Here is a 144,179-nt window from a genome sequence, read left to right on the forward strand (position 1 = left end):
ACAATGTTCAGCCAAAGTAGTTCTGGTGCTGGAAACTGAATAGAGATCACTGCATTTTCTCACACTCATGTGGACAAATTTTGACTATGAAAGAGGGAATGGGTGTGTGTACATATCAATTCTTCTGGGTAAGCCACTCTCAAAAATGAAATACAAACAAAAAAATCTGGCAGGAGAACAAAGTTCAGTCTGGGAAAGTTTTTGTCACAACAGAAAGTCCAGACCCCTCCAACAAAGAGAGTTAGTATGAGATTGGTGCCAAATTATTGAAGACTCAGCTGCATTGTCCCCCTATTGAATGCTGAGAGAATTTGTCCTATAGGGTTAGATTTAGGGAGGGGTGGGAGTGGGGACAGGCCAAGTTTCCAGCTGCCATGGCCCACGGAGAGGACCTGTGCAGGTGGGGAAGGTCTCAGTTGGATGGCAGCATGCATGCTGATTGCTGATGCATTTACACTATGGGAGGCACTCCTGTATCTCTGGGGTGTTTAGAATATGATATTAGGTGTTTTACCGTCCACTGCCAGGGGAGACAAAGAATACCTATTGTAGCAGAGAGAGAGGGATGGCCCCCAGAATGGAATTAAGACAGTTTCAAATGGTCTGAACCACCAGAGAAGGGGTTCCTCTTCTATAAAATGAGATCTTAATTTTAAACTGCTTTCTGGTCTGCTGAATTTTCCCCTCAAACATATGACTGTGAGAGCAGGAGGAGCAGTGCAGGGACACAGCGCGGGGGCAGACAGGAATGTAGCTGTGGCCATGGCTCTGCATGTCTGCTCACAATGAACTTGGAGACCTCCATGGGAAGCCTTCCCATGCCACTAGGATGCTCACTGTTCACAGGAGAATGCCTTTCACAGGCTGCTGGGGGGAACAGGGGTCTGTATGTGCCATGCCTAAAGCCAAGGGAGTTTGAACAAATCCATTCAAATGTGAGTAAAGGACACAAATCCAGGAAAGGAAAAATGAGTAAGTATGTATTACACAGGCTAGAGAGAACTGCTTCTTCCATACAATTTTCTTCTGCTCAGTTAATTAGGGTTTGATGTGGGGCCCTTTCAGGATATGAATGAGTATATTAGCCATTGACAGCTATGAACAGACTATATGGATTTATAAATGGAAATAATTTATTTACTGGCATGATGAAACCTGGAAACCTTTGGTGAAAGAAAGCAATTAAGGGACACAGCAATAAAGCTGGCAGAGGGAAGGAAAGAAGAAATATTACTAGAAAAAAGGGCTTTTTATTCTACATTTCAAAAGGAGTAAACATGAATGATAAAGCATGCAGCATGGATTGAAGGGAGATAAGGAGCTTAAGCCTGCTGCATCAGCACCAACCTGTGCTGCACATATTCTCCTGTGGCATCTGATGGGGCTGAGTTTGTGTGACTGCAGAGCAGAGCCAGGCACCAGGCAGGGCAAGGAGAGCAATCCCTTCATCAGCTCGGCACACCACAAACTCTGGCTTTCCAGTTTCTCCTGCAGGTTAAGTAAGAGTAATGAGAGCTTATCAGTGCCTTGATTAGACACAAGGCCAAGCAAGATCCTTTCCCTGGCACAATTAACCTTTCTGGTGAAGAAGAGATTCTGCCTTAGCTTACCTTAGTGGCTTGCTTTTATTTACAGCTAAAGTCAATACAAGAACCACTGTGAACATTTTTACTCAGGTGGAAAGCAGATTATTTCAAACATTTAATTTATGTTTATTTCTAAGTAGAAGAAATCCTACTTTAACCAAAAAAACCTCTTAACTCCTGCATAAGCAATGAACAAAAATGCTTAAGAAAGATTTTATCTTTTGTTAAACTGGTGTAATTTTGGGAACAGATAGGTTCTCATTCAAGGGAGCAATGTCTCAATTTCATGAGGGCCCTCATGCTAGCAAAATTCTTAACAATAAATTACTCAGAATATAAGTTCTGCTTGACTAATGTTTATAGAAGCAGGATCTGGGTTTCTCTGCTGACTGTGCTAACAAGAGTGTCAGCTGTGATTTTGCTTCTTGTGATATGGATTAGATCCAAGCTGAATCTGACTTTTTTCCAAGTCAATTATGAATTATCTGAGAACCAAAGCAGCCAAATGAAATTGCCCTGAACTTGAAAAAGAAATTAAATTTCTTGTACGCTCCAGAAAAAGAGAATCTTGCTATTTTTAAGAGGTAGGAAACAAATGTATTTTGTGGCTCAGATTGTTCATAAGAAGATGCTCAGACATTCTGTTGAAGAAGAGTCAGTTAAATAAACAGAATAGAAGCAGAGAGGAAGAAAATGTGCAACCAAAAAATTTCATAGGCCAATTATTGTGTAACATTTCAGGCCATGCACTACAAGCTTGTTTCCTTTGGCAAATAAAAAGCCAAGCAACAAAGCAGCAGTGCCCAGAGAATGGTGTCTTGGGGCCTGGCTGTATGAAACAGCTGTGAAGCTTGGGTTTACCATAGATAAGGAAACCAATTTCTGATTCCTTCCCAGCTCTAATTTGCTCTGTGTCACACCACTTCCCTACCTCAGGTTTTACAATCAGTACAACCGGAATAAAGTGTAAAGCTTCATGTTAATACATTGGAAGCACATGCATCTCTGACTAAAATAATTTTAATCTAACCTAGCTACATGGGCAGAATGACATGAAACAACAACAGATGTCTTCATCCCACCCACAGTGCCATTCTCTTTGTCTGCTGCTCTGCCACTGCAAAGCAAGTGAAGCATTCTACAGTACTTTCTATTCTGAACATGGCTAAATGGCTGAAAACTTGTTCAGAGATCTGCCAGTGAATCGTATGGCGTCAACAATTTTTTTACATCCACAAAGATAAAGATCCAGTTGTAGCAAGAGCTGAGAATAATGATAGTCCATCCCAGCTGAAGGCAGTGATAAAATGCCCTTGGACTTTACTGGGTGAAATTTTTATTTTAAAATGTTTTTAATTAATTTGGTTTTGGTTTTGTTCTTTCAGTGGAATAAAAACTCAAGAGAAATAAAAAATTTTATTCCTCCAGCAGTTTAATTTATGAATCCATCAAATCTGGTTACCTTCATTTTATTTCTTTCATATGATACTTATAAGCAGAGTTTTATTGATCATCTTTTTACCATCCTCTCTGTATTTTCCTGGGAATAGATCTGCTTCTAAATCAGGCAGATATTGCAACTGTCATCAAATACTTAATGATTTTCTTATCCTTGTGTCTTAAAATAATTCTGAAAAAATATTTATGGGTCCATTAATATATTACTATTTGTTCAATGGCAAATGAAAGTTCAAATAATGCAAGTGAGGCAGAATATTGAGAAATTTTAAAAGCTGTAATTTTTCACAGGTTGAATTACTAAACTGCTATTTTATAAATCCATATTTATTCAAATTCTCCCTCTCCTTGCATGGTGGGCTGTGATACCCATTTTTCTCCTCCTCTGTTATGCACAAAATGTCATCAAAGTTTATTATGATTTAAATTTTGGTTTTATCTTGAAGAAATTACTGCTTTATTTCCCTTTTGGTCTTCATATAATCTTTTCTTCTTATTAGACTTACAATTATTAATGGAAAACCTTCCTAATATTGGAATAAATGGAATAATGGATCTATTGAGCAGTTTATGTCACATGAAATGTGACAGAAAATACAGTTCAGGAAGGCTGCATTAAGCTAAATTACCTCTGTCCACTGATGCTTCCTAGTAATAGATATTAATTTCCAAATTCATTCTGTGCATTAAAAAAGAACTAATTATGCCATTAATATCCAGGTAAAATTGCCAAGATTATGGCAGTGATCCTATTATAAGAGAGGGAGGCAATACAGACCAGCAGCAGCAGCAGCAGCATTGATTTATGTGCAGATACCAACTTTCTTTTCAGCATAGTATGTTGCAAAGTAAAGCCAGTTTTCACATCCCCAAACTCAGCCAATTCTATCATTGAAATGGATTTTATGTCTTGGTCATTCAAGACAGTCTTTTGATTTTCTGGGAGAGTGAGAAGTATAAGAATAAAAGATTCTTTCACTTCAGAATACAAGAACTTTTGCCTGTTCCAAAAGGATGAGACATCTGTGTGAGGTGGGATCAAATCCTTATTTTTATTCTGAGTGAAAGAGGCGATAAATAAGGATGGATTCCTCTTGGGCTAAAATTCTTTTATTTATTATAGATATAGATCTAGATATCTAGATATCTATCTTTAATGTCATCAGTTTCTGAGTGAGGGAGTTTGAGAGACAGAAAAACACAGCATGAAGTCTCCTACATTCCTGTTCCCGTATTTGGGGGTAATGAACATGGCATGATACCTTGTAGGTTTTCCTGTAGAGTCTCTCAGTCCCAGTAACGTGACAATCAATTTATAGAAGCAGAGAAGACCCCCTGCATGGGCTTGTGCTGTTTAGTCCTCATTCTGCTGAGATGTTTGTGTAATGATCTTTGGCTGAACTTGTTCAGTGAACAAATTTTACGCACTGGCTCACGTTGCTTGTGCTCTCTCCTTCCAAACCAAAAGGCAGATGGTAACCTAAAAGATACCCAGAAGAAGCAGCCAAAGGCAGAGCCTGGCAACCTTGTCCAAGATTTATGAAGGATGTGGACAGTGGTGCTATGAGATGAATGAGCCCACAGCAGTAATTGTTTGCCTCCTAAAGGGAGCCTTAAAGGTGTGGACAAACCCCATCCTGTCACTGCTCTTCAAGAGAAGGCAAAGAACAGAGTGAGGACCCACAGTAGCTGTTCTTCCTTTCCCCCTGGGCTGCACATGAGAAATCCTGAACACACACCTTCCTCTGGACACATTCCTCTTGATTCTTGTGGGTGTTTCAGCTTGAGAAGATGAGCAAGTGCCACCTGTGACAGATACTCCTGCCATAAGGTCTCGCTCTGAGTCTTGTTACATTAGCTGCTGAGACAACCATGAGCATAACCTAGACAAACAGTCCATGGCAAGGCAAACATGAGGAGGTCTTGCTCCAAACACAACAAATTGCTTTAGAGCAGTTTTATGCTATTTCTTTCACTCATTTTGGAAATGAACAGGGTGAAGTTTTTACTTGCATATTTCAAAAACAGTCCTCAACAGAGAACTGCTGAGAATGTGAATGTGGAAAAGTAATGCTTGAGAAAGTCAAGAAGCAGCTGAAGAAGCTACTGAGCTTCATTAGTGCTTCAAAAATGGCTGCTCTCATTACTGGGCAGTGACAGATACTTTTGAGTTCATTTGCATGTCTTTGTCTTTCAGCTTGATTCCAAAATTTTCCTGAAAGCTGCTGCTCTTGGTTTTTGGCAGCACAGTGCTAAACAAGATAACCCTTATAACTGATTAGAGTGTACATGCTCACTGAATGAACACTAATTGAATATTACAACCATACTTTTGGTTAGGTCAAAGTCAAAATTAAAGTTAGTAACAGGATGTTAGGAGCCAGGATGGATGGAGAGATGGATGGAGGGATGGACGGACAGATGGATGCTTTTTCATAATACAGCAGGAAAGAGTAAAGCACATCATAATCCTGTCTTTTGCTATTAGACTTTTCTGTGCTTTTTCCTTTCCAGTGCCCATTTTTTTTCCCAAACATGTTCAATCCTTTTTGCTTCATTGTTTTCCCCTGTAAGTATTCAAGTTTATGCATACAAAGGTAGTACAAGGGACCTAGAGAATTTCTGCATCTCTTGATTCAGGAGTTGCTGTCTGAAGCCCTATTTCTAAATCCAAGATTTACTTTCATTCTCTGCCAGACAGTGTTGATTACCAAGTTAGAGAAATTGATTCACGAGGAAAGGTTAAGGAGCTAAATACAAATAGCTTGGCTGCACGATGACTAAGACAGATGGGAACATCATAACAGGCTGCAGAGTACGATTGCACTGAGAAGGAAGGGCCTCTGGGGGAAGGCATAAAACATAATCTGGCTCATTTTGAGTCTTCCAATTGTCACCAGAACCATTATTGTGAAAAGGGAAGCAGGTGGCTACTTTACATACTGTTTTGAATTTAAACAAGTCTCAGCAGAAGCACTTAGTTAGTTATGGGTTATCACAAGAGTGCAATATTTACCCTGGTCCTTTAGATCAAAGCTCTGTCCGGCTTCAAATCCTAACTCCTTCAATAACAGGAATCTGATGCTCTGGAGCTGAGCAAATGTGCAGGGCTCCCCCTCTTGTTCTTCTCCCAGTTTTCAGCCTCTTGTGGCAGGTTTTTTTTCTTGAGGTTTTATTAAGAACATCACATTTAACAACTACAAATTAACCCAGCCCTCCATTATTCCTCTACTTTTAAGCCCATTATTATTTTTGACACTGAAAGTGATTTCCCTAGTTTACTTAAGCATGGAATGCAGCTGTTGTCTGATTAGTAGATTGTGCATTCTTGGCTGTTATGTTGAAAGATTCAATGGTTGTTTTTTTCAGACTTAGAGAAAAAAAAAGCTTTATTTCACTTGCCTTTTTTCTAGACTGTGTGGTCATGGTCTTGTTTGTTTGTGGTTTGTTGCCTTTTATTGTCCCCTTTTAAAAATCAACTATGCATTTTATTATATTGTATATCTGGGGTGTACCCAGTGTTCAAGATGTGAGGCTGTCATAAACTGTGATCCCCTTATTTGGGGATTTTTTGACTGCTGCTGAGCAGGGATGACATTCACAGTGCTATACTGTGACACAGCATCTCTTTCCTACATAGTGGTAATAAATCATATTGTGTTTGTGTCAGTGTGGTTGTTTTGTCCCAGGTGTTTTACCTTGAAGCACTGAATATTGAAAATGGGTTATTTTCTCTCCCAGGCTAATATTTGGAGATGTGCAGCAGAGGGAGATAATTCTTTTACTTCTCTGTCACCAAGTATAAGAAAAAATATTTTTCTTTCCTTGTCCAAAGTTAAACTTTCATGGAGATGGTGGATTTTAAAAGGGTAATTCTTGCCTTGGTCCAAGAGCCAGAGCCATGTCATTATTGGACAGGCAAGAATTCTTATTTTCAATGTTCTTTGTGTGCAACAGCTTGCTGCATTCAGGAACAGTTCTAATGTGAGAAAAACGAAGACTGTAGGATTTGTATGGGAGGAAAAGAGGGAGAGAAGGAACAGAGGGGAAGACAACAACAAAGAAAAGGCAAGTCCACTGCAGCAATGCTTTTGGTCAAATATCTACAGGTTATTTTTGACCATGTGGGATGCACAGAGCATTGATAGGGTCAGAAGCTATTCAGCACAGATATAAAAGCAAAGTTCAATTAAACCCATGTACAAGTTGCCAAAGTTTGCAAGGAGCTTTGTCAATCAGTGCACAAACCTTTATTTTATAATGAATGTAACTTTAATCTACAGAGTAGCATACATGACTTCTAAAATCTCTCTGATAAAACCTCTTTGAAACTGAAAGGACTCCAAGTGGCATTTACATCAGTACCTTCCTAAACAAGCAGGACCTGCAGAAGAACATGTTCTTGCTAAAAATAAACAGTTTCTGTTCAAAGATATTCACAAAATTGGAAGAATACAAGAATCTGAGAAAAAGTGCATTAGTATACATATGCAGTTTGTGCTATTCAGTAGCTGTCATATTATATGTAAAAAGTGATGTTCAAGCAATTAACATATTAATGTTAAGATCTCAAACTATAATTTAACTGAAACTTTATGGCTGAGACACAATAAAGGTAAGAAATTGTCAGGCACTCACTGTTCTTTAGGAAATGTAAAAAAAGAGAACATAACTTGAATATGTCATGGTATGCATTTCACTTTATAATCTTCAGGGGCTTTCCAGAAAAAAGCCCTCAAATATCTGTATTTTGATCCTTACATATGTATAAGAATATCTCCTATTGTTATTATTGTGAGCTGGAAAGCTGTAGCTGGATGAAAAAGATTTCCCTAAGTAAAAACAAAACACTGCCTTGTGTACTACGATGTGAGATTGTTCATGAAAAGCACTCTTCATACGAAATCCTAAATAAAAATTATGATTTTCAACAAAATCATGACATGAATTTAAACACACAGTCAAAATAATGCAGTTTGAAAATATTACACACAATGTCTACTATGGTGGACATTGTGTGTAATATTTTCAAAACCACTGAAAAGCAACTCTCAGTAATTTAGTAAAAACTAATAAAATTGCACCTTCACATGCATGAAATATATTAAAAATATGGATTTTATCCAAGCATTTTGACATCCATTTTTAATGAACTTCCCCCCCCCAAACAAAAATCAACCTACCAAGCATTTAGTTGCAGCGTATCAACTGCCACTTATGACAAACTGCTTTCTCTACATCTCTGTTTTCCTGTAATCAAATTACAAATGGAGGTCATGGTTTTTTTCATAATATGCCATTGGATTCAGGAAGAGCCACTGTAATTTGATATGCTCTAAATTTCTGTGCTTTTTTATCTAGCCTAGTGGGGAAAAAGACAAATGTTACATAATTTCCTTTTTTTTTTCTTTATTTTAGAAGGAAATTTATCTCTACAGACCAGGATGTCTTTAACATTATGATTTTGATTTGGAATGGTGAATTAAGACTCTGATGAATATGAACCCTTTTGTACATGAAGGAAAAGATGCAAGAGCTTTTTTTCTGGTTTGCTCTATGGGAACAATTCCAAGCTCTCCTGGTTCATATACAGCACTGTGAAATAAGACAGTTTGAATTCTGAAGGCAATTGCTTTCCTTTTACAGTATTTTTTTTTGTGGTATTCCTCGTTGTCAGGATTCATGGACTACATGATAAAGAAAAAAGAAAAGCTAAATATTACTTTGTAACTTCCATTTTAAAACCACTTGTACTTTTATACAATGCTTCAGAAGGAAGATTAATGGAGCTGCCTTCTAACTAAAGTCTGTCATGTTCGTGGAACTACAAGAAATGCTGAAAGACAAGTGATATTGGGATACATTTGCGTATGCCATATGCATGATTGGCTTAACTGTTTAACTTATGATTTTTTTAATGTCCTTGCAAATTCTTTTTTGTTTGACAGAATATCAGCCAATAACTGAGGTCAAAGAAATCAATTATCCACTGTACCACCACAGTACTTTGTGCATTAAATTTTTGCTCCAGACAAAGTCATGTGCTGTTTTAATTCTTTTGTTGTGCATCAGGCTTACATTACCCATTCTTGCAACCAGTCCCCTAAAAGTGTAGCCTGTTTGTCATCTCTCATTTGCACTGACAATGTCAACAACTGCTTTTGCTGAACCCACAGCCACAGCCTCCATTAACCTGTAGTTTAAATTTACTGACAAGTGTCTTGAGCTGCCCTCCTTCTTGGAATAATACAATTTTTAGATTACCTCTGGATTTTTAAAGATTATTTTTTCCAGATCTGTGTGCAAAGCATCTTCATTGTTCTTTTTCAGTCTTGCTTTTGCACCTGGTGACTACCAAAGCCTACAAGAATATTTAAGGCACTTCCAGCTTTTTCCATTGACCTTTGCTTTGAAATATTGAATGCCTTTGCAAGGCTCAAAACATCAGCCTGACTGACAATTGCAAACAAAAACCAGAGTCAGAGCAAAGTGACTTTCTTTATGAACAAAACACAAAATTGCAGTAAGAGCAAGTGCTGGTGAATGTATTGGATGAGACTGACAGAGCCAGGGGGAAGTACCTTGGAGCATTGCTTTTAAAGCCAAGTTGTTGGTTAAGTTTTCAGTGAAATCTGGGGAATTCAAAGGAGAGCATGCTGCTGGCATATTGACCTGTGGGCTGGCCCAGCCAAACCTCCCTCAAGCTCTCAGGAATTCGTTTAACAACTGACAGGACAAAAAGCATGAGCTGGGACAAAAAAGCACGTGTCTCTAAGAAAAGATGTTTGCTTGTAAGAAAAGATGTTTGCTTGTTCTTTCCAGGACGTTCTCATGCTTAAAAGACAAGCACTTAAGGGCTGAGCACTGTTTTCAGCGTCCAGCTTTACCGCAAGCAAGGCCAGACAGATCCACTTTGGCTCAGGGAACAGTAATCACTTTTTCTACCATAAAAGCAGCTCATTCAGCTCCCTTTTCCTGAGATACAGAGAAGCAGTTTTTCTCAAGTAAAAGGAACTTACTTGTCTGTATGTAAATGCACCGTATTTCCCCCTGAAGCTTCTTTTCAAAGCAGCACTTGCTACAGACAAAAATCATTAGTGTTCACAATATCTAAAAGGATCATTAAGGATTTGGATTTTGAATATATTTTTCTGGCTGCTATTGAAGCTGCATGCAATGTTCATAACCTGAAGTAAAAGATCCTGACAGCTATTTTGGTAGTCATGCAAGACCCAAGGAAAAGAAGTGAGCTGGTATGGATGCACAATGGGAAAATGCTGAACCTGAGGCTGCTGCTCTTAAGGGAGCTGAGTAAGGAATAGAGCTACAGTGAGTGTGCTTTCAGAGTCAGTGGCCTCTTTTCCAATGGTTTTGATGGAAATCCCACTCAATCTCTGAGAGCAATCCCATGTAAAAAGTTGTTAGCATTTGGCCTACCTATTGTACTTACATGCACAAAGACTGTCACATGAACAACATGAAAACCCTGGGAAAGATGCAACTTTATTTAGAGGGGGCTTAATTTCACCTAATTGTATTCTAAAAAGTCAATATCTCACCCAAGCTCATTGTCTGGTCTCCTTCTAATCAGCAGGAAAAGCAGCAAGATAGAACCTTCTCCAAAAGCTGACCTATCCTACATACCTTTGACATCCATCTCAGGACAGAGAGGTGAATTTCCTGGTGGTGCCTCTTTTCCCTCTGTGATTAGGCTGCTATTCCAGGCATGATTTACATTTCTGATTGGCTAAAGTTAAGTGGATTGAATCCCAGGGATATCTGTCTAAACAGCAGAACACATTTTGCCGTGTTTCCTACCATAATAACTCTTTGCACCATGCATTTGTACCATTCACTCTTCTACAACTCCCTGAAAGGGGGATGTACCCTTGGTACATACCCAAGGTGGGGGTTGGCCTTTTCTCCCCAATAACAAAGGATGGGATAAGTGCAAATAGCTTCAAGTTGTGCTTGGGAAGGTTTAGGTTGGGTATTAAGAAAAATTTCGTTACATGAAGGGTTCTCAAGCATTGGGACAGGCTGCTAAGGATAGTGGTTTAGCCACCAGCCCTAGGGGTATTTAAAAGATGCATGCGTTTGATGTTTAAGGACATGGTGTATTTGTGGCCTTGGCAGGACTGAGTTAATGCTTGGACTCGGGGATCTTAGAGGTCTTTTCTGATCTAAATTATTCTATGATTTTGGTTATATTATTGCTTATACAACATTTAAAAACTATTCTTGCACTTAGTCAATTTTAAAAAATTAAAATTATAGGGAATAAAATATTGATTCTTGACTTTATTTAGCTTCTTGGATGGATTATGTAGTGTGTTTTAATGCAGACAAAGGCTTAATAGGAAGCAAAAATTATTGTGATGTGTGGAACCAGGCAAATTATGTTTGCAGGTGTCAAAAGATACAGACTTGTTTATAAAAGTAAAGAAAACATTCCTCTTTCTAAGCAACACATAAATATATCCTGTCGTCTACTCTAATAATTGCAAGATCTCCGGAAGCCTGGAGGCATTTTAGAACAAATACAAAAGATACAAAGCATTACAGCAATAGTATTCCCTTTTTTTTTCCTCAAAAATGTTCATCTGTTTCATTTTTAAATTGGTGTTATCCTGTCTTAGGCTGACTGTAGTGGTTTTTGCCATTCACTATGATAGGACAGCATTCCAGATAATCAATCTCTTGTTGCAGGCAGTCCAATGTGGTAAGCAACCTTGGGAAACTGAATTTGCTTTCCATCATCATGTGCTAGCAGATAGAGCCTGGTAAAGGGGCAAGTGATGGGATCATGGTTGGGAAGGATCACCAACAACTGGTAAGGCAAAGGAGCAAAGAAACAATAAAAACTAAAGACCAGGAGAGACTGTGCAAGGGCTGATTAAACTTTGATGGGTTTTATGCCTTCTAAAGAGTAAAGGTGTAAGCAGGCAGGCTTCTGTGAAATGTGCATTTGGGGAGTGAACAAGCAGCAGCTGGACTCCAACAAGTCTGGGGCAGGGGTTTTCCAGCTCTCAGAGGCCACAGGGGTAAGGTCTGTCCTGAGAAGCCACAGCCAGGTGCTCTGGCTGGTCCATGAAGTAGTGGTGTCACGGGCCACCTGCATGTGTATTTGGATCTCTTAGCAGCAGTGCTGTAAAGGACCTAGAGCTGATGCCAGCCATACCACCTTACAGTTGGTGAAATATTTTATAGGTCAATCCCTCAATCCATGGCTTGATACTTCAAGGGGCATCTCTGATGACTTCAGTAGTGCCATAGTCGTGCTACAGGTTTGAAAAGGCAAATGATATAGTGTTGTCATTTTATTGCGAAGGTTCCATATTGCTAGAGTTTTGTACCTCCTTGATGCTTCTCACAGGCAGCTCCTCTGGGCACTGACTCATCCTCACAGCATCCAACTGACTCCAGTTCCCTGTAACCAACCAACCCCCTCTTTTACAACACTCTTCTTCTTATTGGCTACAGCTGTGGCCTGTTAAAGTCAGGCCTCCTCCTAATCTTTAATAATTAACCCATCTGCAACTCTTTAGGGGGGTAAGATTACTTTCTATACTACCTTTATTTACTTATATTCTATCCCCCTTCTAGTATAGAAGCTACATCTGAACAGGGAGCATCAACGCTCCATAGAAAACTCTGTATTGCTAGACTTCTCAGCTTCCAGTTTGAGGGCCGTGGCCACTACACACTTTTATCTCCAGTTCTCTCAGATGTAACTTTTTACAAGCATCCAACTTACTCAAGAATCCATATTCCACTCACTTTGAAGTGCCTGGAGTACCTGCCTGTGTCATTTCCTTGACAGCAGGAAGAACGGGGAGAGAAGGGGCAGCAGTATCTGACTCTCAGAGGGGGATTGTTATTACATTCTTTGAATGTTTAAGTAATGAAATAACCATTGTGATCAGTTTAAAAATGTATAAAAACCCTCTTGCCTCCAGGAAAGTAATGTTCAGCTTTCATTTCCTCCAGAGACAAATATCAATTCAGAGGAGCAGAAGATAGAATGGAATGAACCAGGTTGCTGTAAGGCTGTGGGGCTTTCATCACGTAATTCTAGATATTGTTGTAAAAGCTGGAATATTAAATCTCCCTGGGTGGAGAGATGGATGCAGTCCAAGGGCAACCTAGAGGGAAATAAGACTGAGCTAATGAAAGTCTGCTCTCTCAGTAGTATGTAAAGAATGTCTCCAATATTGTGCTCACTAAAATAGTGTCTCTGGTCAATGTGAGAATAATCATAGGTAGAAATTACACTTCCTTCCAAAAATCACATGAAGAAGAATAAAAATCGTGTCTGAGAAAACATGATCTGTAGAATTCAGCAAGCTGTCTCACTCTTAATGACATTTGAGTATCTTCTGAGATTTCCTGATATAATGAGATTTTAGACTGGGTTAGAGGATGTCTTTATTTCCTTGAATTCTGTGGAACTGCTGATTACAGTCTGATTTTCTTCCCTGTTCATATTTGGTTTTGTGGAGGTTCTTTATTGAAGTTATTAAAAGAATATATTTGACTACATCTCTTTTGACAGAGCTATGAAATGTACTTTCTTTGAAAAATTTAACTGAAGTTTACTCAGGTGAAATAACTTCTGAGGATTATCCCTTCAGTTTTCAAAATTGACTAGAACAGTAAATTTTATGATTCTCCTTAGGAAGTAGGACTTGTGGGAATTAATATCATCCTAAAGCAAAGATCACAGAATAACTGTGATCTGGTGAATTATACTTTGTCTCATTGAGTGCCACTGTTCACTACACCACTATACTATGCTGTTGACTAAAAAAGAAACCTCAACCCCTCTTGAAAAAACTTTTAGCGTTGTCTTTCTCATATCTGTTTTATACACATACCCATGCCACCTTATCCTTCCTCACCATATTACTGTTTATTTCCATAATGTATAGGTGAAATATACTGCTCCATTTATTTTTAGAGATTGTAAGGCACCTTGGTAGCAGCCTTCTTATGTCTGCTAGAGCCCTGTTTTGGCCAGGAAAACTCTCACAAATGGAAGTTCCTTCCCAGAAATGACAAGTGTTGTAACATTAATTGCTTGCTGTGTAATGCAATGAAATCTTTCCTGCCCTTTCCAAAGGAAGAGGCCACTAATGGCCTTTGTGCACCTCTCTTCCCAACAAGTCACAGGCATTCAAAATGGGACTGTAGACAGAAACACTGTTTAGTGGTTCATTTCCAGCAGGTACAATTTAAATTTAGCTCCTCCTCCTTGTCCTGCAGCAGTATTTCGGATATGTCGCTATCCTGATGTTTGCAAACGGACCAATATTGACAAGAAGTGAGAGTGGGGCTTCTGCCACCAGAAGGTTTTGATTCCAGATGAAATGCTAATGTGTCCTGATAAAAGCCCCATCTATATCTCCTTCCATAAAACTTATTTCCTCAATGTTCTTGGGCTGCACCAGGGTCTGGAATGGTATCCTTGAGCCTTTTTGGGCATACAAAGTGTTACATGTTATGTATCCACATAAAGGATATACATGTTCTAAATTGACCAAAATCATAGAGAGTGTTCAAAATATTGCCTGAAAAAGATTGAAGTAAATCCAATTTAAAGCTTCACTGACTAGTTTAGCACAAAATCTTTGGAAGAACATGGGGAAACATTGCTGCAATCACTTTGACACTGTGCATTCATCTTCCTCTGATTGCATGAGAGCTCATTTACCTTGAGAAGAGAGTTAAGAATCTCTCATAATCGAGCTGTATTAGGCCCTTGTCTTTGCAAGAGGTACTGCCTTTGAAATAGTGTGTGCTGAGAAAAAGCCCAAGAATCCTATACAAATTAAGAATGTTAGAGTTGGTCCCTTCCAAATGTTCTGGAGCTTAGGATAATCTACTCTTTGCCTACTGAGCACTGCAACAGTTCTAAAAGAGAAGGTTTTCAAGCACATTATAGGACGTGAAATAGATATATAATCTAAAATTCTAGAAGTACTAAAAAAGAAAAGAAACCACACACATACACACACGCACACGCACACACACACACACACACACACACACAAAAACAGACACAAATAAAACCTCACCCAAAAAACAAAACCAAAAAATCCCAAACCACTTAACTAGCTTGTATCCTTTCAGGGAAGATTTTCCAAGGAGAGTTAATTTCTCTGCACAGAGAAAGAGCCTAACTCCTCATGATGCCAAATAAATTCTTCTCCCTCAGTTTTCCCTCTACTTCTGCAATCTAGCTGTGCTAAAGGACACCTACAAGAGTCAAGTGTCAGCTTGAGACCAGCTAGCAGAAAAAACATTGAAATGGAAAAGTGCAGTTTCGCAATTAATCTTAAGTCTCTCCTTTTGCATTGTCTCCTACATTTCTCTTTCTATAATTCTGCTTGTATTATTCTGACAAGGACTTCTGTAAACTCCCAAGATGCCAACCTGAAGCTGACAAGAATGGTGGCAAAAATACCTAAAGCACAAATTCTTTTGACAGACTAACAGGAGTCTGTTGTCTGCCAGAATCACCTTTCATTTCTTCTGCTCTGCCCTCTGCAGACACCTCAGCAACAGCCTGAGGGTGTCAGGCATAATTCTGCAAAGACACAGAGAAGAAAAAGAAAATGCCAAGTGTCAAGTCTATCCCATGACCTCCCACTACTATGAAGACTGAAAAGAGAAATCATGGGAAAGTGGCCAGTTGGCTCCTCAAGTCTTGACAAGTTTAATTAATTGATTTCCAAGTACTTTCATAGCTATGCTGAGAGATATGTGTGTTTAGGATACAATAAAGTGCTCATTGAGTCAGTCAGACTCTATTGTGACTTCAGTGGGCTGAAGGTTGACTCTGGTTTCTATCATCAGGGCTCTGTAATATGCATTTTTAGAGGATTAATACAGAATCCATCATTCCACTAGCATGTAAAAAAGAGGCAACAAGGGACATTCTGAAGTTTTTGTATAAGAAACACAAGATCTGTAGAGCATGAAAGCTCATATATGTGCTCTTATATAATAATAAAATAAGATTTTTTTTTTGGCAGTTACTGATGAGGTAATTTCTACTGTTACTGATCCAAGTGCTTTATGTTGTTCTGAAGAAAATGTTCACTGGCATCACTAACCCTGATCATTCAGTTATATTGCCAATTATGTCCAAGCAGTAATGCTCAAAGGAACTACAGATCAGCACACTCTGAAAAAGGCTAACTATCCAAAGACAAACCACTGAGTTTGATAGAAACTAAATCAAACCGCAGCGTTTAGCTAACATATCCCTTTGAATTTTTGTCATTCTGAGTGAGTTTTATTTTAAAACAGAGACTCTCCACTTCAGAACTGGAAAGCTGACATTCTGTATCTATGTCCATGCCATTTGACATTCCTATCATGGCAACTTACCTTCACTGCCATTTGTCACAAATGCTGATGTGGATATGTCAGCTGTCTATGCAGATATGTCATAGAGAAAAAACAACTGAAATGAAAGTAGATGTCAATAAAGAAACAATGATGCCTCTGTGAGCATTGTGTTAAATTAGTTGATGTTATCTGTGCTTACTCATCATCAGTAGCTGGAGCTTACATGGCAAGCAGTTGTAGTATGAAGTATGATGTTCCACAGGTTTGAAAGGTCAAGTTTAATTTTCCAAACATCTGTAAGTTTATTTTTAACACTTCATTGGCAAATTAAATTCGCTTGAGCAAACTTGTCATATAAATAACTTGTAGTACTGAAGATACAAATTCAGAGAAAAATTGGAGAAATCATAGTCCCTGCTAGGTAAAAAGAGCTAGCACACCCTGGAAGTCAGAAGCAGCTGGCCTGAGTGACCACAGAATTCTTAAATGGGATCTTTTCTAAGTAACCAAGAGCAAGCACATATTTTTGTGGGAATAATGCTAATGTGCCTAATGTTATTTGTCAGTTTAATATTTATCATAATACAACATTTGTGGAAGGAGATGCTGAAGGGAGGAAAGAGTGCAGTAGCTCAAAATCTGTGCAACAACTTTGGCACTGGCTTTCACTAAGTAACTGATCACTTTGAAAAGGAGAGGATCACTTGGAAAAGCACTCAGCTCTTGGGAAGTCTGAATGCAAATGGTGCCACCCACTCAGGATGATGATCAGGGGCTCTGGGACACTTCCTTGTGGCCACTGGCTTCACTACAGCCATCACTAGGATGGCAGTTGTCATCAACTGGGAGTCCTCTTACATGGGGTAGTGGGTTTGGAGAGGGATGAGCTGTCCAGAAGGAATGGCAGCACATCCCATGTAGCCCAGCCAGTGACAGGTGTGCTCTGTTTTCCTACCCCAGGACTTACTGCCTTTTGCAGTTGATAGTTATGATACTTATGATAGTGACTCACAGAATAGAGAAATTGGGGTTAAATGATCTCAGAAAATACAGCTGACAAATCTTTCAGGAGATTAGGCACTTTGTTTAAAAAGATCTTTTATTTTCCTAATTTAACTTGCACTATAACATTGACTCATGCATTATCTTTTTCTTTCTTCTCAATATTACTTTTCTCATTTTTTTATTTTCCTCCACCTTCATTCCTTCTTTTCCTGTGCAAGCCACCAGTCTAACTGCAATAAATAAAAGGGATGAATGGGGTGAGAGTTAGTGACACAGAAAAGAAAGAAGTACGGGATAAAAATATAATAAATAATAAAAGAAAACATAAAACATGAAAGCAGCACATTTCAAAATCAACACTTTTCAATAAAAGGCACAGCAGAAACTATTGCAACTATTACAAAGAAATAAAAAAATTACCTAATTTTACACCAACAGAATGCAAAGAACAAAAAAAAAAGGCTCCTTTTTCAAGTTTCTCATCATGAGTACAAGGTTGTTGGAGAATGGACTCTGCCTTATATTGAGAAAATTTTTTTTGAGTATCCAAACTTTAACAAAAGGATCCATATAAGAATGCTAGTGGATAGAACAAGATTTCTTACACTTGTGATTTGTCTGGCTGATGAAGGAGCATTTTCAGCATTGTCCACCATTTACTACCTTAGACATTCAGTTAATGCAGCTCATCTTCTCTTGTGTCAATGAACATGTTGTGGTTTGTCTTTAATCTAGATTTATGCCCAAACAGAACATATCCAGTTTTATTACATTTAGTTTGAAATAGCCCCATGAAATAGATGGGACACATATCTAACTTAAAGAAGCAATCTTTGTCTTGATTCTTATCTCTGGTTACTATAAATCACAGATAATTCATCTAAGGTTAGTGTAGTTACATGAATAAAAATTCAGATAACAGAAGAAAGTGCTTGCTCCTTTTAAGCATTTGTGACTTTTTCTAAGCAAGGCTTTGATAATATAACCAGGAGCAATGATAAACCCTTAACAATAGATACCTATTGTTCACAGTCAAATGCCCTTTTAGGTCAGCTGTTCAATTACCATGACTTACCAAACAGTGGTATCTCTTCCATTCAGTGCCTGGTGTTGAGTAGTAGGTTCCTGACAAGCAGAAGAAAATCCAATTATCTACTTTTCTTTCTTCCTTCTTCAGGCAATGTTAGCATTTTTAATATAGCATGTAGCCATACAATACAGACGATGGTAGGGAACCTTTAGGAGAATTATATTTTTGTAACTCTTTTTCATAAAGTTGTGAAAGACAGAACCAATTTTCTGCTGCAGCTATCTGAAGAAAACAGCTTTAAATCTGTGCCTGGACAGATTCTGTGGGATAATGTTGTGAAAAAGTAATAGAGAAGATGCTATTGCATTTCTTGTTCCAATCCCTTTGGACAGAGTGCTACTTCTTTGGAGGGTTGCTGTGTATTAAATGGCAAGAAATGTGAGCTACCTGTCATAAAGTAATTGTTTCTCTGAAGAGGAAACTATGGCATGTCTTTCACAACTCTTCTGAAGCCCATTGCCAAAAACCCTACAGAACCAGATAAATGGCCATATTCAAATTATAGGACACATTCAGCTCCTGAGAGCAGAGAGACTTCTGTGTCATCCTTTTCTCCACACAGTCTACTTTGGAGGTTTAAACAATGATTTTCATAAAACCCCACCCAAAAAATCTCAGAACCACTTGGAGGCTGTCCACTTTATTTTTTTTTTCTTATATGTATGTAATAGCATTACAGTGTAAATGAGTTTCTTGACTTCTTTTTTTTTTTTTTTTGTTGGTTTTGCCATTGCTTCACAGTAAAAACAAACTTGGCAGGTAGAAACTTGTTCAAAACCACCTGTGTACCTCACCCAAATTTGCAGGCTTAGAAATGCTTCTGTATCACTCATTTTTATACAGACTCAGTTTGCTTTTGTGGTTATTTCTGGAGTAAAGTGCAGGAGAATCTGGCTGGATTTCTGATATTTTAGCAACCAGTGTAGATTTCTGTTCTTTATAAACCATGAGAAATGCTACTGGGATGATTTTTGAGTCTCAGCAACTTGATTTTCTGTGGCAGAATAAAGAGTGCCCTGGGAATATGTTTCATTGCCGTCAAATGTCATGGAAACCTTCTGACCTTTAAATGTAAACTTTCCAATTTGCAGGAAGAGGTTTAGCCAAAAGATTCTCATTAACATTTGTGGCAGCTAAGAAGCTGAATGCTTTTGTGCTAAACTGAAATTTACCTCTATGCCAAAGAGTATGAAACTGTATAAGGAAAGTCAGAAATGCTGCTTGTGCCAAATGTCCTTTCAGAATTAATTTTGAGAAGTTCTCTTACAACAGGCATGGGCATATCCTGGACTCATTCTGTGTAGTCCTGATAGTTTAAAATCTGAGGGCATTCTGACTTGAGGTATTCAAAGATTTACTTAACACTTCTATGGTGCTAGAATATCAAATGCCTTTTGTCCAATAAACAAAGTTCCTTTTTTTATATGATACTATGCCCATTTTCTTGAAAGGCAATGAACCTGTGGAAGTACGCCTGCTGCTTCATCAGTACCACCTTCTATTCATTCAGATGCATTTTCTATGAACTTCTGACAAAATATTCACTCTGAGAAGATGCTCATTTAATCTGATGATTCAGGTTTTACCTTTCTCTGAATTTTGTCAATTCCTTAGCAGTAGATTTATTAGTTAGCACTGTGGTATATACGTAATTGTTTTTGTTTCACTGTCAACAGTAAGACAGTTAAACTTTTCATGAACATTATGCTTTAGACAACCAAGGTGATGGAGACTGCTGTGCTAGTCTAAGCTGTGTTGCAAGTATTCCTAGAGAAGTTTAGGAACTGAGTGAATTCCCTTACTTCTCAAAGGCAGTATGAAAAGTCCCTCTGACTTTGTGGACCAAGACTTCATGTGGGTATGGTATTTTCACAGCACTCATGTGTGAAAACAAGTAAATTAGTTCCAGATTTGCTGCTACCACCTCACTAAGGTAATCCACTGAAACAAGCTGGGAACTAAAGGTCAGAAAAGAACACCTGTGTTCAAAAGAACTTAGAGAGGTGGAAAAGGGCTTGGGGAGGTTTATGGCTATACAAAAGACTGGTAAAATGCAGATCGTATTTTATTTTTAATTACAGAACCTGTTGAGTTAGGGCTTATGTCCTCTCTAGGCTCTTTGGTAGACTTGGTGAGACTGAAAGAGAAGATAGCAAGGTACCTCACCTTGAGTATTGCTAGTGCAGAAAAGGCTTGGTGAGGGCAAAGCCTGCGGAGCCCTGGCAACACCATGGTGCTACCTCTTGACTCCATTTATTTTCCTACACTTCCAATGGGAGACAGAGAAATGAGCTCACAATTTCTTCTCTCAGTCCTGAACGTGCTCAGTCCTCTGATAATCTCAGCAGTTTGAAAGTGCATCTCTTCTACCCAGTGGTCTCTCAGTCACCCAGAACAACTGTAGAAATGTTGGGGTTTCTCTCTGGGTGGTCTGAGTTCAACAAAAAGGGTTCCCTTTGTTGCTGCAGATATGTCTGTGTGCCTCAGTGCAGCCCCAGCTCTTTTTACTCCTGGCTTCTGGGCAAAGTCACTGCAGAGAAGAAAGGTGAGCCATGCAACCTATGAATGTTGTTTAGCCTCTAGCAGAAATCAAAGTGCCTGGAAAGATCTTGGGAGTTTATTAAAAGTGCTTGCCAGCCATCTAACTCTGCACTTGTCCTTCTTTGAATTTCTCAGTGATAAAGCACCTTAGACTTAGGCAAAACTAAAAGTAGTTGCTTGTCTCATTAATTAACAGGTCAGGTGTAGGTGTCCTTCTCCCCTCCTACCATTCCATAGCTCTACAGCCTGACAGCCAGAAGACAGCTAAGTGATCAAGCTGGACCGAAAGTAAACATGCAAACCTACATTGTTGCTATAATAGTGCTTAGTTTGCCTTACAAAAGGCAGGCGTTTGTCCCGTCCCTTGGCTGTTTTAATGGCCTGGAAAGGCTCAGGATGGCCTTGGGGCAGCCCGCGCTCCAAAGGACGAAAGGAGTCTTCAGGTTTTTCGGTCTTCAGTGTTGTTTATTAATTATTATCTACAATATTTTCTCTCGGCCCGACAGAGGTCCGCACAGCAAGCCAGCCATGAGCACACTGACTGCCCTCGGTGCGGTCACTTATCTTTATACCAGAAACTACGCATAAGATATTTACCTTTTCTCCCCAATACCTTTCACCCTTATTGACAAGTGCACATTCAGTAAGAACCAATCTCAAAGTGCAACCACCACCATCGAAGATGGATGACAAGAAGAAGAAGAAGGACAGGACATGCCCTAAGTCCTCCATCTTGTCCCTTAACAACCCCCCTGTACTGAAATTCCAAAACCTGTATTTCACACTATAATTAATCTATCTCTTCACCATTTATCCCCATGTGATCCTCCCGTCCTCGTACAGTTGTTACGTCCTGTGCAGGATCAAAGTCCAACCACAAAACACTTCTGGCAACGTTCCAGGACTTCCGAGCCCCCCAAGGGTGGTCTCGGTGACTCTGCACATCAGGAATGTTGTGCTGAGTTCCCACAGGCATTCACCACCAAGTGAGATTCCCTGAGATACAGATGGCACCTGCATAGGGCTGGGCTGAAGACCAAGTGCCATTACTGAAGCCATCTCAAAATACCCTAAATGCCTGTGCTTTGGCAAAAGAATTGAATCCTAAGTAGCATTTTTAAGGTACTAAAATCAAATCACCTGCAGCAGTAGCAGAATGAACTTAATTTCCAGAACTCAAAGTGTCTACATTTGTTAGCATTGAGCTATTTCCATCAGTGTTTTCAAAGAAAACTGAATTTTTGTTGCCTGCTACCATTACTGTCTATAAGATGCTGTGACAACAAGCTCTCCATGTGTGTAAGTTTAGAAAACAAGGCCACCTTTCTTCCCCTTCTGGTTTAATGACTTTCAATGGCTCCATTTATTTTGAAACAAGTTACAGCAGAAGGCAATTTTGCCACTCGATAGCTTTTGGGTGCAATCTGTTTTTTTGACTCAGTAAATAGATGAAGCTCTTGAACAGTCTGAATTTTTTTAAACAAAGGAAAAAAGGCTAGAGACACATTTAAAAGGCAGAAAGCTTCTTCATCCTTCATGATATCTTCTAAAAATAAAATAGAAAATCACAAAATATATGGATGATGTACCAACTTTTCAAAGAAAGGAGAAAACTAGAAAACCCTAATGAAATTATATTACTAAAGAGAGGTTATGGTAGTTACATTATCTTGTGACTGAAGTATTTGTGCTGTGATGGAGTGCAAGCACTTTTTGCTGAACAAGCTGAAAATGCTGCCACAGAACAGGCTGACTTCAGCTTTATTCAATTGCTTTGCTTTCAAGCAGTTTCTGATATTTCAAAGTAACTGACAGAATCAAGCCAAATTCACAAACTCAGTCATTCAAAAGGGTATAAATGATGACCTTTAAGATCAGAATGGATGTTTCTGTCCATACTGTATTGTTGTAGTAGATGAAAATAATCGCCTTCTACAGAAAGGAGGTAGTTTAAAGCTGCTGTGTGTGAAAGGGTGAAGTGAATGTTTACCAAGAGCTCACCTGCAGGTTGAACCAAGTAATCTCATCAGTGGCTGTAACCAATTCAACAATGACAGATTTGTTATTGCATCTAGATGTTGGGGATCAAACAGTGCCAGAAATGGTGTGGTGATACTGTAGGATTAATGTCAGAAATTGCATCCAGCTTGCAACTGGCAGAGTCACATATATCATTACTGCAGTGGGTGAGACTTGAATTAAGGTTGCCCAGAGAACACTAAGAATAATACTGTACCAAGAAGTACTTATGGATCTGTTTATGAAACTATACACTATGGGAAAAGTATCCTTCAGGAGGTGCTATGTCAAAGAGAAAAAAATTGCTGTGTCCCTTATCAAGAAGCATGATGTGGTACAAAGTGTCACCTCTAGAGATAAAATGTGTGATGCTGTGTGTGCCAGCAGGGATCCATGCCACACAGCAAGCAAAACAGACATCCAGTGAGGAACTACAGAGTTACCTGACCATGTGGACAAAGCAGGCACTAAAAAAATATTGTAAAGAAATATCAGGAAATGAGAGCTTGAAGCCAGGATGTAATAGGAAATGCTTACTTGTTTGGTAGAAAATAAGCTCTAAACAAGATAAATAGAAAAACACACAGACAAGACAGAAGAGTAAGCCAGGAGAGTAATAAGCCAGTGACAACTTTTCAAAGGCAGGATTTTCAGGAACAGAAGACCATTCTTTTTGAAACAAAGCAAGGTAATATTTCCAGTCAGATGAAAGCTGTAACTTACTCTAAAAGAAAATTCAATGGGAAATTTTAAAGCTGGAGATACTGAAGTTATACAGAAGAAAACATGTCCCCAGATTTGGCAAAGGAATTTTCTGAGTAACTTCTCAGCACTGAATCCGTCCTACAGCACCTCTCCCATCAGGATTTGAAGAAAACAGCTGATACTAGCTGGGAAGGCACTCAGATCCCTGAGCTGTAAACTGAATGAGGCACATGGAAATCACAAACACATGCACTTTGTGCAGCCAAACCAAATATTACCTGTTTTTTCAATTACAAGAATTTGCAGTTACTCTGGCATAGGTGATGCCAGTTCAATGAAAGAACTGAGATTTGTCATTCTACATCTCATCTGAAGTTGTGCTTCTCATCCATCTGATGCATGTGCTGGGATGTGTTCAAGGACAAAACTGATCACCTTCTACTTTGGTATGCAAGTCTGAATATCAAATTCAAGAAACCCAAGGCACAGCTCATCACTGAAAGCTTTTCAGGCTTATATGTCGTTCTCATATCTGCATTAAAATGATTTAATGAATAATTTTGTTCCAGGACTGCATTCATACATTTTTAATAAAATGTACATTTATTCGAACCTTAGCATTCTTCAGCATTCTGTATTAATTAGGTACCAAAACTATGGAATGTTTATTGTCCTAACTCATCGTTTGACTAAGCTTACTGGAAGTATTGGCTCAGTTATGAATTCATTATCTTTTATTCCCTACATATCTCTGTGATGCAAATTTCTGTAGCAGTGAAATATGTCTAAGTGCTTTGCTCCCAGTTAATGTGATATTAATATAACAATGAAGTTCATTACATTTCCAGATACCTTTTTTACTAACACTAATTTGATGTTTGAACTTGCTTGACAGAATCCTGCAGTTACCTAAGTTTGGTTGTTTTCATTTTTTTTCCCCAGATTAATACAGCAGTTAAGATATTTGTATTGGCAATATTGCCAGGCGAAACTTTTACTTTTGTGTATCATCTGTTTGTGAGATGCTGGATTTTCTAAATCACAGATTAATTATTGCTACTTACAACTACACCTCTGGAAGTCCATCTGCCCCAGCAGTAAGGATTGCATAAATAAAGTAATGACCTCTTGTAGATAGGAAAGGCAAGCCCATCCAAATGCTATTCCCAGGATGTTAATGCCCTCCTGATACCCATCTCCTCACCATGTACATCTAAGATGTTTTAAAAGCCAGAACAAAGGCTGTGCAACTAAAAAAGGAGGATATTTTACCTTAGACTTTATACCAGTCTCCAAATAAAGAAATAAATTATTCTGTGTCAGTCTACAGTAGATAAGATTTTAAAAAAGGGGCTAAATTGCAGCAAGTGATAGATAGGCCCGACATTGGGAAAAATGTCCTGAATGGATAGTGAAACTCTGGTACAGACTGTCTAGAAAAGCTGTGGAGTGTCTGCTGCTGGAGGTTTTAAATGCCATTCAGACAAACATCCATCAGGATGGGGGATAGATAAACTAGGCAATCTCTTAAAATACCTTCAAGTTTTATTTATTTTTTTTTTATGATTCTGTGAGCAGGCTTGTCATACTGAAATATTTCTCTGATTAGGGTCTGATGCTATGCCTTGGCTCCTGTAAAGCTATTTATCCTTATGTTGTTAGAGACCTATGATGATGAATAAAAGACAGATGCCTAGCTTGTTCTCAGAAGCCAATTTTTCAGCCAGTTGGCATCTGGAGTTGCAGCCAGGTTTCCTACAGAGCTCAGCTCTAGAAGTTCCTTTGTTTCAGATATAATGGGACTTTCTAGGTCAAGCATCCTGACATTTTCTACGAATATGCTTAAGTAAAGAACTCCCATCATGCTCCAAGACAGGGCTGCATTCCTGTAACTCACCTAGTTACAGAATGGATCTGAGCTGATCCTCAGCTTCAAGTGGCTTCCACTGAGATTAGAACTGTGAAGACTTATTAGTTATTTGTAGTGAGACAAGGTCATGAGCGAGATCATTAAGGTTCTGGGAAGACCTTATAGCAGCCTCCCAGTACCTAAAGTGGGCCTGTAAGAGCTCGAGAGGGACTTTTGGCAGGGGTTAAGGATTACTTTTCACGAGTGATAGAACAAGGGGTAATGGCATTAGACTGAAAGAGGTGGGTTTGGATTAGGAAGAAATTCTCTCCTGTGAGGGTGATGAGACACCGGAACCATGTTGTTCACAGATATTACAGATGCCTCATCCCTGGAAGTGTTCAAGGCCCATTGGACAGGGCTTTGACCAACCTGATCTGGTGGGTGGCATTCCTGCCCAAGGCATGAGAGTTGGAACTAGCTGAGGATCTTTAAGATACCTTCTGACCCAAGTCATTCTATGATTTTATAATCAGTTGCCAAGTCCCGGTGGTAGTACAGGAACTTGTTAAGTCACAGCAGACTTCAAAGATTAACTCACACCAAATTAAATATTTCAGGAGTCACAGAGCCTAACATTAGCTGGTACTGTTCCTGAGGCATCCACATTAAATCAATCTGGTGGCACACTGCGAACTGACAAAGATGCTTGTTCAGACCACTTATAGTTGTTATTATGCTCTTAAAATGTTTGAATTAAGTTTCTAAATTGATTCTGAAAATGGGACCTAGACTTTGAATTTAGCTGGTTTTGATTTAGGTGTCAGTTAGGTGCTTTTGACAAAGTTGTATTTAGCACTTTTCAAAAGCTTCAAGGACACACAAATGTTCTTGCACCCACAAAACACTGCTGAAGAGGAGTGGATGTGAGCATTTACATTCCTGGTTATATCTACTTTCAAATATTTTTCTCAGCTCTTTAGCTATATCACAGCTATGTAGGACAAACAGTCTTGGAAATTTGATCCTAAGTGAACAACTGTCCTGAAGGAATGCCCAGAGCAGGATGCTGAGGACAATGTTACTCTAAATCAAAAACTACAGCAAGAACTGTCTAGGATCTTAAACCAGTTCAGAGAAAGTGTAGTACCAGCCTTGATCTTAATACAGTTATTTTCTTATCCAGCAACATTATTTTTTTCTAAGTTTTATTTCTGCATTCTATTTTTGGTCCTGAATACACTGCTCTATTGCTGATTTTAAACAATGTAATTCTGAATGTGAGTTAAGATCTCTGATATCAAACACCTACACAAACACTTTTGTGCCTTATTTGTGTTTAAGTTTTATTTCAAATCAGGTACCTAACTACAGTGCTTGTAGAATTGCAGAGCACTTGGATTTTAATTGTATTAAGTTCAGGCAGAAGTGACTATAAATGCCTCAAAGAAAAATAATAGTTTCTAAGTGTAGGTGAAAAGATGCTGAGATTTACATGATGGATTTAGTGAGACACCCCTACTGTTTTATAGAGGGAAAAGTGCATGTGCACAATAAATAAATTACAATCTGCCATCAGTAGGTTGCATCTAATTGCATTGGTGGCTTCATTCTTCCCCTCATGACTTAGGTGGGGTAACATGTTGGAAAGCACATATTTTTTCATTATCCTATTTAATTGGTTTGATAAATCTGCTTACAGATGACAGTTTTTTATTCCTTCTACCAGGTTACTTATATTTAAACCAGATCTTTTGTGTGTTTACATGCAAGATCTCAAAATATTGAAAAAAATTATTATTGTCTGTGACTCAGATAGAACATGACCAATATCTTATTCTTTCACCTACTCTGCCTTCAGGCTGCCTTGCTATGTGTGCTTTTCATAGTGTCCATCTCCTAAATGTACTCACTTCAGGAAAGAGCTGGCTAAAGCACCTCCTTCCACCTCCATGAGGGTATTTTGATCTGTCTTTCAACAATTCATTGCCAAAATTGTTTTCTTGAAATGCTGTTCAAATTCGGTGAATCTTATTTTAATACAGCAAAGTAAAATTTACAAATTGTTACATGATTAAATCAATTTTTATGGAGACTGAATCTGTCTTTAAAAAGGAAGTGTATAGAAAATGGAGAGGTTTTGATTAATTTAATTCATTTGGCTTCAATATTTCTTTATTCTCTTGCATCATACTTTTTCCTGTGTTTTCTTGGACGTTTTTAAATTTTAAAAATGGTAAGATTGCCTTAAATATGGTCAAAATGGGGAAAATCAAAAAATGGAACAATAATGAAAGTTTCCAGATAAATTATACTTTTTTGTTGTTGTTTGTAATTTAAATTAAGAACCTTTAGAAACAGGCTTTCCTGTCAAAATTTTTAAGTTTTTAATTTTGGCTAGCTTGCTTCTTTTGTCTATTCCATGCATTTATGCTCTGGAGTAAAGGAGAAAATCTAATATAAGTGTTATGTATTCATTTGCAAAACAAAACTAAAGCAGATTAAGGATTGGCTTATAGGATTCTGAATTGGGTTTGTACAGCCAGGTTTTGGTAGCAGGGGAGCTACAGGGATGGCTTCTGTGAGAAGCTGCCAGAAGCTTCCTCCATGTCCAGCAGAGCCAATGCCAGCCAGCCCCAGGATGGACATGCTGCTGGCCAAGGCTGGGCCCATCAGAAATGGTGGTGACACCTCTGGGATAACAGATTTTACAGGAGGCAAAAAAAGTCACTGCACAGCTGTAATTGAGGCCAGAGAAGAGCAGAGCGAGGACATGTGGGAGGAACAGCCCTGCAGACACCCAGGTCAGTGCAGAAGGAGGGGCAGGAGGTGCTCCAGGCACCAGAGCTGGGATTTCTCTGCAGCCCATGGTGAGTCAGGCTGTGCCCCTGCAGCACATGGAGCTCCACAGCAATGCAGAAATCCACCTGCAGCCCACGGAGGAGATCCATGCTGGAGCAGGTGTATGCCTGAGAGGAGGCTGTGACCCCATGGGAGGCCTGTGCTGGAGCAGGTTCCTGGTAGGGACCTGCAGACCCATGGAGAGAGGTGCCCACGCTGGAGCAGGTTTCCTGGCAGGACTTGTGATCCCATGGGGAACCCACAGTGGAGCAGCCACTTGAAGGACTGCACCCTGTGGAAGAGTGACCCACATTACTGCAGTTTGAGGAGGACTGTTGCCTGTGGGATGGGCTCACATTGGAGAAATTAATGGAGAACTGTCTCCTGTGGGAGGCACTCCATACTGTGCAAGGAAAGGACTCCTTTCCCCAAGCAGTGGAAATAACAATGTGTGATGAACTGACCACAATCCCCTTTCTGTTTCTCCCTGTGGCACTGGGGGAGGAATAGAGAAGGAGGGAAGAGTGCAGAGAAGGTCTTACTTTACTTCTCATTATCCTGCTCTGATTTCCTTAACAACAAATTCAATTAATATCTCTAATTCGAGCCTGTTTTGCCCATGACAGTATTTGATGAGTGATCTCTCCTAGTTCTTATCTCATCTCATGAACCCTTTGTTACATTTTCTCTTCCCTGTCCAGCGGTGGGGGGGAGGGAGAAGTGGCAAATTGGTGGGTGTCTGGCATCCAGCCAGCATGAACCCACTACAAGGTCACAGACAGGATACATTATGGATTTGATTTTGCCAGACACTGGATGCCTGCGGCTTGCCTCGCACCGAGCGAATTTAAGGCACATGTCACATGACCTACTCTTTTATTAGCTTAGTTGCAATGGAAAAGGCAGAGGAGAAGCATCAGAAATGGAAAATGATACAGGAAAAGTCTGGCAGTTTGTTCCACAGGGGTGATGGGAACTGCTATTCTGAAAGGCTCTCTGAGGAGGTAATGTAGAGGAAGATAGTAAGAGCAAAGGGAAATGAAGATTTCAGAATAATAGAAAATAATAAAAAAAGCGCACAAACTATTTCAGGAGCAATAACTGCTCTAAGAAAAAGGTATCAACCCAGATGAATCACATCTACAAAAGGGGGGTAATTTAAAGTCATTTTATCAGACAAAGAGAAATAAGCATTTTTAGAGAGTGATTCAGTCCTTAGATAGATAGCATATCTTTCTCTCTTGTGAGACATCTCAAATCACATAATGAAATTCAGATTGAACAGAGCTGGGGCACAATGACTGGGCATTATTAGACTGGTCCTTCCAAAAGTTTCTCCCTAAACTAGGACATGGGAAGTCTGATCCCTGCACAGGAACTCATACAAAATGCAGTAAACCCCAAAAAACTCTCTTTAGCCTCCAAAGGAATGCCAATTTTGCTACCGAAGCATTGCTCACTGCTCGGACCTTGCTCACTGCAGAGGGCTCCCTCCTGCTGCCAGGCACCTGGGGCTGGCCTGCAGCCCACTCAAACTATCACTGAAATGTTTCTGTGAGCCCTGCTATTTGTCTGAGAACCCATCCTACACTTTGTTCTGGTGCATCCTCCATGTATACCCTCTGAACGGAGCAGTGGCCTCAGTGCCTTTTCAGTAATTCAGCTTGTGTGCTCTGGCTTTGTCACCTTGGGAAAGGAGCCCGATGCAGTACCAGAGAGCTGCCCTTCCCATAGGAAGGAGGAGGAGGAGGAAGAGGAGGTACATGTTGCAGGCTTTCCCATGTTTGCCCTGTCTTTTGTGTAAGGTTGATTTTCACAGGCGCATTTGCATCGGGAAGGTCCAGTCCTACAGACAAAGGTCAAATGCTTTTCAGCGGAAACTTTTCCCCAAAAGAGACTGCAGCATCAAACTTTCCTGCATGAAAAAAGCCATCTTTCCTCAGGGAAATATTCTGCACACAGAAGTAAGATATTTTTGCCCTTCGCACTATAAAGCAACTAAAGACATGCCGCCTCCAACACGAGGCCACAAAAGAGGCTGCTTTTTTTAGTCCCAGATTTTTGAGATCACGGTGCTTTTCATTAGGAAATTCGGTCACAAGAGAGGATTGCTCAGAAAACCACCGCTTGACGAACAACATCTCGCTGTTGTCACGACCTCGACGCCGGACGCTCGTCCGACTCCGGCGGGATGCTCCGTGGGGGCGCACGCGTGGCCCCACTGACCCCGCATCCCCGCGGCCACCGCCCCGTACCGGGCCACCACCGCCACCACCATGTCCTTCCGCGCAGCCCCGGCGCTGCAGGCGCGCCCCGCTCCGCCGCCGGGAGCGCCGCGCCCCGCGGGCTGCGCTGCGCGGTGCGGAGCGGAGAGCGGGGAGCGGCGGAGCGGGGAGCGGCGGAGAGGAGAGCGGAGCGAGGAGCGGGGAGAGGCGGATCGCTCGCCCCGCGCTGCCTCCGCGGCCGGGGGCACGGCGCGGCGGGAGCGCGCCCGAGCGGGAGCGGGCCCGAGCGGGGGCGCGCACAAGGCGGGGCCGCGCAGCGGGCAGCCCCGCGCCGGCTGGTGCCGTCTGCGAGCGGGGCGGGGAGCGGAGGAGGCGCGGGAGGGGGGCACGGGCATCCTCCAGGCCGAGGCTCCGTTCGGCTCTCCGGGCTCCGCCGGCGAGCGGGAGGCGCGCTTCGGCAGCAGTACCGGCGAAGTACCTGCGGATCGGCTTTCCTCCTCCTCCTCACTGGCTTCTTTCAGTTTGGCGGTGGTGGAGCTTTTTTTTTTTTTTCTTTTTTTTTTTTTTTCCCTTCCCAACCCTCCCTCAAATTCAGGGAGACGCTTCTGAAGCGGGGTGAGCGCTGATCTTACGTAAATGGTGCTGCTCCGGGGAGGGCATCTCCCCTGCCAGCCCCGGGCCAGGGGAGCATCCTCGGGCGCCGCTCGCCCTGCCTAGCGAGCGGGCTCCTCGCTGCCGCCCTGCCCGAGATCCGCACCGGCAGCGGCACCGGCGGGGGCGGGCGCTGAGCAGCAGCCGGCAGCCCCGCAGCCCCGCTCCCGGCGGGTTTCGGCGCCTCCGCGGAGCGGCCGCGGGGATGATGCGGCGCGTTGGACCCCGCGGCGGGGAGGGCGCTATGTCAGAGAGATAACGCGCCTCCGCCCGCAGCCCGGGGGCAGTGTCGGTGCCAGCCCCCCCGGACCCGGCTGCCTGCGAGCCGCTCGCAGCTCGGCGGACGGACTGGCCGCGGCGGCGGGGCCGGGCAGCGGCGGGGCGAGGCCCGGCGCGGCGGGGGAGCGGCGGGCGGCCGTGCCGGGGCAGCCCGCCTGCGGGGGGCGAGCGGCCGGGAGGCTGAGGAGCGCAGGCAGCGGAGCCGGGGAGGAGGAGGAGGAGGGCAGCGCCATGACTCATTTGCAGGCAGGTCTCTCCCCGGAGACTCTGGAAAAAGCCCGCCTGGAGCTGAACGAGAACCCCGACACCTTGCACCAGGACATCCAGGAGGTGCGGGACATGGTCATCACCCGGCCGGACATCGGCTTCCTCCGCACCGACGATGCCTTCATCCTGCGGTTTCTGCGGGCCAGGAAGTTTCAGCACTTCGAGGCGTTTCGCCTCCTGGCCCAATACTTTGAATATCGCCAGCAGAACCTGGACATGTTTAAGAGCTTCAAGGCCACAGACCCGGGCATCAAGCAAGCGCTGAAGGATGGTTTCCCCGGCGGGCTGGCCAACCTGGACCACTACGGCAGGAAGATCCTCGTCCTTTTCGCTGCCAACTGGGACCAGAGCAGGTAAAAGCAGAGCCACTCGCCCACCTCAACCCCTTCTCTCCCCGGGCAATGCGTGAGGAAGCGGTGCCAGCGCAGAGGGAGAGAGGGTGGGCAGCAGGGACACACCCGGCGCTGCCCACAGGGGGCTGGGCAGCAGCCTGGAAGGCAGAGGGAGAGAATAAAGGAGAAACACGTTTTGTGGCTTAGGGCCCTTTGAAGCAGCTCATCCTTTGGGGTGTGAATTTTGGGAGGCAGGTAGACACTGCTGGTGTGCACTTCTCAGCTGTCAGCTAGGAGGTTTACACCCTTCTGCCTCCCCTCAGCCAGAGTGAGCTGGCACGTAGATGATGTGCTTATCCCCCAGACAAAGGCTGGTTGCACTCTCGGCTGGTCTTCCTGTTTCAGCACACACAGAGCTGCTCAGGTGCCATGGGAGAAAGTGGGAGATGCTGTGTGTAGAACAGGAGTATGGCTTTTAAGCTGAAAAGTTTGCCTGTGCAGGAAGCTGAGACTCTGAATCCTTTTCCTCAGCTGAAGAAAGCTCTTCCTGAGCCACCTAGAAATGCCAGGATGGAAGTTTCTGTAACCACTTCTTTTTCTACTCATGCTGCTCCCAGTGTCAATTCTCTGCATAATAATCTGAGTACACAAAGCTTTGACAACAAATTAGAGACTGGTCTCTAGAAAATTTCTGATCTTTTTTTTTGGGACTACTCTAACCTGAAGATGATTTAGTAGGGTGACCCAAGAGCTGTGTCACATCAAGGCCCTTTTTAGCAATTGGCTTGATATTATGTCACACTATTTGTTTATTCTAAATACATTGTGGGGGTGTTATGCTCAGTTTCTCCTGCAGTCTAAAATTATATCCACAAAAATGGCTTGATTTCAGTACATTTAAACTCTTAAAACCTGCTTCTGTGAGCACTGCACTGTTTTCTTCGGCTCCCAACCTGAGTAGAGGTGAAGGATCTGATTTCTCACTTTTTTAGTGAGAAAGCTTAGAATCTTGTAAGTTGCCATCCTTATTGCCACCAACATAGTGCTGAGTGCTCAGTGCAGGTATCCTCAGCTCAGCTACTTTGAAACTCTGGGGGAGACTCAAGCAACTGTCAGTGTGGAGAGAAAGGACAGGATCTGGGGGAGAGGCATGTTTAAGTTTGCCCTTCAGGTGTTTGTTTGGCTGTCCTCTTGCAGGTTTTGTGGATTGTCATCACAGGGAGCATTCCCACAGCTCCCTGCCCCAGCTGGTGTTACAGCTATGGACAGGTCTCTGTCCAGAGGGATGCTGGCCCACCTTGGCTTTCCTTTCCTTCAGGCATGTCAGCCACACCCACGCTGTCTATGGGAGAAGTTTCCTGTCCCTTGCTAACCCATGAAATCAAGTCTTGGGACTAGGAGAAAGCTGTCTGGCACTGCCCACAGCCAGGGTAGCGACTAGAAAGGGTGGATGAATGTATGCAGAGCTGGGGCCAGTGTCCTTTTTCTGCTTTGCTTATCTAGCAGATGAAGCATAAAAGCTGAGTGAAGAGCAGTGGTGAGGAGGCTATAGACTCACTGAGTATGTTTCCTTTCTCTGATAAGGACCTTCCTTGTTTCCCACAAAAGAACCAGGTCAACTTTTAATTTTAAAAACAACTTCACAAACTGTTAAAAATCCCTGAAGGAAGAATTAGCAAAGAAATACAGGTTTAGGACTTTTATTAAATTGTATGTCTATGATGAAGAAGTTCCCATGTTAAAGGTAGCATGACCTACTGTATACTGTTGTTTCTTATTAATAGAAAAATCCTAAAGCTTTGGGGGATACTTGTCATATTACTTGACTTGATCCTAGTCAAAAGAATACCAAGAATTCAAGTGCAGAGATAAAGTAGCATTTAAAATAATAATTGCCATGTAGAAAGAATAGGTTTATTTTCTTCTTGATGTTGGATATGCTGATATTTAAAGTACATGGGCTCAGCTGACACAGCAATGAGTTTATTGTGGTTTTTTTCATGAAGTCCTATCTGTATGATGAATATTATTTATGCTATGACACTGAAGTGGCTGGGGTACACTAGAGTACTTAATGGACGTGTTTGCAGTTGGGTGCCTGCTGCTTTTGAGCCCTGCATGCTCACGGCACGCCGCTCCTCCCGAGCGAGGGGTTTGTTTTCACACAGACCACTCAGACAAAGCAGAGAGAGCTGGAGCCCAGCTGCGGGGAGTGGCTTGCTCCAAGGCACATGACAAGTCAGTGACACATCTGGGAATGGAGCTAGGTCACTTTCTTTTCTAATTAATTTAGTGCCTTCCATTATCTGATGCTCAGTGGCTGAACCTGGGGAGCACTGTGGAACTTACGCCTGGCTGCTGTGCAATATGTCTCAAGCTTATGCCTTAACTGACTTGAGATATTGCAGTACATAACCCAGTGTTCCTCTTACAGCAACAATAGGAGGATTACTTATTGAAGCCTGTCTGGTTAGACTCTCTTTGTGTGCTTCATGAACTAAGTTAATAGACCACAGCAAACCTCCACTTTTATCATATATGTGCAAATTGTTATGGCCAGGATGTAACAATTAGAAAAAAAACCTTCCAATTTGTTATTTAAATGAATAGCAGACATACTGGAGATGATTTATATAGCACTGTCAGCCTATGATTTACATAGCTCCAATTAGAAAGAAAAGTGTGGGAGGCAAAAAATTTCTGTGGTAAAACAAGCCTGTGTACTAGATGTTAAATCATTAAATTAAAGCAGGGCCTGAAAATGGTACCAGATGTCCTGCCATCTGAACAACCCAATCAGACATGTATTTAAAACAAACAAACAAAAAAGGAAAGGTGAAAGATGATGCACTCAGTGGGTTACCAGCAGCTTTTCAGTGTGACCCAGCCTAAGTCTCTACCCTGTCTGTTCTATGGGGAAAATGAAGGTCAGTGGCATTCCTGCCAGGAAGCTGGATAGCACTCAGGGAGGGATCAGCCTTCCCTATTAGCTTCCAGATTGTTGATTCTTAACTGCATTTGGTTTGTAGGTGTCTATGTGCATTTGAAGACTCCCTTTCTCCTAATGTGTCCAGCTGGTGAAGTTTTTTTCAATTAATAGTGCAATTAACTTCAGCTCTCAACTTCAAGGGATCGGTTGTCATGCATGGTGTTGTGTATTCTTCTGGGCACCTGGACACACATTCCCCAGGAATATCAGTCTGTTTTGATGCTATGTGTTTGAAACCTTTCTGGTATTAATTATATCAGTTTTTTTCCCTAGAAAGTGCATTAGAGAAGTGAAATGGTGCCTAGTTCTGTGGGTGTCACAGCTCACATCATCCTCAGTGAACATGTAAATCCCCTGCACTCATTTACTGCTGCTTTTGCTGTTGCATCAGACAGTTTACAGCAGGGCAAAGAGGAGTCCACGGGTTTGCTTTCTAAACTAGGCTTTCACGTGCACAAGCGCTAGAAACTTTTCCCCCTGTTAAAAGAAAATGTAACTTCTGTAGCTATGAGGAGGCTGGTCTGTTCCTCAGCTCACAATAAACAACAGGCAAGATGGCAAGGTATTTTTCAGACTCTGATGGAAGCAGTATGACAAAATAAATAGCAATGCTAACTGTAGTAACATATTAACAGTAAAAAACCCAACTGTTTAGCAGAGTCAATTTTTGTTTGGAAGTTATATCTTCCAAATGATAACTATTAACTAGTGTAAACACTGTCATTTTTGCTACAGTTACTCCTGCTGACTGATGCTGTTTTATTGTTTCCTAGTTTTCTCCCAGGTATCCCTATCTGCCTATCATCACCTGTATTTAGACTGTAGGGGTTTTGACTAGGGAGCTTTATAATCAATGTAAAATTTAGATCCACTGAATCTTCATCTGTGGCTGTGACTGTTAGCCACTGGGCTAATATGTGGCGTAATTAATGGTATTAAATCTGAATCTAAAAGCTAATCTGGTAAAATACTTGAAACTATTTCTATTTTTTCTTTGCATTTTTTCTAACAGTGGTGGTGCTTTTTGTATTTAGAATAAGATATCCTCAGGGGATGCTGCCACTATTTAAGCAGAATAGCCATAAGAGAACTTTCAATCCCCCATCTGCTCAGCATTCAAATCTGTACCCAGACTGACAAACCAAGGAGATATGAGGCACCATTTCATACTCCTTTGTGTATCTTGAGGGCTCTTGTTTTGGTGAAATTCTAAAAATATTGAGCCAGAGCAGTACCTTAGAGATGGGATGATGGCTCAGACACTTGACCAGCCTTCTCTTTTAAATCACAGTGGCACAAGAGCTCATTTGACAGAAGCCTTTTCTTGTCCAAATGGTGAGGAGCTTAAAATACAGACTGTGCATTCTTTATGTGTTTCAGACCTTCAAGAGACATATGGCTGAAACTCAAGCAAAGGAGACTTTCTATTTATCTGTTCTAGTTCACATCCTGAGAGGCAGATTGATGCCATTCAGTCCTAACTCTCAAAATTACTTCAAATTTCTTTCTTTTAGGGAGGACATGACAAGTAGCCATAGAGATAGTAGGGTAACTCTGCTGAATCAGATTATCTGTTATTCAGGGCAAAAGTGAATTGACTGGAACCAGAATCTGGTTAAATAGATGATATGGCTGATGCCACTCATCATCAAGAGCATAAGGTATTGAAAACAGCTGACACAGCTGAGTTTGACGTGAGACATCTGTACCCTGCACTCTCCCTGTCTCTTCTCTTCATGTTGGCCTGGTGGAGGTCGCAGTGGATGCACACAAGAGGATGCTTAGATCACATAACTTAGAGGTAAAGGTGAAAGGTCCTGGTGAAGTATTACCAAGACTTGACAGCCATGTCTTCCAGACTGTTTTCCCCAGAAATCCTTGGAAATATGTTGAATCTGTTCATGTCCCACAAAAAAAAAAAAAAAATCTCATAACTTTTCTTTTCTGCAGAAGGGAAATTGCTGCCACTGTTAAATTACAAGAGAGTGGGATGCTCAGTAAATTGTTTGAGGCCTTCTGTTTTTGACAAATAGAGACCCCAGTGAGGCATTTCCCTCAAAAGCTGTGTCACTGTTGGGGTAGAAATGGTAGCTGTCCCAAAGCATTTGAAAGAATCACTGTCAGTGTGGCTGTTAACTTTCACACCTTCTCAGGCTCTATTACTTTCAAGTCACCCTAATGAAAAATTTCAGGAGGTAACAGAGTATGTCTTGCACACTAGTCCCTGCTTCAGTCAGTCTCAAACTAGGACTCACATAAAAAAGGAACATTAAGAGTGCATTATATATGTGATAACATATTTTCAGCATTTGTTACTCACATTAATAACAGGACTAAAAAACTTGACCAAGTTTTCCATTGAATTAAGCATGGTTCTATAAATAGAAGGCATTAAATACATTTAAATTAACTGTGAGTTTTTGATTATCCTAGCAATTAGTAATATCTTGCTAGCTACAATATGTCCCATAAGAGTCTGTTTAAACAAGTGAATGCAACTGGATTTAGCCATAAATAAATTAGGATTTATTTATTCACAGCAGAACTTCAGGCTGCTACAGAACATGCACTGCAGCCAGTTGGGCCCAGCACATCCTACATATCTGACAGCACTGGGGCAAGTCATTAGAAAACTGGTGCCAGGGCAAAATGTGTGGCTTGCTGTTCCTTAAGTACATGTTTTTACTTAGCACAGATTGGTAAGAATAAAACAGAACCATCTTCCCCTCAGACTGTACACCATAGTCTCTTCAAATTAAAGGCTAATATTATCTTTTTTTTCTTTTTATTCAAAGTAGAAAGGCAGTCAAAGCTGCCTTGGACTAAATACATTTCTTGCTCGTCCCGGTTTTCTCACTTTTGACTGGTCATATTTCTGTATCTGTCTGGAAAGTAATTTCAGTGTGGAACAGAAGTTTCAGCAACAAATTCCAGAGTAATTTTTTCCATCTTCTTTTTACATAGGATTTTGATTTCCCCAAAGTCCAGCCAGGGGTGGACTGGCAGAGCCTGTGCATCCTAGTGGTAGCAGTGAGGTGAAATGTCCGAAAAAATGGGGCTGGAATGGATTAAAGATGAGTCTTTACTCTGTTCTGTGTGAAAGCTTCTGTGCAGTTTCTTCAACCATGGTTTTTTGCTTGAGCTGCTTGGCTGATACTTTCAATACTCATCATTTTGCATCACCGGAGATTTCATCTACAACACCAGGTTTACATTTCTGGTGCCTTAGCATGTGTTCAGAGTAAAAGCTGCTTTAAATACTCACTAATGGATTTGTCTCTGGTGCTCTGCACTGTACTTAAATAAGGTATTGAAACCAAGAGAAGAGATCCAGTACAGAATGAAGAATAGCTCCTATCTTCAACTAATTGCCCTGAAGGGCGTTTGAGGTGGGAAACTTGATTGTTAGTGACATGTCCCTGTGTACTCCTGATGTAGCATTTTAGACTTTAAGAATACTTCAGGTACCTCCCTCTGGCAGAAAGCATTCTTGATTGCTTTTAGCTGGACTGGTTTTATGCAGGGCTTCTCTCTTATTTTCAGTGAGTGAACATAAATAGTATTGTTATTGTGCACTGTATTTTTTACACTAGACCTACAGTAGGAACTATGGTAGTGGTGAATATGCCACAGATTTGTGGAGACCCAGCCCTGTGACTCTTATTTAGTCTCTGTGGTAGCTGAAATTCTGTTCCCATTGCTGCCCGACAGTTTTCCCATTTACTTAAATGAATTAAACACATATTTCTGTTTACGTGTATACATCTTGTATTGGACTCTTAGGTATACATAAAAAAAAGCATTTTTAGGTCAGTCTTAGAGAGCTGACTGGCCTCATAAACAAAGAATCTTTATGTCTGATGCTCCAGATTTCTAGCAGTCTTTTGCCACTAGGAAGCTGTTAATCCAAGGCATGTGAAATCTCCTTAAACTCCTTAGGGAGGACAGTAGAGATGCACATCTGGAACTTGGGACCCTTATTCCAGGACAGAATGTAGGGTTCTGCACTGTGGAGCCCTTTCTGAGAATGAGATCTTTTGAATGGGATAACCTAAATGTCAGGTGGGGTTGAGGCTAATTTTAGAATGTAAACATTTTTAATGTCTGTTCCTTGTATGAGCTGTGGTCAAAACCGTCCTCAGACCAAGGCATTCCAAACTTCCTGTTAATCTTAGATCTCATAAAAATAAAGCATTAGAAAAGAGTTAAATCTCAGAAAAGTTTAAAGGAGTGAATATGAAAAATTTTGTCCCTGTCAATCGAACAAAAATAAAAAGGCAAAGTATCTCTAAAATGAAAGGAAGAATTTTGTTTTTATAAAATTACTTTTAACACTTCCCTTTTTGTTTTCTGGAGAAAACACACTTTCTCCTGTTCAGACATTAGGAAAGTCCTTTATTGATCCCTTTCCTATGAATGCATAATTGGAAGTTCACAGAGTTTTAGTTGGCTAAATAAACAAAGATGAAAGATGGGAGGAGTCAGTTACAACAGCTAAATTTCACTTGTGTTATTTCCTTTTGCAGATATTTTCAAAATACAGTTATGTCCACAACAGAGCAGTGTACTCATTGTATTAAAGCAAGTAAAATTCAGTATAATTTAATTTAATTACTAAGTAGGCACACATGCTTTTTGCTACATACGCAGAATGGTGAAGAATTCTCTAGGGGACTCACAATTTTGAAAACTTCTGTTTGATGTCATCATGGAAGGCATTTAAAGAGCTTTGCTTAAAAATATATGTACACTGAATATTTAACTCTTTCATTTCTGGAATATTTGTATTTCTGATATTTTTCAGGTTTAACTTTCTAGTGCGTCATTTGATATTGTGGTGTGGACTGGCAAATTTATGTCTGTTTTGATAACTGTTTATAAAATGCCACAATCCTAGAATGTTTTAGGTTGGAAGGGACCTCAAAGATCATCCAGTTCTAACTCTCCTGCCATGAGCAGGGGCATGCTCAGTAGACAAACACCTCAAAGCCCTAGTGTGTGTTACCTTCTGCTTTTAAGATCCTTGAGTAATCAGCCTTCTGCACTTGTGGATTTAAGAGAAAAAATTACACAGAGAGTGGGATAAGGAGAGCATGTGGAAATTCCCAATATCAGTTGATAATTTTTTATGACCTATTATTTCATTTCCTTAGGAAAATATAGGAGGAGACTTTGGATCTACACTTCTAGTATTAGTCTCAGGTTTTTGTACCATTATGATTTTAGAAAAATACAATTTGTGTAAAAGTTCTTACACAGACAATGCAATTATTTTTATTAATGCAATTCCCCATAAAGATACTAAGGCAGCTTAGGATACTATTGGGAAGTTCAAATGTGTTTTTGATGTGTTACATTCTTGTAGTTTGTTCTGGCTGGCTGATGATCTGCAGGTACATAATTCTGCTCCAGAAGATGAGCTTAAGTAATGGAGCTTTTGAAGATTTCCCAGCTTTAGGCACGTCTGAGGGCACATTTGCAATCTTTGATTTAAACTTTTAACAAAGGGTGGAGACTGCTCAGAGCTTCTCCACCTGTGTGGTTGATGCTCCTTTCCTAACCAAATCTCCCCTTCCCATTCTCAGGTACACGCTGGTGGATATTCTGCGTGCCATACTTCTTTCCTTAGAAGCCATGATAGAAGACCCTGAGCTGCAAGTGAATGGATTTGTTTTGATTATAGACTGGAGCAACTTCACCTTCAAGCAGGCCTCCAAGCTCACACCAAGCATGCTTAGATTAGCCATAGAGGGCCTTCAGGTACCATTATTATTTTCTTTCTTTTCCCAATTCTTCTTCGTGTTGCAGTTCATTACAAATCTAGGTTGATAAAAAAGACCCAAGCAAAACAAAATTCCAGCAACTTATGAATAGCAAGGCTATTAACACCTTAACGTGTGGGTGTACAGGCAAGCTGCTTGTGACAAAAGTGTGAACTCAGTCAGCTAACTGCAGTAACTCCTGATGTGTAGGCTCCTTCCTTGCTATAAATATGAGGTAATTTTTTTGTCATTGTTCCAAAGTGCGTGTCTCTCTGTAAATTCAGATGGTAGCTTCTGCCACAGGAAGTTAGAAGCAATCGGTTCATGTTGTAGTTATGCACAGGGCTAATGAAATTGGGGTTGCTGCTGCCATGCCAGGTTGGTTTTTTTTGTTCATTCTTTTGGGGACAGGCTCTACATCATTTGTCATGAAAGTGTATGGCCTGTGATTAGCTGTGACTATTTATTTACTCAAAGTTCAGCATGTGCTTGGCTCTTTTTCTGGGTCAGGATTAATCTGAGCAGCAGCCTCTGAGATTGAGTATGCAGTGATTTAAATTCTTTTCAGCTCATTGTAAATGCACTTTACATGGCACAGGCACATTGGTGAAAAGGATACTGTGTAACTCGCATCTGTTTCCCATGGTATTTTATTGTTGTTAAAATGAGAAACTAAGGTACTTGTTTTCTACACAAGCCTGAGTTGCCATTTTAAAAATATCTAATTCACTCCTGTGGCAGTGTGCCTTGCTTTTAGAAGAACATCTATTCCTCTTCTGTAATGTTTCTATAATTTATACATTTTTGTTACTCATAAAGAAAAATAACAGCCTTACCTTTGAACTTTTTTTCACTGTGATAGTGAGATTTCTGAAGAAACTTGTATTTCAGTAATACAGAGTTTTGATCGAACTGATGAAATGGCTCAACTAGTATTCAGCCTGCTGTTGCACACAGAAGGGTAGTGACACGAGACAGAGATCTCAGGTCTCATTTTGTTGTGTTTCCTTATGGAACAGTATTTCATCATCTTCACAACTACCGTAGAAGGCAGCAGAGAGACCTGTGCTCTAGAAGTACTGCATTTCCCTTTATTGCTTTCAAAGTTGCTTTCTTTTTTGTGCTTTTTTCAAAGTTAGCCATTGTTTTCTGGTTTAGAACATGAGCAAATGCATTAGTAGTCTTTGTTTTCAAATGGTGGTGTTTCTTCTTGGGCATTATTCAGAGATGGTTATTTTGAAGAGAGCAGCAGTGAATAATTGCATCTGAAAATATGAGGGGTGACCTGCCAAACTTCAGGTGGGCTCTGAGACTCAGCATTCTCCTGCCATCAATTGGTTCATGACTGAATTGAGGAGAAGTCCTTTGGCTTACTTAACTTACCCATACCCCCAGCTTTGTATTTTCTAATATTCCGGGGATGATGGTGGCCAGCACGTATGGCGCCATTTTGTGCCCACTGCCTTCAGTGCTGTTTACTGCAGAGATGCAAAAGTGGGCGTGAAATAATTCAGAAGAAAGAAGGAAAAGGCATTTTAATGCCTGCCTTTTATTTTGGAGAAAAATGCACAGCGAAAACATCATTCATTTGATGATGTCAAAGTAAAAAGTGCTTAATCAGGTAGAATGAAAGAGAACAAGAAAAACTCAGACACATTATTTATTTATGATTTTTGTAAATACTTTCTATTTAATCAGAGAAATGAAATTTCCTTTGGCTTATAAGATTTAACAGGGCTCAAGATGCTGAACTTTACCATTTGAAGAATTTAAATATTTGGGTTGCTTAGGCAGAAGAGGACAGTGAGAATGGGATTAGTGACTACTGAATTTGATGTTAACCAAATCCCTTTGCCTCCTGAATGAAATCGACTGAATTTGCCTTATATTTGCTTAGCTTCCATAGTGAGCAGAATACTCAATATGATATGTACCAAAGGCTTTACAAGCTATGGCATTTTTTGGCTTTTCACAATGGCCTAACGTTTAAGAAATTGCTTTTGGAAGTAAAAGAAGTAAATATACACTTTTCTACTGTATAGAAGAAGATGAGTTCTGGTAGAAACTTTGTCTGCATATGTGTTAAATGGGAGTGTGGAAAGAACAATCATACCCCAAACTTACTTGTATAAATTAGGAAAACTTCCTTGGTAGCTGTTTCCAGGAAAAGAGATTTTGATCATGACACTTAGGACAGTGATTGTCTGTAATCTGACGTGAAATTCTAGCATACCCATCAGAACAGTGCTGTACCAAACAATTGGGGCAGTGTAGGTCAGTGCTGATTTGTAGGACAAATGGTTTTGCTAGACAAGGAAACTTTATGTGGAGGTGGGGGCACTCAGCTGGGACTATTGATGCTCCACTCCCAGCTCATACACTGGCTGTGTGCTTTTGGAAAAAAGAAACAACACTCTTCCTTGCAGAGGCTTGTGCCTACAGCATTCCTGTTGCTCCTCATCATTGAGAAAGAGAATTTGCACTTAGAGCTCCTATACTTTCCCTAGTTTAAAGACAGAAGGAAATTATTTTTTGAGAGCTGGAACATGCCTCAACTTTAGGACTTTGTGGTGACTCTTCCTACTGCATTCAGTATGTGGATATTTGTGTGTTCCAGTCTTTAGGTGCCCACTTTTCCCCATTCATTGATTTCTGTAGCCAATCACTGATTTTGGGCTTGTGAAGATGCTCATGTTACTCAGCAGTTGTGCTCCTGAAAGCAGGTGTGAAGGGATAGAATGTAAGAAAATAAAGATAGTGCAGAAGGCAGTCTCACACCTGAGGAGTTGCAGCTGTACCAATCACCAAAGATTAGGAACAGGCCTGCCCTCAACAGGCCACAGCTGTGTCCAGTGAGGATGAGTGCTATAAAAGAGTGGGTTAGCTGGCTGAGGAGAGAGTTGGAGTTTGTTGGCTGTATTGTAAAGAGAGTTGGAGTTTGTTGGCTGGACTGTGAAGAAGAAGGAGGCAGTGCTGTGAGGAGCTGACCATGAGAAATCAATGAGAGGGTGTGGAAGATGTGCAGTACGATGGCAACAAGCAGGGAATGTTACAGCATTGTGTGCTTCAATATCTGAGTGCCTCATAAGTTCTCTTTCAAAAACTTTACAAAATTTTGCCTCCTTCACCAGTAATGGGTTGCAGTCTATGTGCTTCAGCTCTTTTTCCCATAGAAGAGAGAACTTTTGAGAGCTCTGAAGAAAACCAGTCCTAAACTTCTGTAGATGGTGATGAACTCTGAGCAAAAAGCCCAGAAGGTATCAGGTGGTTTCTGGATAAGGAACAATTAAATTGGCTGGAATTCATCTGGATGGAAGAAGAAAAATTGTAGAGGGAAAGTACAGAAATCTGTGAAACCATAGAATCATTCAGCTTGGAAAAGACCTCAGAGGCTTGGCAAATCTAACCTTCTTAAAGCAGGTTCTCTTATGGATAGGGAGGTCAGACCAGGATGCAAAAAAGATCATGGGTGGCTGGAGGGAGTGGACAAGCTTAAGATGTTATTTGTTATTTACGTTTTAAGAAATGGGCATCATCAGGTGATACTAGGAGGAGGCCTGGCTCTTTGTAAAACACCTTTGTGCAACATCTGGGTAACCTGTGGAACTCTGTGCCATGAGGAATTTTGGATGCTTAAATAGCTGTATTTAGGGAAAATGAAGAGAGATGAACTGGGGATTGGTAAATATATAAAAGCCAAATCAAAGTTCAGAATTCCTGAGGCTGTACAAAGCTGGAGATGAAGTGGATGCTGAGTGGAAACAATCACATACATTGTCCAAGTTGTAGCTGCTGTAGCGCTCTGTTTTGGCCTCTGTTAAGGACAGGATATATAAGGCTAGGTGGACTTTTGGTATGGCATGATGAAGTCAAGTTTTGTATATCCCACTCCTTTGCCCATTCTGAAAACCTGCCTTTTGTTTTACTGTTTCTGGCACAGCCCTGACCCCTGCTACCAAAACACCTAGTTGAGAACTCCTTGGAAGAAAGAGAGAGTTCTGGGTATGATTATTTTTTTGGTGATAGTCCTTTTTTACATAAACCCTTATATGGATTTCTAAAAATTTTTAGTTTTAATTATCAAGACAGTAATGTTTTCATAAGGCAGGTGAAAACAGTTTCAAAGACTGAAAATTAAATTTGAAAATCATATTGAAAGTTGGGATCATTAACTCTGATAGACAGCTTTGGGGGTAATTATAATTGAGTTTTGCAAAATGGAACACTATAGGTATGCATGAATCACATTAACTGGTATTTAGTATTCTAGAACCTGGACCACTAATTCCTCCTTAAATATTGATTTCTATTTAGTGCGTAATGGTAGTTGCATGCGTGACAGATTTTTTTCATGTTTTCACTCAGGCAGGCTGTACATCTCAATGCTTTGTGAAAGTGTGTAGTTGGCTGAATGTGAATGCTTCTCCTCTAGTTAAAAAGCTGGTGGAAAAGAGATGATACACATTTAAATGGGGAGCTGAGCATATGTGGACAGTCAGCATTGTTGCAGAAGACAGAAGACTCTTACTTCTGGGACAAGGGTGTTTGGCAGAAACAGTGATGGTGTTATGGGGCACAAGGCAGGTCTTTTAACTGTGTCCTTTTTCTTTTTGTAACAGAGGAAGGCTTCATAAGCTGAAACAAACGCAGTCCTGTAAAAATGAAAGCAAACCAGAAAGTAAATGAAGGCATCATCCTTGCAGCTAGAATTGCTTTCAGAAACGTCTTTCACACAGCTGTTCTTGTGAGCTGTAGGAGCAATATCCCCAGCCAGATTTGCTGCAGCACTGCCAGGTGGAAGTACCAGACACAGACCCTGTACAGTCTGGGGATGACAATGACAGGACTTGCTACTCCCATTTTCTTTAAGTGTGAGCTCTATCACAGGGTCCTGCAAGGAATCTTGCTGAACATTGGGGTTGGTTCAACAAGCACAGAGTGCTTTAAACTTTGCCACCTGGTTCTGGGCTACGTCTATGCAACCAGCGTGCTGCAGTGCCAAGGATTCCTAGGACAGGAACTTCCAGAACTAGGGATGCCTCTGGAAACAGTATCATGACTTCATATAATTACATGGTCACATGCTCTGTGCAGTGCATGGTATTGTTAATAATGAGCTGAAGGAACAGTTTGCGCTAGCAGTGAGCTGCAAAGCACAAAATAGAGCTTTAAATGTTTTTACATGCAGATTTAAAACCATTCACCCCTCTCACTCAGTGCTTGAATTGTCTACTATTTTTTGAGGGTCCTGACACTTCACATATTGCTTGACAGAATATTAAAAAGTAGCAGACTCAAAATTTTAATGGGAGTATCTTCCATTTTTAGGAAGTCTAGTAAATAATTTAATTCAGATTTGTTTTTTTTTAAGCAAAGAATTAAATTATTTGTAAATGCTAGGGTCCCCTGAGCCCAGAACCTCCCAGAGAACAGAAGGATGTGCTTGTAAACAGCATAATTTCATACCAGTTCAACTCATGTTCTGCAGCAACAGCAGTTAAATGGGATATTTTTCCTAAGAGCTTGTTATTTTCAAGAGTTTGCTTACACTTGGTCTTCCTTACTTGTAAAAGGACCATAAAAATGCTTAGCAGCAATTTACTGTGGAAACTGGGTAGACTGGAAGAGATTGTTATTTCTAGCTCCTCGCCTGCTATCTGGATGGGCTTGACCTGCTGGGTGAGAAAGGACTTTGTGACCATAGCTCGAGTTCAGCTACAAACAGGCACGTCTGTGTAGACACAGACACCACAGACAGTGTGGTCCCAGTTTTTAACCTGTTATCTGAAGACAGAATAATTAACTCCCTTGCTAGATTCTTTTATGATGCTCATGAAAAATATGGTTGAATGCCTTTGGACTGTTGATTTATGTATTCTCACAAATACACTTTTAAGATGAGGGGATACCATAATTTTTTTTTTATTTTTCTATCCCAAATAATTCCACTGAAAAGTTACTGTTAAGTGTTTCCTAATTTGGGGTGCCTATTGTGACAGGCTATGGTCTGATTATCAGTCACAGTTTATATATTTGGAGTCCAGCTGACATTTATTTTTGATCAGGAGGATTCAAGACTTTAGTCTTGATCTTGAGCACTCAAGCCAGGAGTCTGAATTCTAGCATGGCTAAATTAAGAGCTTCTCATTAGATTCTCTTTGAATGCACATAGTGCCATGTGGGCTGCCACCCCTGAAAGAAATGAGAGCAGCAGCACACTAAAATCTCCTTTCCTCCCAAGAAACTCTGGTCTGTGGCATCTTACTGAAAACTGCAAGGAAGCTTAATGGAGTTAAATATCCACCCTCCAAACACTGCTGCTGGAGCTAGTGGAGTATCTGCCTGCAGTAGGTTGTCATCCTCCATGTGAACCTGAGCAAAGACAGACAGAGGCACTTTGCCAGTGGTTTGCAGATATTTGCTGTAAGCAAGGCGTGATTAGTTGTGGGGAGCTTGGCTTTTGTTCAGACACTTTGATCTAGCTGGCACTGACTCTTCTGCTATTCCTCCTGCCCTTTCTGCTCTGAGCAGGCTTTGCCACAGTCCTACTGTTTCCCCAGTTCCTCAACCCACTCCTGCTGACATTGTCTTACTTTGTAGGAGTCTTTACTCATGTGAGTATTTTTGTCTCTATTCTGATGGCATCCTCCAAAACCTCAGTCACCACAGATGACTGCATGGCACATTAATTTCATCTTAGACTCCTTAGGAGATTTCAGCCTTTTGTAATCTCACTGGCCAAATGCTCTCCACATCTGGCTTCCAATCACCTTCAAACTTTCCACCTCCATATCTTCTTTTTACCAGTGTTCCCATTGCTCTTCATAACAGTAATGAAAGTAGCACTGGAGAGCGATTCCTGATCTGTTCACGTGCCAAGTGAGTCCTTTAGACACCAGGCTGTTAAGGAAACTCTCCTTTAGTTCCTCACACCAGAACTGGCCTGCTTGGTACACGTGACTCGCCCCTCATGGGGCCAGGCAGGAGACATTGGGAGCTTCTGAGGGTGTTACTGGAATGACATGGCATGATCTAGAAAAAGAAGAATTTTTTTTTAAATATGATGTTCTCTTCTACTCAACAAAGTGTGTGTGGTTAGTGTAGAAACCAATGAACATGCTCATAGTTTACATTTTTCCATCAGTTCTGTCAACAGAGAAAAACATCCAAATAAAATTATTGCATCTTGAGAGACGGAAAATAGAAGAGACTCATACATCAAGGTTGCTTCTTTCTTGAGCTTTTGCTAAATACTATCCACATTTCTGTTTTTCTTTTTATTAGGAAACTGAATCTATATGCATTAACTAAAGAGAGTGACTTAATTGCTCTGATTAGGCTGAAAAACGAATACAATACTAAGGTGACACAAACATGAAGGGCTTGTAGCACAAACTCAGTATAGGCAATTAATTCTTGTCACTGTGAATGACTTTGTGTTGTCTCTGGTAAACCACACTTCAACAACGATATGGTTATAACCATTCCTCAGCTTCAGGATATCTATTTATTTTTGAAAGTGATTTTTCTCAGTCAAGGTCGAAATATTTCTCTTTTCTTCAGTACCTTAAAGCAATAAAGGGAATAAATAGTAGTCTTCCTTGTAAGGTCACTCAGAAATGAAACTAATTTGTTGGAAGTTGTAATGTTAGAGACAGAAGACATGTTTTAAGATCATAGTTCAGCTTCCTGCTAAGGCGAGATTATCCTATGCATTATGTTTTCTAGTGCTTCCCACAGTTTAATTTAAAAGCTTGAAGGCAAGTCTGGCACTTTCTTTGGAAACCTCTCTAAGACTTCTTGCTCTTCAGATTTCCTCTCGGCATTAGTCCTAATTTTTCTATTTCAAAATGTCAACTCCTATAAAACTCTTTGCTATTTCACTGTGTGCTGTTGGGTCCAAAGCAGGAATTGGTTTGTGACTCTCAGTAACCCATAGAAGGGAATTGTTCTGATGCAGTACCTATCTGCAGCAGCAGTGATTTGTAATCAGGACCTGGAGATGTTCCTCCTGACTTCTTTGGCACTGGAGATGTTGAGATGTAAAAATCAGTGGGATCCTCTTTATGTGGAGAGCCTAAATATGTTTTTTTAAATAGTGTTCAATTTACCTGTGTTATCAATCCATTTTATATATGCATCTTTCACATTGACCTCAGAAGTACACACTAGATAATTTTGTAATTATTTTCTGAAACCAATCTAACCTTTATTTTCCATGATGCTAATAAATACTCCATGATCTTATTAGGCTGTGCACAGTTGTCTTTATGTTAGTGTCTTCTGCACATACTGCCCATGCATGTGGTGCCTCTGCCAGCAAAGTCGTAGTGCTCCATCCACAAAACAATGCAATGTATTTTTTTTGGTGATTTTGGTTCATGTTCCTTAGCAAGTGTTCACCTCCTTTGACAATTATTTTTGATGAATCCAATTTGCCTTTGGTTATAAGCAAAATTTTGACTTTGTTTATAAGTGATTGCTGTGCAGGAAGAATGCTGTTTTCATAATTCACTGATGTTTGAAAACAACTGTGGGAAACTTCTCTGGGGGAAGTACCATAAAAAATTTGAGATTATATGGCTAGTAAAGGTTTCTCTCATCTTATGTTTCCTAATCATAAAACAATTTAGAAAATTCGATTTTTGAATGTTTTAATAGGCATAAATGTTTAAATTAGTGATACTTTGGTGGTGATTTAAAGCATCTCAGGAGCTGAAACTTTGGATATATAACAAATGAAGAAAATTGTATTTCTGAAGAAAAAAGTATTAATTCTTTCTAAAATATCATTCTACAGTGTGGATAATATGTTTAAAAAAAAAAAGCTCCCTTCCCTGAAAAGCATTTCTGTAGTCTTTTCCTGCATATTTTGCAAAAAAGTCAGAATATATTCTTAAAAAACATCTCTTCTTATGTAGAAAATTAAAATACTGCTTTTAATCTTTCCCAGTGTTTTCTGTAATGAAAAGGATTGGGTAGTAGTGATTTATTTACGCGTAATGAATATGCAAACATGGATATAGACTGAAATCTGAGGTGGCTGAACATATTGTCCTTTTTGAGGAAAATAAATTTACATTCAATCAAAAAGAATGAATTTCACTCCAGCGCCTGACACTGAGTCAGCATCTCCCCCAGCACAGTTCTGGCTGTGCCGAGGTGCTTGCTTGTTCTTTTGGATCACGTTTTAAGTTGTCCCTCACAGTTTAGGTTTTGACTGTGAAATATCTATTCCTGTCCCTTATTTTATAGGACTGACTCTGACATCACACAGTGCCATTGGAAAATGCAATCTTTAATCAGTGATTAAAGATTGTGTTTTCAAATGTATTTGTTATTTCCCTGCTCTTTTTAGTTGGTTCTCATGAATCCTTTGTAGCTGTTAAAATCTTTTGGGGCAGGGCTTCCTTTCTGAGAACTGGATTTCAACCCTTGGCCATGTCCACCATTTAAAACACTTTCTGGAAGGAGAAGGTGTTTCTGCTGTGATTCAGGGGAGAGCCTCCCTAAAGGTGTGTTTCACCTGCAGCTTTCATTAATTCTTATCTGACAATGCACTAATTGTGCCTTATTACCTACAAAAGCTTCTGAGTTTGTTGGGACCTGCCTTCATCTCGTGCTAAGCTACTTGAATGAAAGTATAGATTAAATAGTATAATATAAATTTAGAGCACTGCATCTTCTGGCTGAGGGCCACTGTGCAAAGTATACAGAACCCAGGGCAAATCAAGTACTGGCAGTCCTCCTGCATTCTCAGAAAGTCTGCAAGGTACAGCCAGTCCTCTGAAATCTGCAGTGGATCTTTCTGGTCTTTATGCAGGAACCCCATGGATTATGCTCCAGACGCAGTGAGTCCATGCAGAAACACTGGATACATTCAGTGATTCAAGTGCAGTTATAAACCCAGCCTTTGCAATAGGGCTTTTCAACCTGCAGAAGAGTATATGGTGAAAATCTAGATTCATTTTACAAGAAAGTTGGAAAAGATTTTGAAGGATATCACTTAACAAAGGGAAAAAGGGGACACTAAGGATGTCAGGAGAAGACAGGACAATTATGAAGGGATAGAGCAAGGTGTTGGGCAGAAGACAGACCTAAAAACTGCCCTTCAGTTTAGATTTTGAAATGTTTCAAAGTAGATAATTATATTTCCTCTTTTTTGGTTTTATCAACCTCATTGACTAAATTGTCATCTCTAAAACAATTTTTTAAAAGCTATATAGACGTACCATTGGAAAAGAAAGATTAACATTTTTGAAATCATAGCTGTCACACATCTGCTGCAGTAACTGAGCTTTACCACAGCTCCGGATATTATCATTCTCTTCTGGTTTTAGTCAGTGAGCACACCACCGTAACGTGGTGACTTTGACAGGCACCAAACATGTGTTGAGACTGTGTTCTTCCTCAAATTCTTAATTCATTTTAAGTGAGTTACATGGGTTAACTGCATACCCTCAGCAACATGTTTCCATTATGAGGGGATGCAGTTAAATAGTTGTGATTGATGAGGGATTATGTACCAGTGAGAAGCTGCCTGAGCCTCTTAACCACTTATTTCCTCATCCTTTATTTTTCAGGGGTTTGGGGATGCAGATCTGCAAGCAAGGTTTGACATATGTTTTGGGCATTAGCTGAGATCCATTGGGTCATGCTTTTCAAAGCATTTTGTTAGGAATATTGAGCAATTGATTTTCTCTGGAAAACGCTAGGACGTCTTCATACTATTGCTATCAGTATGATCCAATTCTGTTCTCCACAGAAATTCAGCAGGAGTGCAATTTAATGAGACCAGTGAAAGGAATCTGACTGCTCTATTTATAGCACACTAATTGATCAGGGTAGCCATGGTAGGAGGAAACTTCAGAGAAAATCAATGCAGTATCAAATGAAAGTAGCACACAAGCCTTTAAAGACAGTTGTGTGAAAGCCAGTTAAGGATGAATTTATTTGAAGATCCATGGGAACATGATGGACCATGTGTGTTCTTGCTTTAAGTTGTAAGAATGAAGCAAAACTAAGCAGCATCTTACATGCAAGTTGAGCCTTACTGTGTATTTTTTTTCTTCATCCTCTTATACTTTGTCCCATTAAATCTTCTTGGTGGATTGTTTTAGTCTCTTATGGGGACTGTAAATGTCTTCTTTTAAGAGCTCCCCTTTGACAACCTTGCCTTGTTTTTGTAATGAGGATGGCAGCCACACTGTGTAGGAGAACTGCAGAGCCTCTTGGCTGTGTGTCCAGCACTCAGGCACAGTTCCAGGTCTCATGGCTTTCACTTAAATGCAGGGAGAAGATGGTCTGTCTCCCTCCATCCTCATTCCTGTCAACAAAATCCTAGTAAGTAGTAGATACGTGAAGCATAATTGTTTGTACTCATCGCTAGTGTTTCTTAAATCTGTGTAATCAGCCTTTGCTTGCTCCCCTAATTGCATTGTTTCCTCATGGAATCTGCTGAAGTCCTGAACAGGCCCTTGTTCGCCATCCCTGAAGGTTCTGGCTTTGTGGCAGATATTCTCCTTTACTGGGTGTATCTCCATGCTGTGGGCTGACTGCCCATCAATACATTGCTTTTGAGCTGCTGTAGAAGGATGAAGCAAGCAACAAACTACCATGGAGGCATTTTAGCAGTAACTTGTTCCAGAAAGAGTCAGAAGGGGAACATATGTACACTTCAGTTACTTTGAATGTGCTTTTTGTTCTTGTGTTCGTACATACACAAAAGTTTTACCTCTTCCCTAAAGGATGGCAAACATGACAATGATTACCAGCAAAGCTGTCCAGGCTGTCAGTGTGTCTCCTTTCCTTCAGTACTTGAATGTGCTTGCAATTAAATGAATAAAAAAATCTTGCTTCATTTTACAGCGTGTAGGATGCAGCATTGAGAATGGACATACTTTTTTCACTAGGATTATTAAAGGCATGGCATCATGAAGTACATGTATGAATAATTCTGTTTTTCTGCTTCTTAATAAGAAAGGAGTAAATAATCTACACCTTCCATGAACAGTTAATTTCTGTGGGCTAGTTTTACGTAGCACCAATAGCTAAGCATATGAATGGTGCTACATCTCCTGTTCATTCAGTTCTGAGCATATGTGGTGGCATGGAGTTGTGGCTTAATTAGGTAGATGAATAATGTCAGAAATATTGTCAATTATCAATATGGTCTTCATCTTTCTTTAAGCCCTGACTGTGAATCCAGTTCCCAATGACATCAGCAGTTGCCGTGGTGAACTTTCATAAGCTAGTCTTTAATCTTTCATTAAATCACAGCCTAGGATCCAGACATGAGGATTGAGATGAAAAAAATGTGCATCTGCAGCACTGATGTCTTCCGTGAAGAACAGGAAAGCCACACTTCTGTGTTTTTGGAAAAAAAGATAATTTGCTGCATTGGTGAGCGCACTTTCTCAGCCAGTTACATTGTCTAAGCAACACCATGGAAGGAGAATTTGCAAAATGTAAACAGAGGTGGGATGTGTGGGGCTTGAGAGCAGCTGAAATCGAGTATGACAGGGCCTGAATGTGAATGACTCAGCTCTGTCATGTGCAAGGCTTGAGAATGGTGGTAAGGCTGGCAGGTTTAGGATGTCTTTTTCTTGCTACATTGGGCTTTAGCTGGACATTTCTAAGAACAACACACTGCAGATTTAAATTATTTTTCAGAAGGGCACTGGGGATATCTCCAAGTGAGCTGCCAGCACAGAGATGATGTGTGAACTCGCACTCAGACTGACACATGGGGAAAAAAAGAATGGGACAGAGGGCAGAGTACTTGAGGGCCCATGTGAAGCAGGGTGGGTCTTCTGAGAAACAGCACTTGAGTTGGGACGGCAAATGGAAACTGAGTTGTTGCTGACAAGCCCCCAAGTGTTTGGTGTACTGAGCTGAAACTGGAAGAGTAGAAGTGTCTGTGTTGTAAGGGACATAAAGGTGCAATATAAAGCTTTCATTGTGGAACAGCTCCCCAGAATAGCACTTTGGTCCAAGATGTAGCTGCCTCATTCTGTGCTGTTTTGTCTAATAGGAGAAAATTATTCTTCCCAATGAAGCTTAATGTGCTTATGTCATTACAGCACTGTGTCTCTAAGAATGCCATCGTAAGAGCTGTTACTAGCACAGGTCTTCTCAGCAGCTCATTTGTGCCCAGGTCTTGGTCTACCAATACAAAGCTCTGTCCCTGTTCTGTTTGTCCTAAATTAATCCTGCCTCCTGTATGTGACCAGATGTTGAGCCAGTGTTTCCCTGTGTCTATTCACTCAGTGCCTGCTTTTGGGGAAAAGAAGTGCAATAGCATTTTTTTTCCCCACAGTAGAAATTGGAAGCCATTATTTTGCACTTTGCAAATGGAAAAAAATTTAAAGAGGCAAGAAAAAGACCTACAATTGCTTTGTTCTATTTTGCAAATACAGTAATGGAAAAAAGCCAGAAAAGAGAAGAGCAGAGTCTGGAGGTTTGTTGGGGGTATTTTTACACATTTTAAAGTTGGGATTGATTTCCTTTAAGGTTATGAAGTCTTGCTCAGAAATCTTTTATGCTTTCCCCGAGGCTTTTTATTCCTGGATATGTTTTTGACAATTTAAAGTTAGTCAGAAGAAGTACACTAAGCTGTAATTTATGTTGCCAGGCGTTATTACCCACGGCCCTGCCTTCTCACACAGAGGAGCTCACAGGTGAAACTGCAGAAGAGAATTATCTTTGCCTGGGCTGCAAAAAGAGAGGTTGTCTGTGAAAACACTCCGTCATGTTTTGCTACCAGCATCAAGTTCACACTTATGTTCTTGAAAAATATCATTTGCTCGGATGACAGACTGTCACAGGGCCAGGACATAGGTCATTGCTGTGAGATGAGAGCCTTTTGGCATTCTTCTGAGTCACTGGCACCATCTGTCCCTCTTCCTGAGGTAAGGCCGGATGGAGGCCCTGGCAGGCTGTTCAGCTTTTTATTTGGCATTCCCGACCTTGCATCCATCGCAGTCTGATGGGGGGGGCTTGGGATGACTTGCTTTGTTCCATATTCTGCAGCAAAGCCTGGGCATAATCTGCTTTGACTCACATATTGTATTGCAGGAGGCATGCTCTGCTGCAAAGCAGATGGTTTCAAAATAAATGTTTTTGCTATTTATGTATCGTATTGGGCCAGGTGTTGCTTGCTTCTCTCACCCCTCCTTGTTCAGAACCTTGATGTTCTTTTCAACACACAATAAAAACTTCGAAGGGAATTCAGCCAGGATTCACATAGATCACAATTTGGTCACTCAAACAGTGTCAGCCTAGTTTCCCTTTTTTGCTTCTATTAGGTTGGTGATCTGTTCTTGTCCTTTCTCCCTTGGGTTTCATTCCTTTCAATATGGACTGAAATTCACAGCCCTGGGCTCATCAAACACATATTGATTAAAAAAACCTCAACCCCTATAATAACTTTTAGGCAGTGCAGAATGTGGCAGTAGGATATTAAAGATAACAGGGTCAGGTGTCCCACAACAGTGTATGTGGAAAGACTTGGTAATCCCTGTTGATCTTGCAGGTACAGTGGTGTTACAGGAGAACAGGACTTTACAGAGAAACCCAGAGCTGTGAGTTTGGCTGAGTTCCTTGTGAGGATTGCTGCAATACTAGAAAAAATAAAAACTGAATGAATTTGAGCTTAGTGCTGTTAGTGAGCTTTCGGACAAGTGGTAATGATGGGTGAGGCTTGACAGTGGAAGACGTGGGGTTATATGTGTATTGACACAGGAATGACACTGAAATGCTCATAGGAAAAGGGACTTCTCTAGGGATATGATGTTCAGTGTGAAGTGAGCAAGGAAGAAGCACTGAAGTCTATGGGTGATGAGGTGAAAGGTGACCCACAGCACCCAAGGCACTGAAACCTGGGGAGGACAGTTGGCATGGATCAGGGAGACTGGGGAGAAGGCAGAGAGGATGGAAAATGGCAGTAACTGAGGGCATCCTGTTTCTTGAGCATTAACTGTAAAATAGAAATGGGATGAACAGCAAGTTCTTTTAGAATGAAATGTACTGTAATGCATTTATATGTTAATGAGAAGGAGCAGGAGGGGTGAAAATAGGAGCTGTCACTGCAAAAAAATGTCATCGGGCATAGAGTTAGAGGAGTTGGTGCTAGAAAGAAAAATTTCCATGTTGTTTCCCAGGTAACAGGTGAGTGTGTTGAGGCTGGAAGATGTCAAGGCTGTGAATTGAGACCTGGGGATAGAGGCTCATGTTTGGGTGTGCCATTTGTTTTGCGCTCATTTTTAGAGTCCTAAAATAGATCTAATTTCCCTTAGTGTTACACAACATTGAGTCAAACCCAGATTTTCAATATCTTTAATTAGTTTTAACAATTAAATTTCTAGTTAACACATTTGAAGTAATGAATGCAGCTCTCCATCCTTGCAGAAAAGGCTCAGTTGTTACCTGCAGTGAGTGTGCAGGTGACTTTCACCAAAACTGATCCAAACCCTATTTCCTCTTGAGCTAGACATGATGTTCCAGTACAGGAGGTCCAAACTTTCCCATCCATGATGCTGGTGTCTTTCTGTGCTTTTATGTGTTCTCTTTATTCTCTGTGCCCATCTTCATGGTCCTGCAAGTTCTGGTGCAGCCTCCTGTGCTCCCAAAGCCCTGCAGCTTTGGAGAGTTGGCGGCGGTCGCCTGTCCATGGAGATCATCAGAGTTGGTGTCAATTTGATGTGGATTTGAACAAAGCTAGGCCTGCCAGGTTGGACAGAGAGTTACTTGCTTGAATTTCAAAATTTTGACTTCTGGTTTGATTCTTGCTTCAGGCATAACTTCAGATCTCTCATTTGAAGAGAAAATATCTTCCCTACCTGGCTGGAAGCCATGTCCAGGGCAATGCAGTATGATCCTCGCTGGGAATACTTGTCATCTGCAGAAATTGTAGATGATGGACATACTTGTGCACATGCTTTGATAGTAAATAGCATCTCTACTTGTTGTTGCTTTGTGTAGTACTGAAAAGCACATATCAGTATGATAGGTAGGGATCAGGGAATAATTATAGCTTGTGTGGACTATATAAAACTATGTACAGCCTGCTGATCATGCAACCATGCATCTCTTTTATAAACTTTGTGCTTTATTGGAATAAATATTGTAAGGTCTTTGCTCTGATTCTGAGCTATATTGATTTGTCAATGCTTGTTTAAAAATAGTGTTGTAGAAAAGATAATAATTTTTTTGCAAACATATCTACAGCTGTATTTTTGTTAGTGTCAAAGAAAACCAACACAAGGATGGAGAGTTTTATTTCAAAAGTATAAAATGCTTGTAAATATTTTTTTTCTCTTTGAAATGCAAAACCAGGCAAGGTCTTGCTTACATTTTTTATTTACAATGAATTCAGCTTGTCTGTTAATCTAGCTCCTGTTCCCACTGGGGTTGTGCTGTTCACCCTACTGATGATAGGGAATAAGTTGTTTTTCTTATATGCATATGGAGCCTCTTACATAGAAAAAACATTCAGTAGATACTTAGCGGAGGAGAACTGTTTTCAGACAGGTATGTTCTAGAAAAGGAGAATCACATAGCCCAGATGAGTTATTCTTTAAGACCAGCAGAAATAGTTATTACCATCAACATTTACAGCTCTGCATGTGGATTTTTTTTTATATTGGATTTATCACTTTACCCAGACTGGACTTGATTCTTACCTGATGCAGAGTCCAGCTCCTCACAGGCAGATACGTTGTTGTGACTGAGGTTCTCCCAACCCCTGCATGCTCTCACTAGATCTGCTTATCTGTGAGTGAGTTCTGAGTCCTTCCCTTGTGACTGATATTTGGATCTGGGCTCTTCTCCCTCACTTTCCCCCTTTACCAAATGTTGCTACTGATCCCAGGGTTCTTGGTTAAAATCTTTGAGTTGCCTGCTGAATTAATTGGAATATGGACAGGACTTATAATATATATTACTATTATAACTTATTATTATATAATTATAACTTACCTTAATTGTAAATGGCAATACATTTCTCAGTGATGTTAAAAAGGAACTCAGGTGCTGAAGACCTGATGGCTAAGAAAGTAATAATGATGCATATTTTGCATGGAGAATCGTCATATCTTGCGGCCATTTCTAGTCACCATTACACCTGTACAGAATATGGACAATAAAAATTTCAACAGGGATGATAGGAACAGAAGCATTGGTGTAATACCAATTTTTGTAAAAAAAAGCTATTCAGTAGAGGTCACTGTAGTGAGCAAAAACATCTCTCAGGCGTCCTTACTGTGTATTTACACAATAGACCTCATAGTGCTTGAGTAGCCACTCTGTTTAATTAATGATATATAAAAGGTTTAATCTGTGTGATTAATAGAATTTTAAAAATCCATAGCTAACTTTTGAAAGGGAATATGTTTATTTTTTATGAGGCATAATAATTTAAAATTGCTTCGTGTTTTCTTGAGTTTCTTGCTGAGTATAACTATGTACTAATAAAACAGACATGCCCAGGGCTGCACACTTCTGCTGTAGTGGCTGTATCCTGACTATTATTATTTTTGTTAACCTAAGCATATAGTTAGATTCAAAGGTCATTTTGGAAACAGTGTTTGATTTCTGTTTACCTTCCAGATTGTTTGGGAGAGGGATGGTGGCTCTGACTTACTCTAACAGTTTCACAGTATAGACAAATTAGTTTCTCCTCCATGAATGTTTCTGGGCACTGTTAATTGTGGAGCATAGATGCTGCTTGGTATTTTGTAGAATATTACTTTGTGTATCTTGGTGCTTCTTATGGTACATTTCATTAGGGAAAATGCCTGGCTCTGTAGCTAGAAATGATGGAGTACACCCGATACAATCATACTGCAAGTCCTCAGTGAGTTGAAGCAAGTGAGCTGTATGTGAAGAACATTGCTTTGGAGATCTTTGATGAGCCTGCACTCACCCCTGCAGGCTGATGTAGCAGGATTGGAATGTCACAGAGTTAGTCAGGCTCATCAGACCCACTTGCTATAAACCCTTATTCATAGTGATGACATGATCACATCTTACATTGGGTAAGTTGTCGTGTCTGGTGTTTTCTCATTCTTGATGACACTTTGAGGCAGTTAAATGCTGCTGTAAAGTGCTGGAGTCAGCTGAAAGTGCAAAGTGGATTTAGATATGCAGAATGAGATTCCTTGAGTTGTTACTTGACCAAGGCATTGATGTTAACGCTTCTCTGTCTACAATGGCACCATGGGACTTTATATACCCAGAAATGGTCAAGAACCTTCATTACTTTTTTCCTGCTGTGAGCTGGCAGCTTCAGTGAGCACACCAACTGTTCAGTTGTGCTGGAATTTTGGGGCAGAGTTGAGCCAGAGGAGAAGAACCAATTACTGAAGTGCCAACAACCATTGGGCATCACTCCTGGAGGTTGTTCTGCATGGCCTCACTTTGCAGGTGAGGTCTGTCACAGTCACAGGACTGGGTGATGAAATTTTGCAGCAGTGTGACAGCTTAAAATAACAGAGCAATCTGTTTGAATACTAAGGGTGTCTTGGGACACACAGGATTGTGCTTGTCTATGATTTATTGCATCACATAACTCTCCATATCAGATCTGCATGAAATTCAATTCCTTTTCCTGGTGTAAGCTTGTGTTGTGTAAGATCCCAGCAAGTAACAGAATGATATCTGTTAGAATAGCTCCAAGACGCTGCATTCTTATCCACAGAAACATAGGCTATAGTTCTTCTAAAAACTTAAGCAGAAACATTATAGCCTTTGATTCCAAAGCCTTTCTAAGAAGGATCCCAAATTTTCCATAACAACTAAAATAAAATGTTTATGTAAAATATCTCTCTTCTAGAAATTTTTAATTTGAAAAGTATCAAACAGGTCAAAATGGAAGTGTTTAATTTTGGGAAAGCTGCCAGCATTGAGTGGAGCATTCAGATCCTCATTTACCTCTAGGCTGTGTCTGTTCCTGTCTCCAGGAGACACTGTTGTGCACTGTAGGAAAAAATATTTCAACCAAATAACATTGACTTTGTAAGGAAATGGAAGCTTAGAGCACTCAAACTACAGCTCCTGGGGGGCAGTAGCAATAGCTAGCAAGAATTCTGAGATAACTTCCCCCCTGCTTTTTTTTTTTTTTTTTACATCTACCTTCCTTCCTTCCCTCCCTCCCTCCAGTGAACTCAAATTCTAAGGTAGCCTTTGCATTTTGTATACTGGCAGATTTAACTGCTGCATTCTTGTCACACAACATTTAAATATTCATGCTGCCTTTAATTTTAATGCTGAAAGATTGTAGTGGATACGATGATGCTGGAATTTGGGCTCAGAAAATGGAAGATTTTTTATGCTTCGGCTACATGTGAAGGTTTATCAGCCAGACTCCACAATGAGCAGAGCTTCTGAAGTACTGCTTTAAATGATCTATTTCAGTAAATATGCAGCCAGGATCTTCAAATGGCTAAGCATACAGCTGGTGTCTGATGTCCAGAATGTGGCTCAAAATGTAGTTTATTCAGGATGAGAACAGGTATTACAAATCTATAGTGCTACACTGTACACATGTATAGACATCAGCAAATTTCTTTGTCTGAGTTGCCAAAAACTAAGGTTAACAAAGAAACGTGTTAAAAATCATCTTATTTTTTTTCCAGGTTGGATTTAATTACGTTTAAGGAAATTTAAGTGATTTATCTGTGTTTCTTATTTCTCTGTGTGCTGGCAATAGGCAGCCTGTCCCCTCACTGCCAGCATCTGACTGATTAATTGGTCTCTTGCTTGATCTGTTTTCCTTTTTGTTTATGTATAACTTGTTCTAGTGCTTTCCCTTTTTAATGTGGTAGCATCAAATTTGTTTAAGGTCTGTGAACTAATGTGGATTAAAAGTCAAGCAGCAGCAGCTCTAATACATAATTGATTTACCAGTAGGGCACAGGGAACTGATTCTCGTTCCTAGATAGGAAATGCCTTTTTTGTCCTATGCTGATAGCCTGAGCTCTTAAGTCTATGTTAAAGTGAATAGACTACTGGAAATTGCCCAATTATCCACGTTAGTATTTTTTTAAGAGATTAATTTTCTGTTTGAGGCATAATTATTTTTATGCACATACACACATGCACTGTTTGACACGTTCCTTTTAGATTTCAATGCAGTTCTGTTCGTCGGCAATTGAAGATGTCTTATCTCTAGAAAATGTGGTGCATTTTGAGTCTGTATCTGCATCCTGCTGTGACCCCACACCTGGTAATATCTAACAAAAGATTTTGTTTGCTTAAACTATTTTTTTTGTACAGGTGCAAGAGCTTTTTGACACAGTCTCAACAACAGCATCCATTTGTGGGTGGATAGGTTGGAAGAGACCGTGTCTGCTCTGCATTGGCTCTGATTTTATTTCAGCTTGTCCTGTGTTGCTGAGCAATGACTCTTGCCTGTTCAGCTAGGCGGAGGTAGAGGCTTGTTTACGGTTTAATGTTTAATGATACTCTCACTGAAGTGGGGAGCTGTGTACTCTCAGCCTCCCTCTGAGGTACATGTGGTGGTCACAGCAGGGGCCTTTACAGCTGCAGCCTGCACGTCGTGGATGGCGGTGCACGGCTGCCTCGCTAATAGCGTGGATGCGCCGGACAGCGCGGCAGAATGCCCTCTCTGGGGCTCACGGATGGGAAGCAAGAGACAGCCAGCAGGGCTCTCTGCCTCCCATTCAGTCCACTCACGCATGCCATATGCCATCATCCCTGTGCTGGGGATTTAATTCTCTGGGAAGCACCAACCACTAGCACTGGAGTGGCAGGAGTGGAGGAAAGCAGATTATTTAAGCCATGCTGTAGAAGAGGGCTGCAAATCAGAATGTGGCTAAATCAGAAAAGTGGAGTGGAAGGTGAGGGAGTGTCACCGTCATATTTTCTGGAAAAATCCCTTTGCCCAGGATTCTTCTCCCGCGAAGCTGAGAAGCCTCAGAGAAAAAGGAAAACAATAATTATGTGATTCGCTTCTCCTGTGTTTTGCTGCTTTGGAATGTGTTTGGACATTGTTTAGCAACAGGTGATTGCTTCATTGGTTTCATGTGAATTTGTTTGACTTATTGGCCAATGAGTGCCAAGCTGTGTCAAGACTCTGGAAGGAGTCACGAGTTTTCATTATTATCTTTTTAGCCTTCTGTAAGAATCCTTTCTGTATTCTTTAGTATATTTTAGTATAGTATTCTTTAATACAGTATCTTAAAATAATAAATTAGTCTTCTAAGAACATGGAGTCAGATTTATCATTTCTTCCTTAGTCTGGGAGCCCCACAAATGCAATAAGGGAGGGAGGGAGGATCTTTTTTACATACATTCTTACGCCTCGTGGAAAAAGTAGGTTATGCTGGTCTAGTATATTGCATTGCACTTAAGATGCTACAATTTGAATAAGGTTTTAGCAGTAGAGCAATAAACATTTTGCAATCTCTAGTTATAAACATCTAAAGATGTTACATATGCAAAAGCAATATCTTTGTAAATAATGCTATACTTAGAAAAAAGACATATTTTCAAATGCAACCACCCTTTGTTGTGTTGCTAGAGCTAAGAGCAGAGCAGAAAATTGTCAATTTCAAAAAGGAAATTGAACTTTTTTCCTCGAGGTGTGGTTAATAAACGGAGTTAATTTGACTGTTGCTGACTTTCCCTGGTCTGTGAGCTGCCCATGTTGCCCTCTGACATTTCTGAAAAGGTGGGCTTACTGGTGGGTGCCAGAACTGGGGAGGCAGCTCCTTCCCAGCCTTTGGAAACTGAGCTTGTTTAGTGTTGGGCAGACAGCTTTGGTGGTGGCTATGTTTTGTAATCCTGTTTCAAAGAGTGTGATGCATGAAATGTCATGGTTTGTAGGTAAGGTAAGCCTTTGTTTAGGTGGAGAAACCAAGCACATTTTTGACAGTAACTTGTTAAGGTGAGTGACCTCAGCCAAGCCAAGAAGCTTGAGTAACTTGCATAGTGTAAATATTAACATCTACCAGCAAATAATTTTTTAATTGCCTTTGAGGAGTCTGTCATCACACTGGTTACTTCTGCTGGTGAGGAATTTCAAAAATACCACAGCTGTGGTAAGTGGTTTGGAAAATACCTGGTAAAAAGACTATTTAACCTCAGTAATTTTATGTTTTTCATCAGTGTTGTTTAGAACTGTGTGCTCTTATATGGTTTCCTTATATTCAGAAGGACCCTTCTGTGTTTCAGTTTGTTCCCATGGCCTCTGATCCTTGGGCACCACTGAAAAGAGCCGGGTTCCAGCTTCTTATACCCTCCCTTCTGGTGTTTATGTACATTGCTGGGATTCCCCAGAGTTTTCTCTCCTCCAGGCTGGACATTCCCAGCTCTCTCAGTCTCTGTCCATAGGAGAGACGCTCCAATCCCTGAGTAATCTTCCTGGCCCTTTGCTGGACTGTGTCCAGTATGTCTCTCTCTGCTGTGTACTGGGAAGCCCAGCCCAGACCCCACATTCCAGACAGTTTCAGAGTTGAGTTCTTTTTTCTGTGGGTATCCATGTGATGCGAGCTGAGGCTACTGTTGTTGTCTCTTGCTGGGAATACATTCAGATGGGTTCCACTTTTATGTTGGCAAGAAGACATCTGCATTTCTGGTTTTGATCTCCCACTTCCTTGCACATGAATTTTCAAGAGTTTCCAAAGTGGGATTTTAAGAGAGTACAACCATCACATTTCTTCATTACTGGCATATCCTGATAGCTCAGCAAACACATTAGCCTTGTCCTAGATATGTATGGTAAAACATGTAACTATTTATTTTCCCAGTTGTTGTGAATCTCTGGTTTTACTGGAAGATTTCCTCCATAGAAAAGGTGTCTCTGTCCTCCAGAGACACCCATGCTTGTATGGCTTTACAAAGACAGGGGGCTGATGTCTGAAGTTAGAATTCAACAACAATGATTTATGGTCCTCTAGAGTAAAAACTTGAATGACAGTTCTCCCTCAAACAATATTGAAACTCCCTGGACTCCCAGGCACATATTGCATGTGTGCACCACCAGCAGTCATTCAGGAGTGCAGAAGAAGAGGGAAGCTGGAGTTAGCATGCAGGAAGTAATATTTTTTAAAGCACCTTTGTAAAGATAAAGTGTAGCTGAGCAGTTCAGACTAAGGCTTTCTTTAAAGCTGAAAGGCTGAAATAAATCTTCATTCTGTACTATGACGAAGGTATTGGAACTCTTTTTGGAACTCAAATTAGATTTGTCCTGTGGGGAACTGACCTCTTGAAACTATGTATGCTGCATAGTTCATGATACCTCCACTCTTAATAAAATATAATACTTATTAATGGATCTCAAGTCAGTTATTCAATTTCCTCAGTAACTTAAAGCTTAATTATGCTGCATTCTAGATCTCAGTGACTGTCCTCAGCTGATTTTTCTCGAATCACTATCACTCCAATTTTACGGTTCAGTTCAATTCTCAGGACTGTCATTTGCATGGAGTGACAGATTAAAATTGGATGGCTAAAATGATTATGGCTCTTAGTGCTTACTGCAGTGATGGAGATTGATTCCTCATAGTATGAGGAAACACATGGCTCATTAAATAACTCTTGAAACACTATAGTTTTCAGTTTATTGTATTGTTGTAAATTGAAACTTACAAAGGGCTAATCCAATTTTTATGCATCTTGTCTGAAACTGAGAGTTGCATTTTTGGAGGAGCTTTGAATAATAAATTTGTAGACACTAGTTTAGAAGTTCTCCGTTTCTAGGGGAGAAAAAGTGAATATTATGGTAGGAGAAATGGTATCTTTTAACTCAGTAACTTTCTGGCACTGAATAGCTATGCAGCGCTATTTGAAAACATGCATTTTTGCCTCTGTGCAGGATCTTTCTTCACCTTATCCATCAGCAGACCTGTGTGCCCCATTGCTTGGACAGGTTCAGATTAGCTTCTTGTAGATTTTGACAGAAGTCAATCCGGAACTGAAAATCCTTAGGCTGGGTCTGGTCCTAGGAAATTGTTAGCTGGAATGATATATGAAATTACATAGAAGATATAGGATTTGGTGTTTATTTACCCTGTTTGAGTTCAGGTTTGTACGTAAAATCAGTCTTGACATATGACTGTAAAACATGGGTCCTCCATGCAGGAATACTTTCTATTTCTCTTTCCCTACCTTCCTGTGAAAATTTTGAAAAGGGGCTAGAGAAGATACGAGATGAATGGTTTTCTCTTGTGGATCATAGTAGTATCCTGATATCTCTCCCTGAATTGCTTTTTTATTTAATTTCTTCTGCTCCTCACTTTTATCTTATTTGTATGGTTTCTGCCTTGCCTTGTTTCTTTCAATCCCCATCTTAACATTATCCTAAAATATCCCTTTGTTCCCAAGTGCTGTTTAACCTGCTCATTTTTGAAAGTGGTCAGGTACAAGGAAGGGGGGTGGTAGCTGATAGCTACTAATGCTCCTCTTTGAAGTGTCCTCAGGCCTGTGGGAAGCTTTCTGCTTGATGAAAAGCATCCTGACAGTAATCCTGTGGTCAGCAGTTTGGCAGAGACCAGGGGCTGTTTGGACAGTCTCACTGACAAAAAGAGGGCAACTTCGGGACGGGGGTGGTACAAGCTGAGATGCTGGTGTGGCATTTCAGCTCTTGCTATGCAGTCTCTGGCCAAAGAGTTCTGCCTTCAGGAGCCTGGAGTATGGAATCCTTTATGGACAGTAATTTTCCACATTATTTTTATTCCACCAGTATTATGAGAGTATTGCTACTGTATTTATTCACAGCAATTTGCAGTATAGTGTTTTTTTTTCTTTGTCTGTAATCTTAATCTAATAAGACATTCACAAGCTGCCTGGAAAACAGACTTTTTTTTTTCCCTATGGGAATTTGCATAGAAGAAATCACCATCTGATAATTGTATATTGTAAAGAATAATTTTCAGCACAGGGTAGAAAACAGAACAGAAGAACCTACTTCTATCCTCCTTCTTACTCTCTTTCTGGCTTTGCTTATTTGGAAAATAGCATCAGGCTGTGAAATTTTTTGAGTTCCTTTCCCTGTTTTTAATATCTCACATTCCAAATTAAGTGTTAGAAAAGAGGCAGTGCTGATCGTTGAAAACAGTATTGTCCTTGAAAAACAGCATTTTTAATTTATTCTTTAAAATTTAAGCCTTAATCTTCAAGGTTTATTTTAAAATAAACAAATAGGGCAAGGACCAATGTTTAAAACCCCAAGTCCCCTGTCAAAATGAAGAAACATTTGTAAAAGAATTTCCAATTTCTAATTAACACTTAAATAAGGTCAAAACCTCTTGAAGGTAATTTGTAAAGAAATAAAGTAACTTCTAATTAAAGTGAAGGTTTTGCATAGAATACTTTCTTTATCAAGCCCACCTAATTAAAAATTGGAGTGATATAATCCCTTTATCCAAACAGTGAAAGCACAAAATCTATGTAGGTTTTAAATTTTATTATATTTATATATAAGCATGCAGACACATACGGTCAAATGAATTTTAAATCCCACCTAATTAATTTAAACAATATATAATTTTTATGAGTAGCATGTGGAAATGAAAGGTGGAACACTATTTGAAATTAAAACAGATACTTCAATAAAAAAAGCAATGTTCTCACTGGATGGATACCACCTCTCTTCTCTTTTCATTCAACTTAACATATTTCTATATGAGTTGTAAGATAAAATGACTAATAGAAATGAAAAGGACTGCCAAAAGTCAAATTACTTCATTGGAAGCTTCTTAGCCAAATGACAGCATCCAGTTCTAGATAATTAAATCTTATTTTGTAGGAATATCACTGAATGATGCAATTTGCCTTTAGGTACTGTCCTTTTGGTTGAACACAGTAACAAAAATTTATTTGGGCACTTTTTGTTTGTCTTAGAAATGGCTCAACATTGTGTAATAAAAATGAAAAGCTCAGACTAGGAGAAAACAGCATGTTAGTCTTACAGAGGGAAATCACTAGTACAGCTGTTCCAGGGTCAAGCAAAATTTCACCACCTGAGACTTCTTTTTTGGATCTGAATCTTAAAAGCACCTTAACAGAGAGGTACAGAAGGAATGTCTCCTGTTGTTAGACAAGTTGAAGCTTAGCTTCTTGAGAGTTTACTAATTTTCTCAAAATGAGTTAGGGTGCCAGTCTTGTTGCATGTTTGGTGATTCAAAGCTGTCTACCAGCTTCCAATCTAGTTGTGTTCCTGGTCAGCTTTCTCTCCTTTGTTTTGAAAGGTTATTTTCTCACCTGTTATTTATTCTTCCTGGTGTGTTTAGCATCTGTTTCCTTAAAAAAATCCAACCCAAATTCTTTCAGATGCCAAATATTCACTTTCCAGTCTCCTAATCATCTAATCTCACCACTGGTTCCAGTCATGTCTTGAGCGTAGGTGATCAGTCTTGACATTGTTTGTTTGTTTGAAGCGTTGCAAGTCCTGACATCATGAATGGATGCTGGCAGGAAGTTTGGTATTAGGAATGCCTTTTTCTTTCCTACCTTTGGAAGAAGTTGCAGTTTGGTAGGAAGATGGGTGTCCTTTCCTGATGTAGATGGTGGGGACTCTTGGTTCCTCTGGTAGTTCACCTCTTGGATAAGGGTGTGAACTATTCCTTCTCAGATTCTTTTCTTTCCATGAGTTTCCATAGTTTCCTCTTTAACATGCTAAAAATGAAGTTTAGTTGTGATGCGTTTTGTAGAAGAGAGACTGTTTCAGTTTCTTTCTAGTGGAGCTTTCCATTATGAAGATACTATTTTGATAGTATCTTTTTTCTCCCTGAAGCACCTGACTTAGCAGAAAAGCTAAAAGAGGACTAATGTATTATCTTGAGGAGTAAGTCTTACGTCACAGTTAAGATATTAGCAGTTTTGTATGCTTTCTTTGAACTTGCAATTTTTGTTATGAAGATATAGCTGTTGGAGTTTTGACTTTGTAACCTCTTATTGTTTATAGATGCAACAGCCTGAATTCATGAGAGCGCTCAAGTGCAGCCTTAAGTAAAGGGCGTGAGCACATTCATTATGTTTGTCTACACTGTCCTTTGAAGGATGTCTCTAGACTGTCTGCAAAAACAGTTTCACTGCAAAAAAGGACAGCAAACCCTCAAAAATAACCCCAGAGCACACATGCCCAGGCAGTCTCTCGGTGTTAATATGTGGCAAGGTGTGTCCAGACCGTCTGTTTGCTGTAGATGTGCAGCACACTTTTAAGTCTCTGATGGCAATGGGCTGCCAAAGCACCTTTGGGCACACAGTGGACTCAGCAGTTTCTGAGACTACATTTGTAAAAGCTGTGCAAACAAATTTGATTACAGTACTGGGTTCACCTAGGAGGGCTGCATCATTTAAACTAGACTTCAGAGATTTTAATGTCGACATTATGCTCAGGGAGTGAATAATGTTAAGAAGTTCTTTGATCTTTTGCATTTGCTAAAGATGGGTAATTTTTATTATAACAGTCCTGATACTATTAAGACTCATATTGGTTTTCAGTAGGAATTTGGCACTTTATTCCCATAAGTGCTGTTGAAAATGTCCTATACTGGTTTTGCTGTTACTGCCTGTGCTGTAAGAGTTCCTTAAGGCCAGAGCGGAGCAGGGGACCCTTGGTGAAACCCTGAGAGCTGGCTCAGGTGATGGCTGAGCCCAGCATAGGGTGGAATGTGGTGGCTGGCAAGTGGGAACCTGGCTTCTTTGTATGTGCCAAGGGTGGTAGCAGGCAATAGCAGCTGGGCCCTTGGAGAGAAAACCTGTAAAGATAGTTTGTGTAAATCATGTTTGGCAGGGAGGGTAGAACTGTGTGAGTGCACAGAACCATTTCACAAGAGTTGGAAAGCCAGCGAGGGGTCATTCTGCGATACTGCAAGTGCACTGGTAGACCCCCAGTGCTGCTGAGAGTAGTGTAGGGGTGTGCCTCTTCCTTGGCAGCCCACTGTTAATTGTCACTTGCAAGCTTTGTGTCATGGGGCCTGTGGGCTGGTAATAACTGCCTGCTTGTCTGTGTCTATGGCATGGCCATGTCACAAGCTGTGTTCGCCAGAGAAAAGAAAAAGTTACATTCTGCTGCTGAAGCAGAGGTTACAGTGAATGTGAAGAAAAATCCACCCGCTCTGTAGACATAATTAGTTCTTTTTTGCAGTTTGGTAATACCCCATCAGATTTATTACTTTTCCAGTCAGAAGCACAGCTCACTTTACAGCTGATCTCCATTTCTTACTGTTTTCTGGCAAGAGATTCCTTTTACTTAGAATTCATGTGATTCATGGGTTACAGGCTCATCTGTTGAAGTACAGTGTGTCTGCAGAGGCAGTTGTGACTGCCACTGTGCTTGTAACCTAATCTACATAAATCCCCAGAAGAATCACTGATTTGAAAGAAATTCCCACCTGCTCTTTATGTAAGGATGACCATCTGTCTGGCAAATCCCCATGTGGAAATCAGGTACATCTGAGAAGAGCAAGACAACCTTCTGACACCTGTTTCTCCAGCAGATGTATTTGCTTATTCTGCTTTTTTATTTTTCAGCAGGTGCTTTTGAGATTTGCTTTTGGATCTACCTTCAGCAGCTTTTGAATACTAGTTTAAGCACTGTGTACAAAGCAGGATCATTCTGACCAAATCACCCTTTCTCCTTCTCGGCACAAATTTTCGGGGGTCCTAATTACACCTTAGGAACTGCTTCTGAATCTGGGCTCCTTGGTTCAGTCACAGAGACTGATAAATACCCATCTTCTTTAGTTCCAGAAAATGCTTTCAGAATTTCTGAGAAACACTGAAATAAACTGGCTTTTAAGATCAAGTGTCATCAGATCATTCCACATATATTCATGATCCTCCATGTAAATGGTTTCCAGGATGCAGAAAAAGATGGTCGATGTGTCAAAGTGGTAGTTTTTAAGGATAATCTTTTTGTCTGCTGGAAATTTTGTATCTTTAAAAAGATACAAAGCATTCTGAGGCCACATTAGAATACAAATGCCGTTGGCAGTCTGCTCTGAATCTGTGTCTGTACATGCCAGTTTGCCTATTGAGATGTTCTTCTTCACAAATTATCCTCAGTTTCTGTGTGACTCTCAGCTCTGCTGAGATTTCTGCAGCTCTAAGTGTGTGCTCTTTTGTGCATGGTATGCAGCATGGAGCACATATTTTCTTTGCTGGAGAACCAGCTGTGATAATCCAAATAAACACAACCTTCTTTAGATGAATTTTATCTCCTGTAACTAAAGGTAAAGGTGTCATCCGGTGATTTATCCTTCCCAAATAGATTTGTTGGATCACTATGATACAAACGTAATTTACTGCCTTTTGCACATCATAGCTGTGTCCTCAGAATGGTGTTTGGGGATTTACAATACTGAACAGGGTGAATTATGTGTCAAATTACCAACCATCCTGTTTGACATTTAGTTAGTGCTGACAGGAATTGTGCATTTAGCAGAATGAGGCTTCTGCAGCAATCTTTTGATAGGATTGTTTTCTTTCAGAGCTGCTGTTAATCAAAAGTTTCTGGAGAAAAGCTGCAGAACAGACCATTGATTGTATTGACTTGTGCTCTGGCCAGCCAGATGTGAATAGTGTGTGTTGTGGTTGTCATCCTCCCTGTAAATTATTGTCAAGGTGCTGCCTCCTTGATGGAAAATCCAGCAAGCTGTGACAATTTGAAGGCAAGGTATACCTTGCTGTAAAGAGCCCCTGGGTTAGGTATGCCTGACTGATGTGGATGGATTCTTGGAGAGGAGTAAGTGACTCTTTACTTTGTTATTCCCATAGGGCTAAACACATTTGCAGAGCTAAAGAGGTTCTGTGGATATGCAGACAATTGCACTTTTTCAAAGTATATTCCTATCTGGAATATGGAAGATTTCCTCCCTGCAGTTTCTGCTTGTCTTTTGTGACAGTTCTTGATTGGCTGGAATAGTTTATAATTCTTTTCTTGGCCATTTTGTTGTTGTGTGCTCTATGACCCTATGCTTCAAGTGGTGCTTTGCAGATTACATCGAGGCTGCTGGGTGCTTCTACAGGGCCTCCTGTCTTGTCTCCAGAGGAGGCAAATAGGTCTGTTAGCACAAAGCACTATGTCAGACCCTTTGATTGCCTCCTTTTGAGTCTTTGATCCCAGTGGCACAGACCTGAAGTTGCCTTTATTGCATCCACATGGGAGGAGGAAGAGGAGGAGATGTAGCTGGAAAGGATCTCCTTGTTCTGTTACCTGTATGGTCAAACAGGAGCTGCTGCTGCTGCAGTGAGGAACCTGGTTGTGATCTAAGAGACTGCCATGGCTGCCTATGCTGTGTCTCCTGTTGAATTAAGCTTCAAATGAAAGCCATTAATTTAGGGAGTCTGTATAACTAGAGGAAGGTTCTTCACTGAGAAGGTTCTGACATAAGCCATGAAAACAAAAGGGAGCATGCATCAAGTGCTCCTGTTTGCACCTCTTTCCTCCTTCCTCAGTGGTGCAACTCTAGGAAACAGAGGAGTTGACTTATTGCATTGTTTGTGCATATGATCAACCAGGCAAAGACAAAATGAGGACAACACAAGGAATTTAGCAATTGTATTCCAGGACAGAGTGGCTGCCCTCCTGAAGCTGCTAAAGCCTGTGGCATATTCTCTCGACTTAGAAACTGAAAATGCATATCAGAATCTTCTCCCAGTGAGTTATCTGCCCCTTGTGATTTTCAGCAAGTAAAAAAGAAAAGCCATTGCTTCAATACAGATATGCTGTCCTTACATTTGAGTTCCCAGAAGGCCTCTGACTATGTGACAAGAATTACTGTCATGGATATTGCATAACGGTTTGTGCATAATGTTTAATGCAGCCTCAGTTTTATGAAATATGGATAATATTGGAGACATTCTGAATAGTAGCTTAGATTTACACTTTCTTTTTAAGGAGGAGACAAGGGACATTTTTAGCACTCTTCAATGACATTGGAAGAGTTGAGATGGTTACTATTAAAAATGAATAAAATCCATAGAAGTGGAAAAGAGAAAAATACATTGTATAGATGGATTATGGGCAAATCATAAATGTTTAAAGCATTTCTGGAGGTTAGAAATGCTATGCCTTTATTTGAATAGCAAAGCTGTCTCAGCACACTTCCTCCACACTTACCCTGTCCAAGGTGTGTGGCTCCTTGGTGTGGAAAGTTGGAACTCAACTGAGAGGATGCAGTTTTGAATAATCTTTCTTGTTGTTAAAGGCTTATTATTAAGATGAAGGCATTCAGAAAAAAAAAATGGTATTAGATGCATGTGCTACATATGTTAAGAATCAGCTCAAATTTTGTGTATTTGTTTTGTGGCACACAGGACAGCTTTCCAGCTCGGTTTGGAGGAATACATTTCGTCAATCAGCCGTGGTATATCCATGCCCTCTACACAGTTATCCGGCCCTTTCTGAAGGAGAAGACGCGAAAAAGGGTATTCTTCTTTTTAATTGTCCATTTCCTGGCAGTCGTCATCAGCAGATGCATCATACTCTAATAAAGTAGATTAACATGAGATATCAGCTTGCTATTGGTGGAAAATGTTTAAATATATCTGTGTTGTACAGGGTGCCTTCAACTGTCTTAGGAACTTATACAACCTTATCCTTTAAGGACCCAATCAAGCAGCGCACTTAAATGTATTTTAAAATGTAAGCGTATGCTTGCTCCTGGGGGTTATATTAAAAAATACTACCAACATTACAGTTTCTTTTAAGATAGTATTCAATTCAGTTCTGTTCAATTTCTGTTAAAATTATTTGTGTCTTTCTTTTAAAAACAGAGTTAGTGACTACAAAGTCCTTTCCTAGTGTGTTTTGCTTGACATTAGCATGAGCTAAAATACCCAGCTGGCATCTAGTAGTATTAGATTGCAAATACTAATTTGAATGAAAACCAATAAAAGGGAATTTGTGTGCATGCATCTGTGCATAAGCATGAGCAGCCTCCGAGATGTTACTGAATTTATACCATTTACATCAGTGCAATTAAATTAGAGCTTGGTGGTGATAGCGTATAGAATGATATTATTTCTGTAACAGGAAATTTGTCATCCAGGAAAACACAATCAACATCGTGTTCAACGGCACTACAAAGAACATGATTATTTTTTTTTCAATGGAATCAGCTCCTTAAGCAGCTCTGTATTTTTTCTCCTCAAACACACTCTGCAAGGCCACAATGATCCTTGGTGTTGAGCTGTTTTTTACTGACAGATTATGCTTGAGAGGCCTCTGGTATTTACAGATTTTGAACTATAGATCACAAAGCCTTTTATGTAATATCTGTTATAAATATGCAAATGAAACCCCATTTTGCAGGATTCAGTTGCACTCAGTTGACTGCAGCTTCTGCAAAGAACATTGTAGTGCCAGATATGTCTGAGGCCTTTTCAACTCAAGTGCTGCATATGTATAACTAGCGAGTAAAGTGCAGCTCATGGGAGGGTTACAGCATTAAAAATAAGTGGCAAGGCAGTTGAACATGGAGGCTTATCAGTTAGCATCTAAATTTTTATTTAGACACCTGAATCAATGGCATATATTTTCAGAAATGCTGAATTTTTAGAACTGTTTTTTTTTCAATACCAAATACCTATAAAAAGTAGTCAGGTGGTTAAATATTGACTTAGAGTTCTAAACTTAGTGTCAGAATGTGAAAGTTATGACCAGTACATAAAATTTAAAATCAGCCTTAAAATATTATTAGATGCAGAACAAATGATTGGGGAAAAAGCTCTTCAACCCAAAAGAATTCTCTTAATATTTTTTTAATCAGGCTTATTATTTATCTGTTGTTTTTATCCTGAATTTTTATGTGTTTTTTAATTTTTCATATAGATTTGCAAGTGATAGTTAAAGTCAGATAAATGCAGAACTAGGCATATATAAAAACAACTGCTAAGAAGTGAAACACTTAGCTGTAAAGGCACCATAAAGCAAATAACTTTCACCAGTAATAAATGTTCTTTCACAAAAAGATAAATTCCTTTATGAGATGGAAGAAAATCATTGGTTTTGCACGGTCATATTAACTTTCCTGAGTCCACAGCTGATTGGAAGGTGGTCTTAAGTAAGCAATAAAAGACAAGCATATATTTGGTCTTTTTCTTTCTGCCTTTTGAATTTAATTCTTATAAATCATGATAAGGGTATACCTGCCCAGAAGAGTCCCTGCAAGGTGAAGTGGAACATGAAAGATCTCTGAGGGGAAACACTAAAGTTAAACATTAAATACAAGTATTCATATCACACCATATTCATATACAGATATATAAGTGTAAAGTATATATGAATATCAGTCTACCAAAACATTGATGGGAAATATCAAATAGTCCATCAGCTACTCCCTCAGTGTTGTTACACTGGTTGCCTATTATTACTTACTTCGTGTATTGTCAAGTATAAATGGCAACTACTGGTAAGACTAGATTAAGGAGGAAAATATTTCCAGCACTGTTATCATTACACTGCACAATTTATCTTATTTATAGAATTCATGGCTACATTCTGAAAGGTAATATATATTCCTTGTTGTATATGGTGAATATTATTTTTATTCATTTGTTATAATCTTAATTTATTCACTTAATTCACAGGATTAGGGAGAACAATTGGCAAGAGATAACAAGGCAGTTTGTCTTCCTAATCTAATATTCTGTCCATCTAGCTACCAGACACCAGTTCTTACCCTTTCCCTGCATACATTTTAAGTTATTTATGCTTTAACCACTTTGGAGATTTATGAACACAGTATGACCATGCTTAAGGCAGAGATGATGTGTGCCTTCCTCTGCTAGCCCAACACAATCAGAATTATTAAATTGTACAGCATCCTTCAAATAATGATGATGTCATTTGGGCTTTGATGTTTTTTGGTGATACCCCTGTGTTTTTACCTGCCTGCCTACGTACAGATATTCCTGCATGGTAACAACCTCAACAGCCTGCATCAGCTCATACACCCTGAGATCCTGCCTTCAGAGTTTGGAGGAATGTTGCCCCCCTATGACATGGGCACGTGGGCACGAACACTGCTTGACCATGAGTACGATGATGACAGTGAATGCAATGCAGACTCCTACAACACTCCTGCAAAGGACATAGAAAAGGACCTCTCTCCCAAATCCATGAAAAGGTGAGTTAAAGGTACTGTTGTCTTCTAGTATTGCCATAAGGTTAACATTTGCCTTCATCCTTTATGAAGCTGTAGGTAGTTCAGTCTATCATATAGGAAGACAATTGGTTTTTTTTTCTTTTTCTTAAAAAGATCTGTGTTGATGAGAGATCATGGCTGTGATTATTACACGTGTGAGTTGTGAACTCAGTGCAGCTGATTTTTTCTGTGGTGCCATATAGGTTGTGTACTCAGCACTGTCTTTGGAATAAGCTGCTATCTCAGCTCAGCCGACAGTACTTATTAGAGAAACAATGCTAGCTGGAGTGAGCCTCTGTGCAGAGGGTAAATTTGGGGCAATTATCTTTCTGGGTGGTGATGTTAGCTCTTATCTTCCTCTATCTCATAGCCCACTGCCTGGTATCCTATCTACCAGCCTGTAGGTGCCAGGACATTTATGGCATCTGGACCTTCAGTCACAGTGACTGCATGCCTGAGAAAATTTGAGGAGAACCAGGATCAAAATCAGTGCCAATTGTTATTTCAAGTCTGGTAAAGATTCTGGCATTCTGATATTCTTCTCTTTGAGAAGGTGCAGTGTAATTTCTTGCTGCATTTTGCCATTCAAAGTAAAGTATAGGAAGAGCTTAGTTACCTCTCCAGTAACTATGGAAGCAGTGAGGTCATTAACTTGGAAGGAGTGAATCTGATCCAAGCTTGCCGGGCAGTAGGAGAGAAAAGGGTAAAGATTACAACTATGATAGAAAAGGTAGAAAGGGCAGCAGAAGGGCAGCAAAAGTCAGAGTGCAGCTTATAAGGGACAGGCCTAACAATGGATCAGAAAATAGAAAACAAGGCAGAAACCAATATATAAAGTCATTAATATTAAGTTAGGATATGCTAGGCTGAGAACTCAGTTTCAGAAGATGGCATGTGATACAGAAGGGAAAGAAATTCTGGAAAAAGATCAAGCAGGATAAAATATTTTCAGATTTCTCAGCCAGGAAGATTATTTTGCCTGGAAAATATTGCCTAGACTGAGAAGGACGGTGTGGTTTAAAAGAGAGTTATTTTTGTGGAAACAGAGGAGAAAACATAAGATTGTTATAGGAAATAAAAAAAAAAAAAAGAAAAAACCCAATGAAGTTTAAGGACTTTGTTGTTGAAAAAGCCTCCACTTTACTGAAAGGGGGAAATAGCAAGAAACTGGATAGGAATGAGCTAGGACAAGAAGTTAAAAAGGGTTCTGAAACTGTATGACAGGGCTGGTGGAACGGCTGCAAACCTGTTCTCAAATTCCCAGTGAGGGAGCTATGGCCATAAATTCCCAGAGCCTCCAAAATCCCCAATGCCCAGATATAGGAAGCTAGAAATGTGTAACTAACACAATTAATGGAGAAAATGGGACAGAGAAAAAGAGCCAGGAGAGGGGAAAGGTGAACAGTGCACTTCTGTATGATTTGCACATAATACAAGAATTATGAGACAACAGAGAAGCTGTCTTAGACAGAAGGATGGAATTAAGGAACTGAAATGCAGAAGTCTTTCTGCTGTAAAATGATGTTGTGAGAGTAAATAACTTCATCCAAGGGTGCAACAAAATAAAATATGAGAAGGTCTGTAACAAGTCCTTTTGAAGTATCCTGTTTGTAGCAGAGTTTTCCAGATTGTCCTGGGCAAGAATATTATTAAGTGGAAAAGCAGTGAGTTGACCAGATTCTTCATTCTTTCAGAAATAATTTTTATTCTCATTTAACTTGTTCTTGAAAAATCTTTTCATACAGTGTTACACTTCAGTGTAAGCTTCAAATTGATATTCTTTCATTCTGGTTGAACTAACACAGTAGGAGACCTAGTGCAGAAAATAAACATGTTGAAATCTGTATCTATATAATATGCTAAAATTTGTTCACCTTCTATGTATTCTTTCTCAGTTAGCATGCCTCCAGCATCTGCTGGAATCCCTGTTCCCTGCTGCTGGACAGAAAAAGTACCAAGTAGACTTACTGTACTAATACTAAGATTGACAGAAAGTCCCAAGACTTCAGTGTACTAAATGCACAGACTCTGCTAAGGCGGGAATTGAAAAGTTAAAATAAAACAGATAAGCTCTATTTCATTAAACAATAAATTTAACTTGTATTCAGCAACTGATGGGTTGTTTCTCTCAGTTTAAACCCACAGTCAGTAAATGTTAGTCCATAACATTTTTAACATAAAAAAAATGCTAAGGCAATGAAAAGTGCTTAGCTTAGAACAAATTTCACAAGCATCTAGCAGCTCTCCGACAATTATCTTGTTTAATTTGGCTTACCATTTTAAAATTAGTTTACTTCCTGAAAGAATGTCTTTCTAAAACCAAACTGCTACTAAGAATTCATATCTTTCTTACCCCCCATTTCTTTTTGTCCCCAATGTAAACCACTGACATTCCTCCAGATCTCCTTGAATTTTTGGTGAATTGGATGACCTCCCCTTGAAAGGAAGGTTGACTGGGAGGAGGATGATGGATGTAAGGAGGAATTAATGCCACCTGTAGCACAGACCTCTGGGGAGAACTTGTTTTTGTCACCTGGCACCATTGCAGCAGCCTCAGCAGTCAGGTTGAGCCTGTGGCAGTGTTCACCCATGGCTGTCATCCTGAGGCACCCAGATGGAGACCTGCATCCTCCTCTCACCTAACCCAGCAGGGCAGGTGTCTGTGTTGATAAACTTTGCAGAGGAGCTGTGGTTTGGTTCCTCACCTCTGCAATGGGACTTTGTAGTATAACTCAGACCCACTGTGTTTTCTCAGACTTTATTCAGTAATGTCTGCAAATTTATCTGGGAGATGTAGGCAGAAGAGAAGGAGCTATAGACTTAAACAAATGTTTTTCCTTTCACATACCTTCATTTGTGAGTTGCTGCTGATGAAGCATGACAGTAAATTTCTGTTTAAAACTGAGTGAAAACTATATCTCCTTCTTCAAGGCTTTTGGGCATCTGAGTTTACAAACAATAGATCAGGATTCGTGCAGTTGGATTTTCACACCTGCCTTGGCACTGGGGGCTTTGGAGGCCCTGGGAATTTATGGCCAAAGTTTCCTCACAGGGAGCTGGAGGCCAGGTTTGCAGCCATTCCAGCTGCCCTTTCGCTCTCCCCAGATGAGAACTGGAAACCCTGTCTGCTCAGTCACTGGCAGGCAAGGAAAAGGCTCAGTTTCAGCACTTAGCTGGCAAACCTTTGAAGTTAATTTGCTTCCACAGCAATTTTTATCATGATGAACTGGATTTTCCATGAGTGCAGCTTTCCACCAGCAAATTTTCAATCAGCTTTGCATTGGCACGGTACGTTGTGAAGATTTTTAAAAAAACGTTTTTAATTCAATGGTTTAGTTTTCTGCCTGAGGAACTGACTAGTGTTCAGGATAAGTATTATTGTACACTCTAATTTAAAAAGTTTAAATTATGCTTATCACAAGAGAGATGATAATATTTTTAAAGCTAATTTTCTTGATTTTAGTATTAGTATGAGAATGGGATAAATATTATTAGAAGATATCCTTGTGCCTAAAGTTTTCAACAGAGCTTTAGGTCAGATGTCTTTCTTCTGTTTTTGTAACCTTTCTTTAAATTTTTTTGAGAAAGACTTCATCAGCCCCATTCATTTGTTTCACTGGAGGATGCCAGTTTATAAGAGGGGGGAATTGAATCCATATGCTTATCTTAGGAAAGGTTAGAATTTGTAAAGGTTTTTCTCTGCACTGTAGCCCTCTAAATGAGTAAATCTGTGGCAATGCTGCAGGCTCAGTGTACTTCCACTGATCAAAAATAAATGCCTGCATTGTAGAGATGCACACATGCTCTTCAGTCATCTCAAATCTTTACAGAAGGAAAGAGAAGGAGGCATTTCCTGCTTGAGATTTTTCTAAAAACTAAAGGAAACATCTAACCAGGGCTGCAGTTACTCAGCTCATCCAAAAGTGGCTGCTTTTGGATGAGCTGTGCCATGGCTGATGTGAGACCCCATCTTAACACTCCGGGCTTTGTTTTCAATGGAACATTTTCATTTTGCTGGAGACTCAGTTTTCCTCTTTGCCTCTCACATATGGCTGTTGTAGGGCCCTGGTATCATGTTATGCTTCTGGGCTGAATCAGAGAATCTAGAGAAATTTTACAATCATCAGTGAATTTGCCCTGACCTGTTCAGTTGAGCTGAAAAGTGAGTTTGTGCTGCTTCAGAAATCCTGCTAACCATGGCACCATTCCTAGGTTTGACTTAGGATCTTGCACTGTTGAATTAAGATGCTATTCAGAAAAGGAGCAACCTGTGCTTCCAGCTAACACATCCTGCTAATTGCAATGTGTGATTAGCCAGCTGGGTGGCTGAATTGTACCTTCTTTGTTATACAGCCCACTGCTGTATAACCTTCTGGTGAGACAGTCAGTGCTTAAGTCACTACAGAGGACAGCTCAGCTTGCTCTTGTGGGTGGAGGATACTCCCTGCTTCACAATTTCACTGAAGAGAGAATCCACTTAATTCCACATTTTGCTCCCATATTTCCAGATCAGCACTGAGCCCTGTTATCCCTCTATGAGGGTATTTCCTGATGATTTGCAATGATCAGATGCTTGGGTAATGCTGTACCCTTGTTTTTAAACCTTGACAGAAATTAAAATAAACAAAAGAAAGCTGAGGTTTACCCTCATTTGTCTTGATCTAGAAATGTCACATAAACATGTTGTCCCTCTGCAGGTCTCAGTCAGTTGTGGATCCTGGGGTGCTGAAACGCATGGATAAGAATGAGGAAGAAAACATGCAGCCCTTGCTTTCACTTGACTAACAGTTTTTGAGCATTGGACATGAACTGAGGTGGAAGGCACTGCCTCTCAGCAACAAGAAAATCACTGGGAAAGAGTGTAACAGCTGGAACCCTATTTACATGTGTTAATGTAGCATATTGGCAGCAGGTGTTACTATTCTGCCTGAATTCTGGAAGCCCTTTGGTGAAAAAGAAGTGGAGAAAAAAAGAAAATTAAATAAAATAAAAAAAAAAGGAATCAATAATTTATTCTGTAAGTGCCAACTTGTTGTAAATACAATATAATCCTCCAATTTTACTTTGTAAGTTATGATAAACAAGTGCTATGGAAATGAGTTACTACTAAATATGTCAGTGAAATGCACCATAAAAAAGAGAAGAAAACGTGTGTGTTCTCACATGCGCACACACATGCACAGAGAGAAACATACTGAGCAAAGAAAAACATCAAAGGCAATTAAGAGTTGTCCTTCCCATGGGAAGCCAACTAGTATATTGACTACTGGATTTCTTTCTGCAGTGATCACATAGTGTGCTAAGATAAAGAGGGACTATAAGTGCTTGGGAGATGCTGTTTCCTAACTGTGGGAATTGGTTTCTCAAATAACACTAAGGTCTAGGATTGGTATTTAGCATAAACAATGTGCATTGTGAGAAAGATCACAGGTGAACTGGAACCAAGTCTTGGATAGCTTTGTCATTTAGCTGTATAGGTCTCTGAGGTTTCATCCCTAGCTTTTCATTTACACAAGTAACCTGGATGGTACCCTAATCTGGGTGTTGTCATGTGGGACACACTGGAGTTACTTCTCTTGCATTTTGGGTGCACATCAAGGATCTTTCCAGAACTCTGTTCTCCCTTGGAGTGAGACATTAGTCCACTAACTACAGTGGAATAACCAGTACCTGAAATTAAAGCCTGGCAGCAGAGGTTAGTCACTGAATCCTGTGCACTGGGAGACTGGATACATATATATATATTTTTACCAATCTCTGACAAGCATACAAGGTGACATTGTTAGATAAGTATATTTCATTGACAGTTTATACAAGAAATCATACCTATTCAATGTACTTAGATATATTATAGATTGTATATTGAGACACTGTCATTATTAATATAGTAGAACTTTCCATAGATCAACAGCATCCCACTCCAAGCCAAGATTAATATGAATAAGTTTTAGTCAAACATCTCAGCCTATAGTTTGGGACACCTTTGTTTTCGTTGTAGTGTAACTGTATATACTGAACATGTGCCATAATAGAGAAATACATTTTACCTCAAAAGGGCAACAGTTTTCACTAGGGATTGGGTAAATCTGCTGAAACATAGGGGCTGTGTCATCTCTGTGTGCTGGCTGATGTGTGTGCAGCCAGTGGCGTGCTGAGGCGAGAATGTAATTTCTTATTAGGACTTAGATTGACAGTCAGAGTGGGAAGACACACAGGGTGCCCAGCAAGACATCTGAATAACTAAAGGCATTGTAAGAGCATGTTCAGGCAGTGCAGGGATTAGTTATGAAAACACTGACCACACTGGAGGTGATAGTTCACAGCAACCCTGCCTCCCGAGTGCTAGAGTTTAAAACATTTCTTCTATCACTCCAGTGATAGGTGAAGTTTCCAAGTTACTGATTGTAGGTCACCTTTTCTCATCCAGGATGATTACAGCTGTAAGATTTGGTAGGCTGAGATGAGTTAAGAGCGGAGAGTGAGAACTTGAAAGTCTGTCGTCTCGAGTTGAGCTGTAACTCCTGTGGTGGCAGCTCCAGCGTTTCTCAGGGCTGAGACGACCCTGACTCTTCCAGCATCACCCTTGATTAGCCCAGGCCAATCACAGATAAAGCTTTCCTACTTCACAGGTCATTAGCAGCACTGATAAATAGTGCATGCCCTAATATGCCATCAGCCTGCAGGAACTTATCTGAACAACTCATTGCCTTTCTGCTTTCCTAATTCTGTTTTCATGGTATGTGTTAGGAAATGCAGAGAGGAAAGATATGGAGCCTGAACTTCTTATCAGTCTGTTCTAAAAGTTGTCAGTAGTAAAACTGTCCTAATACTACTTCTGTGGTTTGAGAGACTTGAAAAAATGATCAGTTCTTATGTACTCTTTTATTCAGTTTCATTTTTCACATTCCTTGTAAAATCATGCTGTAAAACTGAGATGCGTCTCCAGTATTCGCATAAGTGCCATTTTTGAATGTATGTTATATATTTCCACACTTCTGGTTAGTAGAATAGTGTATTGCCATGGTTATGATTTAAAAATTCTTATCAGATAAAACTAAAACATCAGTAGAAATGTTTTCCTTATAAGGGCTTCAGGATTTAGTCAGTACTCCACATTTATACAAGCTGTGACACAGTGGTGATCAAAATCTTCACGGATCCTTTTACATACATGGGACGGACTGGTGTAAGATAGCAGAATGCTGATTTCAGAGTACACCACCTGTGTAATCACAAAATACAAATCTGTTCCACTGTATGAAGCTTGGAATTTGTTTTGAAGCTTATAAATTTTTGTTTGAAAATCCTTTATTTGTGCACTTAACTGTAATTTATTTAATATTTTCTGATGTCTGATTTCAATTTAAGGTAATGAGTATGAATACATTTTTTCCAGAAAGTGAAAGTAGGATATATTATGATTTTGTGTAACTGGGACCTCATCTTTCAGTAAGAACAAAATTGCTTTTTCAATAAGATCCTCTCTCTTGAAGAGTTGGGCTACAGGTCATCTTGGCTGCAGCTTTTATTTCACTGAATCAAATTCTGACAGTGGTAATTGCAATTGTGACATTGAAAAAGAATATGGAAATGGGTAAAAGAAATAAATATATTTCACCTGCTCTCACTATTCTTTGAAGGCATTTCTCTTTTATGTATCAGGGTACACAAAGGTTCCACCTTTCTTGTAGAAAATCTTTATAGGTAGTTCAATTTTTTATTAGATGAATTTGGACTGAAAACTTTTTTCAATCTTTATTATCATAGGAATTGCTGTCTAATTTTTATAGCAGAATTGAAGTGCTAAAACCAGAATGCACATGCTTGGGAGGAACTCCTCTTAATTTCTTACCTTTCTTGTGTATTGGGTAGAATAAAAACTTGTTGTAATTATGCATGCTGATATGCATATAAAAATATCCTGCAATATAAGGAACTTAGTGGAGAAACTGGATATACCTGTCCAACTATGTAAAAAAAAAAAAAAAAGGAGAATTAAAAAAAAAAGTGTAAAAATTGATAGCTTTGGGCTTTTCATAAGATCTAAAAATATCCTCTTACATAATGACTTTTCCAAGACTCAAATGTTTAAAAATATATGGAAAAATTATGGAAACTTCCATGACCAAAATCTACTTGTAATTGGAGATGTCAATAGACTCTTGGCTTTATAGAGACAGGTAATCAGACCCACTAAGCTCCAACAAATACACAGACTCCCTCCCAATAGTTATTAGTTGTAAAATAGTTTGAGATGTCTTTACAGAAATGTAAATTTGCTGTATAGCATATTTAAGAAGATGTTTTGCACTCTACAAACATGCTATGCCTAGTCACAAACTGAAAACAGAATTAAAGAAAAGAAGAATAAAAGGGACCTGAAGAGGTCACTGATATGTGGAGGAGCAGATTCACTTTAATGTCGCTCTCTAATGTTTTAGCTCAGTACCTTGCATGGAATGCTCTTTGTATTATTTAATCACAGTCACAGCCAAGCCTAAGCACATTACCTGACAAAATTGTAACCTGACAGTATTTTGTTCATGTCTTTTATTATTTTCCTGTTCTGTTTGGGAAATTAAAGTTTGTCAAGCATCATAAGAACTACCATTTAGCATTACTTGGAAAACACTTTGCAATATGCTTTGGTCATATCCCTGCTATTATATTGTTTCTGTTACATTTATTGATGTATGTATTTGTCAAGTTTTTTGATTAAGTCATGTTTGAAAGAGCATGCAAGAGAGAAAAAACCAAAACCAATCAGGCTTCAGGATTTTATTTAGAATAGTAAAATGGGATTTTAGGGGGAGTTTGGGTTTTATAATCTTAAGTTGCGTCTGGGGAATGTCCTGCTGAGCTATTAGCAGTGTTGGGTTCCAAGACAAATTTGGAAGATAAATATCAATGTGAAAGACAACAGCAAAGGTCTCAAAGCATTGTACTGAAGAAAACACTTAATCACATTGCTAGCTGGATCAGGTCCCTCTAAAGAAAGGTATTTTGCAAGTGGCCTGTGAGTGTGTGCTTCTGGTGGTAAGAATTGCTCTTTTGTCCACAAACTTCAAAACACTCTATGAAATTGAGAAAATAATCATCATCCCGTTTCTCAGGTATTAAAACAGGAGCACAGCGAGTTAGAGACATCTCTCAATGGAAAACATTTTTCTGTGTGGAAAAGATTGCACTGATCACTGAGTCTGATTTTAACAGGAGATGTGTCCCTGTTCTGTGTAAGAAGGTCTTACTGATGGTTCACTCATGTCTAGTTTCTTTAAACACTTTACCAAGAGACCTTTGCAAACCAGGGGTGATCTGCTTGCCTGTGGAGTTAAATCTGAGTGTACATTTAACCATTACTGCTGAGGAAATGGCAAAGAGGGTGTATGTCCTCCAAATGAAATATCTTTCTTCACTGTCTCATTCTTGGAAAAAAAGGTAGTTTAATCCAAAGACTCCCACAAAATGAAATTTTCCTCATAAAGAAATCTGTCAGGGACAAAACAAGCTACTTATCTTCCCTTAAATATACAAGGAACATCAACATTTTGTTTAGAGGCATGCTCAGGTGACCCCAAATGAAAGTGCAATCTAGGTAGATAGAATCCCATGTCCTGTATTGCCTTGTAACTTTGAATGATCCTGTGTCAAAATCTGTATTTAGCAGATCACCTTGGACATTCCTTTCAGTCTGCATTTCAGCTTCCAGTTGTGTAGGAATTTTTTTCCTATCAGCTTTTGGATCTTAATTTATTTCCTTCCTAGGTGTCTGTTGGCACAAAACAGCATTGATCCCTGTTGGATTGCATAATTTGCAAAGTCTTTTTTTTGTTGTTAAAAAATAACAACTTGTGCAGTGCTGGGCAGTGGTGAAGTTGAAACATGGGTGAGAAGTTCCCATTCTTTTGTCACTCCTCCTCCGGTGTTTTGTGTGTGTAAACTGCTTTGATTGATAAAAGACATGTTAACACTTGCATGGTATGAATTTAAAACTAGAGAAAAAAAAAAAGTTTCTGCAGTGAGTTCAAAATAAGAATTGATCAGCTGTTGCTGTGGAATCCAAAGCCAGGGGGAAGCACTGCACACAGGGGAAACAGAGACCTCCAAAGGAAGATGCTGACAATTCCTTGTGGTACACGTTTGTTAAAATGTGGCCAAAGGATTTTGTCTGCAGAGACTGTGGTCAGCCAGATCTGTTCTCTCTGAACCACTGGCTCACAGTAAGTCCTCTCAAGTAAAGGTTTGACAAAGCTTCCTTTTGTAGAGAATTCACTTCCAGTGAATTGACATATCTGTCAATTTGCAGTAGACAAATGGCAGGAGTTAATTAGGATTTTTATTTGATATGCAAATGCGGCTGTGATTCCTTAAAAACGCTGTCGCATCATCAGCAACAAACAGCAGTGCCTAAAGGCAGGCATCTCAAATCAGGTCCCTTGGTTAATAAAAATTTAAGAGTAGAAAAAATCAAGGGGAGAGATAATAGAAGATGATAAAACACAATAATTAAAAAAACAAAACAGAAAAAAGCAAGCTTGCAGTGGAAAGCTGTATGAATGGCAAAAAATGATGTGATAGAATTTGCATTAACACTTCCAAGTAATTAATCAGTAGCCTATTATGAGTCCACCCTCTACATTATGAGCAGAGTTTCCATTTTTCACATGGTCTACCATGTATGGCCACAATGGAGTTTCCTAAATCTTTAGAAAACGAGTTACCATGTAAATTAGTAGGTGCTATAGTTGAGTTTGGGAATATAATTTAAGGGTCAGAACGAGACAGCAGAGACACCTGTAGATGGGTCCCAGGAATATAAGAATTGCTGTGTCCTGCCTGAGTGAAGAAGTCACGGAAGGAGATAATGAAAAGAGCCCCATGGCTGTAAGGAAAGGTGGCAGGCCTAGGGAGAAAGCAACTTTAGGTATTTGGAGTGAACTGGTTAACCATTCTAATTATGAGGGAGGCTTTCACCTGCTCAGTAATATTAGAGAGGATTTACAAACCCCATGACGCATCTGTCATCAGGATGGAGAGATAACATGTTTCTCACTTTCCCACACAAACTCAGTTTGGATATATTTAAAGCTGATGCATATGCTAAACCTGAAGTGCCTCTGGTGCTGCTGTTTCCACAGTAGCTCTCAGGATGTGGGTATCATGTAGCGTGCAGGAGCTGGAAGGGCAGAGCCCCCCAACCTGTCCATAGGAAGAGAAGAGAGGGATGTATTCTGCAAAGCCCTGTGGCAGAGAAAATTTTTTGGGAGAATTCAGTGCTTGCTCAAGTTGCAGCCTGCCTTGCTCTGACATCAGTATCAGCACCTGCTCTGTGGAAAGCTGAGAGTGGAAGTGGTGTGGGAATCTGCCCTGCAAACCTCTGTGTCTTGTGCTAATTATGCAGCCTTGGAGCTGTGGCTGGTGATCTGTGTCCTGTGTGTTTGAACAGTGCTGCTGGTGGTGTTAATTGTAGCCATTAGTCACTCAGAGCAGAGATGATGTAAAGGAAACTGACAACTTTAAGCATTACACTTAATGCCTAAGAATATTAAATTGGTGATTGTTACAAGTAATGCCTGAGATTATGATAACTTAAAGACTTCCAGGGTTTGGTTGCATTGTATCCTTGATAGGACTTAGTGTAAAATCACTTTCCTTTAAGTATGGTTGTCTCTGGCTTTCAGATGCATTTTTGATGCAGCAGTGGTAAAAGGAATGAAACAGTAGGAAATGAAAATTTTCTAAAGCATGAATATATTCAGAGTGGCACATTTAGATTACCTGACAATAATAAGAAAAATTGTTTTGCAGTTTTCTAGTGTTCAAGTTGAGAATAATGGCTCTTTTAAATAATTTGCTTCTCTAGCTCTTTCACCGTAAGGATTGCTGTGTGAAATGTGCTCTGCAAAACATTCCCAGCTTTTCATCCCTTCTCCTACCCTCTTGTGTTCAACAGCATCCTGTCTTCTGTGTGTGCTTTATTCTATGAATAACTGAAGGAAACTGTAAAAAAACCTAAACATACTGATAATCTGCAGAGTAGATCTTGAGGACCAACATTTGAAATATTCTCCTTCTATAAATCTGTAGTTAACAGGGTGAGATAGAAAATGAGACCAAGGCCAACCACATCATAAAGGAATACAAAACAAGAGAGTCTGGCTAGAAGTGTAGGTGAAACTACTCTCTTGATTTAAGGTGTTACCTTCCCTGACTGTTAGTTGTCACTCTTCACATAGGAACTGCTGCCCCAACTTTTAATCAACAACATATTATGGAAGTACTTGTGTCCCAGTGAAGGCTGTGCACAAATCATGTTAACTCTGTTGATTCTGCACTCATGCAAATACAAAAGCACTCACATAATCTGTTAATACAGCTCTGTAATGAGAATAATGATTAACAGCTAGTCGTGGTGGCGTCTAAAATTGCAGATTGGCAATCTGTGCCTTAAGGCTCCTGTGATCTGTAGTACTTGCATAGCAGTAACTACTGAATAATGTTCTTTTTGCATGCAACAATCTACTTTGGAGCCTTATGGAAAATATTATAGCACCATATCAAAATTCAAAATTAAATTGCAGGAGTAATTTACAAATAATGCTTGTATCCTCAGGATAAAATTTGTTTGTTTCTCAGTTTAGTATTGTTAGGACTCAGGGGGTCTGAGATTTGTAAAGCCAGGACAAGTTTATTAATCATGTTCTTTCTCTGTAGAGTTTCAATAACTATTCTCTTTTCACAACTTGTTGTCAGTTTGAATTTTATTCTTGGACCTAGTGAAATGGTTAATTTTGGTCTGTTGTGTTCTAACTTAAAGTCTGAACATAAAGCAACTTTGTGAACATCACTCTTTATATTGTATATTAAAGTATCATCAGTTCTCTGTGATCAATGGGCTGCTTTGGAGAGTGCTACTATTTTGAATCATCATTGGTTATTGAGGAAGAATGACATACTGTTAAATAAAATATGACCAAATGAAAATTAAAATACATATATATTTTCGTGTTTGTACATGGAAGTGTTTGTCTGGCTTCCTTGTGGTAAAACATATACAGAAGACATACTTTAACTGTGTGAACTGAATTTTTTTACCAAGGTATTGAAAGAAAAATACTGAGTGGCATGTCAGCATGAAAGTCTGGTAACACTGAATGTCTCTTTCCACCCATCAGTAAGTTTTAGAGAGTCAACATATTTCACGTTTACAATACCATTTTGAACTGTCACATGGAAGTCTCTCTTATCTCACAGGTGAAGATCACCAGGGGTGCCACACAAGAAAAGCTCATTTCTCCCTCCAAGATAATTCCTACTCTCCTGCCTCTGAGCTTTGTGTGTAGTGTGTTCCCTAGCATTGTCTCGTGTTCACTGACATTTCTTTTGATGCTGCATCAGGGAGAAGTGGTATTAGCTCTTCACAGAGATGTCCCTTTCTTCAGCAAAATGTTTCTGTTCTCAGGAGAGATTAACCAGGGTAGGGTAGAGCAGGCTGTGTGACATTTGAGCACTGCCTGCTGAATGACCATATTTCATTCTAGATTTTTATTTTCCCATGAGAGGCGAGGTCCAGTAAATTACAATAATGTGTTTATGTGCTTCTTTAATGTCATTTTTGTAGTATGTCTTGCTTTAGACACAAGGACACCTATTCACCTCTTCTGTACATTTTCTGTATCTTTTCTTTGGTTTACATAGATTTAAAAAAAAAAAAAATAGGCTGCAGTAGCTTCCTGTTTCACACACAATTTCAGTGCTGTATGCAGATGCATTCCTTACATCAACATGTTGAAAAATTGTTGATGGGTTCTCATCTCTGTGGAAATATAGTCCCTCGGCTCCCAGGTTGTACACATGGCTGTACACAGTATGTAAGCCATTGCTGCACAATGGTACATTTCATCATGACATAACTATACAAGCTACATGCCTATAGAGCCGTCTGTTCCCTTGGAAATCCCTCACTTGCATCCCTCTGACAGCAGAGTTGAAGCCCCTATTATGGTGTGGTTTGCAATGCCAGTGTTCTGGGTTATAACCACTACCCTTTTGTGTGCTGCCAGGCTGCTTTTCCTTGCAAACAACGTGATCTCAGTGTGTCACCTTTGGGGTCTGCTTGTCTCACCCCACCTTCCATGCTGGACCTCTTTCCCTAATGTTGGTTTTCTGTGGAAAAAAAGAGGCCTCAAAGCTGGCATCTTGTGTTGCCACATGTCAGCGTGTTGTGACATGCCCAGGTTGCCTGGCTCTGATGTGCAGCTGGCTGGAGCATCCTGCAGTTCCTGTGCAGCTCCAGTACCTTCAGCTCCTGCCAGAAGAGACCAGCCTGTGGGGGAGGATGGGGGAAAGAATGCCAGACCTGCCTTTGTTCTGAGGGAACTGGGAGGCAATGGGGACCTACGCTAGGGCTACACAGACATTTTAGACATGTAGTGCCATAAAAGTAGGTAATTTGGCAGAGGAATGCTTTTGCTCCCTGTGGGCAGGAGTTCATACGCGACCTCCAGTCAAAGGGAGACTGGAGTCAGTGTAACTCCCATCAGTGTAGTGGCATGGCCAGGAGGATGTGCAGGAGTATGGAAGCTTTGTCTGTGGAGTTAATTACCTATCATGCTACCATGCTGTAGTGTGTTCTTAAGTTTTTAGTTTGCTCCCCCATTTTCTGTATTGTATCCCCCTGTTTTATGTAAATGGTTCCTCCCTTCCCCAGTATTTCCCGCCACTGCCACCCTGTCAGCTAAGTTGCTATGGTAACTTCACTATTCATAGTTGCCGATATGTAATTGCTCCTCCCCTGGTTTCCCTTATAAGTGAAAGTTGTCTCCTCCCTGGGCCCAGTCAATCACCCCCTTCTCCTCCCAGGTTTCGAGAACCTTCTTCTCTCTGGGGTTATGGTTAGCTGCTGCCCTGGGGCCCCTCCTTTGCTTAATATTAGTTGGTTATTTAGGTATGTCAATTATGTTTAGGACCTCCAAATATGTATTATTATTGGTTAGCTGAGTTTCCCTACCTTTTCCCCCCTTTTTCCCTTAAAACCCTGTCTCGCCCCCTGTTCGGGGCCATTTGCTGGTAGTCCCCATATTTGTTAGTGATTCTGTAATAAAACCGACAGCCTACCTCCAGCAAGTGGTCACCTCCTAATTCGTCTCACACTCGCGCCGCTCCGAGCTATCTCCCAGCTCAGCCCGAGGCCAAGACGCCGAGGGGGGCTGGCTTCAGATGTGCAGGGGTGCTGGCCTTCGCCCCTCACTAGCTAGCCGGATTCCAGGGCTCAGTACGCCCTCGCACACTACCACAGCTCTGGGGCAGCCCCCAGTAGTGCTGCAGTGATGAAGGGTACAGGAGTGGATAGTGAAAGTGGGAGCTGTGCTAATAATTTCAATAGTACTGGCAATTTTTACACACATCTCTGTCTGTAGAGCACAATATAAACAAAATAAGTGTTCACAAAGCAAAAAATTCTTTGTGTCAGTAGCAAATCAAGTATTTTGTTGCATTGCCTGCATGATTCCTGGCAGTGCTGTTTTCATTCCCATGAGCTGAGCAGTGGGGAAAAACAGCCCTTGGCCTTTCCAGACGTGTCCAGATGGTTGGCTAGTCAAAAGCCCTTCCAGTACCTGAGCCCTGACCAACAGCATCCTTTCCCCTCTGGACAGATTACTGGGCTGTCAAGAAATCCTCTTCCCATCATCCATCAGCTTAACTGCTGAAACCCCTGGAGATTAGCAACTGAGAAAGTGCCTGTGTAGCAAAAATATGTCACACTGGTCAAAATGGAGATAATACTATTTTTAAGATATCACTCTCTCCTATTCAGATATACAGCTTTGCAACTTTCACCATTAAATTTATAGAAAAATTATTAATGAAAAAATGTTATTTAAACATGACTGTTTAAATTTTATCTCCAGAAGCAGTAATCCTGCACAAAACAGATAATCATATGGTTTGATAGCATTAATTTTTAGTTCAGTCTCTGAAAATAAAAATGTTTTTTTAACAGACATGCAATTTCTTCTTCATGGAGTAATGAAGTAAAAATGAGACTGATTTGAATGGTATCCCAATCCTACAATCACCAAATAAAGTCTAAGCCTGATGGAGAAGCAGTTGGGATGCTGATCTTAGTGAAATTTTTTTTTAGATTTTCATGCATAAACAAAATTTTATAAAATTTGAATGTGAAATACAAAGCCTCAAATTATTTCTAAATAAACACAATAGTGGAAAATAACATATTCAAAGCTTTACAATTTTTTCTTTAATGCATGTACCCTTTAAAGTTCAGATCAAGAGACCACAAACTAAGAATATACTCTGAAATCTGAAAGTGCTCAGAATAAAGTATGAGGTACAACTGTGCATTATGCAATCAACTGGATTTTTTTTTCTATTAAGGCTCTATATTATCATTATTAATCCTTTTAATGCTCATATAACAAATAACTCAAGGAGAAACACATCATCTTGTTAGGAAACATGGACCTGGCACATCGCATCTTATCTTTTTTGATATGATTTCTTGTTCATGTGACTTTCTTTTCTTTAAGAAAACTGTAGCCATGGATCTCAGTGTACGTGCTGCATCAAGCTGGTGCACTCCTGTGCAACCAGGCTAAACCACTGTAGTCTCCTAAATTGTTCTAGTGTCATTAAAACCCTTTGACATATAGTATCTTTTGAAAAAAAATTACAGACTAAAGTTAATAATGAAATAATGATGCTGCTCTCAGGAGAGTGTTTGAAAAATGCTTGCAAACTTACCTTTCAGATACACAGTCTCTTAAAGAGATGTGGTTTGCAGTCACTTTAGGGAATGATGGTCTTCGACCTCCAGAATTAAAGACAAGGGGAAAAGAATATGTCTTCTAGTAATACAGCTTTCTACATGAGCAGATACTGATTGTACAAGAGGGAACAGTTTAAAACCAAAAAAGGAGAGATTCAGGTTAGATGTAAGGACAAAATTCTTTACACCTGTGTAGAGGGTGGTGAGTTTGCCCCATTCCTGGAAGTGTTCAAGGCCAGGTTGGATGGGGCTCTGAGCAACCTGGCCTAGTGGAAGGTGTCCCTGCCCATGGCAGGGGGCTTGGAACTAAATGATATTTAAGGTTCCTTCTGACCCACTAATCACCATTTTGTGATTCTAAGATTTAGCCTGCTGGTAATTTCTCACTATGATAAAACTTTTCATTCATTATAAGAATTTAGTAAAATACAGAGACAACTACAGTGCAGTGTGGATTAATTAAAATTCAGTCATTAACTGAGATTGACCTGAAGCCACAATTCCTGTGAGTAATATACTCTGCCACTTGATGTTTGGTAGAAGATCTTGCAGAGGTTTTCAGGGAAGCTGGGAATGTGACTTGGTATCATTGCTTTTTTTTCTCAAGTTCATTGCCTTTAAATTTCTCTGCTAATGTCCTGAATTATGAAAGGAAGCAGATTCTTCTACTAGAGAAGAATTTCTTTAGTCTTCATTTGTTGCTATTTTCCTGTCTTCCAATTTTATTGATGAGATGATTTTTGTGTGAGGGTCTTTCATTTTTTTGGTTGTTGTTTTTTGGTGGTTTTTTTTTTTTTTTTTGTTTTGAAGGGGAGATGATGAGTCCTTTCTTCTCTTACAAGGTAATTCATCAAATGAATTACAGTCCTGCACCTACAAATATTTATTTTTGCCTGTCTATTCCCACCAGTTCATAATTCAAATATTTGCTGGTTTTAATGATTAAATATAAGCACCTTAAAAATACATAATGATGCCAATTTCCTGCCTAGTTTTCCTTTCCTAGATGCACCTTAACAGTGCAATATAAAGCCCAAGATGACAGCAATTTATACCTCTGCAGAGACAATAAAATGCAAATAATGCTGTTTTCTTGAGTATTTTCTGCTGGAAAAAAAATTAATTTTATCTTTATACTCACACATGGAAAAAAAAGCACTAATAAGAATACTCCTGTTTAATTTTTTATTTATTTACATTTTAAAGCTCAGGTAAGAATTTGTCTACTACAAAAGGCTATCAGGGAAAGTTGTGTATTAGTTGGGCACAATGTAACAAAAAGGCACCTGCCTTCTGCCTTATATTGCTGCTTGTTTGCAGAGTGATATTTGTGGGTTTCAGACTGCAGGAGTAAGTTTGTGTTTGGCTGAAGTCATTAAATAATGAGAGGCCGTAGAGACCAGTTACAGCACAGCTCCTTGGTTTGCATTTCAGATATGGAAACCTCTTCTTTATAAGTGGCACTTTATATGGGTTTTAGTTTCCATGGGATTTTTGTCACGCAGCTTCGCTGAACAGAACTGCTGCACCCTAGGGAGAAAAGTATCAGTGCCATCAGAGAACTAATTTTGGGTAGGCAGAGAATAAAACTGTCAGCTTTTTCAAGCTGAGAGAGTTTCCCAAGGGACATTTTATTTTGTGAGAAAAACTACCAGAGGCTAGTAGAAGTACTGGTATTGATTTTAATGTTCAAGTTTGCAGTCATTATTTGCAAGAGCATTTTGATTAAAATGACCTGACTTTGATTTTCCTTCTCAAAATGACTTTGATTTTGAAATTGATTTTCTGTCTGTTTATAACCTATAACTAAAACAATGTACTATTTTATATCAAGCCTGCTATTCTGATTATTAAAGTAATATCATGAGTCTGAATGATTAGCATTGCACTTTTTAAAGGAAGATGTGTTCTCATATCCTTTTTGATTTTGTGTCTTGTGCCAAACTACCACAGTTTTTCATGGAAGAGAAGATCTTAAATTGAATGTGCTTTGTTGCTTGACTTCTGTCATATAAAATCATAAGTTGCAAATATATATTGGTTCCTTTACCAAATGAACTGAAATAAGATTAGATAGCCTAAGAGGACACTAAAAGTCACTTACTTCCTGATTTACTGAACTAGAAAATAATAATGTGATTAAACCCCATCTTAAAATGCAAGACTAGTCTTCTGAAAAGTTTAGTTAGAGCTTGCACCTGCTCTATAAATTCAAGCTACGCACTGCTCAGCTTTATTGCCTCCATCCTCAGATAGTGAGGTCCATAATTCCAGGGCACAGATGATTGATGCCACCCTGTTTGCATTCCTGCATCTGTGTGATGAGTCATGCTGCACAGGAAGGAACAGTTTTAGGCCTATGAATTTTTCCTATCTTTCTCTGTTTTCCTGAGTGAGACTGGTCAGAATTTTTCCAAGGAGCTCTTTTCTACTGAAGATTTTGGATACAGCAAAGTTGAAACTGTAAAACATTTCAATATCATCTACATTTTTGAAGTAATATTTAAAAACAGTTTAAATATATTTATTTTGACAAAATTATTCATTTGATGATGTGTTTGTTAAAACATTGGCACAAAATACTTCTGTTCAACTTGGATATTTTATTTTGTTAAAACCTTTGGGATTTTTACAATTAGTTATAATATGAGACAAATATAATTTCAAAATCCATATATTTTTCTTATGAATTAAATTTCCTTTTTTATTTTTTGTTTGGATGAGCACCTTTTGCTTGCTCTAGGTGTCTTGCAGGAAGGTCATGATTTGATCAGTATGTGCCTCCAGTCCTTCAGAACTGTCTTTATCCATTCAAAGGTTTTTTTTCCTTTTCTCTTCATCCATCCTCCCCAAAGCTTCAGCTTCATCCTCTGTCACCTGATGACAGCCAAAGACCTCAACCTCAGATCTTTTGAGGTGCGTGTTAAATAAATAAGTTTGTGGCTTTGCATCTTTCTCTTCAAAATCCTATAATTCTGTTATGGGTGTCAGAATCACTTTCTAATTTTTCAATTTCACATGTGAAAACCAGCAAATTTCTCAATTTATGAGAGGAACTAAATCTACCAATCTACCTCTCCATCTATCACCTATGGAGGGGTAGATAAGAGAGAGGGAAAAGTGAAGATCTAGAGCAACAGTGATAGCAAGGAACTAAAGCATTAGGATAAATAATGGCATTCTCAAAGTACTATTCCAGCATCCAATGGTTCCCTTTCCTTTCTGATCAGCTCTCAGCTAAAAATCAATTTACTTTAGCAGAGAGAACATCATGCTATTTTGTTATTTATTAAAAAAATTATATTCTCTTTGCAGCATTGTTGACTACCACCAATAGTCAGTCTAAAAAGTACAGTATTGAGCTTGCTTGCACAGGAAGGATATAATAAAGCTTAAAGTTTTTAACAGAGTGATAACAAATATGGTGTAATGGTATTTGCACATGAAGAGTAAATGTGCTAAGACAGTTCAGCCCTGAAAATAGCCAGTGGGGTTTGAAGTATGATAAAAGCCTAAAAACTCATGAGTGGTCTTTAGTCTTATGTTTTTTTTTTTCTTTCCTTGCATGAGAAAAGAATAACATGAGAGACATGAAATTATCAGGCTGCAAAGAGAGAAATGAAAGAGACATGAAATTATCAGGCTGCACATTCAGGATGCATAAGAAAAAATGAGTCTTCATTCACCCTCTAATTAAAATATTTTCACCATTATGACAGAGCACTGTAGATGCTGAAAATATATATGACTGCCAAAAAGATATTCACAAAATGATTATTTATTTAGGGTCATTAAACACAAAAGGAGTATGTCCACTGTCTCTTGAGACACAGGGCTCCAAGTGTTCTGACAGTTCACCAGGGGAACTTCCATTCTTGCTTGCAGTATTCTCATATCTTTCCTGGGCAGGTGCCCACTGTCAGAGACAGGACTAGGCAGGGCTTTATTCTTCCCTAGTATGGCTTTTCCTACCTTCACTAAAATAGCTTGTATGCTACAGGCTTATTTAGTGTCCAACACTGTGATGGATTTGAGATTTGCTGGTTGCAAGAGCTGTCCTCTTTTGGGATTCTTCTAAGACTGTTGTGCTGCAGGGGCTTGCTGTCATTAAGATAGATGTGGGAAGTTCACATTACCTGGCTTTAGACATCTATATGTGAGGTGATCACCTGAATCCCTGCTCTGATCAGTGGAGAAGAGAATTCATGGTTATTGTCATGTCCCCTAGGAGATAAGCTGTGCACTATGAAACACAGAGCTCTCTGTAAGGGCAGCCAAGAGATTAACTCTCACTGCCCTTGACTGGCATCCACGTTGGAGAAAGTGTGAGGGGAGAACTGGTAAGAAAGGGAAGTAAGTAGAGAGTTGTATTCTGGTTCTGCTTCCTCCCCCTTGGAGCACATTGCAAAAAAAAAAAAAGCAAGAAACGTGGCTTTTGAAGTTTTTTTCAAGGAGAGAGTGGTGTATTTTCTAGAAAAAGAGTGCAAAGGAAAGTCAGCTGGAAAATCTCTCTGGCATACAGACTTCAACTAATTTTGGGGTCCACAAAGATGTTAAAGACATCTTTTATTATCCAGAAAGATCCTATTCTTCCTTTGTGTGTGTAACACATCCACAAAAGATAAATTTGACTCGAAAAAAATATGTTAATTGCCTGATTGTCATGGATTTCTCAAAAATCCCAGTTCTACAATTCAGCAGGCTAGCTAGGAATGAGGAAAATGCATTTAAATCACTCCTAAATCTAAAAATCTGCATGATGGAAATGAAACTGCCTAAGAATCATATCAGACAGGAGGTGAACCCAGAGCGGAGCATCTGAAGGGTGGCACAAGGAAGAGTGGGCTGCTATCACTCAGGTTCAGAGGAACTGGACTGTAGCTCCTGGTGGTTGAATTCATTCACAATAGAATTGCATCAAATGTATGACACATTATTTTGGGTATTGTTTCTGTATTCAAGATAAAGTCGTCTGTCTTTCTGCCATATAGAAAAAGTTTGTTACATCAATGTTTTTCCTATCACCAGTGAAAAACAAGTTCCCAAATATCTGTGTCTATACTTACAAGTATACCTACACCTTTAACCGTCGGTATATTATTTTCAAAGCTGAAAATCATTCTCTTGTTGATCTGCATCTATAATAAGTCATTGTTTCTTCATGACGACACTTAAATTGCTCACCACTCCTTCTTCAGACAAATTAAATGTACCACAATGGAAGGTACTCCATCTCCCTTGAGCCAGAGTTCTTCATATAATTTATGCTCCAAATGCTATGTTTTGCATTGTTAATCTGTGGGGAACTGCTTGTTGTTATGATGTTTTGATGCAAAATTACAGCTGCTGGACACTTACATGAAGGAGAACATACAATAAGAGCAGCTGACAAATAACTACTTGAGTCAAAATGGGTGGCATTCATCTGACCAACCTTCATTTACATGTGACCTAACTCTATGCACCCTCACCAATAAAGAGGAACAGTAATTTCTAAGGCACTACTCATCCTATCCTAAAGCAGAAATCTTAGCTAGGGGAAGCTGTTGGTATGACTGGCAGGGGAGGCATAATGGGAACCTGAAACAGCCTGTGCATTGCACAGAGGCAGGAGAAGAGAATTGTTTCTTTACAAGTTATTAGCAATGAAAGAAGCTGTTTTTGCACCTTTTATGTGTAATTAAGAGGTAGGTCTCTAAAGGACAATACTTGCTTAATAAAATGCAGTTAATAATGCTTGCATCATCAGAAGCCCTGCTGCCCACATGTCTGACCTCTCCTTCACCTCCTTCAGAAGATGTATCAGCTCATGCTGGAAGTACTGAAATGTGCTACTCTTCTGAGAGACAAGGCAAAATGAATGGACTGTGATATGACAGGAAACCTTTCTGCATTGATCTTCATTATGGTGAATATTCAAGTCCTCAGAGGGGCGAGTAATAGAAGTTCAGGCTTCCTGAACAACTGATCTGCATTGTGATGGATCAATAAAGGACACAGCAGTGTCCCTTAACAAATTGTGCCTCTTTACATTTAGCACATATTGAACATCAAACTAACTTATGAGATGGGTGTATACTACAGTTTGACATTTTTCTTCTTCCCTTAAAAATAAAAAAGTCCAAAAATCATAGGGTCCTCTGCTGGATCCATGGACTCATTGTCTATGAATCTGGAAAATACTGCTTGTGTGGTCATCTAAATCTCTTCCTTGAAAAAATCAGCCTCTATTCAAACAGCAATGGAGACCCAAAGTCTTCTTTCAGGAGCTTCACTCTAAGGTCTCACCGTCCTTTTGCTGAGGGGTATCATAACCCAGAGATCCACAGCTATTTCAAGGGAGCAGTTGGAACTTTCCACATGCTTAAATAAAAAATTACTCTATTTTTTCATAGAGTGAAGAAAATCTTCAGAACACTCATTTGGGATTGCAGTTACCTTTAACTTGGTTGGGAGATGTCAATAACTCAGACCCTTACTCTGAGCAATGAATTTTTGTGTTTGAGTACTAGCTGAACATTGGCTCATATGGGAACAGGGAGTGGAGATGCAGCTTTGGTTCTCTTGACCTACCAGTCAGCAAAGGAAGGATTGTTATTTGCTGCTTGCAGCAGTCAGGAAAAAGTTATTTTGGTACTCACTTGGTCTGTAATTTAAAAAGGCAACTGACTGCATGTGGAGGTTTTAAAGCAGGCAGAAGAGTAAAAGGGAAGTGAGAGAAGGGATGGCAGCAAAGTTTTTAATGTATTAGGATGTTGTCTTGATGGGTCTTTTGGAGATTTACCATATCCAATGTTGGAAGCTGCTCTCAAATGTAATAGTTCTTTAAGCAGCCATCTATAGTAAAATCAGGGTGCCTCGACGCAGGGAATGATTGGCGTCTGACTCCATTGATTCAGAATGCTGAACAATTGCTTTATTAAACTGCATTATATTACATTATACTCTACTATAACTATACTACAAAGAATACTAAAGAATACTAAATAAAACTCATGACTATCTCCCGACAGTCAGGACACAGCTTTTTCTAATTGGCCAAGGAAACAAAACAATCCTCAGCAGAATCCAATTGACAAATCACTTCAGGTAAACAATCTTCCTAGCACATTTCACATGTGCAAAACAACAGGCGCAGCAAGTAGAGATAAGAATTGTTTTTTTCTTCTTCTCTCTGTGCTTCTCTAGGAAAAAATCTTGAGAGAGAGAGAATTATGTCTCTCTGTTCAGAGAATATGAATGCCACAGCCACCCACCCTTTTCCATGGGGTATTGAAAGCAGCCAGAGGCACTGGTAGCTGTGCAGACACAGGAAGCTGCAGATGGACCAAAATGTGTATGGCTCTCCTTCAAAAATGACAGGATGCATGACCAGAGCATAAGTCTGTGTATTGCTGGTGTATCTGAGTCTGGCTATTTTTTCCTCAATGACTGAGGGCACTGTCAGAAAATTTGAGAGCTTGTAAACCAAGTGTGGCCTGACAGTATCCATCTCAATAGGAATCAGAACACTCTGTGGCCTGAGTTTATTTCTCAACAGCAACATGCTCCTCTTAACGATTTGAAAACCTCCTTCTCTCTGTGTTCCCATGAACTGTCTGAGCTTGTAACAAGTGGAATAGCTCTTACCCTCTTGTTCTTCTGGCTCTAGCCATGGAATTGTCTATACATTATACAGTCTATATATTGTTTCATTATACAGTCACATTTCTGTGAAGTGTTGGATGGTAACAATGTTGGTTATAAAGGTTTGAAGCATGTTTTCTTGTTTGTTTTGAGAATTCTGTGATAGGGCCACCTAAGACTAATGACCGAAAAAGAAATGGTATCAGTAGCAGTTAAAAGGTAATTTAAAGAATTAACAGCAGGAGAAGAGAATGCTGTACACAAACTACTTTATACATTTCAGACCTTCTTTTTAAACAGAAGCTGCTGGTAGCTTTTCTATTGTGAATCCAATGCTTTTTACTGGAAATCAATCACTCCTTCCATGGGAACCCATTAGAAACTTTAATAACAGCAATCTATTGCACCTCACTGATAGGTTTTCCAGCAGTCTAATCTTCTGGACTTGTGTTTAGCAATGATTTAGAACGGCTGGCTTCTCTAAAATACATTAATTGGTTGTAGTCCTACTGTGTTTAAAGTCTTGCAAAAAGACATTGTATATTGATCATAGTCTTCCTCTGGGATTCTGGGGAATCAGCCTTGTGTGATTTGGAGCTAGCTTGTTTTCATGCTAGAGGATTGGTGCATTATTCATGAAAAAAAAAAAAAGAAAAGAAAGAAAAAAGAAAGCAACTGTAAATGTAAGAGAAGGAAGAATTTATGAGATATCAAATTTAGGTGATTTTGCCACTTCAGACTACAGCTTCAGGCCCTCCTTTGAGAAAGCCTGCTTTATTTTCCCCATCCCCTATGACATTGCAATCCTTTACTTCAGACCACGGTCTCTTGTATTGTGTTTCCAAAAGCGATCAGTGAGAAGAGCAGGCAAGAGTTTGGGTCTTCTGTTTGGATGGCATGGAGCTCCTTGGAGAAGGGGGAGGCTATGAAGGACAACTCAAAACATCTCTTTTAAGGAGTGATAGACATTCTATTCCCAGACATATCTTTAGTTTTCACCGTGATTATAACTTGCATGCACTTGTCGCTGTCTTTGGACATTAAGGCAAGGCACCCTTTCAGCTGGGTGGAGAGGGTCCTTCTCTTCTGCCTGCTTTAGGAAGAGAACAAGAGTTTTCTCAGTGTGGTGCATGTGTCTGCCTGCTCTCACATATGGTATGGGCTGATCAGGGGTCAGATATCTTTTATGATATAGGGACGACCTGAAGGAACCCTCTTGTCTAATTCAAGTGTATGCAAGAGGACTGACCATGCTATATTATTTGTCAAATTTTGATATTTCAATATTTAATAAGATATTTTTAAGGGATATTTTAAAGGATATTTTTAAATATTACATATTCAAGCAGAATGCAGGCATACTTTTGGATGGGTATCTAAAGGTTTTGAAGATAGTATTTGGTCATTGGGCGCAAGTTCATTTAGTGGGAAAAAAGGTTCCAGTTAGTAGAGTAACAAGACTAATTTATCTAATAATGTATTTATGCATGAGTCTGAAATGTTACTGTGAGCAGTCTAAACTAGTTAATTGGGATGTTTTAATATCAAAAACCTTATTAGACTTTTCTGTATTTTCTAAGCAGCTTGAATCTTAATCTTCAGTAGCGCTGTGACTCCAAGGGTGGTAGATTTGTTTTCAATAACTTGTTATATGCTTAATCAACAATAGTAGTTCATATATGCCTATTTCAGCTATGTAATCTGATGAAAAGAAGACGTTGAGAATGGGTGAAGTTGTCTTTATAGCATAAATCTGTAATATTTGTAATTAATTTGCTGTTTGTAGTAAGAAGAGAAACCTTGTGGGTCTAGATTTGTTATTGTTAGGAAGCTTATTTGAAGATTTATAAATTTTTTATCTTATTGTTTTACTATATAAACATAAGTATTTTTTAAAATATCAAGAACGTGATGGGTGTGCAAAGATATATCTTACTGAAAAAAAATGCGGATCTGATTTATGCCTGTCCAAATGTCCAAAAACATGCAGCCATACATCAGGCTTCATTGGTGAGATAAATACTTGCATGTTTTTTGATAAGAATGAAGAAAGTTATCAGGCTGTGGGGAACATGGATATGGGGTTGAGTCTGCTGCTTCATCCTGCTGGGATGGGGCACTGGGCAGAGCTGATACCAAGAGCAAAGGAGCAGGGGCAGAGGGAAAGGGGCTACAGGCACAGCAATGCTCTGCTGCCCAGAGCCTACAGCACTCTCCTAGTCCTAAACCAGCTTGGAGGCTTTGTCCAAAGGATGTGAATCAGGAAAACAGAATGTGATGAGCAACAGACCGTGAGCAAGGTTGCTGCTTGTGTGTGAAGATAGTGGCAATTGTTGGAAATTTCTCCACCAGTACTCATGCTGTCACCAGTGTCACATAACAAAGTACACTCTTGTCCCCAGCCTCAGATCCCCTATTTGCATGCTGACAGTGTCTTCATTAGCCCCCTTTCACCTCATCATTACTCTGGAATCTCATGCTCAGTTGCTAATTATGTCTGGTTCTCACCAAGTCCCTGGTTCATATGCAATATTTAGTTTCCCAGGCATGGTCTAGATACTTTTATCTAGAGATACTTGGCATTTAAAAAGATCATTTGTTTGAGAGGGCCCAGACTGACAAGTTAGATGTCTACATCATTATTATCCACTATTCTGACAATCTATGTGTCATCCACACATTTTACCAACAGTGATATTGTGTATTATTAGAGAGCATTAATAAAACATTATTGAATTAATCCCTGTACAGGGATCATCCTGTTAGAATATTCCTCACCTCGGTATAACTCTCCATTGACAGCTGCATTTGGGTATCTGCCAATTAGTGCATTCTTAATCCATTTAATGTGTTCTCTACTGGTGTATAAGAGACTAATTTTGTAATAAGACTCATATGTGGCACTAAATCAAACACCTCATGAAAGGCAGACTTTACAAATTACTTTTGTCAAACAAGTTAGAAATCTCAGAAAAGGAAATCATAGATGCAGACATCTTGGAGAATTAAGTTACAGAATCTGAATCAAAATATCTTTTAAAGAGAAAGGTACTAAAATATTTCCTTAGGGCTAATTTCACTGAGGGAATTTAGAATCATGAGTGTGACCTCTAATCCAGGTACAGTCCACTTTCAGGTAAGTTCATGAAAAGTGAGTTAGTATAAGGTCTGGCATCTCCAGGAGAAGGGAAAAAAATACCTTTTGCTCCTCTCTTTCCAGCAGTATCCTCCCTGAATACATTGCTCCTCAAGTGTGAGAGAGGTCTTAGTACAACATGATGTTGGAAAAAAAGGAGTGAGAGCTTGAGTGGCTATGCAGGCCCTCTGTTCCAGACATACTTTAAAAAAACACACTGTCTCTTCCTTACCTTCTGAAAGAAAGATGGCAGAATGGGACAAGAAAGAGGCACAAAACAGGATAAAGTGCCTAAATTTCCTTCCTTCCTTCCTTCCTTCCTTCCTTCCTTCCTTCCTTCCTTCCTTCCTTCCTTCCTTCCTTCCTTCCTTCCTTCTTCCTTCCTTCCTTCCTTCCTTCCTTCCTTCCTTCCTTCCTTCCTTCCTTCCTTCCTTCCTTCCTTCCTTCCTTCTTCCTTCCTTCCTTCCTTCCTTCCTTCCTTCCTTCCTTCCTTCCTTCCTTCCTTCCTTCCTTCCTTCCCTTCCTTCCTTCCTTCCTTCCTTCCTTCCTTCCTTCCTTCCTTCCTTCCTTCCTTCCTTCCTTCCTTCCTTCCTTCCTTCCTTCCTTCCTTCCTTCCTTCCTTCCTTCCTTCCTTCCTTCCTTCCTTCCTTCCTTCCTTCCTTCCTTCCTTCCTTCCTTCCTTCCTTCCTTCCTTCCTTCCTTCCTTCCTTCCTTCCTTCCTTCCTTCCTTCCTTCCTTCCTTCCTTCCTTCCTTCCTTCCTTCCTTCCTTCCTTCCTCCCTCCTCTCCCTCCCTCCCTCCCTCCCTCCCTCCCTCCCTCCTCACTTCCTCACTTCCTTCCGCCCCTTCCTTCCGCCACTTCCTTCCTCCCTCCCTCCCTCCTTCCCTCCCTCCCTGAATAATTAGTTTAGATGTCTCCCAAGTCTGCCTTTGTGCAATCCATTTTTGGACAGCTGAGAGGATATCTGCACAGGTTGCTGTCTGTCCCTGTGCATGTGCAGCCCCCTGGCTAAGCCTGGCAAATGTAGGTTTCCACTGGTCAAGCTTTTATTGATCACAGAGCTTTGCTAGCACTAATATACTTTAATTCTTCAGAGGGAGCAACATTATGTTGCACATAGCAGCTCTGCCTTCCTGGCCCTACTGCCAGAAGTGAAAATAATGAGCTCTGGGGTCTTCAGCCTAAGAACAGGCTTTCAGTGTACTAAGGTTTTTGTGCCTCTAAGTATCACCATTTGGTAACAAAAGGAAAATCTACCTTGTGTAGTGTAATATGTGTAAAAAAAGTGTAATATGAAATAATTCAAAATAACATCATGTTTGACGTTTTTTTTTTAACTTGTCTTAATTTAACATGTGCCTACAAACAGAGAACAGTAGCTGCACCAATCTTATAAATTTTAATTAGCCAGAAACAACTCTTAGGATATTCCATACTAATAGTGACATTATGCAAAATAACCGCATAAAAGGAAAATCATATAGACTTTTGGGAACCATAACATTTCATCTTTCCAGATCTATCCTGACATATATATCACAATTTTAAAATGCTATAATTCCCTTGTATATGGCATCAGTCAATTTTATGATCTTTAGGGTAATTTTATTGTGGAGGTCTTCAAGAGTTTAGTGTTACTGTGTTCAGTCATTTCTTCATGTAATCATTGTTACTGGAGAAGATGAGAGGAAATGGATTTGAATATAATGATCTTGACAAGCTGGAGAAATGGTCAGAAAATGTAGGTTGCAGTTCAATAAGTCTGAGAACAAACACTGTACTTACATGGAAAAAGAACAGAATATATGACAGTGAAAAGGCAAATAGAAGTTCCCACGGAAAGGATTGAGATATTTATGAATACAACCATATGGACCAAGGTCAACAGTCCAATATTGTCTATGTCTGACAGTAAGCAACATTCATGCTTAGGAAAAGACTACAAGATACAGGTAGGACAGAATGCCACCTCTCCTGACACATTCTGCACTTCTGGCACTTGAGATTAGAAGCTTAGTGGATGGACGTCTACAACATCATATTTTAGAATACCTAAATGTAACGTCCAAGTTTTATTAAAAAATCTCTGGACCTGTTATTATGTGTGCTATCCAAATCATCCTGAGGCAAAAGGTTTCACAGTATAATTGTATACCTCATAAAACTTGCTTCCTTTTGTTAATGTTAAACCTGCTGCCTGTAATTTCATTTATTTTATTTTCTATAAAAATAATATACCATACTTCTCTTATTCATGTTTTCCATGATTTTTTGATTAAAAAATTTAAATCTTTAAATTTAAAAATTAATTAAATTTTTAATTTAAAAAATAATCCACACGTTCTAATTGTTTTTGTAACTATTAATGAGTACTGGGCTTACATTCCCAAAGAATTGTTCACAGGATCTCCACAATCTCCTTTTTGAGTCATAAAATCTTATTGCAAGCTGCTGCTATACATACAGAATTACAACTACTTACCTTCAAGAGACATACTTTGCATTTATTGTTTCCTCCTGAAATCTTTTGTGCTTTATTATGAGACTCTTCTTCAGCTATTTTCAGCCAGATTAGCTGTGACTAACAGGAATGTGAGTGCCTGTACTGCACCCCAGGTATCAACCCCTGTCTGACTTAGCAGTGGATCTGTATACCTCTATCACTTTGCCTATGTGCAGAGCCACTCACAATGTAAGCAGGTATATGTGCAGGTGTCTGGTTTGTAATGACCCAACTGACATTTATGCACATAAATCAGGCATCCACAAATATCCATATTTGCCTGTCACCAAAATTCTGGTCCCCAGTGAATTAAATGTCATCCTCATTAGAAGCATAATTTCCTGGTGAACAAGCATTAGGTGTATGTAGTTCAATCCTTAAATGCCAAAATTGAGAGAAAAGTCAGTTATAACTTTTGCATTTTGGTGCTACTGGTGTTGAATTGTTTTCAAAAAATTTAATAGATTTTTGTGGAATGGAGTCTGCAAAGGGATTAATGACAACATGAACATCATGGCCTGGACCTTGTATAGTTTTCAGACAAGATTGAACAGGAAAGAAAAGTAGAAAAAAGCTTATAGGCAGTGCTGCTGTATGTTCTTTGTGGACAGCTGTGATTACCCTTTGTTCAATTCTATAACTGTGAAAGAATTACTATAGAGCCTTCACCCAAAATGTTAAAGGTAAACACAAACCTGAGAAGATAATTTTCAAAAAGCAGTGTGCCCAATTAGGCATGAGTCAGCTGAATGCCTGACTGCGCACCCAATTGGCCCATTAAATTTGTCATGGTTTCTTATTCAGTTTGGGTAATTGTGCATGCAAATGAACAGGTACTCATATAACCTGCAATTTCCATAAGTAATTGACATATTTGCATGTGTAATTACTTTCTTTGTAACTGAAACTCAAATTTTGACTATCTTAATGTTCATCAAGAACATGAGCTTTGGTCCTTTCAGCAGGGAATGAAGTTCAGTGACCCACTGACAAATGGAATTCATCTCAGAAAAGTGGAGAATTATCTCACCAACCTAGATAATCCTGAATTGTTCTCTTTCTGATTTAGGAAGGAGGGATATCAGACTGCATCAGCAGTGATACGTGAAAAGATCCTAGCTAGATACAAACAACAAGATTCTAGATACAAAAATATTCTTCTTAGTAGCCACTAAGTCCCTAATGATTTTTTTTATAGAAAGAATAAAAATGGGAACAGTTGGCCAACTCATCAAAGCTTTCTAGACTACATACCATAGATACTATATAGGCATCTATATATTAATGCAAAAACTGAATCTCATCACTGCTGTGAAATAAACAGCATAATAGAGATGGGATAATTCATGACTATAATATGAACAAAAATTGGTATACTAAGGTCAGGGAGGACAAATAAGGGAGAAGCAAAAAGTATTGTCTTGCATAGACAAGATAATGTACTTGGGAACTGAAAGTGCAAAGTATAACCCAAAAGTCTCTTATTAACAGCTAAAAAGAACAGGGAAGTGACACTGCAGGTATGTAGACAGATCTTCCCAATGTAGTCTGAAATACAAAGTTGGAGCTTAATGGCAGATATGAAAAATGGTCAAAATAGAAACAGGATAAAGGACTTTTTTTTTTGGGACAGAATGTGATGTGTGGTGGACCACAAGCCAAAGATAAATTAATGGGGTTGTGCAGCTGTGAACTTCATGTCTGGGACATACTATCAGCAATGCAGCCCACAGGGTTTCTGCTCCTCTCAGGCCTCTCTTGCCAAGCTACACTGCTCTTTTTGTTGCACTTTGAGAAAGGCATGAGACAGTCCAGGAGAATCTCTAGAAAAGGTCACATTTGGGAAATATTAAAAAAACAGGATCCAGATAAGATAGAATAGAAGATATTTGGGACAATGTAGTAGAATATAGGCATATGAAAATGTGCTACAAAAAAAGAGAGAATAAATTGTTTTCTGAGCTTTTAGTAGATAAAGAAACAGCGATAAGGTTTGTTTTCATTAGGAAATTATCAATTTGGATATTAGGAAACACTTCCTCCTTATAAAAGAAAGTGACACTGCTAGTCATAGATTTGCTCTGTATGAGCAGGCATCTGCAGTGGTTGTAAAATCTTAATTGCTGGAGATATTAAAAACAATTTAGCCATATGTCTTTCATGAGCAACACAGGGATAACTGATCCTGCCAGAGCTGGGCTAACTAATATTCTCAGGGTTCTTCCTAACTGTTCTTTATATAATGTTGCTATTTTATAGTTGTATTTAGAATTATGATTCTTAGTAATTGCATAGTCTTTTAAAAAAAGGAAAATTGAAAAATTTTAATGAGCCAGCAGGATATAGTTTCACAGATATTTACAGTTCCTCTTTGTCCTCTGGCCTCTTTATTTAGTGCCTGTTTCCAGAAAAACAGTGGCTTAGTGGCTTAATATGCTTGTCCCTTTGGAGGGTCCCTGAGGACAGTCTGCAGGTAATTTCAGTGTCCAAGAGAGAAACAATCATGAAGGTTTTAGCCCCCTGAAAGTTGGCTAATCCAAGCAGTCAGGGCTGTCAGGGTTGGATAATCCTCAAGGTCTTTCAAGAATAAAATGACTCTGACTTTCAGTCTATTTTTTGTCATTTCTTATCCTGACTTTAAGCTCTGAGTGTTTCTGGGAGGTGACTGTGGAAATGGTGCTAACCCCCAGACTCATATGCTGCATTTCTGATAGGAGCTCATTCTGGCTCTGCTCCAGACACTGGGAACCTGGAACAGGTACTGGGGAGGGAACACAAGTCAGTACTCATAAAGGCAGAGTCTCCCATCTTCCCTGAAGTTGTATCCATAAAAGCCATGTGCTGTGTCAGGCAAAAAAAGCTGGAAGAACACCAAAAAGTCAAAATTTTAATAAAATGCGTGTGACATATTTTAATGATTTTAATCATTACTTGCTGTAATTATTTTAATAATTTGGTTATTTTAATGAAGAATTAATAAATAAAATAATGAAGATTTATGCTTCTGAATCCACTAGCTCTGACTCAGATAAATAAGACTCAACTTTGTCTTACAGCAAAGCCTGCCTGGTATTGGTGAGGGAAGAGAGTCTGAGTGAAAGCAGGAAACAAAGGGGACTGGATCTAACAGAAGCAGCCAGTGAGCATGGGTTAAGGTGTGTTGGCAGCTTGGAGGCATCCATCTCCATCCAGTTCCTGGCAACTTGCTCAAGTGGCTGGCACCCAGGGACCAGGCTGCCAGACAGGGCAGGGAGTGGTGAAGAAGTTTGTATTAGCAAGCATGTTTGTATTCTGAGTCTGCAGGAAGAGGTTTCTCTAGAAGTGATAAACAGGAACTCTGCTGGAGTCAGGCAGCAGTAAATACCTGTCAGCCTGGTACATCACCTGGGCTCCCGGAGCCATACCTGCTGACCACTGTGTGCCTGCATGACACATGCTGGGAGCAGTGACCCTTGAGAATGATGTGAGTCAGTGGAAATTAGTGGTGCTCTGCAGAGGTTTGCCTCACTGAAGGCTGTGGTGCAGTCAGACCAAGTAGGTGCCAGTGTGACTCCTAATTTCCCAGTGATGCCTGTGCAGCAGAACCTGACACAAAGCAGGTTCCTTCACTGGAAGGAATTGCGCTACTGCTTCCTTTGGGAGAGGGGAAGGGAGGCTGACACATTCACCATTTATATGGATAACAAAGAAGATCACTGATCTTTGCAAATTCAGATTCAAAGTCATTATTCTAGCTGTTTTTGCAAACTCTAAGGATCTCCACACAATTAAATAATGAGACATACATTCACACAAGCACTCTCTTCAAAATATGAAGCAAAACAAAAAGGTGTTTAAAACTCAATTTTGTAATTTCTGTGAGAGAAAGATCTTTTTATTTGGTATTTTGGTATTTATTTGTTTTTATTTTAATACTGCTAGAAGACCCATTTACAGCTATCAGAATTTTTCCTCATAAGTGCCTCTCTTCCCTAGGCTAAAGTAATTACATTTAAATGATGTTTTTCCCTTCAGAATGCTGCAGAAGGACAAATATTCACAATGCAGTGGTTTCATAGTAGTCACATTTCAGTTTTACTTGCAGCAATCTTGATTGTTTAAGAAAGAGCTGAGAACAAAATTGTTTTGTATCTTTAGAAAAGATGCTGCTTTACTTCTAATATTTTAACAAGGAGTTATTGCTATGAATTAAATTTACTTTTATGTCTCAGTCTGTCATATGTATCTATATGCCTGTCGTCAAATCCTGCGTCAGGTTTCTTGTCATTCAAAGAAGTGACATAGTGTGAGACCTCTAAAATTTCTTAATAGTAGGCAGCAAAGTAGGCTGGGGGGCTGCAGGTAAAAGGCATCTTGAAGTTTTATTTAAAGGAACCTTTACTTCATTTTCTACAAAAAGATGTCAACAAGTGTCTGTCCAAAATACAAAGAAAGTAATATGACTGTCTTAAAATTTAGAGCTTTTTAAATGTGAATTATTCCCAGATTAAAGTGGTGTAAAGCAGATCTCCTGCTAAAGGAAGAATTTTACTTACAGGCAACTGATAAGAATTTTTGTACATTACATTTGTAAAACTTGTGTGGCTGTAGATGTAATGGTAAGAACTTGAAGCAAAACTTTCTCTTCTGCCTTCATTTTGCTAGACTCATGTTTGCGTTAAAATGTTTCATTGATAGGATGGTTTTCTGAGGTCCTTTCTTCCCGATGTCATCAAAAGGTAAATGGAAAAGACCACTGACCGTTGTATTATGGCTAAGGAACATATGTCCTCTCTTTCTCTAAATTTTTAGAATATTCCAGTTTTAAGGAGTCTACAAGGATCATCAGTTCCTTTTTGGTAAGAGGTTTCCTGCTATTCTGAAGTACTGCATTAGCAATGGCAGTGACAGCTACTGGTGCAGGAGATGTTGGTAAGGTTGATGCAGAGAGAGTGAAGCCCTGGAACAGGAGACACAGGAAAACTTACATCTCTGTCACTAGAGGGATTAAAAAATAGGACAGGCAAAAATCTCTTTGCAATAATTTAGGCATAGTTTATCTTACCTACTCAAGATTCCTTCCAGTTTAATTTTCTGTTATTCATTGATTTTCACTACATATCTTAAACTGGATTGTGTTTTCTTTCTTTTTGTTTGTTTGGTCTTTTTTTTTTTTTCTTTTGGTTTTGGGTGGCTTTTTAAAATTTTAGTTTATTTCTTTCAAGTTCCATCCTCCAGAACTGTGAGAATGTTAGCTGTCAATGAGAAAACTTTAAAGTAACCTCCTGCCTTCAGAGAAAGGCTGGAATACTTGACTGCAAAATGCCCTGAGGACACAACACAAGGAGGATTTAACACTAGAACTCCATTCTCTGTGAACAGCAGAACTGAGGAACCCTACTTTCCCTTGAATTCTAGCACAGCATTTCCAACTCCTCCACCGTCATAATTCCAACTTTCTGCAACCACTCTGTGTTCTCTACCATTACACCGCCTATTTTCCTATAAGCCCTCCTCAGTTGGTCAGAATAGGAACTTTGTTTTCCTGACAAAAGGTGCTGATCTTCCTCAGGGACCCCATTTGCTAACCCTGTTTCTTTATATGGGTGCTTGGACAGGCACCAATTGATCCAAAGCTGTCGAGAAGGTGACTGCTGGCTGCTGCTGCTGCTGCTGTGGGGCAAGAAAGAGAAGTGTCAGCCACCCCCTTCTTTTCCACCACCTGGTGCCCCTCTGGCACTCCACCTGACTGGTGGTTTTCTCTGCACTTGCAGGAACTTGGTGAGACCCCAGTACATGTGTCAAAATGTGATTAATACTAGTGAAAGTGCAGCAGTGAATTGCGGAGACTGATGGACAGATAGAATGATGAAGCCTCATTTAAATTAGGTTAAATTAATCTTTACAGTTTTAAAGTTATTGAGATTTTGGAAACCTGGGTCATGGTTTTTGAACCAATTGAATTGTCAGATCTGAACAAAATGTGCCTTGTAATAGATGACTTTACAATCTAGTATCTTGCAAGCCCTGCCACTGGCTGCTTTAAATTAGTGTCTTTCTTTGCCAGGAATGTAATACCACTCTTTCATTTTAACCTCACTGATGTGGAATTGTTCTGGTAAACTAATATATCTTTCTCTGGAATCAAGAATACTACAACTCGTTCCAAGTCACATAAAATAAATTTTCTCAGAGGTGATAAAATATGTCCTGAAGGTCTGATTCAGAATTTAATCACCACAGAGCTTGATGTACTTGTACCAGAGGATGTTTTGGAAATATGCATATGTATTTACACCACCTGCTCACAGGAAAGGACAAAACAACCTGATACTGGTTCTTGTTAGAATTAATTTGTATTTTTCAGCTGATGTGAATTTTTTTAAACCGTGGTTTCAATTATTTTGCCCCTGAACACAGTGATTTTGAACTTAAACATAATATTTGAAATTTAATAACCTGACTGTAGTTTAATAAGTGTAGAATCTTCTAAAATATTTTGTGTATAGAATATTGGTTTTGATAACTGTACAGACCAAATAGTGTATTATCACAAAAGACATACATGAAATATTCATTTACAGCATGATATTAAATAAATAATATGAAATGATGACTTTAAAGACTCAGAAACAATGCTTAGAAAATTATTCAAATGTAATATTGCCCAAAAGACACTAATTCAAATATCCTTTATTATTTCCCTGCCATGATTTAATATGACAGGAAAGATACCCCAAAGACTCCAAAACAGCATGAATTCATGACTTTGCTGTGCTCACCTAAACAAATCCCATTAGAAAAACAGGTCTGGAAATCATAATTCAAAGACGCTAAATTGGAGGATTTTTATACATTTGATGGTGATCTGTTCTTTTTCTGATTGCAGGTATAAAGTAGGAAATGGGCATGAAACAGACCTGTTATCAAAAGCCAGCCTGAAAAATCATATTTTTTGAAGGCTGAGGGTACCAAAAATAACATTTCTTCAATGCTCTGTTTTTTTCTGTAGTTAAACCAGCAGTAAGAGATAGTGGCTTTGACTGCTGTACACTTATCTTGACTTTATATTCTCAGCAGTATTTGGTCACTTTCAGACCAGAAAAAAAGCTTAAAGTCTTATTCATAGGGAGGTGGGGATTTACTGCCACCACATTCTCTGTCACCTCCTCCTGGGCAGGAGAAGTGGAATGAGTCCTGGCGTAGAGCACATGCCCTGGTGGAGCAGGGCTGCTGTACAGGTGCCTCAGCAGCTCTCCTAGCAAGTTTGGTAATGTGGGAAGACAAAGTCAGCTCTTTTTTATGCATTGTCTCCTGTCAGTTCTACAGCAGTTGAAAATGTGTTTCTCCCCTGGGGGAGAGGGGCAGAGATGTGGGGTGTCCAGGGAAGCTGTGTCGGCTCTGGTCTGGTGGTTTCCAGCCCCAAGGGGGCACAACCCTGAGCAGCCCCTGCTGACCTCAGTGCTGAGCACACTGGAGCAGGGCTGGAGCAGGAATATCCAAAGGTCCCTTCCCAAAAAAGCTGGCATCAGTTTCCTAAGCCATTGAACCGCAGTGTAAGGATATATGATACTCAGTAAAAAAACTGAAAAACTTCTATACAAGAAAATTTCAATTACGGTATTTACCAGAATCACTTTTGTACCAGTTCTATCAATAATAGAAAAATGTGTTCTGGGCAGCAGCAGAGGTAAGGGGTCTGGCTGGGCTAGACAGTATAGACTTGTTTAGCAGACAATAGAAGACTACAGTTCATCTCTTTCAGATGCTTGTTTTATAAATTATGCCTTTGACAATGCAGACAAATTCTCCATTCATGAGAAACGAATCCTGTGGTGACTTGTAGCAAAGATAGCTGTTTGGTCAGGTGAATCTTCTCTTTCAGCCTCCTCTGGGAGCCTTGTGAATGACTTTGCAAACTCAAATTTGCCTGCACAGAACACAAATTGTCTTTAAAGCCTAACTGTTACTGCAAGTCATGGAGGTGTTCTTTGAAATATGTTTGCATACCCTTCCAGCAATGATTTTCTCCTCTGCAGAAAACCTGTGCAGATTAAGGAATTTTCTCTCACAAAGGGAGATTTCTGGCATTTTACCTATCCTTTTCATAAGGAAATGGGTCAAATAAAACTCATATATTTGAAAGAGAGGCAGAGTTTTAGGGACAGCTTGCACTTACTAATATTTGTGTGTTCAGCACTTCATATTTGAACAGACATAGGGAAAAGCAAAATGATGGGCATGGCTAACCTGATCTCAATGCAGAATTTTTAAAGCCTCTCTTCTCCTATCATATTTTTCTCTGGAGCTATAAAATGATGGGTACTTTAGAAATAATTGTTGGCATGAGCCTTTTGGTTTTTCTTCACCACATCAACACATAGGAACAAGTGTGTTAATATTGTGAGGAATGTTGTTGATTACAGAAAAGGATTCTTGTATCTGTATGGATTTTTTTTCATCACAGAAACATAGGATTGCTATATCAGATCAAAACACTGGCTCATCACACCCTACAGCCTGCCTGTTGCCCTAGCTTATATCTAATGGTTTTTAAAAAACAAGGAAAAATTCTGTAATGCACCAAGACTGTGGAGGACTCTGGATCCAAGCTGGATATAGACAGGATTTCTGACTGATGTCTTTACAAGATGTGTTTCTACATCTACAAGTTTTTTTATCTGTTACTCAGAGGCATGATTGCTATGGTAATATAATTCACCCTTTTGTATAAATAAGTTGCATAATATTTGATGCAATATAAGGCACTTAAAAAAAATCTGCAAATCAATGTGAATCTGCAAGAGTTTTAATTAGGCCCTAATGAGAGAGACCAGGAGTTATGATACTTTTGCATAAGGACAAAGACAGAAATAGAAAATACTTTAATTATTATTATATTGCTCCTTTCCTTCTAAAACCGCCCATTATTTTAATCTCTGTTTCTCTGACACTTGGTCAGGGTCTTTTGTTTACAGCTAAGATCATAGAAATTTGCTGAATCAAAATAACATCTCTGCTGAAGGGGATATGAATTCCTTATTGTTATGCTTCTGACCTTTTGCCAAAAACAAAAATACATGCTCAAAGACAAAGAAGAACTGGACATAGTATCAGGGTTGCTTTTGCTAAGCTTCCAGTTTGCTGAAACTGAAGATTTACATTTTAATGTAAAAAATTTTGGTGTGCAGATGGAAGGCATCACTTCGACAGGCCTGTTTCTGTAGAAGCTGCAGCTACCATACTGTGAATGGATAGCTGATTAATCAGGGAGCTGGCTGGAAAGCTGTGTTTAGTTCTCTTTCCAGATCTCCTATAGACTTGCATAACCTTGGGTAAATCACCCTTGCTAGGTCCTTGAAGGAACATCTGCCATTTTATGTGTTTCACAATGCCTGTGCAGTGAGTAGGAAGCCACATAGATCAGCTTTTATGACCTTGATAATGATTTACTGTGGTAGCAACTTAATTCAGCACAGAGCAGGACCAGGGCTGGAATTTAGGCTGGGGGACTCCCAGGGCAGTTATGGTTAGGAGGAAGCTCTGTAGGTGGTCTGATACTGCCTCCTGCACAGAGCAGGACTGTTTTCCAAATCATATAATTTTACTCAGGAGCTGACCAGTGAAATATTGAAAATCTCTGAGGATGGATCTTATGATGTATCTCTGGGTACCTGTTCTAGTGCTTACCATTCTGATGGTGGTTTTCTTTTCTTTTCCTTACTGGAAATTGTGATAGTTGTGTCTGTGAGAAGACCCTGGTTTTTCCTTTTCTGTAACTGCACTTTAGGTTGTAGAAGATTGCAGCTAGTCTCTAATCTTAGTCTTCTCCAGGCTGAAAAAAATCCTCTTCCTTCAGCCTTTCCCCATGCAATCTCTTAAGCATGTGACTGACCCTGCTCTGGCCTCTCTGCCAGTCACAGCTCTTATACTGGGATGGCAAAACAGGGGACAGGACAGCACATACCTCCACAAAAAGAGGGGAATAGCCATTTTCCCCAACTCCCTTACTGTATGCCTGTCAATACAGCACAGCATGTTGTTAGCCCTCCTTATTGCAGGGATGCATTTCTGCCTCATATTTAACTTGTTTTCTAACATGATTTTTCTGCAGAATCATCACCCAGACAGCCAGTTACTGGCTTGTACTGTTGCACTTCGTTTTTCTGTCCCAAGGCATTAAAAATGATCTTTGAATTAATCTTGAACTATGAATCTTTGATCCCAACTTTAAGCTAGTTTTTGGTCCAGCAAGTGATGCAAGTGATTTACCCATCTTGTAGCCTAATCATCCAGTCCATAACGCCAGATTTTACGGTGATTATTTTTAATTAGTTTTCTGTATTCCTAGTTCCCTTGCTAGAACGTAAAATTTTACTCTTCTGGTGAAGGACAGCAAAAACACACAGGGAAAGCAAGTTTTTAATTTATCAGTGAAGAAGAGTGATTTTCGTGTCTGAATACACTATCAAGCAGAAGCTGTTATGAAAAATGTCTATAGCATAAATATTGTAATGTTATTACAGGGAGAGAGAAATACTGAGTCAGGCTGACTGGGTAATAAATCATGCCCACCTCAGCTAGTGCCAGAAATCACTGCAAAGATGTTTGTGAAGATGAGAGAGGAGTGCTGTGCATCTGCACAGGAGGTCTAGTTCTGAGTACTCCAGCTATGAACATCCTGGCATGTCCTAAAGGCAGCACAATGATTATTTCACAGGGCACAAGTGCATGCCAAAGATTAACAGTCCCAGCCATCTCATTCACTGCTCATTTGCTGCCCTCCTTCCCTGTAGGACAGTTATCATTTTGTGCACGTTACTGATTAAGCATTAAACTTCCAGAGGAATAATCTTAGCAGGAATCAGCACACTCAATTTCCTTGAAGCAGGAATGCTGAAAACTTTTACATGTAGTTTATTAAATTTTGTTCTCATTAAATTAGAATTCTATTAAGCATATTTGACTCCTATTGCTATTTATCACACTTTCTCTGGCGTAAAGTAATTACTGGAGTCAAACATTAATGCTATCAATCAAACCAATTAATGTTATTGATCAAATTTTCAGTGTTATTCCCACCATATATTTAATTCAGTAGAAATTCTGACCTCGAGAACAAGTCAAACAAATTTAAGAGCAGTGGTCTGTTCACTCTAAATGAAAATTAAATATTTGATTTAAAGTAGTAACTTCAACGCTATATGCACAAATTTTGACCATATTTCTATTCCTCCATAATGGAAAAAGATTTTGTTTGGAGAGAACAATGAAGTACTTTTTCCCTTATGAAGGGAAGAACTTTAAAGAATCATGTTAGCAGACAGAAATGGAATACACAAAAGCACAGCTGCCTGAAGGAAGAGACCAAAGGAGACAACCATTAAGTAATTGGATTAACCTCTGTTTGGCCCTTTTCAGCTGAGAGAGATTTATTTTGAAAACATGTTGTTTCCTTTCTTCCAGGTTTGCACACAATGTAGCAGCCATTCTCAAACACTGAAAAAGAAATTGAAGCATGCATCTCAGTAGAAGTCCCTGTCTGCATAATAAAATAATACATCTTTCAGTAACTTGAAATCTGAAACAAGACTGTTCCAGTAGCCATAACCTGAATAATACACAGATGGAAATATTTTTTACATAAAAATTCTTTATAAATTGCAGCTGCAGGTACAACCTCAGGAGGAAATGAGAACTTCTCTCATTTTACTGGAAAATGGATTTAAGAATCAAAATAAGTCTATTTTAAATTAGAATAAAGCATCACAAGAGTTTGCAAGGTGGAAGTCCAAAGCATCTTTGATTCAAATAAATTATGTTTTACATAAATTTATTAAAAAATATCATAAAGATCTAAAAAACAAGATTGTGCTTAGATCAACTATATTAAGTCTAATTTAAAAACAAAGTTATTTCCAAGCAGAAAAATGTAAGAGTTTTGTTAGGAAATATCAAAACATTTAATTTGGACAATTTTTATAGTTAAAACCCAAATATTTTCTTCTGATATCTTAGCTTCTCTATAGATATATAATTTAGATATTCTCTAACAAATATATACATTTTATAGGAGCTGTCGGAATTGCTTATTTTTCTCAGAGCCTCCATCTTAATTTATCTAGTTTCTGCATACTTTGCTTGAGGAGAATTTCAGCAAGGACATGGTGCGTCTTCCATCTCTGTGGATGGGGTGCTATCAGTGTTTCCTTTGTCTTCTCTGCTCACAGGTGTGGTGTGAGAGTGGTCCAGCCTGTGGCCTACAGCTGTGTCCATGCAGGGCATCCAACCCAGCCATAGCAACTGCATCTCTTATTGTGATAAGGATGGCCAAGGGGAGGCTGGATGATGTTTGATTTGAAGTGGATCAAAGCCCTGCCTGTGGAACAGATGGCAAAGAGAATATTGGGACTTTTGACTCAAAGCAGCAAACAGGAATGAAGCTAATTCTCTGCTGATATTAGAAAATCAGAGAGCTGCTATGGAGGATGGGATCTAGTTTTTCTCCCTGTCCTTCACTCTCATTTAGTTGTGTGGTTGGGCTTATTTCTTTAGTCACACATTTAGTATCTAGTACTTTGAGCTCAGACTTTGCAATGTTTTTTACCAAGGACTATACTTTGCAACAATCTGGAGACTGAAACTATAAGAGAATTCAAGTCTCTGCTCATTCACAGCATATCTTGCTGGAGTGCACACACTAATGTTTCTGTATTTGTATTCTCCACACAGTAGGAACTAAATAGGATTTTGTTTAATCTGTTGGCATTGGACCAACTTTTCTAAAGCATGTTCTGTTTCCTCAGGCCAGCCTGTTATTGTTGGGGTCAGAAGGACACATGTTCCACTCCTTGCCTCTGAGCAGCCCAGCTGCCCACGGAGGGCACTGCAGCCAGCAGCATGCCTGGCAGGGTCCTGCCTTACAGAGGTGAGCGAGGTGATGGACAAGACAAACTTGTGACAGTGTTCACAGGGGTCTTAGGATGAGGGAAGAGATGAGGATTTGACTCCATATTTCAGAAGGTTTGATTTATTATTTTATATATTACATTAAAACTATACTAAAAGAGAAGAAGAAAGGATTTCATCAGAAGGCTAGCTAAGAATAGAAAAAGAAAGAATGATAACAAAGGCTTGTGGCTCAGACTCTCTGTCTGAGCCAGTTGACCGTGACTGGCCATTAATTAGAAACAATCACAGGAGACCAAGCACAGATGCACCAGTTGCATTCCACAGCAGCAGATAATCATTGTTTACATTTTGCTCCTGAGGCCTCCCAGCTTCTCAGGAGGAAAAATCCTAAGGAAAGGATTTTTCATAAAAGACGTCTGTGACAACAAACGAAGCACAACCTCTCTTCTGTGCTGTATAGCCACCTGATGCACTTTCACATGTTTTTACAAACTGATAGTTTAAGTCTCAGGATCTTTGAAATAGTGTAAGGACAAGGAGTTTGCCCAAACATTTTGTCCAAGCATTGAGAGTCAGAATTTATACAAAATTGTAACAGATGGTATCATGGTAATTACTGTCCCAATATCACGACTCCAGCAAAAAATCCTTTTCATAAACCTATCAAACTTCATCTTAAAACCAGATAGTTTTTTTTGGGTATTTTTTCCTCACTAACAATATAACATCTGGAAAGGCTGGTTGAGAATCCTGATTCTCCTGTTCTTTAAAGTTAATGACAGTGCCTTCTTTTGTTTTCCATAATGTACTGGCGGTTTTCTAGGCAGTTGTCCTTCTCCTCTAAGATTTCTTGAATATTTTCTTCAAAAGCTTGAGTATTTAATACTGTTAGAAACTTTGTACATAACTGTTTATTTATATATTTTACAGTCCTTTCCCCTTCATTGAGAAAATAGTCATTTCATCACATTCAATGCTTTGAATGAAACTTGTGTATTTTTCTCAGGTTAAAGCTTTCTGCTTGAGTTGCCCGGGATAGGATTTCCATGAGAAGCTGTATTTCTGGATCTAAAAGATTATAAAATATCTAGAGGCTTATGCTTCCTTTGTGTTCTCACAGGTTTAGGCATAACATTGAGCAAAGTCACTGAAATATGATAATATTTTTCCATTCTACAGCTTTTTTGGTAACACTTTATCACCAGAAACTGTCACGCTTTCTGATTTTTCACTGATGATCCAATGCTGGACTAATTAGAGAGTCTTCAAGGAACACAAAATGCAAACCAGAGAAAAAACATTGTTATAAGCTAAGTTAAAGATTTACAATTCTTCTCCCTCAATTATTGTAGAATTTCAGCTCAGGAGAAATAAGACAGTAAAAAATGTAATTAAAATGCCATAAATCTTACAAATAGTGCAGTTTCAGTCAATAAGATTTCCTATTGCAAAGTCACTGATAAGCCTGAAGGAAATTACATGGACCTATGCAAATTCTGCCTTTTGTTAGAAATGTGGAGCAAGACCTGACCTTAACTTGTAGAAAAATTACTATCTATGTGCTTAGTTATGAAGCAAAATCAGATGTAGCTTCAATAGGAAAGACATGTAAAGACATCTTTGAAATAACCTTTATTCTGCCGTCCTTATGTTCTGCATGGAAGTGCTTTGATATAGGACCAACAACACAGAGATTTCTGCCTCTCCAGTGGTTTCTTGCCTTGAGCCTGATGCATTAGGGAGTGAAAACATAGAATTTAAGACAAATAACAAGAAGAATTTTCTCAAGTTTAGGGACTTTAGCAGACCCTTTGGCCCAAAGGATGTTATTCATATTCTCACCATACCATTTTCACCCATCAGAACCAAGAACTGGCGGTTCTTGTTTAGAGCCTTGTGCATCACCTTTTGCCTGGATGCCAATCCTATCATTTGACTGCCCATCCTCTTTCATGTTTTGATCTGGAATAGGAATCACTGATGTATGAAGAGAGTGAACAGGTCACTTAGTAGGAATGAAACATTCTCCTTTTCACTCTTGCTTACCTTGTGCCTTAATTTTCCTTCCAGAATGCTGCTGCTGACATCCATCTATGCTTCTCTCCAGCTAAAGATATCTAATTTCCATCTAAATATGAAATACCTAGAAGGTACAAAATAATCTGCTGTCCTGAGCCTTGACAATAGAGGCAATGAGTCATTTCATCTGTTTCTGCCTCAACAAGTCTCCACAAGAAATTAAGGAACTGGAGGTTAAGAGTTGATAGTTTGATGCCAGGAAGCAGCACTGAACTGTTTGACTGTGGAATAATTTATAGGGAATGCATGAGTTTTCATGAGGAAAGTAGAAAGAGTGGTTTTTTTCCTGGTAATGTTGTATGTATAACACATTTTGAGAGAGAATAAGGCAGAGCAAGGTCCTCACCAAAAATCTGAGAGGGTGTCACTGGAGAAAAATTTGGGGTTTTTTTATCTCCCTCATCAGAAAAGCAAAAATGACTCTGTTCACCACTGGATGTCTCTCCATTTCTCCACTGTTTCAGTGGATGCTTTCCACAATGTAGCCAGGTCATTACTTGTTGAATTATTTATTTTTCACCAGAGGATGTGAAGTTACAGTGACCCCAGATTTCTCTTGTGAATTGCTCTTCACAAATAACTACTTTGAAAGTCAGTGCAATACATAGGTGAGACGCCCTAGGTATGTTTAATAATTTAAGTTAACTTTCATCCTGTTTTCTCAGCAGTCTTAGAAATTTTAATATGCACTTTTAAGAGAGACTGTTACAAATGTATCATCTCTCTTTGCTCTGAATAAAGCACTCTTTTCCCTAATTTTGAATTTTTTTTTCTGATTTCAGGAAGTGGAAAAGGACAGGTCCATATCTTAGAGAACTCGAAATTGGCTTGGATTTAATTATACCTAATAACTGAATAATGCATTAGGAAAGATGTTGTGAAAACCCACTAAGGAGAAATTGACATGAAATATGTGGCCACAGTAAATAAAACTGCTTTTTTAGTGATTTATTCCAATGCTCAAATTGCTCTGCCCTCAGGAGCTGAAATCTAAACTGCAGGAACAAATTTGGGTGACTTTTCATCAAACAATATACAGGTTTTAATAGAGCAGGTAATGAATTCTGGGACAATTGTTATTTATTGTCATAATTTTAAATCTGAAGTAAAGACATATCTCATTTAGATCAGTTAGTACTTCAGATGAACAGTAGATGTTGTTAGGAGAAACAATGTAGTGCAAATAAGAAGCTAGAAGTGTAATATTTGATTTATAATTTGCTTTTTCATCTACAGGGAACTGCATCAGTATTTTTTGCCTAGATAGATTATTTTGTGTGTCTGTGCACAGCTGCATCATATGGATAACCATTCCCTCAAACATCAGTCCTCATTCTCATGCTTTTTTATTTCAGAGTTATTAGCTATCAGATCACAGTCTCTCTGTGAACAACCTTCTACTTTGTAGTCCTCAGTAGCATTCCTTCCTGTTACTCCAGTCTTGAGGATCATCTAGTACTTTCCTATCATCCCTGAATTAATAATGTTATTCTTTATTAGGCCTTATAAAAGTTTCATTATTACAGTCCTAGTTATTTTGTTCTCAACAATGTTCTTAGGAAATTAAATTAATTTTTCTGAAGAATTTTCTTCTGAACCATCATTTCTCTAAATGTGCTCCCCAGCCTGGCATATTGATTTCCAATGGGTTACAAAAGGGATCTTTTTCACACATGAGGAGCAATTATAGTTTCATTTTATGTTTCATCAAAGTTCTTTCTACTAGAAAATTGAAGAAATTCAAGCCTCCCTAACACTGAAGAGATCAGATATAAAATCAAGTAAGTATCTTTCCTGTTTGGATAAATTGTCCACGTATTTTAAGACATTGTATGGTGAAACAATTACTTGATCCTAGAAAAAACATTAACATTCAGTCACTGGGATCTAAGACTTAAAATTTAAATTACAGAGTGATTTATTCTAACATGTAATAAGCAGAGATATCAGTGAGGAACTGAGAAACCAGTCTGTCACAGTTAAAAGCAGCATAATATTTGAGAATTTTAAGAAGGCATCATGCTGCATAAACACTTTTCTATTATATAAAATACTATATACTACACAAGTTCTTTATAAAAGGTAGCAATTATATGTCACAGCTGGGAGCCGTTTCACTGCATAAAAATTTAAGAAAAGTACTTTTTTGAGTGGACAGATTTTGTGCTTTAGCCCTTCATTTTGAAATTTATCCTGGGGAAAATTGCACAATGCTTTTGGATTGCAAAGAAAAAATTATTTGGTTCCAGAAATTATAGAGACAGATGGGGCTTCCGTCCATTCCAAATGAAATAGCTGGAAAATTAATAAAAGAAGAAATTGTGACTGTTTACCTGAATTTGACTGGTAGGGACAAACCAATGAAGACATAAGAAAGGAGAATTGTGCTTTCTTAATATGTTACAAGAATATATCCAGGGACATTCTTAATTTCTTATTAATTAATAATTTTAAATTACCAATTATTAATTATTGATCCAAGCAGGCTATCTTGCTGTTTCCAGAGGTTTTAGAAAAAGGGATGAGGAATCAAAGAGAACTATTACTGTCCCAATGCTGATACTTTCAACCTAATAAAAATTACTATGGGACAAATATGCTTCATTAACTTGTTCAAATATTTCCATTCCCCATCAAGAAATTACAATTTAAACACCAAATGATGTCTAATCAACAGCTTTTCTGATTTCCACCAATTAGCTCCCACAAAGCCTGATGGCAAATTACTTCTCCTAAAATCAATTTCTTCATACTTGTGAAGCTTCTGTTCTAGTGAAGATTGTACTTGGATAGGCAATAGTGCTACTTCCACTGTCATTATTTCTGACATTCCATAAATAGAAAAGAATTGCTTGTTCAGGCAAACACCACACCTCTGATACTGATTGCACAGTACCAATATGATTCAGCATCTGCAGATGCTTTCTCTCATTTCACCTCTATATGGGGTTGTAAAAGTAATTAGTAATTGGACTAAAGTCTGTAGGATTTTTTATAGTCCAAAATGACTATAAGTATTTCTATTTGGAAACCATTGGTCTGTAAATTATGAGATAGAGAAACCTTGTTTCTCCTGTTATTTCAGTGGGGTTAGCCCACTTCCATGCTAGCAAGAGTCCACTTGGCTAGCCTGTAGGAGTTATACCTAACATTTGTATTATTAGAACAAGTATTTTGGTTTTGAACAAGTATTTTGTATTAAAAAAGTGTTTTGAAATAACAATGTTTTTGTTATTTCAGAATAATTGTCTTAAATTTAACTTGAAGGGTCCTTGTATTATTTTAGTTTAAGCATTTATTTAGTTGCAGACTCCAACAAATATTTTTATTCAGCAGCATTTAAATTCAAACTTGGAGTATTTTCAAAATCAAAGTTTCTTGAAGAGAAAGCGGAAGAAAGAGTCTCCTCCACAGAAGCTGTTCTTTTGCTATACTTTATTAAATAAGGTGCAGGAGAATCAAGAGGAAATAAGGGAAATCAAATATTGTTAAAAAGAACCCAGTAACAGGAATTGTCGCAAGAAGATATTTGAGGTGAAAGGCATCTTTGACAAGTATCAGAGTTGGTTTGGTTTTCATAAATTAAAGGTTTTTAATTTATTTGTCATTAATTGGCCAAATAAAAATAAAGAGAAGGTAAAATTAATTAATACAACTGGAAATTGGAAAGTTACCAAATTCCTGAATTTTACCTGGTATTTCATTAACTTTTTTGACAAAATATTATCATCCAAAAAGAGCTATACACAGTAGATAGCAATGTGAAAACAATGAGGTTATAGCAATATAATATGTCATCAAAAATTCCCAGTGTGGTGCAGAAATATTACTAAACCACATATCTGTGATTTTTATAGACAGAGCTTAAGTACTAGAAAGCCTTCCATAAAGCAGAGTTGTATGAGCACTTTTTTGAGATCAGTTTCTTAAAGGTCATTGATCAGACTTTATGACTGCTCATGACTGTTTTCTTTATGCAGTTGTGAATGGTTAGGCCAATTTCAACAAAGTTTTTCAGAGGAGTTAATTCTGAAATTGACTTTCTTCCAGCAAATGTTGCATGAAGTAGTCTGTAAGTAGAAGAGATTGTGCTTGTCTTGGTGCAAAAACACGTGGAGATGGAAGCTGCACCAAGCCATCCAAGTGGTAGTGCTCTTCAGAACATCTTCAACAGGGAGTGTCTGAGCTCCTCTTAATTTGGTGGAAAAGTGCACTGTGCCATGGAGTAGGGCCGAAGGGCTCATGACATTATGGGAGCAGGCCATAAGGGTTTGGCAGACATCTGAGACAGGGAAAATTACAAAACTATGGAAGGGAACTACTGTCATGGAAGAAAATGGGGGTTACATTTATTCAGTTACTGCAGAGCAACACTAGTTTTTGTCTCCTTTACTTAATCTGTTAATTCTGCATTAACAATGCTGCTCTCCATTATGATCTCTAAAAAATACCTTTGCCTTTCTATTCCTTTCCTCTTATGTGTAATGATGCTTTCTTTCCATATTTTAGAGAAGCACACAGTTAAAAAAAAATGTTAATAATCTTCTGAAGAACATGACTCCAGGTGAGTCTATTTAAAGTAATAGGGCAATGTGCAAAGCCAGTTTTGGCAAAGATGTGTAATGAAAATTTTATATAGAGAGAATTAACTCCATTAATGTGTTGCTGAACTAGTGAAAAAGAAAGTCTGATGACAAAAGTGTTTTGGAAAGAATCTCGGAGATGGTGGAGAATGGTGGGCCCCTTTAAGAAATAAAAAAATCTACTACAGATACATTTAAGAATGGAGAAGAGTGGTAGTGGAATGAATTAATTGCACAGTGTGCATCAGACATCAAATGTCAATGCAAGACCTAGGAAGTTCCAAAAAGCATGTAAATAGTCACACTGATGAACCATTGGCATTACTTTTGAAAGGACTGGCTTAGACTTTTGGACGTTTTGACAGTGATTCTTCATTCATCTAGTTCTGTTTCACAAATCACAGGAATCATGTTTCAGGCACTTATTTGCAGACCTGGTATTTATTATTCTTTGGGAATAAGTAAGGAACTTCATATAGGTAGATAAGTTTGCCTAGGCTACCTCTCTAGTCCATGGGGAGTGATGAGCACTTTCAGAAGGTGATTCAGAGCAATCAGAATCAGTTTCTTTCTTCACTGACTACATTAAATATTTATACATGGATGGAATAGATACACCCCACACTCAGGATGTATCTGGTGGGAGGCAATCATTGGTAGTGTGGTAACTTAGTTGTTGATGCACCAGAATACATCAAGGAGAAAAGTGGTACAGCTGTCAGACCACTTCTTAATATACCTGTTCTCTAATGGAGAGGGTGAGGCTGTTGTGTTCTTTGATAGAAAGGAGCCCAAGTGTTCCTATGCCAGAGCCATATGAGAAAAAATGATGACTCAGGATCTCACTTCAGATTCTGTCAGGGATTTCCTAATAGCATCTCATGAGCAGTTTATTGAGATATATAGATCTTGATGAAAGCTATTAGTTCGACACGTTTTATACACAGTAGATGTTCAGATGATCAGTCTTTTTCTTCTTTATGAAATCTCTAGTTCTGTGATACATTTCTCGTTAGGCAGCTGATTCTAACATGAATTATGAACCAGATTCTAAGGGAGAGTCAACAAAACTATCTGACATGAATGAGCACAGCCGAGCATTGACAGGCTCTTAAACATTTGGGATCTTTGCACTGGGATTTCCCAACAGAAGGGTCAAATGAAGATGGACTTAGCTCTGCCTTCACAGATGTCTTCAGCGCTAAACCTGAAGACACTTCTCTCTGGGAGCATCAAGATGAATCAAAATCCAAAGTAATTTTACCTTGGAGCCTGCTGAAAAGGTGCTTTCTTCATACAAATGAACATTCTTTTCCAGTAGTGGGTCAATGTTATCTGTCTTACAGAGGATACTGGATTTTGGCTTAATGCATTTGGCTTAGTGTACATGGTGTAGTAACAGGAATTGAAATGTTACTGTTAGTTTTGCTTTGGTATTTGCGTGGTCATTGGATGTATCACTTACAAGCACCTAATTAAGAAAAATAAATTGTGTCAAGGATCACCACATTTGTTTTAGTCATAATTGCTTGCAATATAATGAATAACAGACAACAAAACTTCAGCAAAGGTCAGTGCACAAAATGGCCAATAGTGAATACAACTGTATTCATCCAAATGCGCCCTCTTATTGTGATCATACTGTTGCATTATTTCTAGAGTCCCACACTATTGCAATCATACTGCTGTTATTATATTTCTGGAGTCCATACCTTCTGGCTGGTTTTCTCACATACAGCTCTTCTCAGCCTTGTAGTTCCTTGTAGCTTCATCAAGGCTCCTCCAAGGCTTTCAACCCCCCCCCCCCCCCCCCCCCCCTTTTATCCCAGTTGCTGCTGCCCAGTTAAGGACTTCACACCTGTAGCTCATTTAGAACAACTAGGATTGGGGCACAGCCACGTAAACAATGCATATGCTTTACAAGGACTCCTACTACACCCTCTAGATGGAAGTATTTTGCTGATAAATGACCCTGGGAGAAATGAGGAAGCACTCTGATGTGTCAGAAATTGTCCTTGACAAGCTCAAAGATCCAATGAGCTTTGAATATTAGGAGGAAGTGGACTTCTATAGAGTCAGCATGCACGGGAGAACCTTTTCTTATTAAATTAATCACTTAATATTAGCAGATTACTGCTAGTCCAAATATGTGGCTTTTGATTTAAATCAGCCTTTATCATGTCCCTTACACATTCCAGGGCCAAATTGAGAGGTCTGACATAAAGCATGGTAGATGTTGAACTGTAAACCCCATGTGTTCAAGAGTGGAGCAATTATAAATATTTGTAGACTTTCCATAAACAGCTGGGAATTTGGCTATGCATAAAGATTTTTTACTCAGCTATCCCATCTCTGGAATGTGCTTATTATGTGAGCATTCAGGCAGTCCTCCTGCAATCCTGACCTGGTGTTCTTTGCACAGACCATCTGCCCACCAGAGATGATGCAAAGGGAGATGGTGAGTACATGATATGTGTGTGTGTATGTGGATGCATGTGGAGACCTGAATATCTGGCATTGTCATACTCAGGAAGGCAAGTGTGACAAGGCAATCCTTATGTCATTCACTGAAAGAAGAGAGATGGAATTTATGCACAAAAAGTTTAAAAAGTGCTGATGATCAAATCAAGAATGGCCAGCAGTGACTGGCTTATGTAATGTGGGCTTTTTTCTTCAGGAAGTGAATTGAGAAAGCAATTGCTGTCTCAGCTGGCTGCACTGTCATGTGGAAATAATGCTCAGCCAGTAGCAGACAGGTCTGGCTTGAAATCAGCTTCTAGCACTGAGTCCTGTTATCCCATTGCTATTCCCTTGACCTCTCCAGCTGTTTCATTATAAAATTTAGTCATGTGCCAATAACAAGTTCTCTGAATACCATGGTGTGGAAAATGAATGGTTAAGTTCTCAACAGATGTCTGATGATGGATTATTTTTGTCAGGAGATGAATTGTTTTATTGGGTTCTGCTGTTCTGCTGTGCTTTTAGGCCTCATATCTCATTAATTCATGCTATGCTTTTTATTTTCACAGCCATTAATTTGGTACGTTAATCTGCTAGATAGATACAAATATCTATCTAGATCTCCTGTGGTTCTCCAATTTGGTAGAGGGCTGTGCATCTCTATTGCAGAATAGTTGGATGTTGTCAATCTGTATGTTTGCAATCTATGTGTTAGAAGTACTCAAGCATTTACTGAGGCTTCCAGGCCTGACATACGCAAAAGGTTACTTTTTTCAGTTTAATGGCCATATTAAAATTCAGCCACTTGGGCACAGCCAGATTTTTTCACAGAAGCTGTCTCTATGGAAAGAGCTTCTAAAAGGGAACCAGATGTTTAATTCTGAATTATTTCAGCACAGACCTTATTCTTAGTGTTTATTACTAAACGCTGGTAACAAAGTACAGGCTTTTTAAGAGTCAAGCAGCACAGCATATGTTCACTGGAGTCAACAGTCTGCAGCACATTAACCTTGCATTCTAAACCCCTGATATAAAGTGCCCCAGAGTTTTATTGAAAAGCCACTACTAAAGAGATCTTCCATTTTCTTGGGAACTGCAGATCTTCAGAGCTCAGACACCTGTTTTAAAATAAACACTTAAGCAAGAGTACCCTCACAGGAAATCTGTGTTTTAGATTGTTTGCACAAGTACAAGTGGAAATTAGCACATTCATTTCTTGACAAATTTTGAAAATAAAAAAAATTGTATCAGGAAAAGATGTGAATGTTTAGTGCACTTTTGCTTTATTTCATTCCTCTATAAAGCAGCACAAATAAAGATAGCCAAGTTTTAATATTTCTTTTCTGATGAATGACAGTGTGGGCTTGGCTCTTCAGGTTGTAAAATATTGTATGATTTGGGATTCAAGAGAAACCCATGAAGTCAGGAGTATCATAAAGAACAAAAATACGAAATGACTGTGCAATACCTTCTAGTACACAAATGAGGTCAAGCAAATGAACCTAGCAAGTGGCAGGTAAAGACAATAAAGATTGTGATTCCTCTCACAGCACACTACTAAGCAGTGGGGCCTGTTCACTCCTAAATGTTTTGGATGTTAGTATTTTACAGAGTTTAAAAATTGCTTAAACTCATGAAAGAATTTTTTTAAGATTGCTAATTAGTAAGAGAGCCTCAGTTCAGGAAAGTTATTCTGATGTTTTTTATTTTCCAAGGAAAATACTATTATAGATCTAGTCTAGTCTTACTATTTCCTAGGCATCTTCTGCCACTGGTCAAAGTAGAGCAAATATATGTCTAATTTTCTGTTTGGGTGGGAAAAGTTTCTAGTCTGGTTAACTGGTGTGCTGTTGTATTGCCCTAGAAGAGACTGTGCTTACTTTACCCATCTTTGGTGTGTACTGTGTGACTTTTTCATTTAGATTGTTAATTGTTCATGGAGTAGACAGGAGAATTGAAATCCTTCTTACTTCCCATTCCGGGTTGTATCTCGCAATCTAGTTGACCCTTCTGGTGTAGCTAATGCAATGCAGTGCACTGCAGAGTTACACAAGCTATTTCTAAATGTACTTCCAGGATCCTAATCCACTCACTCACCTAGCTTGCTCATAGACTTCAATACAGCTGTAAGCTAACAAGTATGCAAAATGTACTCTGCCAAGCAATTCCTTTGCTTTCAGTAATTTCATGACATTATGTGATGCTCTTTTCCCCTTTTTCATGCATCATCTTTCCTGTGGGTTCATCCTAGCTTCATATCTGGAGAATATATGCAATTGCCAGGGAAACAAGCAGGTTTCAGCTCTTATCTCTTTGGACTGACCAGGCCACTTTTACAGCATTACAATACTTGATTCTAATTGTATGCAAACATTGATAATTGTAGTGGATAAGGGCTCTAATCTGAGAGTTCATCCCATTTATACTGTTTATACCATTTGCATGTATGTGGCTTTCAGTACAATCAGAAGGCTGAACAGAAATTGCACAATAGATGTTAATTAACTCCAGAGACCAACCTTTGTAAAATAATACTCCTTATTTATGTATTAGTAGAAAAAAAAAAAAAAAAAGACACAGAAGAAGGTTATCTATGGGAAATAAATTATTCAGAATTTGAAAAAAGACATTGCATGAAATATGATGTATTTGGTGCAAGAATTCACTAGGGACATCTGAAGAGGAATTTAGTGTGATCCTGGTGGCATGGAAAGTGAATGGAGGTTACTTCAATCTGTTGAGTAGCTAAGAGACTGAAGAAGTTAGAATGTAGGAGTTAGTCCAGTTGGTGTGGGATGGAGAGCCCACATATTTTAATAATATAGAAATAAAGACCCATCTCATCATAGATGCCATGTTGGAAGGAGAATATATGGTGATTAAAATGCTCCTGTTGGCTAGATAGGACTTTAATTTCCCCATCACAGAAGAAGGAAAAAAGTAATTTCAATTTAATTATTTAAATTAATTTAAAATTTTTTGTCTTTTTTGTCTGTTGCACTCAGAGCAATTATGAATTTGGATGTGTCCTTTGACTCACTGACTAGCTCTTTCTTAAATCATACATAAGGAGAAGAAATAAGAGAAAGCCACATTTTAGGGACCAGATGATGAGAAATTTAAGCCCTGAACTTCACCCAGTGATAGAAGAACTTGGATGTGATGTCACCCCTTTCAATGGTGCTGCAATTCAGTAACTTGCAATGTGGTTCACTATTAACCCTTCATGTACATGGTTCTCTGAATGCACTCCATATGTGAAGTATTTATGAATAATTTTAGCATGGCTATATGTGTTATCACAAAATTGAATAAGCATATTGGTATCTACACAAAAAATTTTGCATAATAGAGTCTTTTATCAAATACTAAATGAAGCAGACAGAGCATTCATAAATTATGTGTCACTCGCCTGGTTTTTATTAATAATTGCTGTTTCATTGGAACTGTTCCTTATCTATAGCACAAACATACCAAATTAAGTTTATTTTGATTTATTAATGAAACATTGCTAATTTCATTTTAGTTGTAATTTTTCATTTTAGTGAAGTTTTCACTCCTTTTATTAACAAATTCAAGCAGTAAAAATAATTAGTAATAGAAATCCTTTAACCGTATTACACTATATCTTTATTATACCTTAATCACTCAAAAAAGGTACCTGCAAAAAACCATTGCAATCACAAATGCATTTATGATGAGTAACTGAATCACATTGTTTTGACTGCATTTTCATTATGATATTTTTTGTAAGACAAAAATTGCCAACACATGGAATCTTAGTAAAAATCCAGGTTTATCAACAAAGTGTGAAAAATGTTGAAAAGGATGAGGAAAAAACCTGTAAATTAAGACAAAGATAAAACTTTTCAGTTTTATTTCCCTATTTTCTCTTCATCAGTGGATTTACAACCATCTTTTTTTACTGCTTTTTCTTCTGAAATGCTTAGAAGTCTGTTATTCATACACAGTATTTCTGATATAAAAATCTTTTATAATAGAAAGGTGATTTCTTCTGATAAAACAGTATATTTGGATAACTTGTTAAAAAATAATTCAAGAGTATATTTAGTTACAGGCAAAACTGTAGGGATATGGTGTGCATGAATTCATGCTGTCACATTGCAGTGTCTTGCGTTGGGATGGTTATTCAATTCCATAGACCCATTTAGAGTTTGTGTATAAATATAATGTGACCTGACAGCTAAATCTGGTTTTTTGAGGAAGCTGATTCCTTCAGACGTATTCCAAACATGCTTAAGAAACATTGACAACAATGTCAACAGTATAGCAAAATTGAGAGGTATAATGCCTTATTCAGTACAATAATTAAAAATCCAGGTGGTTTTGTTTTGTTTTTGTTTTGGTTTTTTTTTGTGTGTGTTATTTATTGCAACTTAAACATGCTGTGAGTATGTGTGCTGGTTTTGGCTGGGGTAGAAGTAACTTTTTTCACAGTGGTTGGTATGAGGCTGTGTTTTGGATTTGTGCTAGACACAGGGTTGATAATGTAAAAATGTTTTCGGTTTTGCTGACCAGGGCTCACACAGGGCCGAGGCTTTTTCTAGTTTTCATACTGACACACTGGAAAGGGAAGTTAGGGATACATGGAAGACTGGGAGGAAACACAGGACAGATGACTCCAGCTGATTGAAGGAATATTTCAGACATCATGCTTAGTATATAAAGAGGGGAAAAATAGTGAAGTAATTCCTTGTTTTGCTTTGCTTGTATGGGCAGCCTTTGCTCTCCCTATTAAGCTGTTTTATCTCATCCCAAGAGTTTCCCAGCTTTTACACTTCTGGTTCCCTCCCTATGCTGCTGATGGGGGAGTGACTGACTGGATTCATGGGGCTTGGTTGCTGGCTGTGGTAAAACCGTGGCAGGGTGTGTGAGACCTTGGGTCCTGTAAGAGTCTTCTATGTCCTGGAGCTTGATTTTTCCACAGTAGGCATGAAGCATCAAAAGGTTTTGACTATTTTACACTTTGTCAAAATAAACTTGTAGGTATGTGAAAATATCAGATCAAAAAGAAAGGTATCTAATGAGTATACCATTTATAGCCCTAAGTTTTTCTTAAAGCAGTTTTCATGTATCTAGGTCCTTCCTTATGGTTCAACAACTAGAATAATTATCTTCATAGCATGTTGTATATAGAGAAATATATTATTTCTTTGTTCTCTACACATTCAGTATCAATTTAAGTGCTTCTGTTTTATCAAGATATTGAAGGATGGTCAAACAATTGTCTCCCTTTATAATAAAAAAAGGTGATATGTCTTCTGAGGTCCAGTTTTCAGCCTTCCCTTCCTCATAACTTGTCCATGCTCTTGATCCCTCTTTGCCTATCTCAATATGATATATCTGACGAAGTAGGCATTTTTTTTTTTTTTTTGCAAGCTGAAGAGACGAATTGGAGATCTGTTCTACAGTGGGCATGGCACAGTTTTGTCTAAAAATAGATTTAGGAAAAAAAATACAGTGTTGGCACTCTATAGGTAGGGGTAAAGTATGTTCACTTTCATTAAAGATGTAGGAAGCACAATACAATCATGTACATGGTAGATCTGAAGGTATTCTCCTTTCTGTTGGGCCATGACTGAATCAACCATGCTGATGCAAGAGGCAGCTGTACTGTACTAGAAGGTGTCATAAAACATCAAAGACCCTTCACTTGATGAGAAGAAAAATACAATTAGAAACTGTAGTGGAATCTCAGTTCACTAGGTGGCATGGAATTAAAAGGGTACAGGGAGTGAGAAGAGAAATTACACTAATGTACCAAATCTGATATTAATACTTTTGTTTAGACATCTAAAACCGGACATAAATACATGATATTGCACTTTTTGTACATTGAGATTATTGCCATATACTAAAACCAGGTCAATTTCTAACTTTACTTCTAGTCACACTGCATCACAGAATCATAGGTGACTCTCACATGGCTTTAGTCTTGTGAAAGCTACTGAGATCCGCTCTTAACAGCAAGTGAAGAAAGATTTGTTTCTCTCATGGTTGATTCATCCCACCCCTCAGATTTTTATTTTAGATTAGGTGAACTCATCAGCAGTTACCAGTCTCTTAAATTGACCAGACTTATCATTAAATGCCTTAGACTGGACACCTGACAAAACAGAGATAAAGTGAGACAAATCACATTCAGTGCCTTTTGAGTGATAAAGTTTTGTATTCACTCTGAGATTTAGCTTTTCTTCTATATAGTCACATGTCTTCACTGTGACCCATTGGGAAATCAGAAATACAGCCTCAGAGCCTGCTCACAGTTTGTTTTATAGATTTAATGTCATAAAGACTAAAGTAACAGAAATATATAATACAGATGGATTTTTTTTTTTCATTCCTTTACAAATTAAAGCAGCTCCAGATGCAGAAGTTTGTCCATTTGCAGGAATCTTCAACAACAGGATTTAATTTCTTTATGTTGGTGCTGCTCAACATTCCTGAAAGAGCAGTTGTGCCAGTGGGATTTGCGAAGCTTTTAAGTGAGATCTGACTTATCAGAAAGAAGCTTAATGCATCCCACTGCTTTCAAAAATATCTGAAAATATGCCATAGTGTTGACTGTCAGAATGCAATAGTTTCAATCCTCAAATGCTGCTTTAGAAGCTGGTTAAATTTAAAGGTGCATATAATTTCTTGTCACTTCAGGTATTCCTTGCTACAGCAAGGAAAATAGTAAGGATATATACTAATTCAACCATAAGACTTAGGGCTAGAATGGGGCTGTGAAGTGATCATCCTTGCTCCTAGGCAGGATCAGCTATTACAGCGTCTCTCTTGACACGTTTACCAAACCTAAAAGTTATGAAAATTCTGTGGGGTCTAAAATTTTCCCACTTATTAACTATTTGTACAACTAGACAGGGGTATCTGACATTTAACCAAAACCTGAAGTATTTCTATTTTTTGTCTTGACAGTTGGAGCTAGGCAGGGAATCTAATCCCATTTTTATTTCTGCAGTGAGAGGAGGGTGTGCATTTTCTTCTTTTTGTCCTCGTACATCAGAATTTTAGTCAGCAGCCAGAATCATATTTCTGGAACTAATACACCATTCAGATGAAAAGAGTTGGAGCCTACTCTGCAGGAAAAAATATTATTAGATATGAATATTTCTTTCACATAGAGAATTCCTAGTATTGTTATATGAGGTTATGTTTTTTGCAACATAAAGGCAGAATTATTAAGCCCAGGGTTGCTGTTTGCCAGCATTTGTAGTGGTTAAAAAGACTGAGTTAGTTTCTGTTCTGTCATGAGTGACTGGAAGACGCAGGCAATGGAACAAATGCTTCATATAATCTTGTGGAAAGCTGAGACAGGAGCTGTGGGAACAGGAAAAGTTTTTCTGGTATAATATCAGGCTCTGCACTTCTCTTCCTGTGCTTAGATACGCATCTCATGGGATAGTAGTGAGTATTTTTTTTCTTTGACAAAGAAAGAACAGTTGCATAATCTTTTTTCCAATATAAAAGAAATTAAACATATGAAGAAGCCTTTGGATGGATTAAAAGAGCAAAATTAATTAATTTTGGTAAGGAGATAGTTTTCTGTCAGACCCAATGATGAGATCTGGGGCCTTCTGCTTTCTTTTCTTGTACCAGTGAGAGCATTACAGAAATTATTTCCCATTGAAGTTGAGTTAGAGAATAGAATTCATTACATTTTTTTTGTGTAATCCCACATATTTCTAAGTTTTAATATTAGATGAGTTTAGCTGTTACTGTTTTGTTTTTGTCAGTTTTCTGATTAAGAAAATTATTAATGCAATATTATACATTGGAGTCCTGATAGCTAAAGATAAGATGATTTTTTCATTATCATGGTATATATGTATATATATATATATATATAAAATTGTATGGCTTTGAGAGGTGTGCCAAACTCCATGCAAATATGTTGCAAATGATGGTTACCAATATAAGAGAAACCAGACTAGAGGAGTCCAGGAGCACCCTGCTTGGGTGCCTTGTTTGGCATGAGATTCATGAATCTCTGAGAGATTCATGAAGCAAATAATTCTCAGTCCTCACACACATGATGAAGCTCATCTCCATAAATACTTTGAGGCCATATCTGGTGGGTGAGCTGGTTACTTGCCTGTGAGGTGACAGCAATTCAGTGCCCATGAAGAGCCAAGCTTTGCAGCACATCACAGATGCAAGCCTCCATGGTCTAACATCCCATGCATGGTCATCAGTTCTCCAAAGAGCACTGGGATCACACTGCACTGAGGCATTTTTTTCCCCAGAGGAACTAACAGTCAAAATTTAGGGTGATGTTTGTCCATCTACTGATGACAGAAATCTTGGTGTATTTGGGTGCTTGCCAGAAAACAGACAAGGAAGGAAGAGAATGCTAATTTTTTAGAGGGTCAGCAGATTCAGCTGCAGAGCTTGCAGATTTATGCTGGCTAGGCCAGTTGATTTGATCAGGGATTGATGTCCATCAAAGCTATTACAATAAGAAAAAAAATTAAACAAAAGCAGACACAATCTGCTTGTGGTTTGCAAGGGAAATGGCTTGAATTCCTGTTTTGAAAATCAGCACTAGACATCCAAAGATAGCCCCTCAGAAATACTTGAAAAATTGAACACTACTGCCCCAGAGAGGAACAGAAAATGCTTGAGAGTAGTAAAATCTAGCTTTGTTGCAGTGACTTTATGGTTTCTTGGTTTCAATTACCTCCAAATCACCCAGAGCATCCTGTCCCTTGTGCCTTGACTTTGCTCTCATCTGCTTTCACTCTTCTCCTGCTGCTCATTTCCTCCAGGGGTGAAGAACTACTTGCAGATCTGATCTTTCAGAAAAAAGGGGGAGGAAAGCAGTGGAAGAAGGTCTTTCTCAGGAACTCAGCAACTAGCATGGTCACACTCACATTTGTGTCCTTAATCTCTCACTATTATGTGTGTGATTTTCCACTGAGTAGTTTTCCTTTGGGCATTTTTTCCATAAGTTTAAAATTGCTTTCATAAACCAGTGCCTATTTAGGCTATTTTGGAAGCTTTCTATTAAGACAAAGTCAGTTTTCAAACTTTTAAATAATTTAAGTTGGTTAATTTTAATATACAAACCTTAATTTTTAATGTACAAATATGTGCACATTTAATATGATCTAAGTTGTTATCCTAGCTAAACATCTCAGTACTCCAAAATGAAAAATATTTACAGCTTTTCCACTTTTACATCTCCTGGAGAATAACAGAGATGGAGTTTATTTGAATCTGTGTCTCTTGAAGTTTTTCCCAGTAGGAAAAATCTAATTTTCAAAATGAAATACAATCATGATTAGCATGGATTCATCAATGCACTACATTGAAGTGATTTATTCAGATCTCTGCCTCATGTGAGCCTTCACAGTTGGAAAAATCAAATTTCAAGAGTCACATGTAACACTAAATTGGCATAGATTCATCAATGTTGATGGGACAACAGTAACATAAACCATCACTAAAGTGACTCTAGTTGTGTTTGTGGGAAGAAGAGACAGGTCTCCATCACTAGAGACTGAAACCTCTTATAATTACAGACAGCATGGGAAAAGGAGAGTGCTTAATCTGCAAAAATTTCTTTGGTTTGGCTGAAGCAGATTTTAAAGAGCTGCACTATATTTGAGCTTGAGTTATTATACTCCATATAAAAGGTCACAGGTTAAAATGTAAGGGCTTATTTCAGCTTTAAATTCCAGGGATTTACAAATGTGTGCTGAGGGGTGTGCTTAGGTCTCTGCAATGGCACACCCATAGGAGTCCAGGTGCCGTGCTGCATCCACACTCACAGACATTTCTTCTCACCAGCTGTATGCTTTTTTTGCAATGACGTCAAAGTGCTATCAAGGGTGTAGCTCCACTAAATAGATTTTTCAAGTGGTACCTGTTTGAACCATCAATAGGTAAGAAGTCAGACACAGTGTGAAAATCATTCATGGCTGGTATCTCAGAAAATAGCGCCTCTGTCGTGTATTTCTGGATTGAATTATTGTTTGCTGTCTTTTAAAAACAACCTTTAAAGTGTGTAAAATTATTGGAAAAGGTTTGATCTCATTAAAAGTATCAAACAATTTAATTTGAATGATTTTCAGTCATGTAAAAGTATTGGTTAAGACATTTATATGACCACAATAAAAGAAGGGTCTGATCTAAATGTTCATACTAGAACTTTCTTAAACTGAGAGTTCCATTGCAAGCCTAAAGTCCTCAGCTCCATCCTACAACTGAGTTCTTTGCATATTAGCTGATGACATTATTTATACAATATATCAGTATTAGAGAAAAAGTGTTAGAGAATGGCTTTAACACTCTAACATATGTATTTATCTGAATCAAAGCAGAGAATTACATATTTTTGGAAGAAAAAGAATGACAATGATTGCATGTGATAAAAGACCCCTTCATAGCAGAGGTCTCAATATGAAGGGTCATAGCTGTCAAATGGGATCATACCCAAACTTGTTAACTGCTCTATTTCTGTGATATTTTTTTTAGGGAATTTATCAACTATGTTGCAGAAATCCTTTTCACTGTAGTCTGCCAATCACTCCCGTCCATGACACAGCTGCCCACAAACAGATAAATCTGTAAAATATCCCCATGAATATGTGAATTTGTCTCCCATACCTGGATTAATTCTGAAGTATTCTGGCCCTTGATAACATTAACTTGTCATTTTCACTAATTGTAATCCACTGAAACTGTAGGACATCAAAAAAAATCCAATCAGCTGAAAATGCTAAACTATTTTCTCCTTTAAATCATTAACTTTTGGGCAAATTAGAATCATGCTGCTGGCTTTATTTTCTGGAAGCTGAAGCACCCAGATGTTTCATTTTCATGACATTTAGCATTTAATAAACTCACTGTTACTGGTACTAATTTTCTAAATGCCTTTTCAGCTTTTGTTTTGAAAATAAATACATGACAAAATGCTTTGGTACTTTAATTTTCTCTTCTAGTCTTTGGGGAAGATTCCAAAATAATTAGCTAAATGATCAATCAGTTGAAAAAAAGTGAATTTGGAGCTGGATCCAAATGTCCCCATAATCTATAGGAATCTATTAACTTCTACTACATCTGCCGAGAGATGATAAATCACTTGGCAAGCATTAATAGGAAAATACTCTCTTGACAATAAACTAAAAAGGAGGATGATTTGTATGATTTAAAAAGTAAGGGGGTTTAAAATCTTAGAAAAATGGTATTTTGGTTTTTATCATTGACATTTTTTGTGAATTAAAAAGAACTCAAGGTTATTTGAATCATCAGCTCCTTGTTCTAGTTTACAAATTTGATTCATCAGAGAACATGTCGTCATTTCAGTTGAAATGTAGGTAAGCAAGTATACCCTATGTAATCACTTCTATGTGTATGACAGCAGAACACTGTATTGACTTTCACACTCAAAAAAAGCCATCAAGCAGTAGTGATTTATTCAGATTTTCTCAAGGCAGACTTATACATATTCACATCAAAGCAAAGGACGCTCAGCTGTTTTGGGGAAGGCTGGCTGTATGACTTTGGCAGGAAGAGGCAGATTAGAGAGGTGCGTGGAACATTCTCATCAAGTTATCTTCATGTTGCCTTTTCTTCACTGAAATGCTTCTTCCAAGCCCTAATTTAACAACATGGTACTCGAGACTTCTCCTTTTCATTGTTTCTTTTCTGAAGGAAAAGAAACTCCACAGGAGCTGGGTAGCACAATAAATGTGCATTTATATCTTTGTCATTCAGCTGGAAAGTATGCCTGGAGTATTAATTGGTAGCAGCTTTATTTTCCCATTTCTTTGGCAGGTTCAAAACCAAGAAGACTTCCATTTTGTAGTTCCTCTCTTTAGAAGTAAAAAAGCAGGTGAATTAAATGCTTCTGTTACTCTTTACCATAATTAAAAATTTTCAGTTTGGTGATTCAGTTTCAAAAAAGATTGCTATTTCTTCTGGAGCTTAACATGGGATTAATGGGAAAACAAATTAATTTCTGAGAAAAATTTAGCCCAAAAAATGAAAAAAAATTAGAATTATGAAAGCAAATATCACACTGAAGGGGAAGAAACTTATTACCTCTGCTACTGCCCAAATTCAGCCATCTGCAGATTCAGCCACCAGCCATACTATCTAACACAATTTTATTGGTGACTGAGACAAACCCTAAAGGCTTAAGACATGGGCATGCTTATTACCATTCGGTATTCTGAAAGAAAATTAATAGAACACTTCAGGTAAAATCAAATCTGAAGTTTGCCTGTTGGCAGAGTATCTTTCAGAACTGCAGAATGATAGAATGGTTAGGGTTGGGGGGGACCTTAAAGATAATCTAGTTCCAACCCTCCTTCCATGGGCAGGGACACCTTCCGCTAGACCAGGTATCTCAAAGTCCTGCCCAGCCTGGCCTTGAACACCTCCAGGGATGGAGAGTCCACAACCTCTCTGGGCAGCCTATTCCAGAGCCTCACCACCCTCACGGTAAAAACTTTCTCTCTAATATCTAAACTAAACCCAACCTCCTTCAGCTTAAAGCCATTCTCTCTGTCACTACATGCTGTTGTGAAAAGCCCTTCTTTAGCTCTCTTGCAGGCTCCCTGTAGGTACTGGAAGACTGTTATTAGGTATCCTCGAAGCCTTCTCTTCTCCAGGCTAAACTGCCCCATCTCTCTCTGCCTGTCTTCATAGGAGATGTGCTCCAGCCCTGGGCTCAAGTTAATGACTCCCTCCTGGACATGCTCCAACATGTCTACATCTTTCTCGTGCTCTGGTTCCCAGTCCTGAACACAGTACTCCAGCTGGGGTCTCACCAGAGCAGAGTACAGGGAGAGAATCACCTCCTTCGATGTGCTGGCCACGCTGCTTTTGATGCAGCCCAGGATGCAGACAGCTTTTTTCACTTCTAGCACGCACTGCTGAGTCATGTCAAGATTTTCATGTACCGGCAGCCCTAGGTCTGTCTCCCCAGGCCTAGTCTCTTTCCATTCTCTGCCCAGCCTAAAGCTGTTTCTGGGACTGCGCCAAACCAAGTGCAGGACCTCGCACTTGGCATTGTTGAACTTCATCAGGATGACCTGGGCCCACCTCTCAAGCCTGACAAGGTCCCTCTGGGTGTTATTCCTTCCCTCCAGTGTGTTGATCGCATCACACACCTGAGTGTCATCAGTGTCATCAGAGTCATCAGTGAACTCACTGAGGGTGCACTGAAACCCACTTTCCATGTCAGCAATAAAGATGTTAAAAAGCACCAGTCCAAACACTGAGCCCTGGGGAACACCACTTGGCACTGCTTTCCATTTGGACATTGCACCACTGACTTCAGCACTTTGAGCATGATCATCTAGCCAATTCTTTATCCACCCAGTGGCCCACTCATCAGATCCACGTCTCTCCATTTTAGAGACATAGATGTCATGTGGGACAGTGCCCTTGTTCAAGTCCAGGGAGATGATGCCTGTTGCCCTTCCCTCGTCCACCACTGCTGTAACCCTGTCATAGGAGGCCAAGAAATTTGTCAAGCATGATTCGACTTTAGTCATGCCATATTGGCTGTTACCAGTCATCTCATTATTTTCCTTGTGCCTTAGCAGAGTTTCCAGGAGGAGCTTCTCCATGATCTTGCCAGACACTGGGGGAAAACTGACTGACCTGTCGTTCCCTGGTTCTTCCTTATCTCCCTTTTTAAAAATGGGCATTATGTTTCCCTTTTTCAAGTCAGTGGGAACTCCACCAGATTGCCATGACTTCTCAAATATGTTGGATAGTGGCATAGCCACTTCCTCAGCCAGTTGTTTCAGTACCCATGGTAGAATCTTGTCAGGTCCCATGGACTTGTACACCTTCAGGTTCCTTAAACGGGTTTGAACTTGGTCTTTTCCTGCAATGGGTGGAGAAGAAAAATGGAACAACTTAGTTTATTCTTAATACAGAGCAAGAATCAAGCCAAAGGGAACACAAGGGCCACAATTTGAGCAAGAACATATTTTTCCCTTTGAGAATAAGCAATTCAGCTAAAGAAAAAGGCTCAAAGTTGTAAAAAGAATTTATCTAGTGAGTATTGGTAAAAGACCTATGTAATAAAAGTGGAATCTGGAAAGTGCAATTTTTACAGTACTTTTCCCAAAGGAAGCATTACTGAATGAATTTCTAGGTTTTTAGACCAGGCAAAATAAAATGTATTCTAAAATTTTTACTAATATCTATCATAATAAAAGACAAAACTGAAAACTGAAGAAAACTCTGCTTCAGTATGAGAAGTATTTACAGCAATAACTAACCCAGTCCTTGAGATGTGAGGACTTCAGAACAAATGGTTGTGTGGAGTATGTATCACAAATGACATGTGTACACAAAAATCCATAAACCGAGAGAAAACCCAAAAAATGTTATGTTATTTCATTGTTTAATCAAATGACTAAGAATTCAGCATTGGGAGGTATACTCTGTTTTGCTTATAGGTGAATAATATGGCTCCTTATGTATTTGGCTATTCAGGAATTTATGGAGAACTTCATTCAGGATAAATGGATAGTATACAAGCTAGAGATCTAGTGACCTTTCAGGCGTATAAATAATACATGTTTCACATTTTCAATTTCCTTTGTATTTCTTCTTTCTGGAGAACTAAAAGGTGGCAGAAATATCCTTTAAGATGAATATTTAGCAAATACTACTTTTATATGTGGTTCCTGCCTAGAAACCCTCATAAAGCATTTTTAATTTCCTTTTATTTTGTCAATTACCAGCCCCTCACATCTTCAATTTTGACACTACTATTCATGTAATACTGTCAAATTTTTTATTGCCTTCCAAATCTTCAATCCCTGGAAAGAAGTGCTACCAATGGCATGTAACTGAGGCAAGTCAGATGCTGACTGTCTTAAGTTCAAAGAAGTTTAAATGACCAGAGTTCTCCCTGAGGGGGTAAGTCTCTCATTTTTTACTATACTGAGAGGTGGAAGAAAAGTTTTAAGATAGGAAAGGGAAAAGTGCTTCAGCTGCTCTCCTGAGTCACTGTATCTTAGCAGATAAAGGTATCTCTCTAAAACTGTGCTTACTAAACTTCAATTATGTTGTCCTAGAGTTTTTATAATGGAGAATTTGGCATCTAAACAAGACTACAATAAGCAGTCAGTTGTTGTGTACAAAAAAAATCTAGCTGTGAAGTTCTAGAGTTGGGGATTGGTGGGATAAATTTTTGTGGCAATGTACAATTCACATATATTCTGTCTTGTGTTCTAAATGGTGACCCCAAGCGTAGGACAAATAGCATTTTGTTGATTTTTAGTAGAACATGTATAGGATCTGTGTAACAACCAGCTGCGGTGGGTCAGCCTTGGTTAACAGCCAAATCTCCACCCAGCTGCTCACTCCTGCCCTCAGGAAGAGAAAATAGGAAGAACAAGAATGAGGAAGCTTATGGGTCAAGCTAAGGACTGGCAGATTGTTTACTAATTACTGTTGTGAACAAAGAAGATTCAGGGAAAATAAGCTCATGAAAATATATGGTTTCATGATTTGGATAGTGGAAAACAGAAAGGCAAACATTGAATTAACATCTTTCCTCCCTTTCTCAAGCCTAAAGTCACTCCTTCACACCAGTAATGGCTGGCCCATGGTGGTTCCTCTTCACTGTTTTGTCCTTCTCAGAATCTCAGCCTGCTCTGGCATGGATGTTTCCCAGACTGTAGAAGATCTCTGCCCTGGTGTGGAGCAGCTCCTCTTCCTCCTCATCTTCTGGTCTTGGTGCTCCACCTTCTGCTTCTCACTCTTTTTGTTCCTCCCCTCTTTCTCCATGGCATTTCCAAACCTTCCTTACAAATGCTTTCCCTGGGGCATCACCATCATGGCAGCAGGGCTCAGCTGTGCCCTGAACTGGGTGTCTTGGAGCCATCTGGAACGGGCTGTGTTCCAGACGGTTCCAAGGTTCCAGGGCTGCTCCTCACAGAGGTCACCCTGCAGCCCCCACCAGCACCTGGGCACCTGCAGTGCTGTGCTCCAGCACAGATAATTACTAAAGAAGACCTAAGTTTTCTTACCCAGACTTTCTGAGCACCCCCTCTCTCACTGGTGCAATAGAAACAAGCCACTGAGAAAAGCTCCGTTTTGCTGGAAGTTTTTAAAATGGACAACACTGGACTCCAGCTGTGATACAGGTAGAAGTGTGAAACTGAACAGGAACTGAGGGCTGGGGATGGGGTCTGGGGACTGCACCAGCAAGAGTGAACAGCTCTGGGTCAGGCAGCCGTGATCTGTGACCAAAACTTGTCTCATTGGTCTTGCTGGAAATTCCCCACTCCTGTTGACTTCATCAGGATTTTAGCACCTCAGAGAAAATTGTGCAGACAAACTGCTGAGTGACACACATCACATGGGATGGCTCACCAAACTCTGTGGGGCAAAGGACTCTTGAGCCCCAGTGCAGAGCTGAGCAACTGCAGCTGTATCATCTCCAGGCTGTAGTCTCTTTCCCACACCAGATCATCTGCCTTAACCATTGCTGAAACAGGCAAGCCATAGTTCCTGTGGGGTGTGGGAATTGGGGATCTCACCATTTTTTGCGCGCTCAGTTTCTTGGTGGCCATTTTCCTAATTGTCTGAACTATAAACTTGTCATTGGAGATCACAGCTTTGTCTGTACTGGTTGTACAGTTGTATTATACATAAATAAGCACTTTGATGAGCATAAATTATTTATTGTAGATGAAGTCCAACCTTGAATGACTGCAGCAACCATTTAGCTTTCCGTATGTCAGAGTGAAATCAATAAAGTTTGTGAAAAAGATGGCTAAGTATTGCTAAAAGCCCATTAGGAGTAAATACAATGCTGGATTAGTAAGTTTCCCAGCCTAATTGCATCTTTATAATCAGAAGGTTTCTAAAGCTTGCATATGTAAACCCTTGTCCTGCAGTTTTGAATTCACAGAACAACATATCACAGCCACTGAAGCAGGGTTTATATTTTTTATTTTCCAAAATGTATAACAAACAGCATAAGTTTGTGCAATATTTCAGGCTAATTTTAGTAAAACCATGCAAACCAGGAAAAT

At 39.2% G+C, this 144,179-nt stretch overlaps 1 protein-coding gene across 1 annotated transcript; it reads left to right on the forward strand.

Moving 5' to 3' along the window:
• The first annotated feature begins 31,138 nt into the window (after positions 1-31,138).
• Positions 31,139-82,692, forward strand: CLVS2 (clavesin 2). The gene is made up of 5 exons (XM_064707982.1): positions 31,139-32,225; positions 40,779-40,953; positions 72,240-72,350; positions 74,832-75,052; positions 79,768-82,692. The coding sequence occupies exons 1-5, from the start codon at positions 31,837-31,839 to the stop codon at positions 79,853-79,855; spliced, it is 984 nt and encodes a 327-aa protein (XP_064564052.1). The 5' UTR covers positions 31,139-31,836; the 3' UTR covers positions 79,856-82,692.
• The last annotated feature ends 61,487 nt before the right edge of the window (positions 82,693-144,179 follow it).

Source organism: Zonotrichia leucophrys, chromosome 3 (assembly GCF_028769735.1).
Source record: "Zonotrichia leucophrys gambelii isolate GWCS_2022_RI chromosome 3, RI_Zleu_2.0, whole genome shotgun sequence".
In the NCBI taxonomy this organism is placed as follows: Eukaryota; Metazoa; Chordata; class Aves; order Passeriformes; family Passerellidae; genus Zonotrichia; species Zonotrichia leucophrys.

Excerpts from the sequence above, each read along its gene's own strand:
- CLVS2 (XM_064707982.1), top strand. The coding sequence starts at position 31,837 with ATGACTCATTTGCAGGCAGGTCTCTCCCCGGAGACTCTGGAAAAAGCC. Across the intron at positions 40,954-72,239 it reads TAGCCATAGAGGGCCTTCAG|GACAGCTTTCCAGCTCGGTT; the intron begins GTACCATTATTA and ends TGTGGCACACAG. Across the intron at positions 72,351-74,831 it reads AGGAGAAGACGCGAAAAAGG|ATATTCCTGCATGGTAACAA; the intron begins GTATTCTTCTTT and ends GCCTACGTACAG.